The sequence below is a fragment of the Hemitrygon akajei genome, unplaced genomic scaffold (genome assembly GCF_048418815.1).
Source record: "Hemitrygon akajei unplaced genomic scaffold, sHemAka1.3 Scf000035, whole genome shotgun sequence".
In the NCBI taxonomy this organism is placed as follows: Eukaryota; Metazoa; Chordata; class Chondrichthyes; order Myliobatiformes; family Dasyatidae; genus Hemitrygon; species Hemitrygon akajei.
The window spans coordinates 3,573,277-3,717,455 of record NW_027331921.1 but is presented as its reverse complement, the minus strand read 5'-3'; the positions used below and the strand labels follow the sequence as shown (position 1 = coordinate 3,717,455).

Sequence of the window (144,179 nt, the reverse complement as noted above, 5' to 3'; positions counted from 1 at the left end):
ACCTTCAGAATGTTCGTTGGAAAGGTGAATTAGCTAAAATGCCGGATCTACGTTGTTAGTGACAGTTTTGGTCCTCTGGAAGATAAGAAAGCTAATGCATTTAGAGAGTCAAAATAAATGGTGGAAGACCCTAAATATTTTTTTCTTCTGTATTTACTCAACAGACAGGTCAGTTTTCGGAGGATCTGTTGTATTTCATGTGACAGTCCGTGAGGGTCTAAACGGGGATGTGTGGCATTGGTAATCAGGGAGATTTTAATGGCAGTGCTCCATCAGGACAGACTGAAAAGCTCTTCTGGTGTGGTGAAATGGGTGCAAGTGAGAAATAAGAAAGGTGTGACCATTTTAATGGGGCTAAGTTACTGACGACACAAAATTCCAAGAGACTTGGAGGAATAGATTTGTCAAGAGGTCAAATATTTTACAAACATAACGTTTTTATAGTAGGGGGTTTCAACTTTCAATATATTCACTCGGAGTCCCCTACCGAAACAGGACTAGATGAGATTGTGTTTGCAAATGTGTTGAAAATGGTTTACCTCATCACAATTTGTAAATCCCGATTAGAGTGCCGATCTGCTATTAGAGAAAGAGACTGCAAAATGACAGAATTTTGTGTAGGGGAACACTTTGCACCCACTGGCCACAGTGCCATTCCTTTGAATGTTCTCATGCAGAAAGATCGATGAGGAACCGGCCGATGAGAGAAATCCATGGTGAAGGCCAAAGGAGGCAATTACTGCAACTCCAGAAATCAAAGATCAAATACAAACATGACAACAGCGATCCCTCGAACTTCCGGTAATTGTTCCCACTTTACAGTTACCACTTCCCCCTCTCCTCAATTCTGTGACCCTGAACATCACATACCCCTGGGGTCCACCCACATCCCCACGTTCCATGCTCTTCAGCCCTCTCCTATCAGATAGCCCCTTCTGCAGCACTTCAACACTTACTTCTAGCAACTTCCATCTCTTGAATACACCTTTCCCCATCTCCTTGTGTTCCCTATCACCCACCGCTTTGCACATCTTGTACCCCTCTCTCATTGTCTTGCAGTAACCTTTGATATTATTTGTTCCAGTCTTGATGACGGATCTTAGCCCGAACCCTCAGCTGCTTACTGCTTGGCAAAGATCCTGCCTGGGCATGATGAGCTGCGCCATCATTTTATGCAGAAAAACATTTCTGATCCGTGGGTTGAGATTCTAAGTTGGAGAAGTTCCAATTTTAATGTTATCGATACATAGAAAGCCTTCAGCACAATACAGGCCCTTCGGCCCACAAAGCTGTGCCAAGCCTTAGAACTACATAGGCTTTTCCCATAGCCCTCTAACTTTCTTAGATCCAAGTAGTTTCTTAAAATCACCTATCTTTTCCGGCTCCAACATTATCACCTGCAGGTCATTCCACGCACTCAACAGTATCTGATGAAAATACTTTCTACTGACATGTCCTCTGTATACGCTAATGCTGCGATCATATTTGTCCTACCAAAATGAACCAACTCAGACTTATCTGGCTTGAATTCAATCTGCCATGTCTCAGCCCAGTTCTGCATACTATCAACGGCCCGTTGTAACCCCTGACAGTCCTCCGTATTCTCCACAACAGACCCCACCATTGTGTTATCAGCAAATTTCCTAACCCATCCCTCCACTTCCTCATCCACGTCATTAACAGAATCCATTAAAAAAAAGCAGCGGTCGCAGAACCGTACCTGAGGCGCACCACACGGCACAGACCTCCTCCATTCAGAATATGACCCTTCTAGAGCCACTCTTTGCCTTCTCTGATCAAGCCAGTAATCCAGTTCTGGATAGACAAATCACTATCCCCTTGGTTCAGATACCTCCTTACTTTCTCAATAAGCCTTGCATGGACATACCAAATGGCTTGCTGAAAACCATATGCACTACCTCTACCGCTCTACCTTCATCAATATGTTTAGTCGCATCTCAAATTTGCAATCAGGCTCGAAAGGCACAACCTGCCTTTGACAAAGCCATCCAGACTATTCCTAATAATTTTATGCCTCTGCAAATGTTCATAAATCCTGCATCTCGGGATGTTCTCCATCAACTTACTAATCACTGAAGGAAGACAGACTGGCCTATAACTTCCTGTGCTCTCCCTACTACCTTTCCTGAATAAGGGAACATCAGAAAAAATTACACTGGTGAATCTAACATCGGTTGTGGGAATGTTATTGTAAGATATTCTAAGTGAGAGGACATAAAGCATTTGCATAGTCATGTCATGATTATAGATGGTCAAATGTAAGGAATTTGTCAATGAACTTACCAGGAAAGTGAATGAAGGCAAGGTTGCGCTCGTTGTGTACATTGACCAGCAAATTCTTTCACAATATCCCCTGGGAGGCTGCTCCGGATGATTCAGTCACTCAGTATTCAGGATGAGGTAGCTAATTAGATTTGAAATAATTCTAATTAGATTAGAATTTCATAAGCAAAACTTTAGGCGATAATTCCCCACAGCCTAGCAAGGTGTATTCACGGAGACTGCACGATGCAAGTTCAGAAATTGTCAGGGCCCTAGCAAAGATAATTAGATCATCCCTAGGGACAGGAAAGCTACCAGAGTTTCGGAGAGTACCTAATGTTGCCGCACTATTTAAAAATGCCTCTAAACATGAACCAGGGAATTGTACAGCAGTAGACTGACAACAGTTGTGGGAAAGTTATTGGAAGAAATCCTAAGTGACCGGACGTAATGTATTTGCATAGACATGTAATTATGAAGGACTGGTCACTGATTATGGAAGGAATTTTTCTCTGAACTTACCAGGAAAGTGAATGAAGGCGAAGTTGTGGCTGTTGTCTGCATGGATCTCAGTAAGGCTTTTCACAAAGTCCCCTGGGAGGCTGCACGTGTAGATTCAGTCACTCAGTATTCAGAATGGAGTAGTTAATTAGATTAGTCATCGGTTTCTGAGAGAATTAAGAATGCGTTAGTAATTGATTGCCCTCGGACTGGAAGCCCGTGTCTACTGGAGTGCCACAGGAATAAGTGCTAGGTCTATTGACCATTTATCAATGGAGCTCGGTTAGGAAATTCACTACACAACTTGTAATTAATTGAAGCTCGCTTATTGCCTCTGCAGAAACAACAACGTAACTCTGTTGAAACCGGGCCAACAGCTTAGAACTTGAATACTACTATCCCCACGTACCAATACGCTGTGAGACAACTTGTCTAGTTTACAACACCGAAATAGGGATGTACATCTGTCAGAAAAAAACATAGAAAACCTACAGAACAATACAGACCTTGGGACCACAAACGCTCTGCCGAACATGTACTTCCTTTAAAGATTACCAAGTGTTACGTACCCGTGACACGTAACAGTGGTACCCTTGTCACGTGACTGGGGTTGAAGTTATACTGGACTTGAGGTAATGGTCTTGTGATGGTGGAGTGACGTCATTTTCCCGCCAGTAGAGGTCATGTGACAGGTTTTTTTTACAGGGTATAAAAGGAAGACCCACCCTGTGGGGAGGGGCAGTTCGTGGCTGAATTTGCCAAGTTGAATTCATGCCACTGCGTGATTTAATGTGATGACGCAGTTTAGTTGAAAGATGAAGTTTTATCTAATGCCAAAAGTTTAAAAGGTCATTGCCAGCAGTTTCTTTACAATACTGCTAGTGGAAAGTGAAGATAGGAGTTCGGGAGTTAAAGATCGAGGAGAATCGATTTCGACGGTGAATCAGGTTCGACCTTATTTGATCCTTATTCGAAAGGAATTCGTTGACTGTTCTCGTGTTAATCTCTGCGGGATTGCAGAAGATTGAGGACAGTGTGATAAAGGAGAGGTCAGTGCCTTTAAGCCGTTACGTTTCATAAAATTCTTCGTGGGAAGAGTTCGACTTTGGAAATTGAAGAAAAACGACGTGGAAGAGAATTTAAAACGCCTTAAAAAGTCTCTCCTTTTAAATGGCCTGTGAGCATTTTGAAATTTTGGCAATTCCACTTTCAAGAACTGTTTTTGCAACATCGCTTTAAGAACTGTTTGAGCTGCATCACTTTAAGAACTGTTTAAGCTGCCGCACAGCAGCTGATTTCCGGTTACGTTAGTATTTGTTTACTTTTGAGGGGTTTGTTTTCAGTATTTAATAAAGTGCTATTTGTTATAAAAACCCTTGCCTGACTCACATATATTTATTGTTGCCTGAATACGTAACACAAGTGATACCCTTAGCCCTCTATTTCTCTAAGCTCCATGTACCTATCTAGGAGTCCCTTAATGACTCTAACGATGTGGATCAGATGATGGATGAGCTTCTGTAAACAGACCTCCTTGAGTCAGATGCTGAAGAGCAGGACCTCCCCGGATTGTGATCTCGGGAATTATCTTTGTGCCCCGAAGTAATGAGTGAAGAATTAGGAAGATTATTCAGTTTCTACTTGGCTGAGCAGTTAGTATGGATTGAGGGAATAAGGCTCTTTGAATCATTGGGTAGGTGGTAATTTTACAGAGAGACAGTTTGAACCTTCCCAGAAAGGGGTTTCACCTTTCCATATATTCACTCGGAGTCCCCTACCGAAACCGGACTAGATGAGATTGTGTTTGCAAATGTGTTGAAAAAGGTTTACCTCATCACAATTTGTAAATCCCGATTAGAGTGCCGATCTGCTATTAGGGAAAGAGACTGCAAAATGACAGAATATTGTGTAGGGGAACACTTTGCACCCACTGGCCACAGTGCCATTCCTTTGATTGTTCTCATGCAGAAAGATCGATGAGAAACCGGCCGATGAGGGAAATCCATGGTGAAGGCCAAAGGAGGCAATTACTGCAACACCAGAAATCAAAGATCAAATACAAACATGACAACAGCGATCCCTCGAACTTCCGGTAATTGTTCCCACTTTACAGTACCACTTCCCCCTCTCATCAATTCTGTGACCCTGCCCATCACATACCCCAGGGGTCCACCCACTTCCCCATGTTCCATGCTCTTCAGCCCTGTGCTATCAGATAGCCCCTTCTGCAGCACTTCAACACTTACTTCTAGCAACTTCCATCTCTTGAATTCTCATTTCTCCATCTCCTGATTTTACCTATCACCCACCGCTTTGTACATCTTGTACCCCTCTCCCATTGTCTTGCTGTAACTTTTGATATTATTTTGTTCCAGTCTTGATGACGGATCTTGGCCCGAACCCTCAGCTGCTGGCTACTTGGCAAAGATCCTGCCTGGGCATGCTGAGCTGAGCCAGCATTTTATACAGAAAAACATTTCTGATCCGTGGGTTGAGATTCAAAGTTGGAGAAGTTCCAATTTTAATGTTATCGAAACATAGAAAACCTTCAGCACAATACTGGCCCTTCGGTCCACAAAATTGTGCCAAGCGTGTACCCACCTTAGAACTACATAGGCGTTTTCCATAGCCCTCTAAATTTCTTAGATCCATGCAGGATCTTCGGCGCTTCCATGAGGAATAAATAGTTTTTCTCTGATTGTCTTGCTCGAACTTTTGATCTTATTTTTCCAGTCATGCTGATTGTTCTTGCACGAAACTGCAGCTGCTTACTACTTTACATAGATCCTGACCCGTCCTGCTGTGCGGCTCCAGCATTTCATGCAAAAAATATAACCGGTCTTGTTAGTGGGTTGAGATTCTAATTTGGAGAGAGGCCAATTTTAATATGACAGAAACATAGAAAACATTCAGCACAATACAGATCCTTCGGCCCACAAATCTGTGTCAAACATGTCCCTAATTTAGAACTGGCAAAAAAAAAGCCCAAATAACTAAAAGTCGAGAGAGAAGCAGTAAGTTAAACCCAAGATGGAGCCACAGAAAACAAGTCACTACTGAGCGCAGGTGCAGTGATACTGTAATGCCCACTAAACACTGTCAATTTAACCAATGCAATCCCAAACATACGGACACCAGGTAATGATGTTTAAAAATATAATTACCCTCAGAATTACATGCCTCTCATTATCCTGGTTCACGGGAAAAAACACAAGCCTGGTCCGTTCAGCCCTGTCTGGGCCACCTTGGGAAGATCTCTAATGAAAAAGACACGAAACAGTCAATGATCCGGGGAGGCATTACTGATGATGTGTCACACTGCACACCCGGTTCATTGAACCAACTGGTGTCGGACCACGTTAATGAAAGGCAAGTGCCAGATTAACCTGGCTTCACCATACGAGCGTATCCGCCATAGCACCTCATACCTCACAACCTAAAACTCCGCAGCCTTACCTCCCCCAGCCACGCATACGCATCCAGCAGCCCAACTGCCCTGTGAAGTTTGGCCAGGTGGATTCAGAATTGGCTTGTCTGCAGAAGGCAGAGGGTCGTGATGGAGGGAACATATTCAGATTGGTGGGTTGTGACTAGTGGTGTCCCACAAGGATCTGTTCTAGGACCTCTACGTTTTGTGCTTTTTATTAACGACCTGGATGTGAGGGTAGAAGATAGATAGATAGATAGATAGATAGATAGATAGATAGATAGATAGATAGATAGATAGATAGATAGATAGATAGATAGATAGATAGATAGATAGATAGATAGATAGATAGATAGATAGTTAGATAGATAGATAGATACTTTATTCATCCCCATGGTGAAATTCAACTTTTTTCCAATGTCCCATACACTTGTTGTAGCAAAACTAATTACATACAATACTTAACTCAGTAAAAAAAATATAATATGCATCTAAATCACTATCTCAAAAAGCATTAATAATAGCTTTATAAATAAAAAAGTGTGGGTTGGCAAGTTTGCAGAGGACATAAACGTTGATGTTGTTGTAGATAGTGTAGAGGATGGTCGATGATTGCAGAGAGACATTAATAGGACGACGAAGTGGGCTGAGAAATGGCAGATGGAGTTCAACCCGGAGAAGTGTGAGGTGGTACACTTTGGAAGGACAAACTCCAAGGCAGATAACAAAGTAAATGGCAACATACTTGGTAGTGTGGAGGAGTCGAGAGACCTGGGGGTACATGTCCATAAATCCCTGAAAGTTGCCTCACAGGTAGATAGAGTAGTTAAGAAAGTTTATGGGGTATTAGCTTTCAGAAGTCAAGGGATAGAGTTCAAGAGACAAGATGTAATGATGCAGATCTTTAACCTCTTGTTAGGCCACCACTTGGAGTACTGTGTCCAGTTCTGGTCGTCTCACTATAGGAAGGATGTGGAAGCATTCGAAAGGATACAGAGGAGAATTCCCAAGATGCAGCCTGGTTTAGAGAATATAGAATATGATCAGAGATTAAGGGAGCTAGTGCTTTACTCTTTGGAGAGAAGGAGGATGAGAGGAGACATGATAGAGGAGTACAAGATATCTCGAGGAATAGACAAAGTTGACAGCCAGCGCCTCTTCCCCAGGGCACCACTGCTCAGTTCAAGAGGACATGGCTTTAAGGTAAGGGGAGGGAAGTTCAAGGGGGATATTAGAGGAACCTTTTCACTCAGAGAGTGGTTGGGTGCGTGGAATGCACTGCCTGAGTCAGTGGTGGAGGTAGATACACTAGTGAAATTTAAGAGACTACTAGACAGGTATACGGAGGAGATTTAGGTGTGGGGTTATATGGGAGGCAGGGTTTCAGCGTCGGAACAACATTGAGGGTCGAAGGGCCTGTAAAGTGCTGTACTATTCTATGTTACATGTTTTATGTACGCATGTCAGGATAAGGTAATTTGCGAAGATAAACAACAATGATAATAATTTGTGTACGCTCCTGAATTCCATAATGGGGTTAAAACATAATAAAAAAAAAGAAAAACGGGGAAAAAAAAACACCCCAATCTGAAAAGCCCGGAAAAATAAGCCGATATCGATCGACGTAAGCCCCGCAAAAAATGCATAAAAAGACAATTGTACACTCCACCTGCCTGAACAGAAGGTAAAAATGAAAAGAGTCTCCCTCTTCGGGATATACATCTCATTACAGTCGACATACAGGCTCATTACAACTGAGTTGAAAAGAAGAGTTATTAGAAAACGATCTTCAGTATTAAAAATAACCTACATAATATTAGATAAGGAAAATAAGCACGTGCAAAATATTCCTGAAACATTTGCACAGAAGAAAAACAATCGCCATCATTAAATTATCAAATCTATCTTTAAAACGTAAATAAAACCGCATAATTACTTGAAAGTTCTTAAAGAAAAGTATAAGAAGCAAAAAGCCATATAGTTGTACCAACAGATGAACCGGCTCGGGAGGATGCAGTATTAGATCTCCTATTAGGAAATGAATTAGGGCAGGTGACGGAAATGTGTGTCGGGAAACTCATTGGTTCCAGTGATCATAAAGTCATTAGTTTCAACTTGATCATGGATAAAGATGGATCTGCTCCTCGGGTTGAAGTTCTAAATTGGAAAAAAAAGGCCAAATTTGAAGAAATGAGAAAGGATCTAAAACGCGTAGATTGGGACAGGTTGTTCTCTGGCAAGGATGTGATTGGTAAGGGCGAGGCCGCAAGTGAAGTTATTTAGGAAGATTCAGTCGCTAGGTATAAATGGTGAGGTAGTAAAATTGGATTGGACATTGGCTCAATGGGAGAAGCCAGAGAGTGGTATTGAGGGATTGGTTCTCTGAGTGCAGGCCTGTGACCAGTGGTGTCCCACAGGGATCAGTGCTGTGTCCATTGTTATTTGTCATCTATATCAATGATCTGGATGATAATGTGCAAATTGGATCAGCAAATTTGCTGGTTTTACAAAGATTGGAGGTGTAGTGGACAGTGAGGAAGGTTTTCAAAGCTTGCAGATAGATCTGGACCAGTTGGATGAATGGGCTAAAAAAAGGCAGATTGAGTTTAATGCGGACAAGTGTGAGGTATTGCAATTCGGAAAGTCAAAACCAAGTTAGAACATACACGGTAAATGGTAGGACACTGAGGATTGCAGTAGAACAGAGAAATCTGGGAGTACAGATACATAATTCCCTAATAGTGGCTTCACAAGTAGATAGGGTTGTAAAATGAGATTTTGGTACATTGGCCTTTATAAATCCAAGTATTGAGTATAAGAGTTGCAATGTAATGGTGAGGTTGTATAATAAGTTGGTGAGACCGAATTTGGAGAGTTGTGTGCAGTTTTGGTCACCTAATTACAGGAAGGATATTAATGTTTGAAAGAGTGCAGAGAAGGTTACAAGGATGTTGCCGGACTTGAGAAACTGAGTTACGGAGAAAGCTTGAATAGGTTAGGACTTTATTCCCTGCAGCATAGGAGAATGAGGGGTGATTTGATAGAGGTGTATACAATTATGTTGGCTATAGATAGGGTGAATGCAAGCGGGCTTTTATTTCCACTGAGGCCAGGGGAGAATAGAAAAAAACAGATGTCATGGTTTAAGGGCGAAGGGGAAAAGTTTAAAAGGGAACATGGGGGGAGGGAGCTCCTTCACGCAGAGAGTAGTGGGAGTATGGAATGAGCTGCCAGATGAAAGTGGTGAATGCGGGCTCACTTTGACATTTTAAGAAACACTTGGGCAGGTACATGGATGAGAGGGGTTTGGAGGGATATGGCCCAGGTGCAGGTCAGTGGGACTAGGCAGAAAAATGGTTCAGCACAGCCCAGAAGGGCCAAAAAGGGCCTGTTTCTGTGCTGTAATGTGCAATGGTTCTGTGGTTCAGTTCATCATATTATCAATCAGAAAGCCAGCGTCCATTATTAAGGACTTACGTCAGGGAGGGCATGCCGTCCTCTCAGTATTAACCGTCTATAGGAAGGTACAGAATTCTGAAGGCACACATTCAGCGATTCAGGACCAGTTTCTTCCCCTCTGTCAGACGATTTCCAAATGGATGTTGATTCCCTGAGGCGGTACTTGCTGTCTTCAGACAAAATTAGGGTGGTTAAATCCCCAGGTCCTGACAAAGTGTCCAGCTGACCGGGAAGGAGGCGAGTGATGAAATTGTAGGAGTCCTGGCAGAGGCATTTAATACATATTTACCCATGGCTGAGATGCCGGAGGATAGCCGAAGCTGCTCATGGATGACGATAAGAAGAAGCCGGGAAGTGATAGGCCGGTGAGCCTGACGACACTAGCAGGGCAATTATTGAAGGTATACGTAGGGATATGAACGACAATGTCTGATATCGGATTGCCAACAGGACTCTGAGCGTGGTAGTTTGTGTCTGATTAATCTTATGGAGTTTTCCGCGGTGGTTACCCGGAGGTTTGATAAAGGATGGACAGTGGCGGGGTCCGTTCCGTTGGTGTTTATCAACGATCTAGATGATAATGAGATAAAACTGGAACAGCAAATTTGAGGATGACACCAAGGCTGGAAGCGTAATGGAGAACAAGGAAGCCTGCCAAAGGTTGCAGCGGGATCTTGAACATCTGGAAAAGTAGGGAACAATTACAGACGGAAACATGCAGAATGAAGGTGCTTTTTAGAGCAGATTCTCTGGGTCAGTCCACAATGAAAATGACACTTCGGGACTGGGCGTTGGGTAGTGAACCAGATTTGATTTTAGTAAAGGAACCCCTAAGAGACAATGGTCATAATCTGATAGTACAAATTTCGCCCTGCGGTGACAGAGGATCAGCAAAATTAAATGCGTCGGTATCCACTGTAGAGTGACCAGACTTTCAGAGGCATCCGAAAGGATCTGCGACAAGGAAAGGGACAGTAGCAGGGATGGTGGCCCAGCAGTTCAGATGGCGCACGGTAGATTTCCTCCAGGAGAGGAAGTATTCAAAACGGAGAAACGAGACTGCCATGTATGACCAGGGAATGCAAGGACAACATAATAGCAATGGACGTGGCGGGAAACTCAAGGAGTGGGAAGCTTTAAAATGCTAAGACAAGACAAATAAAAATACAATGAGGGAAATGAAATATTAAAGTAAACAAGCCATAAGATAAAACAAATAAATCCCAGAACAATTTTCAGAGAGTTAAAGATTCAAAGAGACAAGAGTGGAAGTCGGACCTTCGAAATGACGCTGAAGAGTTGTAATAGAGGATAAATTCAAAAGGTATTTGATTCACTCTTCGCTCTGATAGATGTCTATTAGAAATTGGAGAGAGTCGCGGGGGAGGGGGCGGCCACAAGTTAGTGCAGCCATTATTCTTGAGGAGAAGACGTTTTGGAAAGCTGACAGCTCTGGATGTGAAACAATTCCCGTGGGCCAAGTGGAGTAAAAACCGATGATTCAGAAAGATGGAGCTGAGGAGACTGTGGAGGCGATAGTAATGATCTTCCAATAATCACTGGAGTCTGGAATGGCACTGAGTGACTGAAAAACTGCACCCCACTCTTGCCGTTTCCTCAAGGAATTTATAGGCCAGTCAGTCCGATTTCAAATCTGAGAAGATCTTGGGGTGCATCTTTAAAGGATGAGGTTTCTGGGTCCTTAGAGCTGCAGGATAAAATGGGCCAATGTATATTTTCCGTAAGGGGAATTTTTCTCTGACAATTCTATTGGAATTCCTTGAGGAAACGGCAGTCAGCACTGACAAAGGATTTTTTTTTTTTAATTTTGATTTTCAGGAGGTTTTCGACAACATGCCGTAGAGGAGGGTTCTAAGCAAGATAGAAGCCAGGGGTATTAACAGGGAAATACTGGCATGGAGAGCAGACGGGCTGTCAGAAAATTGGACAAAGAGTCGAAATAAAGGCGGCCTATTTTGTTGACTGCCAGTTACACGTGGTGTTCAGCAGGGGAATACATGGGACCGCTTCTCTTCCTGCTGTGGTGCAAACTATTTTGACCCGGATCTTTTTTTTAATTTGTGCCCAAGTTTGCAGACGATACAAAGATAGTTTGAGGGGCAATAGTTTGGAGGAGCGGTGAGCTTACACCTATTAAGGTATTGGGCAAAGAAGTGGCTGATGAAATATAGTGGGAGGAAGTGAGTGGACATGCACTTTGGTAAAATGAATAAAGGAGTAGACTATTTCTAAATGGTGTATAAATTCAAAACTCGGAGGTACAAAGGGGGCTTCCGAGTCTTTGCGCCGGTTTTCTTAGAGATTCACTCGAAGGTTGAGTTTATGATAAATGGGCAAATGCAATGTCCGCAGTAATTTCCAAACTACTAAAAATAAAAGCAAGGATCCACAAAACATTTTACATTCAGATATGAACGAAGTTGCTTTAATATTGTAATTAATTATTTCTGTTGCGGGAGTGAGCATTTGTCTAATTTATAACAAACTCCAATCATCAGCAGTTGCTTTGAAATATTTTTGCACTTTTCCTTTTAAATAAGTAAGACCATTGCATCTGAACAACAACATTCCTTATTATTAAAAAAAAAACATTATCTCGCGTATGGAACTCCCAGCTTTCCCAGTTATAAATTGGCATTTACCTATTAAATGCTCCTGCTGAAAATGTGGGAGCGGGTGTGAGGGTAAGCGGGAGATTGAGTGTTTGGTTAGGCTGAGGTTTCTGGTGAGGGAAGGGGAGTGAATATGGGGGATGGGAAATGGGTATGAGAGTGACTGTGAGGGAGACGGTGAGTATTTGTGAGCGTGAATTTGAGGGTGAGGATTAGAGTTAATATAGAGTGAGGGAGAGAGAAATGACGAGTGTAAGAGAAAGGTGAGGGGGAGGGTGTGGAAGAGTGATGGTGAGGACGGCGCGTGAGAGGCAAGGGTGGGTGAGGGGGAAGGTGAGTGTGTGAGAAGTTAATGGGGCGGTTGTCAGCGAATTTTTTACAGTGAGAGGAAAGAGGGAAGTGAGAGCGACTGTGTGGGGGTAACGTGTGGCTGAGGGGTAAGGCGAGTCTGAGGCTAGGTGACGAGTTGTGGAAGTGAAGGTGAGCGGCAGCTTGAGAGTTTGGCGTCGTGATGCAGAAGGGGTAATTATTTGGAGCGTCAATAATGAGGGAGAAGGATGCAGAGGGCATGTAGTATAGGAGGAAGTGTGAGAGTGAGTGAGAGGGAGAGGTAGAGAGCGGGTTGGACGAGGAGTGGGGTAAGGATGAAGGGAAGTGTTTGAGATGGAGTGTGAAGTAGAGAGAGCTGGGCGGTGAGTATAGAGAGAGGGCGATGGAGAGCAGATAGCGTGAGGGATAGGGGAGCGTGTGAGAGAGACAAACACAGACGTAGGGGAGAGAGAACAGAACAGAGAGGTTGAAGGGCAGTGGGAGCAAGCGGAAGAGGTGAGAGGGCGTGAGAAGGAGTGTGAGAATGCAGGTAGAGGGTGAGGGAGAGGGAGAGAGGGGAAATAGGACGAGGCAGGGGAGGGGAAGAATTGGGGAGCGGGGGGAGAGGTCAGGAGAGTTGAGGTAAGAAGGGAGCGAGAGGTGGGGAGGGATTGAGGAGAGCGATCGGGAAGGAATGGTGGAAGGAAATGGGGAGAGAGCGAAGGGGTGAGTGAGAGGGAGTGAGGGAGAAAGAGAGGAGAAAGACGGGGAAAGCAAGGAGGGAATAGGAATGTTGGTGGTGTGAAGGATACGAGTTGAGAGAGGGGGAGAAGGGATGCAGAATATTGAGGAGGGTTCTGTGAGAGAGGGATGAGGAAGGAGGGTGTGTGCTCGAGGCAGGCGTGTTTGAATGGGTGTGAGCGAGGGTCAGCTATGAAAGGTGAGAGTTTTGCGAATCGATAGAGAGAGATGAAAGAGATGGATAAAGAGCAGTGATGGGTGACACGATTGTTCGGAGAAGGCGGGGGGGGGGTCGCTGACAGATTTGGGCGACAAGGCTGTAGAGGAGAGGGCGGGGCGTGAGGCAGAAGAGAAGGAGTGGGAGAAGGACGAAGTACTAAGCACAAAGGAGCGATAAGTGAGAAAGGGGTGACGGAGGGAGGAAACTGGGCGTTATAAAGGGGTTAAGTGAGAAGAGGAGCTGTGAAGGAGAGTGGCGTTCAGGAGAGACGGGTGGCAGAGAGAGGTAACAAAGAGGGAGGGATGGATGAATGTGATGAGGAGGGGTGAGGTGATAGAATAGGGCGGACACATGGAGGTCTGGTTTGAATTGATAGATCAACACTACTTTTTCAATTCACAAGGATGTTAATCCTGGCTGTTCACGCCACCGAACAAATCCACGCTGAGATTATGTTTCCCTGTCTCGGTATCGCACACCGGGCGCTTTATCACGCAGAGTTCCGGTTCTCTATATCCTACATCCATAGTCTATCTTACACGATGACCCATATGCCACGGCACACATGTTCTCGTCTCCGTATCCTGCACCGGGGTGTTTTACTCTGCACCGTTGCCGGTCTCCGTGCCGAACTGTTAGTCTGCCGAGTCCCGTTGACTTGGTCTCCCCCACTGCTTTTCATCAAAGCCAGATGAGCCCAGGGCAAGGGCCAATGCACGGAATGGTGATGTTGTTTCCACCAGCGATGCAGGTGGGCCAGAACTGGCAGCCCCAGTACTCCGGGCTTCTCTTGTTTTAGACGCGATTAAAGGGGGATGGATGACCTTACTGTGAGGGAAAATGGTCAAAGCAGTGTTCGGTCAGGTCCCGTGTAGTGAGGATTGCAGAGTGGAACTGAGAAAAATACAATGGTATGAAAACACTAATGGGCGATATTTCAGAGGCCCAACCGTCCTAGAAGTTTAGAGGAAAAAAATTGTGCAGATATCGCAGAACTTTACAAGAAAGATGAGGATTTTATGGAACAAACAAGTGGGAAATCGCAGATGCTGGAAATTCAAACAGCACACACAAAATGCTGGTGGAACACAGCAGGCCAGGCAGCATCTATAGTGAGAAGCGCTGTCGACGTTTCGGGCCGAGACCCTTCGTAAGGACTAACCGAAAGGAAAGATAGTAAAAGATTTGAAAGTAAGTGCGGGGAGGGGGAAATGCTAAATGATCGGAGAATACCGGAGGGGGTTGGATGAAGCTAAGAGCTGGAAAGGTGATTGGCGAAAGTGATACAGAGCTGGAGAAGAGAAAGGATCATGGGACGGGGGGCCTCAGGAGTAAGAAAGGAGAGGGGGCGAGCACCCAGAGGGAGATGGAGATTAAGGCAAACAACTAATATGTCAGGATGGGTAAAAAGGGAGGAGGGGCATTAACGGAAGTTAGAGAAGTCAATGTTCATGCCATCAGGTTGGAGGCTACCCCAGCCGGTATATAAGGTATTGTTCCTCCAACCTTGAGTTTGGATTCATTTTGACAGTAGAGGAGGCCATGGATAGACATATCAGAGTGGGAATGGGACGTGGAATTAGATGTGTGGCCACTGGGAGATCCTGATTTCTCTGGCGGACCGAGCGTAGGTGTTCAGCGAAACGGTCTCCAGTCTGCGTCGGGTCACACCAATATGTAAAAGGCCACACCGGGAGCACCGGACAGCAGTATACCACACCAGTCGACTCACAGGTGAAGTGTCGCCTCACCTGGAAGGACTGTCTGGGGCCCTGAATGTTGGTGATGGAGGAAGTGAGTATTAGGGAACACCTGGTCAGCCCCGGCGGATTAAATCCACCCTAATGTGCTTTAGGCTGAAAATAAACTCTTCCTCTCCAATCGGAATAGTGTCCATGAAAGCTTATGGGGTGTTAACTTTCATAAGTCGAAGGATAGAGTTTAAGAGTCGCGGGGTAATAATGCAGCTCCTTAAAACCTGGTTAGGCCACACTTGGAGTACTGTGTCCAGTTCTCATCGCCTCAGTATAGCGAGGATGTGGAAGCATTAGAAAGGGTACAGAGGAGATTTACCGGGATGCAGCCTGGTTTAGAGAGTATGGATTTATGATCAGAGATTCAGGGAGATAGGGCTTTACTCTTTGGAGAGAAGGAGGATGAGAGGAGAGATGATAGAGGTATACAAGATATTAACAGGAAAAGATAGAGTGGATAGCCAGCGCCTCTTCCCCAGGGCACCACTGCTCAGTACAAGAGGACCTGGCTTTAAGGTAAGAGGAGGGAAGTTCATGGGGGATATTAGAGGAAGGTGTTTCACTCAGAGAGTGGTTGGTGCGTAGAATGCACTGCCTGAGTCAGTGGTTGAGGTAGATAAACTAGTGAAGTTTAAGAGACTACTAGACAGGCATATGGAGGAAATTAAAGTGGGGGTTATATGGGAGGCAGGGTTTGAGGGTCGGCACAGCATTGTGGGCCGTAGGGCCTGTAATGTGCTGTACTATTCTAAGTTCTATGTTCTATTGTAAGTTGATGTCACTTTGCCTCACTTTTTATAGACTGTGTCATTGTACTGAATAAGTAAAGATGCAAATTGTTTTTTTTTATTGTCTCCCGCATGACATTTAAGACGAAATCTCGGCAATACAGAGGAGGCACATCTGGACGACAGGATACAAGAGATGAGCACAAGCCGGTTCGCAGGTGACGTGTTGCCTCACTTGGAAGGACTGGTAGGTGCAGAGTTCTGGCCGTTCACAGAGCTGAGTGACAGGAGGGAGAGTAGTCCGTTAGGCCCGGAACCATGAGGAGTGGGGGCAGGTGGGGGAGCAGAGGGGTGAGGGAAGTTTTGGAGAAATGACATAGAAGGGGAAGAAAAGGGAGTAGAGCGGCGAGAGAAAAGGAAGGGGTGAAAAGTCGTTCAAATGAGAGAGGAGTGGTGAGCAAGGATTATTTCGAAGGCTTAGAACAAGGCGCTGAGAGAGAGTTAGAGGGGCAGGGAGGGGGTACGGCGAGGGAGAGGGACAGCACAAAGGGTAAAGATGGGTTACAGTTACCCTTTCTCCTCCTCCCCTCCCTTAACTCATCAAAACATTTCTGCCCTATCTCTGAGCTCACCCCCCTCCTTTCTTTCACACCTTGTTCCCCTACAAAAGATAACGAGGCCTCTATGCTGACCAGCCGTAGGCCTCGTCTGCATTACTCCAGCAATTCCGACACCACTCCGCATTTGCTGGGCCCATTGACAACACCGTTCCCGTACGACATCCTGAACTTGACCGACCCTGCGGTCTGAGAGGGCGGAAAAACTCGGGACGGGGTTTGGAGACGGGATAAGTTTGCCAGCTTCTCCTCAGAGCAAACTTCCTCCACGCGCATGAAAACCGTTTTGCATACAACATGCCGTGAGATGCCCACAACCTCGCTATCCCGTCACTCAGAAGCCCTCTCTCCCATTCCCTATTCGGATCCATCTATCCTCAGCGGGCGGCAATTTCGCAATTTCCCACAACTTCACCACACCATTCCTGTTCCACCACGATTGAGTGAATCACCCGAGATGGATCAAAATCCACAGCCTGGGATTCGCTGAATTAAACCAAAGAACCCCTTTGGTTGTGATGGAACGGCAAGGAGGGAAATTGTTTGACCTACGCGGAAGTTCAGACAGAAACTACCCGCGTCCGCGAGAGACGGTTAACGCAGCCTTTGATATTCCTGTCTGTGTTTTCCTCCATTTGCCCCCGGTCCCCTCTTCTCCCGCTGTCGGACATACCCCGGTCCGCAGAGGGTGCGCGCACCAGAAATGCGGCCATGTACGCTTATTCCAGCTCAATCGGACCAGTGTATCTGTAATGGACACTGTAATAAATAAATAGCCTCGGAGGTAGCAGCTCAGTCTGAAATCTCTGTACATTGTGAGCACACCGCTCACCCGGGACCGCACTGAACTCCGTCCGGTTTCAACATCGCAGAAAGTGTTGTCTCCGATTCGTCAGAACCAGGGAGCGTTCACAGCGGGGTTCGGACCGGGAGGGAATTCAATGGCAGGACGGAGCTCTGAAAATGTTCAAGTTAACGAATTAATGACTGACCAAACGGATTAGGAGAAGCGACGTCATTACCTTCAATCAAAACATTGTCCTGTTGGTTTCTACTGAGCCAGTACTGTGGAACGTTTCACACCGACAGTGAAATCCGAAATGTCCCACGGGGCAGGGTTCCGTCTCTGAACTCTCTCTCCCTCTCTCTCTCTCTCTTTCTCTCTCTCTCTCTCCTCATCTCCTCTCTCTCTCTCTCTCTCTCATCTCTCTCCTCTCTCCTCTCTCTCTCTCTCTCTCTCTCTCTCTCTCTCTCTCTCTCTCTCCTCTGTCACACACACAACACACAAACACACACACACACACACAAAAACTAACTACTCAAAACAACAATGAAACCCGTGAGATTTTACTGTTTGGATTATCTCAGTTAAGAATGTGGCAGATCGGCTAATTCCATTATTTTTATATTCTTAGAAAGAAAGATATTTCTTTCTTTGTGACAAGCCGGCATTCAGATTGCTGACACTGGGGAACTTTCTCTCCTCTGTCGCCGCGTTTTATTGATATCCCCCTGGAACAGTAAGATTCTGACTACAATATTCCAGCCTGCTTTGCTGACAGTTGAAGGGAGGGGAGGAATGTTGAAACGGTTGGATTTGTTTTCAGCTGAAACGCCGCTCCCTGATCCGAGGAATGTCTGCGTGTCGGAATCCGTCCTGCGGACGGGCAGCAGCTTGCACACAGAAAGTCGCGCTGTGAGTCTCACAGAACAGCAGCACCGGCTCCTCGGCCGATTGTCTGCTATGAAGCTGGAAGAAAACGACTTGAAAATATATCCACCACGGAGACTGAATATTCTTAGTGAACTCAGTTGAGAATCATCCAGCCTCTGATATATGTTTCCGATCTTTATTTCAAATCGATGCATGATTTGTGTTTTGCATCGGTGATCAATAACTCATTCGCTCCATTTTTAACCCCCATCCGGCGGCGATTTTTATTTGTGATGCTACACTTTCTTGTCAGCATTACTGAGATTTTCCACAGCTTATGCCACGAGTAAAAACAGATCTGAAACCAAGGGTTCCGATTTCAAAAGCAAGCGTGTGAAAAATCTGTTTGGACAACACGTTTCCCGTTTCCAAAACTTGCATTTCAGATGAATGCATATTATCTTTTCCTTTGAGACTGTGTTTATTGTGGGGGCTTCCAACTGATCCGCTCGACATCCTGTAGGAGCAAAGATTATGATTCTGTTCAAGGTCACGGCACACAGTAAACAGCGGGGGTGGGGGGCAGTGGTGGGAAAAGAGGTTGGTTGGGTGGGGGAACAGGTTACAGAAAGAGGACAGGCGGCAGGAGGCATTACGGAGCGAAAGCCATGATTTTATCGTACACGGGGCAGAAGGCTGGATGTGCTGAGTGGCCGATTTCTGCGTGGTATATTGACAGTAAAGATCTGACTCCCGAGTTACTGAAAACTATTTTAAAATTACGAACCATCACACATATAAAGTACCTGTCGCTGAAATAAAACAAACATTGAAGGCAGAGGGCGGACGCCCTGCAACCGGACAGGTGAGGGATGTTCGAGTTGAAACTCGTTCTGCCTGGGAAGCCCCGTTCTCACACAGGGTGGCGCTCAGAACCTTCCGGAACCCGAGATGGATCAAACCCTCGGTCTGGGATTCGCTGAATTAAACAAAGAACCTCCGCCCTATTGGTTGTGATGGAACTGCAAGGAGGGAAATTGGTGACCGACGCGGAAGTCCTCACAGAACCTACCCGCGTCCTCGAGAGACGGTTAGCGCTGCCTTTATATTCCTGTCCGTGTTTCCTCCATTTTCCCCCAGTCCCCTCTCCCCCCCGCTGTCGGACATACCCCGGGGCCGCCGAGGGTGCGCGCACCAGAAATGCGGTCATGTACGCTTATTGCAGCTCAATTGGACCAGTGTATCTATAATGCCCGAAGGACACTGTATAAACAAATAGCCTCAGAGGTAGCAGCCTTAGACTGAAATCTCTGTACATGGCGACCCGGGACCGCACTGAACTCCGTCCGGTTTCAACATCGCAGTAAGTGTTGTCTCCGATTCTTCAGAACCAGGGAGCGTTCACAGCGGGGTTCGGACCGGGAGCGAATTCAATGGCAGGACGGAGCTCTGAAATGTTAAAGTTAACGAATTAATTACTGGCCAAACGGATTAGGAGAAGCGACGTCATTACCTTCAATCAAAACATTGTCCTGTTGGTTTCTACTGAGCCAGCACTGTAGAACGTTTCACACCGACAGTGATATTCGAAATGTCCCCACGGGGCAGGGTTCCGTCTCTGATCTCTCTCTCTCTCTCTCTCCCTCTCTCTCTCTCTCTCTCTCTCTCTCTCTCTCTCTCTCACACACACACACACACATACACACACACGCAATAAAACTAACTACTCAAATAAAGAGAAACCGAGAGATTTTACTATTTGTATTGTCTCAGTTAAGATGCGGCAGATTGGCTCTTTCAAATATATTTTTTTTCACATAAAAAAGGATATTAAAACCACAGATGATTAGGTGTTGAGATGAATTAGAATACTGGAAACTCACAAAGTCTGATAGCGATTGTGACAAGTCGGCATTCAGATTGCTGACACTGGGGAACTTTCTCTCCTCTGTCACCGCGTTTTTATTGATATCCCCCTGGAACAGTAAGATTTGACTACAATATTCAGCCTGCTTTGCTGACAGTTGAAGGGAGGGGAGGAATGTTGAACCGGTTGGATTTGTTTTCAGCTGAAAACGCGCTCCCCTGATCCGAGGAATGTCTGCGTGTCGAATCCAATCCGTCCTGCGGACGGGCAGCAGCTTGCACACAGAAAGTCGCGCTGTGAGTCTCACAGAACAGCAGCACCGGCTCCTCGCCCGATTCTCTGCTATGAAGCTGGAAGAAAACGACTTGACAGTATATCCACACGGAGACTGAATATTCTTAGTGAATTAAGGTGAGAATAATTCAGCTTCTGATATTTATTTCCGATCTTTATTTCAAATCGATCCATTATCTGTGTTTTGCATCGGTGATCAATAACTCATTCGCTTCATTTTAACCACTTCCGGCGGCGATATTATTTGTGATGCTACACTTTCTTGTCAGCATTACTGAAATTTTCCAAAGCTAATGCCACGATTAAAAACAGATCTGAAACCAAGGGTTCCGATTTCAAAGCAAGCGTGTCGAAACTCTGTTCGGACAACACGTTTCCCGTTTCCATAGCTTGTCATTTCAGATGAATGCATGTTATCTTTTCCTTTGAGACTGTGTTTATTGTGGGTGCTTCCAACTGATCCGCTCGACATCCTGTAGAAGCAAAGATTTTGATTCTGTTCAAGGCCACGGCACACATTAAACAGCGGGGGTGGGGGCGGTGGTGGGAAAAGAGGTTGGTGGGGGTGCGGGATGACCGGTTACAGAAAGAGACAGGCGGCAGGCAGCATTACGGAGCGAAAGCCATGATTTTATCGTACGGGGCAGAAGGCTGGATGGGCCGAGTGGCCGATTTCTGCGTGGTATATTGACAGTAAAGATCTGACTCCAGATAGTAAATGTCGAACTCCAGAGTTACTGTAACATTATTTACTGTAGTTCAGGGTGGAAGAGAGCGCGTTGGGCCGTAGAAGGGGTCGGGCCACCGGAAGCGATCCTCAGCGGTGCAGGAAGTGCTGTCCGGGTTGAGGTCCGAGAAACCCAAGGGGTCCCAGGGGAGTAGGGACCCCCCCTGCTTGAGGGGATGGACAGGGAGCGTAAACCTTCGGGGACGACCAGCGCAGTGGGCTGTTAGTGGCCGGCGTCCCGGGAGAGGAGGGGCGGCTGGTAGCGTGTGCTATAACTGTGGGAAAGAGGGGCATTTCCGGCGGAATGTGGAGAGTTTAACATCGGTAGCTGAGCGAAGGGCGCTGAGTAGGCTACGGTCAATTATGGAAAACCCTGAACATCCTCTACATAGCACCATCCAGAGACAGAGAAGCAGTTTCAGCGACAGGTTACTATCGATGCAATGCTCCTCAGACAGGATGAAGAGGTCAATACTCCCCAATGCCATTAGGCTTTACAATTCAACTGCCAGGACTTAAGAACTTTTTTTTAAAGCTATTATTAATGCTTTTTGAGTTAGTGATTTAGATGCATATCATATTATTACTGAGTTAAGTATGTATGTAATTAGTTTTTTTTTTGCTACAACAAGTGTATGGGACATTGGAAAAAATGTTGAATTTCCCCATGGGGATGAATAAAGTATCTATCTATCTATCTATCTATCTATCTATCTATCTATCTATCTATCTATCTATCTATATCTATCAGTCAGGGGTGTGCTACAGCTGTGGGGAAGTGGAACACTTTCGGAGGGATTGTGAGAGTCAAGGCGCCCCGAGGTGGGCAAGCCCCCGGGCGACTAAGATAGATAGATAGATAGATACTTTATTCATCCCCATGGGGAAATTCAACATTTTTTCCAATGTCCCATACACTTGTTGTAGCAAAAAAAAACTAATTACATACATACTTAACTCAGTAATAATATGATATGCATCTAAATCACTAACTCAAAAAGCATTAATAATAGCTTTAAAAAAAAGTTCTTAAGTCCTGGCAGTTGAATTGTAAAGCCTAATGGCATTGGGGAGTATTGACCTCTTCATCCTGTCTGAGGAGCATTGCATCGATAGTAACCTGTCGCTGAAACTGCTTCTCTGTCTCTGGATGGTGCTATGTAGAGGATGTTCAGGGTTTTCCATAATTGACCGTAGCCTACTCAGCGCCCTTCGCTCAGCTACCGATGTTAAACTCTCCAGTACTTTGCCCACGACAGAGCCCGCCTTCTTAACCAGCATATTAAGACGTGAGGCGTCCTTCTTCTTAATGTTTCCTCCCCAACACGCCACCACAAAGAAGAGGGCGCTCTGAACAACTGACCTATAGAACATCTTCAGCATCTCACTGCAGACATTGAATGACGCCAACCTTCTAAGGAAGTACAGTCGACTCTGTGCCTTCCTATCGGAAGAACGGAGAGGAGTCGGGAAACTTTGGAGAGACTCAGTGAGGGAACGGACTGGAGTCTCTGGAGGAACACGTTCCCAGAAATCTGCCAGGGGACCACCGAAAGCCCAAGCCTTTATTCCGGCTGGGCTGGTGGGACCCCGTTCCAGCGTATGCCTACGGATAGAGGGGGTTTACGCAAAAGCCATCCTCGACACAGGATCTCAGGTTACCTTATTGCACCGGCCGTTCTACAACAAATATCTAAAGCACTTGTGAGTAACCCCATTTGAGGCACTGGAGATTTGGGGTGTGAGTGAGGGTGATATCCGTATTCCTGTCAGTGAGATTGGAATTTTCGAAGGGCGATGTGGGAGTGTCTGAAGCAATTGAGACGCCGGTGTTGGTTTGTCCGGACCCGGTGGAAACAGGTGTCACTGCCCTTCTGGTGGGGACTAATTCCCCCCTTGTGAACGGCTCCTGGGAGCCTGTAAGGGGAAGGCGCTGGAGAACTTTCTGGAGACCCTTTCGGCACACCCAGTGTTTTCGAGCGGTGTTCTAAGAAGTGGGTGACGCCCTAGGGCTTCATCCTGAGGTCAAACGAGAGACGGTGTGGTGTACGAAGATGAGGCCTAAAGTTATACGGCCAGGGGAGGTGGCACTAGTGATGGGGACCCTCAGATTCCCCTGAGTGCCGGTAGGCAAAGCCCTGTTAGCCACGATCTCGAGGGGGAGACACGATTTCCGGCGGGGGTGCTGGTGAGGCCCGAAATGTAGAGGCCAGCGCTGGTACCTGCGAGGCGGATGGCCGTGAGTGTCAGGAACACTACGGCAGGAGAAATCACCTTTAAGAGCTGGCGCATTTTGTTCCCGGTGACGGTAATGTCTAGCGCCCCTGCGAGGCCCACTAGGGGGGAAGGATTGGAAAACAGAGGAAAGCTGACCGCTGAGGCCTTTAATTTTGGGGATTCTCCTGTGTCGCCGGAGCAGAAACGCAGGCTGCTGGAGAAGACTTTGAAGCTGGAATATATTTTTTCTCTTGGCGAATTTGATGTGGGTTGCTCCAAGAGCACTCGGCATATCATCCGAGTGACTGAGGACACCCCGTTCAGAGAGAGGTCACGGCGACTGGCCCCAGCAGATGTGGAAGGCGTGCAGCAACACTTGTGCAAGTTGAAGGAAACTGGAATCATCACTGAGTCCCGAAGCCCCGATGCGTCCCCAATAGTAGTGGCTCGGAAGAAGATGAGAAGGGTACGCAGGTGTGCGGACTATCGGACTTAGAACAGGCGAACTGTTGCTGACCAGTATATCAAATATGGGATATTAATTGCCCAGCAATAAAATCTAAAATTTGGCAATGCCAATCCACCTTCCTTTTTTAACTTCTGTAAATGTTTTTTACCTAAACTAGAATTTTTATTCTGCCAGATATATATGAAGAAATTTTTCAATGAATATTGTCAAAAAAAGATTTCGGAATAAAAATTGGTACCGCTTGAAATATATTTAAGAACATAGGTGAAATAATCACCTTAATAGCATTAATCCGACTTATCAATGATAAAGACAATGGTGAACATTTAGTAAACAAATATTTAATGTGATCAATTAAGGGTAAAAAATTAACCTTAAATAAATCCTTGTTTTGTAATTTTAATCCCTAAGCATATAAAATAAACAGTAACAAATTTAAAATGAAAATTTCTGTAAATTGGAACCTGCCTATTTAGGGGGAACAATTCACTCTTATTAAAATTCAGTTTATACCCGGAAGAATTACTAAACTGAGCCAACAATGATATAACTGCAGTAATGGATTTCTCAGGATCAGAAATGTATAATAACAAGTTGTCTGCATATTATGATAACTTACGGATATCCATCCCGCGATTAATGCCAAAAATTTTAGGTGATTCTCTAATAGCAATTGCCAAAGGTTCCAGCGCAATATCAAATAATAATGGACTAAGAGGACAACCTTGCCTGGTACCCCCGAAATAAGCGAAAAAAGTGAGGTGCCGGAGACAATTTTCCACAATATGGACCAGTCACACACAGAATATCTACAGAGTTCAACAAAGACTGATCATGAGTCACCATGGCATTGTGCATGGAAAGTTGTGTTCAACAATACTTTTTTAACATTTTTGAAGATGATTGTCAATGAGGGTGGGGGAGTGGGTATTGTACATTGGCAAGCTGCCTCATGACAGCTTGGTCTGGAAGATAACGTCCCATGCGGTACAGAGACAGAGCTAGTTGGGTTCAAAAGTTGCCTTGAAGCTAGCAAGCAAAGAGTGGTGGATGAAGGTTTCTCCTTGGAGTGGAGGCGGGTAACTAGTGGTGTACCGCGAGGCTACAGGTTGGGACATTTGATATTTGTTATTTGATAACAATGATTACAATGCAAGTGCACAAGGCTTGACCAGAAAATTCGCCGATGACAGACAATTAGTAGATGGTACTCACGGTGAATATTATCGTAGCTTATAGGGGATCTAAATGGGCAGAGGATGGTAAATAGATTCCAAAACCAACCCGAGCAACAACGGTTTCATGCAGAGGCTGGTGATTATGTGGCGGGAACTGCCAGAGGAAGTGGATGAGTCAGACACAACTGTATAATTCCAGAAGCAGTTGGGATGTGAAGATGGAAGGAAGAGGCCAGGAGGAAAACGGGCCCAACTTAGAAAATTAGGACCATCTCAGTGTACACTGTGGTCAGCATTGTCTCGATGGGCTGAAGGGTCAGTATCTGTGCTCTGTTTCTCTGTGCCTCTATCGGAAGGATGCTCTAGATATCACTGGACAGACATACAGACATGGTTTGGGAGTTGATGCGAACTGCGGCTCTGATACCGTGAATGGCTGTACTGTCACATTTGCAAAGTAATCCAACTCTCTCTGACTCACTGTCTGCTTGTTGTGTTTAATTCAGGGCATCAGCAGCAAGTGGAGCTGTCCTGCACCGGGATCAGAGTGTAAACAAGACGACGACAATCAACAACCATCAGTCAGAATCAGAATGGCTACAGGTATGTTCACCTGGACCTTTATAACTAAACTTCTGCCCTGTTGGTGCACAATAGTTCAGATGAAGAAGCTTACTCAGGCGCTAACAGGGCAGAGAAAAAGTTTCATCAAGCAGTGTCATTGATCTCACTGGCAAAGTGCCTTTGTGTAATGGATCGGTCCAACAGTTCCAGCGCAGGGACCTGACACCAGTAATGGTCGAATGACTCCACTCACCAGGCAAAGCTTCACCTGAGTGAAAGGAGCCGGAGACCCTGAATCAGCAGGTTGAGAGTGAAACACAAACAGGAATGTGACAGCGGTGTTGTTTGTTATGTAAAAGTCTACGGACAGACGGACATACTTTATTGATCCCGAGGGAAATTGGATTTCGTTACAGCCGCACCAACCACGGATAGTGTAGAAATATAGCAATATAAAACCATAAATAATAATAAGTTAATCATGCCAAGTGGAAATAAGTCCAGGACCCGCCTATTGGCTCAGGGTGTCTGACACTCCGAGGGAGGAGTTGTAAAGTTTGATGGCCACAGGCAGGAATGACTTCCTATGACGCTCAGTGTTGCATCTCGGTGGAATGAGTCTCTGGCTGAATGTACTCCTGTGCCTAACCAGTACATTATGGGGTGGATGGGAGACATTGTCCAAGATGGCATGCAACTTGGACCGCATCCTCTTTTCAGACACCACCGTCAGAGAGTCCAGTTCCACCCCCTACAACATTATCTAGGTTCAGGGTTTGTTGCACATCAGGGCCTGTTTAGAGGTGAAAGACATCTTCAACTTTCATTTACAAAATTCAGAGACAGGTGACAAGAGCATTTCCTGGATTTCAGAGATTGTGCGATAATACAACATTTCAGGTTATGTCAGGGCAGCTCTCAACTCCCCCCTCGCTGCGCAAAGTAGATGAGGGGAGTTTTCCGAACTCAGTTTTCTGTAGCCGAGCAGAGAACATTGCCAGCTTTGGAAATGGCTGAGGATCAGGAGACACTTCATTTGTGGTCTGCATCGGTCTGTCACTGTCTGGTCTGGAGGGGCTACTGCACAGGACCGAGAGAAGCTGCCGGAAGTTGTAAATATTCAGGGAGCGGTGTCTCAGAAAGGCAGCATCCATTATTAAGGACGTCCAGTACCTAGGGTGTGCCCTTTTCTCACTGTTACCATCAGGGAGGAGGTACAGAAGCCTGAAGGCACACACTCAGCGATTCAGGAACAGATTCGTCCTCTCTGCCATCCCATTCCTAAATGGACATTGAATCTTTGGACACTACCTAACTTTGTTCAAAATACAGTCTTTCTGTTCTTGCACATTTTAAAAACAATCTATTCAATATACATAATTGGTTTACTTGTGTACTTATTTTTTTTAAATTTTAATCATTACTATTTTTTCCCTGCTAGATTACCTATTGCATTGAACTGCTGCTGCTAAGTTAACAAATTTCACGTCACATGCCGGTGATAATAAACCTGATTCTGATTCTGTTTTACGTGTGCAAGTTTACCCTTCAAGCTCCCATGTTCCGGGGCAAACTGTCCCAGCCGAACCAGATAACAAACAACCCCATCCGGTAACGTACTTGTGAATCTCCCCGACACTCTTTCCAGCTGAATCCCATCCATCCTGTAGATTGTTAGCAACTGCATCCTTAGCAAATGCAAAGCTCTCTCAGCGAGACTTTGTTTAGCTACTGGAACTGCACGCAAGACTCTCCCTTTGCCAATGACTTGTATAGTAGCTACGTGACAATTATTATCCAGGAGACGGGATGAGACCCAGGGGACCAGGCATCATGGGCTTCAAGGTTATGTTCAATCTGTAACCCAGGGGGCTGGACGTTGTCCATCTCAAGGCAGAGGTCAGTCTTTGACCCGGGGGACAAGACAGTGTGTGACAAAGCAACCGGAGAACGTTTGATCTGGAGGATCGGACCACGAGTAATCCAGTGGCTTGTCTGTGAGTGATACAGGTGACTGGACAGTTTGTGATCCACGGAGATTTAAGTTTGTGGGAGATAATCCCAGTGATAATTCCCGGTATCACCGAATGCCTTTCCCTTTATAACCGCTGGTTATTGGTGTGTTCAGTCAATGCGTAGTCGGTGATCAGTATTACTGTGTCTATCCAGTTATTTTACTGGAAGTGGATGTGTCCACTCACTGGCTTACCGCGATGGTCACCTGGCAGGAAGTGTGGTTCACATTCACCAGCGCAGTCCCACTCCAAATCCGGTCAACCAGAGTCCCGGCCCCATTGCAGACACCCATTGTGAATCCTTGTTCGAGCATAAATCACTTTAAACCTGCTATTCATCATTTACTGCAGGTGGGAAATTAAATCCGGTACAGAAAGTACTCAAGAGGCTTTTACCAGGCATCTCATCGAGGGAAGATGATCGGGACACGGGAAGCAAGGTTCCAAAGCAGGGTCAGATTGAGAGCAATGTCCCAATGGAATGCGGTCCGGCCGCAGAGGAGGAGGAGCAAATTCAGCCCAGAGACAGTGACGTCAGAGACACTGAGCAGGACCCTGGAACCGGCACAAGTGAGGCGACTGCCTGTCAGCCCAGAGACAGTGACGTCAGAGACACTGAGCAGGACCCTGGAACCGGCACAAGTGAGGCGACTGCCTGTCAGCCCAGAGACAGTGACGTCAGAGACACTGAGCAGGACCCTGGAACCAGCACACGTGAGGCAACTGCCTGTCAGCCCAGAGACAGTGACGTCAGAGACACTGAGCAGGACCCTGGAACCGGCACAAGTGAGGCGACTTCCTGTCAGCCCAGAGACAGTGACGTCAGAGACACCGATCAGGACCCTGGACCCAGCACACGTGAGGCAACTGCCTGTCATCCCAGAGACAGTGATGTCAGAGACACTGAGCAGGACCCTGGACCCAGCACAAGTGAGGCGACTGCCTGTCAGCCCAGAGACAGTGACGTCAGAGACACTGAGCAGGACCCTGGAACCGGCACAAGTGAGGCGACTTCCTGTCAGCCCAGAGACAGTGACGTCAGAGACACCGATCAGGACCCTGGAACCAGCACACGTGAGGCAACTGCCTGTCATCCCAGAGACAGTGATGTCAGAGACACTGAGCAGGACCCTGGACCCAGCACAAGTGAGGCGACTGCCTGTCAGCCCAGAGACAGTGACGTCAGAGACACTGAGCAGGACCCTGGAACCGGCACAAGTGAGGCGACTTCCTGTCAGCCCAGAGACAGTGACGTCAGAGACACCGATCAGGACCCTGGAACCAGCACACGTGAGGCAACTGCCTGTCATCCCAGAGACAGTGATGTCAGAGACACTGAGCAGGACCCTGGACCCAGCACAAGTGAGGCGACTGCCTGTCAGCCCAGAGACAGTGACGTCAGAGACACTGAGCAGGACCCTGGACCCAGCACAAGTGAGGCGACTGCCTGTCAATCCCAGAGACAGTGACGTCAGAGACACCGATCAGGACCCTGGAACCAGCACACGTGAGGCAACTGCCTGTCATCCCAGAGACAGTGATGTCAGAGACACTGAGCAGGACCCTGGACCCAGCACAAGTGAGGCGACTGCCTGTCAGCCCAGAGACAGTGACGTCAGAGACACTGAGCAGGACCCTGGACCCAGCACAAGTGAGGCGACTGCCTGTCATCCCAGAGACAGTGACGTCAGAGACACCGATCAGGACCCTGGAACCAGCACACGTGAGGCAACTGCCTGTCATCCCAGAGACAGTGATGTCAGAGACACTGAGCAGGACCCTGGACCCAGCACAAGTGAGGCGACTGCCTGTCAGCCCAGAGACAGTGACGTCAGAGACACTGAGCAGGACCCTGGAACCGGCACAACTGAGGCGACTGCCTGTCATCCCAGAGACAGTGACGTCAGAGACCCTGAGCAGGACCCTGGAACCGGCACAAGTGAGGCGACTGCCTGTCAGCCCTGAGACAGTGACGTCAGAGTCACTGAGCAGGACCCTGGAACCAGCACAAGTGAGGCGACTGCCTGTCAGCCCAGAGACAGTGACGTCAGAGACACTGAGCAGGACCCTGGAACCGGCACAAGTGAGGAGACTGTCTGTCAGCCCAGAGACAGTGACGTCAGAGACACTGAGCAGGACCCTGGAACCAGCACAAGTGAGGCGACTGTTTGTCAGCCCAGAGACAGTGACGTCAGAGACACTGAGCAGGACCCTGGAACCAGCACAAGTGAGGAGACTGTCTGTCAGCCCAGAGACAGCGACGTCAGAGACACTGAGCAGGACCCTGGAACCAGCACAAGTGAGGCGACTGCCTGTCAGCCCAGAGACAGTGACGTCAGAGACACTGAGCAGGACCCTGGAACCGGCACAAGTGAGGCGACTGCCTGTCAGCCCAGAGACAGTGACGTCAGAGACACTGAGCAGGACCCTGGAAACGGCACAAACGAGGCGACTGCCTGTCAGCTCGGAAACTCATTAAACACGGAATTGTCAAGTGCCCAACAGGGAGTGGGTGACTGAATCATGAGGGTGATGTGTTCGCAGAATGAGGTGGGAAGTGGGTAAATGTGATTCCTTGTTGGAGGGTTGGTCAGAGAGGGGAAAGTGTGGGCGTGGTGCATGCGGTGTAGTGTGGCACCGGTTACCGCACTACAGGAAATGTCCTACCTGCTCTGAGGATTTCCAGGATGTGTATCGGAGGAAATGCAGCTATCCGGATCAGAGAGTATTTCCAGGATATGAGTTACGGGAAATGTATTCGCCAGCATAGAGAGAGTATTTCTGGGAAGCGACAGCCCCAACATTTATTGCCCATTTTAAACTGGAATCGGTGAGTGGGTGGGACGTTGGGAGGACAGGTTTCTGGCAAATGGGTTCCTTCTGGGAACTTCTAGCACAGCGCATTGATGGGTCGGTTTTTTAAGACCAGTGTTGGAGATTAGGGCAAAATGCTTGTTTCCAGCTGAAAGCAGGTAAACAATAAGGTTCAAGACATGACTGGTTTGTTAGGGCTGGGTGAGAGCGGTGGAGACAAGCGATATTTGAGTTTGTGACTACATTCACATTTTATATTCGCAGAGCCAGAGTTTACAATCTCCGACCTCCTGGCAGAGGGGGGCGAGTATCGACTGTACCAACTGACCAAATTCTACAGGGACAGACTCAAACATGCAATTGAAGAAAAGGTTGAAAGACTCGGTTGGATGTTGACAAAGCAGGGACATTTCAGTAGAGAAGAAAATGAGGTGAGTGTATTTAGTGCATTGTCACTGAACTGCTGTAATTAGAGGGAAGACTGATCGATATTAATCTCCTGCACTTTCTAGGAGTTCTACATGGCATTAAAGACTTTGATCTCTGACTTGTCTTCAGTAGATCATTTTCGGCTGTTCAGGTGGGGAGCACTGAGAACTGCAGGTTCAGAGTCACCTTCTCCTCTCACACCTGCTGTATTTATCAGTGTATCGGACCTCAGTCAGACCTTTGTCTTCAGTAGATCTGATTCGGCTGTTCAGGTGGGGAGCACTGGGAACTACAGGTTCAGAGTCACCTTCTCCTCTCACACCTGCTGTATTTATCAGTGTACCGGACCTCAGTCAGACCTTTGTCTTCAGTAGATCTGTTTCAGCTGTTCAGGTGGGGAGCACTGGGAACTGCAGGTTCAGAGTCACCTTCTCCTCTCACACCTGCTGTATTTATCCGTGTACCGGACCTCAGTCAGACCTTTGTCTTCAGTAGATCTGGTTTCAGCTGTTCAGGTGGGGAGCACTGGGAACTGCAGGTTCAGAGTCACCTTCTCCTCTCACACCTGCTGTATTTATCAGTGTACCGGACCTCAGTCAGACCTTTGTCTTCAGTAGATTCCGTTTCAGCTGTTCAGATGGGGAGCACTGGGAACTGCAGGTTCAGAGTCACCTTCTCCTCTCACACCTGCTGTATTTATCCGTGTACCGGACCTCAGTCAGACCTTTGTCTTCAGTAGATCTGTTTCAGCTGTTCAGGTGGGGAGCACTGGGAACTGCAGGTTCAGAGTCACCTTCTCCTCTCACACCTGCTGTATTTATCAGTGTACCGGACCTCAGTCAGACCTTTGTCTTCAGTAGATCTGTTTCAGCTGTTCAGGTGGGGAGCACTGGGAACTGCAGGTTCAGAGTCACCTTCTCCTCTCACACCTGCTGTATTTATCAGTGTACCGGACCTCAGTCAGACCTTTGTCTTCAGTAGATCTGTTTCGGCTGTTCAGGTGGGGAGCACTGGGAACTGCAGGTTCAGTCACCTTCTCCTCTCACACCTGCTGTATTTATCCGTGTCCCGGACCTCAGCAAGACCTTTAACAAGGTTCCACATGGAAGGTTAGTTAGGAAGGGTCAATCGTTAGGTATTAATATTGAAGTAATAAATGGATTCAACAGTGGCTGGATGGCAGATGCCAGAGAGTAGTGGGTGGATAACTGTTTGTCAGGTTGGAGGCCGTTGACTAGTGGTGTGCCTCAGGGATCTGTACTGGGTCCAATGTTGTTTGTCATATACATTAATGATCTGGATGATGGGGTGGTACATTGGATTACTAAGTATACAGATGATACTAAGATAGGTGGCGTTGTGGAAAATGAAGTAGTTTTCAAATCTTACAGAGAGATTTAGGACAGTTAGAAGAGTGGGCTGAAAGTTTGCAGATTGAGTTTAATGCTGATAAGTGTGAGGTGCTTTATTTTTGTAGGACTAATCAAAATAGGACATACATGGTAAATGGTAGGGCGTTGAAGAGTGCAGTATAACACAGTGAACTAGTAATAATGGTGCATAGTTCCCTGAAGGTGGAATCTCATGTGGATAGGGTGGTGAAGAAAGCTTTTGGTATGCTGGCCTTTATAAATCAGAGCATTGAGTGCAGGAGTTGGGAAGTAAAGATAAATTGTACAAGGCATTTGTAAGGCCAAATTTGGAGTATTGTGTACAGTTCTGGCCACCGAATTATTCATAAAGATGTCAACAAAATATAGAGTGTACAGAGGAGATTTACTAGAATGTTACCTGGGTCTCAGCACCTAAGTACAGAGAAAGGTTGAACAAGTTAAGTCTTTATTCTTTACAGCGTTGAAGTTTCGGGGGGGGGGGGGCATTTGATAGAGGCATTTAAAATTATGAGGGGATAGATAGTGTTGATATGGATAGGCTTTTTTCCATTGAGAGTAGGCGAGATTCAAACAAATGGACATGAGTTGAGAGTTGGGGCCAAAAGTTAAGGGGTAACACGAGGGGGAACTTCTTTACTCAGAGAGTGGTAACTGTGTGGAATGAGCATCCAGTAGAAGTGGCAAAGGCAGGTTCAATATTGTCATTTTAAAAACTGGATATGTATATGGACAGGAAGGGAATGGAGGGTTATGGACTGAGTGCAGGTAGGTGGGACTAGGTGAGAGTAAGCGCTCGGCACGGACTGTGTTACTGTGCTGTAATAGTCATATCGTTGTATGACATAAGTGCAAGGGCTGCATATCTGGACTGTTGAACAGGCATTCAGTCTAAAATTAATTTTGCATCTTATCAGGACCGTCGGTCAAACTCACCTCAGCTCATTAATCCAGGATGACTATTAATCTGTGAGATTCGCCATGTCTGTCCATCTACTCCACAATAAAGTACCGTAGATTCCGGACTACAGAGCGCACCTGATTTTTAGCCGCTGGCACTAATTTTAGAAATAAAATCATTTTTTTAAATGTAAAGGCCGCACCGGATTTTAGGCCGCACCGGAATTTTCGGCCGCAGGTGTCCCACGTTGTAATATGAGATATTTACACAGAAAGATATTACACGTGAGGATTTTTTTAACTTTTAATTAAATCCATATGGTAACAAAAACAAATACATATTGCAAATGCTTTTTTTCGAACCGTGCCCGTACGCGGCTACTTTTAAATATACGTTGCGTATACTTCTTTACTGAACAACATTCCAATATCTCCTAACGACTGGTAAAAAATATATATACTGCAGCCTACCAGGAAAAGTTATTGATACCTTTAACTTAAAAGCAGATTTCGCTCGGATCCAAAGCCGCTCGCGGAATCCGCTCCCCCCCTCCTTTCCGTTTCATCGCAAACGGCATTTAAAAGCAGATTTCGCTCAGATCCAAAGCCGCTCCGCCGCTCCCCCCCCTCCTTTCCGTTTCATCGCAAACGGCATTTTCCCACAAGACGCCGCGAAACCGGGTGTGTCGTCATAGCATCCCGCGATGTAGTACAGAAAACAAATATAGTTTAAACTAAGAGGGTAGGTAGCACAATGCTTCGAGTGTTTTCCATGTTGATGAGGGTGAGTACAAATGACTGATTTACAATAATTTAATTGTGAAAGTGCGCTTGATTTATCGTACAATTTCATTGGACCTCTGTGAACTACTCATCAATTTTATTGGTCTACTGTTACGAGGCAAAATGTTTACGAGGCGGCATGAAAAAAACCTAGCATTAGCCGCTCTGGATTATTGGCCGCAAAGTTCAAAGCTGTTCAAAAATGTGGGAAAAAAGTAGCGGCTTAAAATCCGGAATCTACGGTAATTGTTTCCTTTATAGAAAGTCACTGAACTGACAGAGAAGGGAAACCGGACAGAGAGTTCCAGACTCTTCCTCAGTTTGGTGAATGGCAAAGGCTCCCGGGCCCGGAGGGCGATGTGGGAATCCTTTGTGATGTGGAGGACTGAGTTACCGAAGTTGGACAGGATACTGAGGAAATACAGGAGCTCGGTATGTTAAAAACACGCACTGAACCCAAAGGCACATTGAACTGAATAGTTGTAATTATTTTAGTTCTGTTTTCATGAACTCTTTTTTTGATTTAAACAGGTCCTGACCCAGAGGAATACATAAACATCGCACAAGGGTTGTCTGAGTTACCCACTGAACTGACAGGTGAGTGATGAAATGCTCAGTTCAAACCACATCTCAAATGTTAGACTGTGACTTGGCAGAATCTGGGAACGAAAATCCACCATCAATCATTCGCCGATCTCTGGTTTCAGGTTACAATTCAGATCATCTCTCGTTGCAGCCTGAACATTGCAAAGCGTATTTTTCCAGCTGTTCCAGCTGTTGATGTATTAATCCAGTCCTTGTGTCTCTGAACCCTCCACTCCGGGTCCTAACGCTCTGGGAATCCCCACACACCCCAGACAGGCTCCTGACACACTGTATGACCCTGTCCAGGTGACCTTTCTCTCTTCAGACCTTTCAGATTCCCAAGCAGCTTCTCCTTCGTAATAGCAGCTGCACTCAATTCTGTCCGCTGATGCTCTTTACAATTTGGAATTCTGCTAGTGACTTCCACAGAGTATGTCTGACATTTCCTTTTTCTCCCGTTACTAAATCTACAACTTCATTTTCCAGCGGTCCGATATCAACCCTCTACTTTTTTTACTCTTTATATATCTGGAAAAGGAGAAAAATCACTTTGTTATCCTCTCTTATGTTATTGACCATACCCTCGCATTTCCTGCACATTCACGTATCTCTTGGAGCATCTATGACATAGCTGCCTCCAACACGACCCAGGCTGTAAATTTCAGGCACACACCACCCTGTGAAAAATCTGCCCACATGTACTCTAAATTTACCCCATTTCACCTTTACCAAATGCCCTCTGGTATGACTCATCAATCCTAAGTTGAAAGCAAAATACAGGCTCTCTACCCAAAATCTTATCTCTCAATCTTATAAACATCAGGCAGATCTCTATTCTAACTCCAGAATAAACAATCCAAGTTTCTCAAAGCTCTACTTGCCTCACATGCCACCGAATCCAAGCAACATCCTGGTGAACCTGTTCTGCACCCTCTCCAATCATCCCCAGTGCTGGACAATCAGAAATGAACACAATACTCTAGATGCTCCCTAAAACCATAAGACTTAGGAAGATAATTAAGCCATTCAGCTCAGTGAATTTGCTCCGCAATTCCTCTCAACCCCATTATCCTGCCTTCTCTAAATGCTGACGCTCTTCCGAATCAGGAACATCTCTGAGTAAAGAAACCTCCATTTCCCGCATGTTCTGTTCCTGTTTTGACAGCATTGGTGTTTGCAGTGGACACCTGTGACTCCCCAGTGTGTAGCTTTGCCAAAATGCACAGTGTCCTGCTCTCCATATTTCCACACCAGGTCAGCAATAACATCGTCTGCTAATGATGCAAACAATGCTTTAAATATAGTGAAATGTTGTAACGGGAGTGCAGTCAGGATTGCAATAGGATATCCGGGGAACGTTCACCTTCATCAGTAATTAGTGTCAGAATATGAGGATTGGACATTTTTCTGAGACAATCATCGCTGTTAGTTCCTGTGACTGTGAACAGAATTTTACTTTCTGTCCTAATATCCATGGAAACATTGAATTAATTCATGTAATCTCAAACACTGAATATTGGAATGCAGTTATAAAGACCTTTGTCAGTTGAGCTAGTTAACATTTTGACTCTGTTCTCTGTTCCCATGAAGATGTTCAACAGAAACACAAGGAGACTCTGCGGGCACAAACTGAAACACTGAGAGTGAACACCATCCTGATGAGGGAGAAGGTGAAGGTTTTCCAGCTGGATGATCGATACACAAAGCTCACCGTCATTTCTACTCTTCGAGATCGGAGACTGGTGGAACACGAGCTGCTGGCAAGAGGCAGAGATCACGAGGATTATAGAGAGAAACATCTCCGTGGAGCATTAGAAAAAATACAGACTGCTCAGTTATTCCACAGCAGTTTTTCCCGGAGTAAATCCAAATCTGGGAGTTCTGCAGCAGTAGCCGGAGTGCCAGGAATCGGGAAAACAACAATGGTACAAAAGATTATTTATGACTGGGCCGAGGGGAAAATATTCCAACAGTTCCAGTTTGTCTTCAGTTTCAAATTCCGGGATTTAAACTCTATCAACTGCAGAATAAACCTGAGGGAACTGATACTGGATCAGTATCCTTACTTTGGGAATATCCTGAGAGAGGTCTGGAAGAACCCAGAGGGATTGCTGTTTATATTCGATGGTTTGGATGAATTCAAGCACAGAATCGATTTTGCGGACAGTCGGAGAGATACAGAACCCAAGCACCAGTGCCCAGATCCCGAGTGGTGGTGTGAAGTGTCTGACATAGTGTACAGTTTAATTCAGGGCAAGCTGCTCCCAGGGTGTTCAGTGCTGGTGACCACCCGCCCCTCTGTGTTACATTTATTGGAAAAGGCAAAGATCGGTGTCTGGGCTGAAATCCTGGGATTTGTTGGTGAGGAACGGAAGGAATATTTCATCAGGCATTTTGAAGATCAGACGGTGGCAGCAGCTGTTTTCAAACACGTGCAGGAGAACGAGATCCTGTACACCATGAGCTACAACCCCTCCTACTGCTGGATCCTCGCTCTGGCACTGGGCCCCTTCTTCACACAAAGAGTCAGGGACCCGCAGCGAGTTCCCAAGACCATCACTCAACTGTACTCCTACTATATTTACAACATCCTGAAAAATCACGGCCGTGAGATTGAGAGACCCCGTGATGTGTTACTCAGGGTGGGTCAGATGGCCTACAGAGGAGTGTCCGAGAAGAAGATTGTGTTTGCAGACGGAGATTTGATCAAGTTCAATCTGCAGCCTTCGCAGTTCCTGTCCGGGTTCCTGATGGAGCTTTTGGAGAGAGAGGATTCTGCCCACAGCGTGGTGTACACATTCCCACACCTCACCATCCAGGAGTTTGTAGCTGCAGTCGCACAATTCCTGACTGTACATCCCGAGGATATCCTGAAACTCCTCACTGAAGCCCACAAGACGGAAGATGGGCGATTTGAGGTATTTCTCCGTTTTGTTGCTGGTCTCTCCAACCCAATGACAGCTCGGGGCCTGGAGGAGTTTCTGGGTCCATTTCCTCATCAAACAACCTGCCGGGTGATTGACTGGGTGAAGGAGGAGGTTAAACGCCAGAGTGGAAACAAGAGGAGTGAAGCTGGTAGAAGGAGCCTCCTGAACACATTGCACTACCTGTTTGAGTCTCAGAATCGTGGACTGGCTCAGGCCGCACTGGGATCTCTGAAAACACTTTCATTCAGTGGAATGACACTGACCCCTATTGACTGCGCGGTCCTGTCTCATGCCATTGGACTCTGTGATACAATAAAACACCTCGACCTGGAGAAATGCAACATTCAGTGTGAAGGAATCCAGCGGCTGGGACCCGGGCTTCACAAGTGCCAGGAGTTGAGGTAACTTGATTTATCTCTCACTCAGAACTGTGAAACGGTTCCATTGTGCTGTTTCAAAGAAAACGGATTTGGGTAAAACTGCAGTAAATCAAATTGAGATGAATTGTGACAAATGCCACCCCCCTTCATCCCGTGCGATCACCCTTCCCCATCCCCCTTCATCCTGTGGGATCTCTCTTCCCCATCCCCCTTCCTCCTATGGAATCTCTCTTCCCCATCCCCCTTCCTCCTATGGAATCTCACTTCCCGATCCCTTTCCTCCTGTGGTATCTGTCTTCTCCATCCCCTTCCTCCTGTCGGATCACTTTCCCCATCCCCCTTCCTCCTGTGGGATCTCTCTTCCCAACTCCTTCCTCCTGTGGGATCTCTCTTCCCAACTCCTTCCACCTGTGTGATCTCTCTTCCAGATCCCCCGTCCTCCTGTGGGATCTCTCTTCCCCATCCCCTTCCTCCTATGGGATCTCACATCCCGATCACTTTCCTCCTGTGGTATCTCTCTTCTCCATCCCCTTCCTCCTGTGGGATCACTTTCCCCATCCCCCTTCCTCCTGTGGGATCTCTCTTCCCAACTCCTTCCACCTGTGGGATCTCTCTTCCCAACTCCTTCATCCTGTGTGATCTCTCTTCCAGATCCCACTTCCTCCTGTGGGATCTCTCTTCCCAACTCCTTCCTCCTGTGTGATCTCTCTTCCAGATCCCCCTTCCTCCTGTGGGATCTCTCTTCCCCATCCCCTTCCTCCTATGGGATCTCACATCCCGATCCCTTTCCTCCTGTGGTATCTCTCTTCTCCATCCCCTTCCTCCTGTCGGATCACTTTCCCCATCCCCCTTCCTCCTGTGGGATCTCTCTTCCCAACTCCTTCCTCCTATAGGATCTCTCTTCCCCATCCCCCTGCCTTCTGTGTGATCTCTCTTCCTGATCCCTTTCCTCCTGTCGGATCACTTTCCCCATCCCCCTAACAGAGGGATCTCTCTTCCCCATCCCCTTCCTCCTCTGGGATCTCAATAACCCATCCCCTTCCTCCTGTGGAATCTCCCTTCCCCATCCCCCATCCTCCTGTGGGATCTCTCTTCCCCATCCCCCTTTCTCCTGTGGGGTCTCTCTTCCCAACCCCCTTCCTACTGTGGGATCTCTCTTCCCCATCCCCCTTTCTCCTGTGGGGTCTCTCTTCCCAACCCCTTCCTACTGTGGGATCTCTCTTCCCAACCCCTTCCTCCTGTGGGATCTCTCTTCCCAACCACTTCATCCTGTGGGATCTCTCTTCCCTATCCACTTCCTCCTGTGGGATCTCTCTTCCCAACCACTTCCTCCTGTGGGATCTCTCTTCCCAATTCCTTCCTCCTGTGTGATCTCTCTTCCAGATTCCCCTTTCTCCTGTGGGATCTCTCTTCCCCATCCCCCTTCCTCCTAGGGGATCTCACTTCCCGAACCCTTTCCTCCTGTGGTATCTCTCTTCTGCATCCCCTTCCTCCTGTCGGATCACTTTCCCCATCCCCCTTCCTCCTGTGGGATCTCTCTTCCCCATCCCCCTGCCTTCTGTGTGATCTCTCTTCCCGATCCCTTTCCTCCTGTCGGATCACTTTCCCCATCCCCCTTACTGTGGGATCTCTCTTGCCCATTCCCATCCTCTTGTGGGATCTCTCATCACCATCACTCTTCTTCCTGAGGGATCTCTCTTCCCCATCCCCTTCCTCCTCTGGGATCTCAATAACCCATCCCCATCCTCCTGTGGAATCTCCCTTCCCCATCCCCCTTCCTCGTGTGGGATCTCCTTTACCCATCCCCCTTCCTCCTGTGGAATCTCCCTTCCCCATCCCCTTCCTCATGTGGGATATCTCTACCCCATCCCCTTCCTCATGTGGGATCTCTCTACCCCATTCCCTTCCTCGTGTGGAATCTCCTTTACCCATCCCCCTTCCTCCCAAGCGATCAATTTTCCCCATCCACCTTCCTCCTATAGGATCTCTCTTCCCCATCCCCCTGCCTTCTGTGTGATCTCTCTTCCTGATCCCTTTCCTCCTGTCGGATCACTTTCCCCATCCCCCTTACTGAGGGATCTCTCTTCCCCATCCCCTTCCTCCTCTGGGATCTCAATAACCCATCCCCTTCCTCCTGTGGAATCTCCCTTCCCCATCCCCCATCCTCCTGTGGGATCTCTCTTCCCCATCCCCCTTTCTCCTGTGGGGTCTCTCTTCCCAACCCCTTCCTACTGTGGGATCTCTCTTCCCAACCCCTTCCTCCTGTGGGATCTCTCTTCCCAACCACTTCATCCTGTGGGATCTCTCTTCCCTATCCACTTCCTCCTGTGGGATCTCTCTTCCCAACCACTTCCTCCTGTGGGATCTCTCTTCCCAATTCCTTCCTCCTGTGTGATCACTCTTCCAGATTCCCCTTTCTCCTGTGGGATCTCTCTTCCCCATCCCCCTTCCTCCTAGGGGATCTCACTTCCCGAACCCTTTCCTCCTGTGGTATCTCTCTTCTGCATCCCCTTCCTCCTGTCGGATCACTTTCCCCATCCCCCTTCCTCCTGTGGGATCTCTCTTCCCCATTCCCATCCTCTTGTGGGATCTCTCATCCCCATCACTCTTCTTCCTGAGGGATCTCTCTTCCCCATCCCCTACCTCCTCTGGGATCTCAATAACCCATCCCGTTCCTCCTGTGGAATCTCCCTTCCCCATCCCCCATCCTCCTGTGGGATCTCTCTTCCCCATCCCCCTTTCTCCTGTGGGGTCTCTCTTCCCAACCCCTTCCTACTGTGGGATCTCTCTTCCCAACCCCTTCCTCCTGTGGGATCTCTCTTCCCAACCACTTCATCCTGTGGGATCTCTCTTTCATATCCACTTCCTCCTGTGGGATCTCTCTTCCCAACCACTTCCTCCTGTGGGATCTCTCTTCCCCAACTCCTTCCTCCTGTGTGATCTCTCTTCTAGATTCCCCTTCCTCCTGTGGGATCTCACTTCCCGAACCCTTTCCTCCTGTCGGATCACTTTCCCCATCCCACTTACTGTAGGATCTCTCTTCCCCATTCCCATCCTCTTGTGGGATCTCTCATCCCCATCACTCTTCTTCCTGAGGGATCTCTCTTCCCCATCCCCTTCCTCCTCTGGGATCTCAATAACCCATCCCGTTCCTCCTGTGGAATCTCCCTTCCCCATCCCCCATCCTCCTGTGGGATCTCTCTTCCCCATCCCCCTTTCTCCTGTGGGGTCTCTCTTCCCAACCCCTTCCTACTGTGGGATCTCTCTTCCCAACCCCTTCCTCCTGTGGGATCTCTCTTCCCAACCACTTCATCCTGTGGGATCTCTCTTTCATATCCACTTCCTCCTGTGGGATCTCTCTTCCCAACCACTTCCTCCTGTGGGATCTCTCTTCCCCAACTCCTTCCTCCTGTGTGATCTCTCTTCTAGATTCCCCTTCCTCCTGTGGGATCTCACTTCCCGAACCCTTTCCTCCTGTGGTATCTCCCTTCTGCATCCCCTTCCACCTGTCGGATCACTTTCCCCATCCCCCTTCCTCCTGTGGGATCTCTCTTCCCCATCCCCCTGCCTTCTGTGTGATATCTCTTCCCGATCCCTTTCCTCCTGTCGGATCACTTTCCCCATCCCCTTCCTCCTCTGGGATCTCAATAACCCATCCCCTTCCTCCTGTGGAATCTCCCTTCCTCATCCCCCTTCCTCGTGTGGGATCTCCTTTACCCATCCCCCTTCCTCCTGTGGAATCTCTCTTCCCCATCCCCCTTCCTCGTGTGGGATCTCCTTTACCCATCCCACTTCCTCCTGTGGGATCTGTCTTCCCTATCCCACTTCCTTCTGTGGGATTTCTCTTCCCCATCCCACTTCTTCCTGTGGCATCTCTCTTCCCCATCCGCTTCCCCATGTAGAATTCTTTTCCTGATCTTCTTCCTCCCCTTCGATCTCCCTTCCTGATTCAGCTTCCTACTGCGCCATTTCTCTACTATATACACTTCCTCCTCTGGGATCTCTCCTCCCTATCCACTTCCTCCTGTGGGATCTCTCTTCCCAACCACTTCCTCCTGTGGGATCTCTCTTCCCAACTCCTTCCTCCTGTGTGAACTCTCTTCCAGATTCCCCTTTCTCCTGTGGGATCTCACTTCCCGAACCCTTTCCTCCTGTGGTATCTCTCTTCTGCATCCCCTTCCTCCTGTCGGATCACTTTCCCCATCCCCCTTCCTCCTGTGGGATCTCTCTTCCCCATCCCCCTGCCTTCTGTGTGATATCTCTTCCCGATCCCTTTCCTCCTGTCGGATCACTTTCCCCATCCCCTTCCTCCTCTGGGATCTCAATAACCCATCCCCATCCTCCTGTGGAATCTCCCTTCCCCATCCCCCTTCCTCGTGTGGGATCTCCTTTACCCATCCCCCTTCCTCCTGTGGAATCTCCCTTCCCCATCCCCTTCCTCATGTGGGATATCTCTACCCCATCCCCTTCCTCATGTGGGATCTCTCTACCCCATTCCCTTCCTCGTGTGGAATCTCCTTTACCCATCCCCCTTCCTCCCAAGCGATCATTTTTCCCCATCCACCTTCCTCCTATAGGATCTCTCTTCCCCATCCCCCTGCCTTCTGTGTGATCTCTCTTCCTGATCCCTTTCCTCCTGTCGGATCACTTTCCCCATCCCCCTTACTGAGGGATCTCTCTTCCCCATCCCCTTCCTCCTCTGGGATCTCAATAACCCATCCCCTTCCTCCTGTGGAATCTCCCTTCCCCATCCCCCATCCTCCTGTGGGATCTCTCTTCCCCATCCCCCTTTCTCCTGTGGGGTCTCTCTTCCCAACCCCTTCCTACTGTGGGATCTCTCTTCCCAACCCCTTCCTCCTGTGGGATCTCTCTTCCCAACCACTTCATCCTGTGGTATCTCTCTTCCCTATCCACTTCCTCCTGTGGGATCTCTCTTCCCAACCACTTCCTCCTGTGGGATCTCTCCTCCCAACTCCTTCCTCCTGTGTGATCTCTCTTCCAGATTCCCCTTTTTCCTGTGGGATCTCTCTTCCCCATCCCCTTCCTCCTGTGGAATCTCCCTTCCCCATCCCGTTTCTCCTGTGGGATCTCTCTTCCCCATCCCCCTTCCTCCTATGGAATCTCACTTCCCGAACACTTTCCTCCTGTGGTATCTCTCTTCTGCATCCCCTTCCTCCTGTCGGATCACTTTCCCCATCCCCCTTCCTCCTGTGGGATCTCTCTTCCCCATCCCCCTGCCTTCTGTGTGATCTCTCTTCCCGATCCCTTTCCTCCTGTCGGATCACTTTCCCCATCCCCCTTACTGTGGGATCTCTCTTCCCCATTCCCATCCTCTTGTGGGATCACTCATCCCCATCACTCTTCTTCCTGAGGGATCTCTCTTCCCCATCCGCTTCCTCCTCTGGGATCTCAATAACCCATCCCCATCCTCCTGTGGAATCTCCCTTCCCCATCCCCCTTCCTCGTGTGGGATCTCCTTTACCCATCCCCCTTCCTCCTGTGGAATCTCCCTTCCCCATCCCCTTCCTCATGTGGGATATCTCTACCCCATCCCCTTCCTCATGTGGGATCTCTCTACCCCATTCCCTTCCTCGTGTGGAATCTCCTTTACCCATCCCCCTTCCGCCCAAGCGATCATTTTTCCCCATCCACCTTCCTCCTATAGGATCTCTCTTCCCCATCCCCCTGCCTTCTGTGTGATCTCTCTTCCTGATCCCTTTCCTCCTGTCGGATCACTTTCCCCATCCCCCTTACTGAGGGATCTCTCTTCCCCATCCCCTTCCTCCTCTGGGATCTCAATAACCCATCCCCTTCCTCCTGTGGAATCTCCCTTCCCCATCCCCCATCCTCCTGTGGGATCTCTCTTCCCCATCCCCCTTTCTCCTGTGGGGTCTCTCTTCCCAACCCCTTCCTACTGTGGGATCTCTCTTCCCAACCCCTTCCTCCTGTGGGATCTCTCTTCCCAACCACTTCATCCTGTGGTATCTCTCTTCCCTATCCACTTCCTCCTGTGGGATCTCTCTTCCCAACCACTTCCTCCTGTGGGATCTCTCCTCCCAACTCCTTCCTCCTGTGTGATCTCTCTTCCAGATTCCCCTTTCTCCTGTGGGATCTCTCTTCCCCATCCCCCTAAATCCTAGGGGATCTCACTTCCCGAACACTTTCCTCCTGTGGTATCTCTCTTCTGCATCCCCTTCCTCCTGTCGGATCACTTTCCCCATCCCCCTTCCTCCTGTGGTATCTCTCTTCCCGATCCCTTTCCTCCTGTCGGATCTCTTTCCCCATCCCCCTTACTGTGGGATCTCTCTTCCCCATTCCCATCCTCTTGTGGGATCTCTCATCCCCATCACTCTTCTTCCTGAGGGATCTCTCTTCCCAATCCCCTTTCTCCCGTGGGATCTCTCTTTTCCATCCCCCTTCGACCTGTGGGAACTCTGTTCCCCATCCCACTTCCTCCTGTGGGATCTCTCTTCCCCATCCCCCTTCCTCCTGTGGGATCTCTCTTCCCCATCCCCCTTCCTCCTAGGGGATCTCACTTCCCGAACACTTTCCTCCTGTGGTATCTCTCTTCTGCATCCCCTTCCTCCTGTCGGATCACTTTCCCCATCCCCCTTCCTCCTGTGGGATCTCTCTTCCCCATCCCCCTGCCTTCTGTGTGATCTCTCTTCCCGATCCCTTTCCTCCTGTCGGATCACTTTCCCCATCCCCCTTACTGTGGGATCTCTCTTCCCCATTCCCATCCTCTTGTGGGATCACTCATCCCCATCACTCTTCTTCCTGAGGGATCTCTCTTCCCCATCCCCTTCCTCCTCTGGGATCTCAATAACCCATCCCGTTCCTCCTGTGGAATCTCCCTTCCCCATCCCCCATCCTCCTGTGGGATCACTCTTCCCCATCCCCCTTTCTCCTGTGGGGTCTCTCTTCCCAACCCCTTCCTACTGTGGGATCTCTCTTCCCAATCCCCTTTCTCCCGTGGGATCTCTCTTTTCCATCCCCCTTCGACCTGTGGGAACTCTGTTCCCCATCCCACTTCCTCCTGTGGGATCTCTCTTCCCCATCCCCCTTCCTCCTGTGGGATCTCTCTTCCCCATCCCCCTTCCTCCTAGGGGATCTCACTTCCCGAACACTTTCCTCCTGTGGTATCTCTCTTCTGCATCCCCTTCCTCCTGTCGGATCACTTTCCCCATCCCCCTTCCTCCTGTGGGATCTCTCTTCCCCATCCCCCTGCCTTCTGTGTGATCTCTCTTCCCGATCCCTTTCCTCCTGTCGGATCACTTTCCCCATCCCCCTTACTGTGGGATCTCTCTTCCCCATTCCCATCCTCTTGTGGGATCACTCATCCCCATCACTCTTCTTCCTGAGGGATCTCTCTTCCCCATCCGCTTCCTCCTCTGGGATCTCAATAACCCATCCCCATCCTCCTGTGGAATCTCCCTTCCCCATCCCCCTTCCTCGTGTGGGATCTCCTTTACCCATCCCCCTTCCTCCTGTGGAATCTCCCTTCCCCATCCCCTTCCTCATGTGGGATCTCTCTTCCCCATCCCCCTTTCTCCTGTGGGGTCTCTCTTCCCAACCCCTTCCTACTGTGGGATCTCTCCTCCCAACTCCTTCCTCCTGTGTGATTTCTCTTCCAGATTCCCCTTTCTCCTGTGGGATCTCTCTTCCCCATCCCCCTTCCTCCTAGGGGATCTCACTTCCCGAACACTTTCCTCCTGTGGTATCTCTCTTCTGCATCCCCTTCCTCCTGTCGGATCACTTTCCCCATCCCCCTTCCTCCTGTGGTATCTCTCTTCCCGATCCCTTTCCTCCTGTCGGATCTCTTTCCCCATCCCCCTTACTGTGGGATCTCTCTTCCCCATTCCCATCCTCTTGTGGGATCTCTCATCCCCATCACTCTTCTTCCTGAGGGATCTCTCTTCCCAACCCCTTCCTACTGTGGGATCTCCTTTACCCATCCCCCTTCCTCCTGTGGAATCTCCCTTCCCCATCCCCTTCCTCACGTGGGATCTCTCTTCCCCATCCCCCTTTCTCCTGTGGGGTCTCTCTTCCCAACCCCTTCCTACTGTGGGATCTCTCTTCCCAACCCCTTCCTCCTGTGGGATCTCTCTTCCCAACCACTTCATCCTGTGGTATCTCTCTTCCCTATCCACTTCCTCCTGTGGGATCTCTCTTCCCAACCACTTCCTCCTGTGGGATCTCTCCTCCCAACTCCTTCCTCCTGTGTGATCTCTCTTCCAGATTCCCCTTTCTCCTGTGGGATCTCTCTTCCCCATCCCCCTTCCCCCTAGGGGATCTCACTTCCCGAACACTTTCCTCCTGTGGTATCTCTCTTCTGCATCCCCTTCCTCCTGTCGGATCACTTTCCCCATCCCCCTTCCTCCTGTGGTATCTCTCTTCCCGATCCCTTTCCTCCTGTCGGATCTCTTTCCCCATCCCCCTTACTGTGGGATCTCTCTTCCCCATTCCCATCCTCTTGTGGGATCACTCATCCCCATCACTCTTCTTCCTGAGGGATCTCTCTTCCCCATCCGCTTCCTCCTCTGGGATCTCAATAACCCATCCCCATCCTCCTGTGGAATCTCCCTTCCCCATCCCCCTTCCTCGTGTGGGATCTCCTTTACCCATCCCCCTTCCTCCTGTGGAATCTCCCTTCCCCATCCCCCATCCTCCTGTGGGATCTCTCTTCCCCATCCCCCTTTCTCCTGTGGGGTCTCTCTTCCCAACCCCTTCCTACTGTGGGATCTCTCTTCCCAACCCCTTCCTCCTGTGGGATCTCTCTTCCCAACCACTTCATCCTGTGGTATCTCTCTTCCCTATCCACTTCCTCCTGTGGGATCTCTCTTCCCAACCACTTCCTCCTGTGGGATCTCTCCTCCCAACTCCTTCCTCCTGTGTGATCTCTCTTCCAGATTCCCCTTTCTCCTGTGGGATCTCTCTTCCCCATCCCCCTTCCTCCTAGGGGATCTCACTTCCCGAACACTTTCCTCCTGTGGTATCTCTCTTCTGCATCCCCTTCCTCCTGTCGGATCACTTTCCCCATCCCCCTTCCTCCTGTGGTATCTCTCTTCCCGATCCCTTTCCTCCTGTCGGATCTCTTTCCCCATCCCCCTTACTGTGGGATCTCTCTTCCCCATTCCCATCCTCTTGTGGGATCTCTCATCCCCATCACTCTTCTTCCTGAGGGATCTCTCTTCCCCATCCCCTTCCTCCTCTGGGATCTCAATAACCCATCCCGTTCCTCCTGTGGAATCTCCCTTCCCCATCCCCCATCCTCCTGTGGGATCACTCTTCCCCATCCCCCTTTCTCCTGTGGGGTCTCTCTTCCCAACCCCTTCCTACTGTGGGATCTCTCTTCCCAATCCCCTTTCTCCCGTGGGATCTCTCTTTTCCATCCCCCTTCGACCTGTGGGAACTCTGTTCCCCATCCCACTTCCTCCTGTGGGATCTCTCTTCCCCATCCCCCTTCCTCCTGTGGGATCTCTCTTCCCCATCCCCCTTCCTCCTTTGGGATCTCTCTTCCCAATCCCCTTCCTCGTGTAGGATCTCCTTTACCCATCCCCCTTCCTCCTATAGGATCTCTCTTCCCCATCCCCCTTCCTCCTGTAGGATCTCCCTTCACCATCCGCCTAACTCCTGTGGGATCTCTCCTTCCCATTCCCTTTCTCCCGTAGGATCCCTCTTTTCTATCCCCCTTCGACCTGTGGGAACTCTGTTCCCCATCCCACTTCCTCCTGTGGGATCTGTCTTCCCTATCCCACTTTTTTCTGTGGGATTTCTCTTCCCCATCCCACTTCTTCCTGTGGCATCTCTCTTCCCCATCCGCTTCCCCATGTAGAATTATTTTCCTGATCTTCTTCCTCCCCTTTGATCTCCCTTCCTGATTCAGCTTCCTACTGCGCCATTTCTCTACTATATACACTTCCTCCTCTGGGATCTCTCTTCCCAACCACTTCATCCTGTGGGATCTCTCTTCCCTATCCACTTCCTCCTGTGGGATCTCTCTTCCCAACCACTTCCTCCTGTGGGATCTCTCCTCCCAACTCCTTCCTCCTGTGTGATCTCTCTTCCAGATTCCCCTTTCTCCTGTGGGATCTCTCTTCCCCATCCCCCTTCCCCCTAGGGGATCTCACTTCCCGAACACTTTCCTCCTGTGGTATCTCTCTTCTGCATCCCCTTCCTCCTGTCGGATCACTTTCCCCATCCCCCTTCCTCCTGTGGTATCTCTCTTCCCGATCCCTTTCCTCCTGTCGGATCTCTTTCCCCATCCCCCTTACTGTGGGATCTCTCTTCCCCATTCCCATCCTCTTGTGGGATCACTCATCCCCATCACTCTTCTTCCTGAGGGATCTCTCTTCCCCATCCGCTTCCTCCTCTGGGATCTCAATAACCCATCCCCATCCTCCTGTGGAATCTCCCTTCCCCATCCCCCTTCCTCGTGTGGGATCTCCTTTACCCATCCCCCTTCCTCCTGTGGAATCTCCCTTCCCCATCCCCCATCCTCCTGTGGGATCTCTCTTCCCCATCCCCCTTTCTCCTGTGGGGTCTCTCTTCCCAACCCCTTCCTACTGTGGGATCTCTCTTCCCAACCCCTTCCTCCTGTGGGATCTCTCTTCCCAACCACTTCATCCTGTGGTATCTCTCTTCCCTATCCACTTCCTCCTGTGGGATCTCTCTTCCCAACCACTTCCTCCTGTGGGATCTCTCCTCCCAACTCCTTCCTCCTGTGTGATCTCTCTTCCAGATTCCCCTTTCTCCTGTGGGATCTCTCTTCCCCATCCCCCTTCCTCCTAGGGGATCTCACTTCCCGAACACTTTCCTCCTGTGGTATCTCTCTTCTGCATCCCCTTCCTCCTGTCGGATCACTTTCCCCATCCCCCTTCCTCCTGTGGTATCTCTCTTCCCGATCCCTTTCCTCCTGTCGGATCTCTTTCCCCATCCCCCTTACTGTGGGATCTCTCTTCCCCATTCCCATCCTCTTGTGGGATCTCTCATCCCCATCACTCTTCTTCCTGAGGGATCTCTCTTCCCCATCCCCTTCCTCCTCTGGGATCTCAATAACCCATCCCGTTCCTCCTGTGGAATCTCCCTTCCCCATCCCCCATCCTCCTGTGGGATCACTCTTCCCCATCCCCCTTTCTCCTGTGGGGTCTCTCTTCCCAACCCCTTCCTACTGTGGGATCTCTCTTCCCAATCCCCTTTCTCCCGTGGGATCTCTCTTTTCCATCCCCCTTCGACCTGTGGGAACTCTGTTCCCCATCCCACTTCCTCCTGTGGGATCTCTCTTCCCCATCCCCCTTCCTCCTGTGGGATCTCTCTTCCCCATCCCCCTTCCTCCTTTGGGATCTCTCTTCCCAATCCCCTTCCTCGTGTAGGATCTCCTTTACCCATCCCCCTTCCTCCTATAGGATCTCTCTTCCCCATCCCCCTTCCTCCTGTAGGATCTCCCTTCACCATCCGCCTAACTCCTGTGGGATCTCTCCTTCCCATTCCCTTTCTCCCGTAGGATCCCTCTTTTCTATCCCCCTTCGACCTGTGGGAACTCTGTTCCCCATCCCACTTCCTCCTGTGGGATCTGTCTTCCCTATCCCACTTTTTTCTGTGGGATTTCTCTTCCCCATCCCACTTCTTCCTGTGGCATCTCTCTTCCCCATCCGCTTCCCCATGTAGAATTATTTTCCTGATCTTCTTCCTCCCCTTTGATCTCCCTTCCTGATTCAGCTTCCTACTGCGCCATTTCTCTACTATATACACTTCCTCCTCTGGGATCTCTCTTCCCAACCACTTCATCCTGTGGGATCTCTCTTCCCTATCCACTTCCTCCTGTGGGATCTCTCTTCCCAACCACTTCCTCCTGTGGGATCTCTCTTCCCAACTCCTTCATCCTGTGTGATCTCTATTCCAGATTCCCCTTTCTCCTGTTGGATCTCTCTTCCCGATCCCTTTCCTCCTGTCGGATCACTTTCCCCATCCCCTTCCTCCCAAGCGATCATTTTTCCCCATCGCCCTTCCTCCCAAGCGATCATTTTTCCCCATCCCCCTTCCTCCTATAGGATCTCTCTTCCCCATCTCCCTTCCTCCTGTGGGATCTCTCTTCCCGATCCCCTTCTTCCTGTGGGATCTCTCTTCCCAACTCCTTCCTCCTGTGTGATCTCTCTTCCAGATTCCACTTTCTCCTGTGGGATCTCTCTTCCCCATCCCCCTTCCTCCTAGGGGATCTCACTTCCCGAACACTTTCCTCCTGTGGTATCTCCCTTCTGCATCCCCTTCCTCCTGTCGGATCACTTTCCCCATCCCCCTTCCTCCTGTGGGATCTCTCTTCCCCATCCCCCTGCCTTCTGTGTGATCTCTCTTCCCGATCCCTTTCCTCCTGTCGGATCACTTTCCACATCCCCATCCTCCCAAGCGATCATTTTTCCCCATCCACATTCCTCCCAAGCGATCATTTTTCCCCATCCCCCTTCCTCCTATAGGATCTCTCTTCCCCATCCCCCTTCCTCCTGTGGGATCTCTCTTCCCGATCCCCTTCTACCTGTGGGATCTCTCTTCCCCATCCCACTTCCTCCTGTATGATCTCTCTTACCCATCCCCCTTCCTCCTGTAGGATCTCTCTTCCCCATCCGCCTTCCTCCTGTGGGATCTCTGCTTCCCATTCCCCTTTCTCCCGTGGGATCTCTCTTTTCCATCCCCCTTCGACCTGTGGGAACTCTGTTCCCCATCCCCCTTCCTCCTGTGGGATCTCTCTTCCCCATCCCCCTTCCTCCTTTGGGATCTCTCTTCCCAATCCCCTTCCTCGTGTAGGATCTCCTTTACCCATCCCCCTTCCTCCTATAGGATCTCTCTTCCCCATCCCTCTTCCTCCTGTTGGATCTCCCTTCACCATCTGCCTAACTCCTGTGGGATCTCTCCTTCCCATTCCCTTTCTCCCGTAGGATCCCTTTTCTATCCCCCTTCGACCTGTGGGAACTCTGTTCCCCATCCCACTTCCTCCTGTGGGATCTGTCTTCCCTATCCCACTTCCTTCTGTGGCATCTCTCTTCCCCATCTGCTTCCCCATGTAGAATTCTTTTCCTGATCTTCTTCCTCCCCTTCGATCTCCCTTCCTGATTCAGCTTCCTACTGCGCCATTTCTCTACTATATCCACTTCCTCCTCTGGGATCTCTCTTCCCAACCACTTCATCCTGTGGGATCTCTCTTCCCTATCCACTTCCTCCTGTGGGATCTCTCTTCCCAACCACTTCCTCCTGTGGGATCTCTCCTCCCAACTCCTTCCCCTGTGTGATCTCTCTTCCAGATTCCCCTTTCTCCTGAGGGATCTCTCTTCCCCATCCCCTTCCTCCTCTGGGATCTTGATAACCCATCCCCTTCCTCCTGTGGAATCTCCCTTCCCCATCCCCCTTCCTCCTGTGGAATCTCTCTTCCCCATCCCCCTTCCTCGTGTGGGATGTCCTTTACCCATCCCCCTTCCTACTGTGGGGTATCTCTACTCTATCCCCTTCCTTGTGTGGAATCTCCTTTACCCATCCCCCTTCCTCCCAAGCGATCATTTTTCCCCATCCCACTTCCTCCAATAGGATCTCTCTTCCCCATCCCCCTTCCTCCTGTGGGATCTCTCTTCCCAACCCCTTCCTCCTGTGGGATCTCTCTTCCCAACCACTTCATCCTGTGGGATCTCTCTTCCCAACCCCTTCCTCCTGTGGGATCTCTCTTCCCTATCCACTTCATCCTGTGGGATCTCTCTTCCCAACCCCTTCCTCCTGTGGGATCTCTCTTCCCTATCCACTTCCTCCTGTGGGATCTCTCTTCCCAACCACTTCCTCCTGTGTGATCTCTCTTCCAGATCCCCCTTCCTCCTGTGGGATCTCTCTTCCCCATCCCCCTTCCTCCTAGGGGATCTCACTTCCCGAACCCTTTCCTCCTGTGGTATCTCTCTTCTCCATCCCCTTCCTCCTGTCGGATCACTTTCCCCATCCCCCTTCCTCCTGTGGGATCTCTCTTCCCCATCCCCCTGCCTTCTGTGTGATCTCTCTTCCCGATCCCTTTCCTCCTGTCGGATCACTTTCCCCATCCCCCTTACTGTGGGATCTCTCTTCCCCATTCCCATTCTCTTGTGGGATCTCTCATCCCCCATCACTCTTCTTCCTGAGGGATCTCTCTTCCCCATCCCCTTCCTCCTCTGGGATCTCAATAACCCATCCCCTTCCTCCTGTGGAATCTCCCTTCCCCATCCCCCTTCCTCGTGTGGGATCTCCTTTACCCATCCCCCTTCGACCTGTGGGATCTCCCTTCCCCATTCCCCTTCCTCGTGTGGGATGTCCTTTACCCATCCCCCTTCCTCCTGTGGGAGATCTCTTCCCCATCCCTCTTCCTCCTATGGGATCTCTCTTCCCCATTCCCTTCCTCGTGTAGGATCTCCTTTACCCATCCCCCTTCCTCCTATAGGATCTCTCTTCCCCATCCCCTTCCTCCTGTGGGATCTCCCTTCACCATCTGCCTAACTCCTGTGGGATCTCTCCTTCCCATTCCCTTTCTCCCGTAGGATCCCTCTTTTCTATCCCCCTTCGACCTGTGGGAACTCTGTTCCCCATCCCACTTCCTCCTGTGGGATCTGTCTTCCCTATCCCACTTCCTTCTGTGGCATCTCTCTTCCCCATCCGCTTCCCCATGTAGAATTCTTTTCCTGATCTTCTTCCTCCCCTTCGATCTCCCTTCCTGATTCAGCTTCCTACTGCGCCATTTCTCTACTATATCCACTTCCTCCTCTGGGATCTCTCTTCCCAACCACTTCATCCTGTGGGATCTCTCTTCCCTATCCACTTCCTCCTGTGGGATCTCTCTTCCCAACCACTTCCTCCTGTGGGATCTCTCCTCCCAACTCCTTCCCCTGTGTGATCTCTCTTCCAGATTCCCCTTTCTCCTGAGGGATCTCTCTTCCCCATCCCCTTCCTCCTCTGGGATCTTGATAACCCATCCCCTTCCTCCTGTGGAATCTCCCTTCCCCATCCCCCTTCCTCCTGTGGAATCTCTCTTCCCCATCCCCCTTCCTCGTGTGGGATGTCCTTTACCCATCCCCCTTCTACTGTGGGGTATCTCTACTCTATCCCCTTCCTCGTGTGGAATCTCCTTTACCCATCCCCCTTCCTCCCAAGCGATCATTTTTCCCCATCCCACTTCCTCCAATAGGATCTCTCTTCCCCATCCCCCTTCCTCCTGTACCCATCCCCCTTCTTCCCTCACTCTTCTTCCTGAGGGATCTCTCTTCCCCATCCCCTTCCTCCTCTGGGATCTCAATAACCCATCCCCTTCCTCCTGTGGAATCTCCCTTCCCCATCCCCCTTCCTCGTGTGGGATCTCCTTTACCCATCCCCCGTCGACCTGTGGGATCTCCCTTCCCATTCCCCTTCCTCGTGTGGGATGTCCTTTACCCATCCCCCTTCCTCCTGTGGGATATCTCTTCCCCATCCCCCTTCCTCCTATGGGATCTCTCTTCCCCATTCCCTTCCTCGTGTAGGATCTCCTTTACCCATCCCCCTTCCTCCTATAGGATCTCTCTTCCCCATCCCTCTTCCTCCTGTTGGATCTCCCTTCACCATCTGCCTAACTCCTGTGGGATCTCTCCTTCCCATTCCCTTTCTCCCGTAGGATCCCTTTTCTATCCCCCTTCGACCTGTGGGAACTCTGTTCCCCATCCCACTTCCTCCTGTGGGATCTGTCTTCCCTATCCCACTTCCTTCTGTGGCATCTCTCTTCCCCATCTGCTTCCCCATGTAGAATTCTTTTCCTGATCTTCTTCCTCCCCTTCGATCTCCCTTCCTGATTCAGCTTCCTACTGCGCCATTTCTCTACTATATCCACTTCCTCCTCTGGGATCTCTCTTCCCAACCACTTCATCCTGTGGGATCTCTCTTCCCTATCCACTTCCTCCTGTGGGATCTCTCTTCCCAACCACTTCCTCCTGTGGGATCTCTCCTCCCAACTCCTTCCCCTGTGTGATCTCTCTTCCAGATTCCCCTTTCTCCTGAGGGATCTCTCTTCCCCATCCCCTTCCTCCTCTGGGATCTTGATAACCCATCCCCTTCCTCCTGTGGAATCTCCCTTCCCCATCCCCCTTCCTCCTGTGGAATCTCTCTTCCCCATCCCCCTTCCTCGTGTGGGATGTCCTTTACCCATCCCCCTTCCTACTGTGGGGTATCTCTACTCTATCCCCTTCCTTGTGTGGAATCTCCTTTACCCATCCCCCTTCCTCCCAAGCGATCATTTTTCCCCATCCCACTTCCTCCAATAGGATCTCTCTTCCCCATCCCCCTTCCTCCTGTGGGATCTCTCTTCCCAACCCCTTCCTCCTGTGGGATCTCTCTTCCCAACCACTTCATCCTGTGGGATCTCTCTTCCCAACCCCTTCCTCCTGTGGGATCTCTCTTCCCTATCCACTTCATCCTGTGGGATCTCTCTTCCCAACCCCTTCCTCCTGTGGGATCTCTCTTCTCCATCCCCTTCCTCCTGTCGGATCACTTTCCCCATCCCCCTTCCTCCTGTGGGATCTCTCTTCCCCATCCCCCTGCCTTCTGTGTGATCTCTCTTCCCGATCCCTTTCCTCCTGTCGGATCACTTTCCCCATCCCCCTTACTGTGGGATCTCTCTTCCCCATTCCCATTCTCTTGTGGGATCTCTCATCCCCCATCACTCTTCTTCCTGAGGGATCTCTCTTCCCCATCCCCTTCCTCCTCTGGGATCTCAATAACCCATCCCCTTCCTCCTGTGGAATCTCCCTTCCCCATCCCCCTTCCTCGTGTGGGATCTCCTTTACCCATCCCCCTTCGACCTGTGGGATCTCCCTTCCCCATTCCCCTTCCTCGTGTGGGATGTCCTTTACCCATCCCCCTTCCTCCTGTGGGATATCTCTTCCCCATCCCTCTTCCTCCTATGGGATCTCTCTTCCCCATTCCCTTCCTCGTGTAGGATCTCCTTTACCCATCCCCCTTCCTCCTATAGGATCTCTCTTCCCCATCCCCCTTCCTCCTGTGGGATCTCTCTTCCCGATCCCCTTCTACCTGTGGGATCTCTCTTCCCCATCCCACTTCCTCCTGTATGATCTCTCTTCCCCATCCCCCTTCCTCCTGTAGGATCTCTCTTCCCCATCCGCCTTCCTCCTGTGGGATCTCTGCTTCCCATTCCCCTTTCTCCCGTGGGATCTCTCTTTTCCATCCCCCTTCGACCTGTGGGAACTCTGTTCCCCATCCCCCTTCCTCCTGTGGGATCTCTCTTCCCCATCCCCCTTCCTCCTTTGGGATCTCTCTTCCCAATCCCCTTCCTCGTGTAGGATCTCCTTTACCCATCCCCCTTCCTCCTATAGGATCTCTCTTCCCCATCCCTCTTCCTCCTGTTGGATCTCCCTTCACCATCTGCCTAACTCCTGTGGGATCTCTCCTTCCCATTCCCTTTCTCCCGTAGGATCCCTCTTTTCTATCCCCCTTCGACCTGTGGGAACTCTGTTCCCCATCCCACTTCCTCCTGTGGGATCTGTCTTCCCTATCCCACTTCCTTCTGTGGCATCTCTCTTCCCCATCCGCTTCCCCATGTAGAATTCTTTTCCTGATCTTCTTCCTCCCCTTCGATCTCCCTTCCTGATTCAGCTTCCTACTGCGCCATTTCTCTACTATATCCACTTCCTCCTCTGGGATCTCTCTTCCCAACCACTTCATCCTGTGGGATCTCTCTTCCCTATCCACTTCCTCCTGTGGGATCTCTCTTCCCAACCACTTCCTCCTGTGGGATCTCTCCTCCCAACTCCTTCCCCTGTGTGATCTCTCTTCCAGATTCCCCTTTCTCCTGAGGGATCTCTCTTCCCCATCCCCTTCCTCCTCTGGGATCTTGATAACCCATCCCCTTCCTCCTGTGGAATCTCCCTTCCCCATCCCCCTTCCTCCTGTGGAATCTCTCTTCCCCATCCCCCTTCCTCGTGTGGGATGTCCTTTACCCATCCCCCTTCTACTGTGGGGTATCTCTACTCTATCCCCTTCCTCGTGTGGAATCTCCTTTACCCATCCCCCTTCCTCCCAAGCGATCATTTTTCCCCATCCCACTTCCTCCAATAGGATCTCTCTTCCCCATCCCCCTTCCTCCTGTACCCATCCCCCTTCTTCCCTCACTCTTCTTCCTGAGGGATCTCTCTTCCCCATCCCCTTCCTCCTCTGGGATCTCAATAACCCATCCCCTTCCTCCTGTGGAATCTCCCTTCCCCATCCCCCTTCCTCGTGTGGGATCTCCTTTACCCATCCCCCGTCGACCTGTGGGATCTCCCTTCCCATTCCCCTTCCTCGTGTGGGATGTCCTTTACCCATCCCCCTTCCTCCTGTGGGATATCTCTTCCCCATCCCCCTTCCTCCTTTGGGATCTCTCTTCCCAATCCCCTTCCTCGTGTAGGATCTCCTTTACCCATCCCCCTTCCTCCTATAGGATCTCTCTTCCCCATCCCTCTTCCTCCTGTTGGATCTCCCTTCACCATCTGCCTAACTCCTGTGGGATCTCTCCTTCCCATTCCCTTTCTCCCGTAGGATCCCTCTTTTCTATCCCCCTTCGACCTGTGGGAACTCTGTTCCCCATCCCACTTCCTCCTGTGGGATCTGTCTTCCCTATCCCACTTCCTTCTGTGGCATCTCTCTTCCCCATCCGCTTCCCCATGTAGAATTCTTTTCCTGATCTTCTTCCTCCCCTTCGATCTCCCTTCCTGATTCAGCTTCCTACTGCGCCATTTCTCTACTATATCCACTTCCTCCTCTGGGATCTCTCTTCCCAACCACTTCATCCTGTGGGATCTCTCTTCCCTATCCACTTCCTCCTGTGGGATCTCTCTTCCCAACCACTTCCTCCTGTGGGATCTCTCCTCCCAACTCCTTCCCCTGTGTGATCTCTCTTCCAGATTCCCCTTTCTCCTGAGGGATCTCTCTTCCCCATCCCCTTCCTCCTCTGGGATCTTGATAACCCATCCCCTTCCTCCTGTGGAATCTCCCTTCCCCATCCCCCTTCCTCCTGTGGAATCTCTCTTCCCCATCCCCCTTCCTCGTGTGGGATGTCCTTTACCCATCCCCCTTCTACTGTGGGGTATCTCTACTCTATCCCCTTCCTCGTGTGGAATCTCCTTTACCCATCCCCCTTCCTCCCAAGCGATCATTTTTCCCCATCCCACTTCCTCCAATAGGATCTCTCTTCCCCATCCCCCTTCCTCCTGTACCCATCCCCCTTCTTCCCTCACTCTTCTTCCTGAGGGATCTCTCTTCCCCATCCCCTTCCTCCTCTGGGATCTCAATAACCCATCCCCTTCCTCCTGTGGAATCTCCCTTCCCCATCCCCCTTCCTCGTGTGGGATCTCCTTTACCCATCCCCCGTCGACCTGTGGGATCTCCCTTCCCATTCCCCTTCCTCGTGTGGGATGTCCTTTACCCATCCCCCTTCCTCCTGTGGGATATCTCTTCCCCATCCCCCTTCCTCCTATGGGATCTCTCTTCCCCATTCCCTTCCTCGTGTAGGATCTCCTTTACCCATCCCCCTTCCTCCTATAGGATCTCTCTTCCCTATCCACTTCCTCCTGTGGGATCTCTCTTCCCAACCACTTCCTCCTGTGGGATCTCTCTTCCCAACTCCTTCCTCCTGTGTGATCTCTATTCCCAACCCCTTCCTACTGTGGGATCTCTCTTCCCAACCCCTTCCTCCTGTGGGATCTCTCTTCCCAACCACTTCATCCTGTGGTATCTCTCTTCCCTATCCACTTCCTCCTGTGGGATCTCTCTTCCCAACCACTTCCTCCTGTGGGATCTCTCTTCCCAATTCCTTCCTCCTGTGTGATCTCTCTTCCAGATTCCCCTTTCTCCTGTGGGATCTCTCTTCCCCATCCCCCTTCCTCCTAGGGGATCTCACTTCCCGAACACTTTCCTCCTGTGGTATCTCTCTTCTGCATCCCCTTCCTCCTGTCGGATCACTTTCCCCATCCCCCTTCCTCCTGTGGGATCTCTCTTCCCCATCCCCCTGCCTTCTGTGTGATCTCTCTTCCCGATCCCTTTCCTCCTGTCGGATCTCTTTCCCCATCCCCCTTACTGTGGGATCTCTCTTCCCCATTCCCATCCTCTTGTGGGATCTCTCATCCCCATCACTCTTCTTCCTGAGGGATCTCTCTTCCCCATCCCCTTCCTCCTCTGGGATCTCAATAACCCATCCCGTTCCTCCTGTGGAATCTCCCTTCCCCATCCCCCATCCTCCTGTGGGATCTCTCTTCCCCATCCCCCTTTCTCCTGTGTGGTCTCTCTTCCCAACCCCTTCCTACTGTGGGATCTCTCTTCCCAATCCCCTTTCTCCCGTGGGATCTCTCTTTTCCATCCCCCTTCGACCTGTGGGAACTCTGTTCCCCATCCCACTTCCTCCTGTGGGATCTCTCTTCCCCATCCCCCTTCCTCCTGTGGGATCTCTCTTCCCCATCCCCCTTCCTCCTTTGGGATCTCTCTTCCCAATCCCCTTCCTCGTGTAGGATCTCCTTTACCAATCCCCCTTCCTCCTATAGGATCTCTCTTCCCCATCCCTCTTCCTCCTGTAGGATCTCCCTTCACCATCCGCCTAACTCCTGTGGGATCTCTCCTTCCCATTCCCTTTCTCCCGTAGGATCCCTCTTTTCTATCCCCCTTCGACCTGTGGGAACTCTGTTCCCCATCCCACTTCCTCCTGTGGGATCTGTCTTCCCTATCCCACTTCCTTCTGTGGGATTTCTCTTCCCCATCCCACTTCTTCCTGTGGCATCTCTCTTCCCCATCGGCTTCCCCATGTAGAATTATTTTCCTGATCTTCTTCCTCCGCTTCGATCTCCCTTCCTGATTCAGCTTCCTACTGCGCCATTTCTCTACTATATACACTTCCTCCTCTGGGATCTCTCTTCCCAACCACTTCATCCTGTGGGATCTCTCTTCCCTATCCACTTCCTCCTGTGGGATCTCTCTTCCCAACCACTTCCTCCTGTGGGATCTCTCTTCCCAACTCCTTCATCCTGTGTGATCTCTCTTCCAGATTCCCCTTTCTCCTGAGGGATCTCTCTTCCCCATCCCCCTTCTTCCTAGGGGATCTCTCTTCCCGATCCCTTTCCTCCTGTCGGATCACTTTCCCCATCCCCTTCCTCCCAAGCGATCATTTTTCCCCATCCCCCTTCCTCCCAAGCGATCATTTTTCCCCATCCCCCTTCCTCCTATAGGATCTCTCTTCCCCATCCCCCTTCCTCCTGTGGGATCTCTCTTCCCGATCCCCTTCTTCCTGTGGGATCTCTCTTCCCAACTCCTTCCTCCTGTGTGATCTCTCTTCCAGATTCCACTTTCTCCTGTGGGATCTCTCTTCCCCATCCCCCTTCCTCCTAGGGGATCTCACTTCCCGAACCCTTTCCTCCTGTGGTATCTCTCTTCTGCATCCCCTTCCTCCTGTCGGATCACTTTCCCCATCCCCCTTCCTCCTGTGGGATCTCTCTTCCCCATCCCCCTGCCTTCTGTGTGATCTCTCTTCCCGATCCCTTTCCTCCTGTCGGATCACTTTCCACATCCCCTTCCTCCCAAGCGATCATTTTTCCCCATCCCCCTTCCTCCCAAGCGATCATTTTTCCCCATTCCCCTTCCTCCTATAGGATCTCTCTTCCCCATCCCCCTTCCTCCTGTGGGATCTCTCTTCCCCATCCCACTTCCTCCTGTAGGATCTCTCTTCCCCATCCCCCTTCCTCCTGTAGGATCTCTCTTCCCCATCCGCCTTCCTCCTGTGGGATCTCTCTTCCCCATTCCCATCCTCTTGTGGGATCACTCATCCCCATCACTATTCTTCCTGAGGGATCTCTCTTCCCCATCCGCTTCCTCCTCTGGGATCTCAATAACCCATCCCCATCCTCCTGTGGAATCTCCCTTCCCCATCCCCCTTCCTAGTGTGGGATCTCCTTTACCCATCCCCCTTCCTCCTGTGGAATCTCCCTTCCCCATCCCCTTCCTCATGTGGGATATCTCTACCCCATCCCCTTCCTCATGTGGGATCTCTCTACCCCATTCCCTTCCTCGTGTGGAATCTCCTTTACCCATCCCCCTTCCTCCCAAGCGATCATTTTTCCCCATCCACCTTCCTCCTATAGGATCTCTCTTCCCCATCCCCCTGCCTTCTGTGTGATCTCTCTTCCTGATCCCTTTCCTCCTGTCGGATCACTTTCCCCATCCCCCTTAATGAGGGATCTCTCTTCCCCATCCCCTTCCTCCTCTGGGATCTCAATAACCCATCCCCTTCCTCCTGTGGAATCTCCCTTCCCCATCCCCCATCCTCCTGTGGGATCTCTCTTCCCCATCCCCCTTTCTCCTGTGGGGTCTCTCTTCCCAACCCCTTCCTACTGTGGGATCTCTCTTCCCAACCACTTCATCCTGTGGTATCTCTCTTCCCTATCCACTTCCTCCTGTGGGATCTCTCTTCCCAACCACTTCCTCCTGTGGGATCTCTCTTCCCAATTCCTTCCTCCTGTGTGATCTCTCTTCCAGATTCCCCTTTCTCCTGTGGGATCTCTCTTCCCCATCCCCCTTCCTCCTAGGGGATCTCACTTCCCGAACACTTTCCTCCTGTGGTATCTCTCTTCTGCATCCCCTTCCTCCTGTCGGATCACTTTCCCCATCCCCCTTCCTCCTGTGGGATCTCTCTTCCCCATCCCCCTGCCTTCTGTGTGATCTCTCTTCCCGATCCCTTTCCTCCTGTCGGATCTCTTTCCCCATCCCCCTTACTGTGGGATCTCTCTTCCCCATTCCCATCCTCTTGTGGGATCTCTCATCCCCATCACTCTTCTTCCTGAGGGATCTCTCTTCCCCATCCCCTTCCTCCTCTGGGATCTCAATAACCCATCCCGTTCCTCCTGTGGAATCTCCCTTCCCCATCCCCCATCCTCCTGTGGGATCTCTCTTCCCCATCCCCCTTTCTCCTGTGTGGTCTCTCTTCCCAACCCCTTCCTACTGTGGGATCTCTCTTCCCAATCCCCTTTCTCCCGTGGGATCTCTCTTTTCCATCCCCCTTCGACCTGTGGGAACTCTGTTCCCCATCCCACTTCCTCCTGTGGGATCTCTCTTCCCCATCCCCCTTCCTCCTGTGGGATCTCTCTTCCCCATCCCCCTTCCTCCTTTGGGATCTCTCTTCCCAATCCCCTTCCTCGTGTAGGATCTCCTTTACCCATCCCCCTTCCTCCTATAGGATCTCTCTTCCCCATCCCCCTTCCTCCTGTAGGATCTCCCTTCACCATCCGCCTAACTCCTGTGGGATCTCTCCTTCCCATTCCCTTTCTCCCGTAGGATCCCTCTTTTCTATCCCCCTTCGACCTGTGGGAACTCTGTTCCCCATCCCACTTCCTCCTGTGGGATCTGTCTTCCCTATCCCACTTCCTTCTGTGGGATTTCTCTTCCCCATCCCACTTCTTCCTGTGGCATCTCTCTTCCCCATCGGCTTCCCCATGTAGAATTATTTTCCTGATCTTCTTCCTCCGCTTCGATCTCCCTTCCTGATTCAGCTTCCTACTGCGCCATTTCTCTACTATATACACTTCCTCCTCTGGGATCTCTCTTCCCAACCACTTCATCCTGTGGGATCTCTCTTCCCTATCCACTTCCTCCTGTGGGATCTCTCTTCCCAACCACTTCCTCCTGTGGGATCTCTCTTCCCAACTCCTTCATCCTGTGTGATCTCTCTTCCAGATTCCCCTTTCTCCTGAGGGATCTCTCTTCCCCATCCCCCTTCTTCCTAGGGGATCTCTCTTCCCGATCCCTTTCCTCCTGTCGGATCACTTTCCCCATCCCCTTCCTCCCAAGCGATCATTTTTCCCCATCCCCCTTCCTCCCAAGCGATCATTTTTCCCCATCCCCCTTCCTCCTATAGGATCTCTCTTCCCCATCCCCCTTCCTCCTGTGGGATCTCTCTTCCCGATCCCCTTCTTCCTGTGGGATCTCTCTTCCCAACTCCTTCCTCCTGTGTGATCTCTCTTCCAGATTCCACTTTCTCCTGTGGGATCTCTCTTCCCCATCCCCCTTCCTCCTAGGGGATCTCACTTCCCGAACCCTTTCCTCCTGTGGTATCTCTCTTCTGCATCCCCTTGCTCCTGTCGGATCACTTTCCCCATCCCCCTTCCTCCTGTGGGATCTCTCTTCCCCATCCACCTGCCTTCTGTGTGATCTCTCTTCCCGATCCCTTTCCTCCTGTCGGATCACTTTCCACATCCCCTTCCTCCCAAGCGATCATTTTTCCCCATCCCCATTCCTCCCAAGCGATCATTTTTCCCCATCCCCCTTCCTCCTATAGGATCTCTCTTCCCCATCCCCCTTCCTCCTGTGGGATCTCTCTTCCCGATCCCCTTCTACCTGTGGGATCTCTCTTCCCCATCCCACTTCCTCCTGTATGATCTCTCTTCCCCATCCCCCTTCCTCCTGTAGGATCTCTCTTCCCCATCCGCCTTCCTCCTGTGGGATCTCTGCTTCCCATTCCCCTTTCTCCCGTGGGATCTCTCTTTTCCATCCCCCTTCGACCTGTGGGAACTCTGTTCCCCATCCCCCTTCCTCCTGTGGGATCTCTCTTCCCCATCCCCCTTCCTCCTTTGGGATCTCTCTTCCCAATCCCCTTCCTCGTGTAGGATCTCCTTTACCCATCCCCCTTCCTCCTATAGGATCTCTCTTCCCCATCCCTCTTCCTCCTGTTGGATCTCCCTTCACCATCTGCCTAACTCCTGTGGGATCTCTCCTTCCCATTCCCTTTCTCCCGTAGGATCCCTCTTTTCTATCCCCCTTCGACCTGTGGGAACTCTGTTCCCCATCCCACTTCCTCCTGTGGGATCTGTCTTCCCTATCCCACTTCCTTCTGTGGCATCTCTCTTCCCCATCCGCTTCCCCATGTAGAATTCTTTTCCTGATCTTCTTCCTCCCCTTCGATCTCCCTTCCTGATTCAGCTTCCTACTGCGCCATTTCTCTACTATATCCACTTCCTCCTCTGGGATCTCTCTTCCCAACCACTTCATCCTGTGGGATCTCTCTTCCCTATCCACTTCCTCCTGTGGGATCTCTCTTCCCAACCACTTCCTCCTGTGGGATCTCTCCTCCCAACTCCTTCCCCTGTGTGATCTCTCTTCCAGATTCCCCTTTCTCCTGAGGGATCTCTCTTCCCCATCCCCTTCCTCCTCTGGGATCTTGATAACCCATCCCCTTCCTCCTGTGGAATCTCCCTTCCCCATCCCCCTTCCTCCTGTGGAATCTCTCTTCCCCATCCCCCTTCCTCGTGTGGGATGTCCTTTACCCATCCCCCTTCTACTGTGGGGTATCTCTACTCTATCCCCTTCCTCGTGTGGAATCTCCTTTACCCATCCCCCTTCCTCCCAAGCGATCATTTTTCCCCATCCCACTTCCTCCAATAGGATCTCTCTTCCCCATCCCCCTTCCTCCTGTACCCATCCCCCTTCTTCCCTCACTCTTCTTCCTGAGGGATCTCTCTTCCCCATCCCCTTCCTCCTCTGGGATCTCAATAACCCATCCCCTTCCTCCTGTGGAATCTCCCTTCCCCATCCCCCTTCCTCGTGTGGGATCTCCTTTACCCATCCCCCTTCGACCTGTGGGATCTCCCTTCCCATTCCCCTTCCTCGTGTGGGATGTCCTTTACCCATCCCCCTTCCTCCTGTGGGATATCTCTTCCCCATCCCCCTTCCTCCTATGGGATCTCTCTTCCCCATTCCCTTCCTCGTGTAGGATCTCCTTTACCCATCCCCCTTCCTCCTATAGGATCTCTCTTCCCTATCCACTTCCTCCTGTGGGATCTCTCTTCCCAACCACTTCCTCCTGTGGGATCTCTCTTCCCAACTCCTTCCTCCTGTGTGATCTCTATTCCCAACCCCTTCCTACTGTGGGATCTCTCTTCCCAACCCCTTCCTCCTGTGGGATCTCTCTTCCCAACCACTTCATCCTGTGGTATCTCTCTTCCCTATCCACTTCCTCCTGTGGGATCTCTCTTCCCAACCACTTCCTCCTGTGGGATCTCTCTTCCCAATTCCTTCCTCCTGTGTGATCTCTCTTCCAGATTCCCCTTTCTCCTGTGGGATCTCTCTTCCCCATCCCCCTTCCTCCTAGGGGATCTCACTTCCCGAACACTTTCCTCCTGTGGTATCTCTCTTCTGCATCCCCTTCCTCCTGTCGGATCACTTTCCCCATCCCCCTTCCTCCTGTGGGATCTCTCTTCCCCATCCCCCTGCCTTCTGTGTGATCTCTCTTCCCGATCCCTTTCCTCCTGTCGGATCTCTTTCCCCATCCCCCTTACTGTGGGATCTCTCTTCCCCATTCCCATCCTCTTGTGGGATCTCTCATCCCCATCACTCTTCTTCCTGAGGGATCTCTCTTCCCCATCCCCTTCCTCCTCTGGGATCTCAATAACCCATCCCGTTCCTCCTGTGGAATCTCCCTTCCCCATCCCCCATCCTCCTGTGGGATCTCTCTTCCCCATCCCCCTTTCTCCTGTGTGGTCTCTCTTCCCAACCCCTTCCTACTGTGGGATCTCTCTTCCCAATCCCCTTTCTCCCGTGGGATCTCTCTTTTCCATCCCCCTTCGACCTGTGGGAACTCTGTTCCCCATCCCACTTCCTCCTGTGGGATCTCTCTTCCCCATCCCCCTTCCTCCTGTGGGATCTCTCTTCCCCATCCCCCTTCCTCCTTTGGGATCTCTCTTCCCAATCCCCTTCCTCGTGTAGGATCTCCTTTACCAATCCCCCTTCCTCCTATAGGATCTCTCTTCCCCATCCCCCTTCCTCCTGTAGGATCTCCCTTCACCATCCGCCTAACTCCTGTGGGATCTCTCCTTCCCATTCCCTTTCTCCCGTAGGATCCCTCTTTTCTATCCCCCTTCGACCTGTGGGAACTCTGTTCCCCATCCCACTTCCTCCTGTGGGATCTGTCTTCCCTATCCCACTTCCTTCTGTGGGATTTCTCTTCCCCATCCCACTTCTTCCTGTGGCATCTCTCTTCCCCATCGGCTTCCCCATGTAGAATTATTTTCCTGATCTTCTTCCTCCGCTTCGATCTCCCTTCCTGATTCAGCTTCCTACTGCGCCATTTCTCTACTATATACACTTCCTCCTCTGGGATCTCTCTTCCCAACCACTTCATCCTGTGGGATCTCTCTTCCCTATCCACTTCCTCCTGTGGGATCTCTCTTCCCAACCACTTCCTCCTGTGGGATCTCTCTTCCCAACTCCTTCATCCTGTGTGATCTCTCTTCCAGATTCCCCTTTCTCCTGAGGGATCTCTCTTCCCCATCCCCCTTCTTCCTAGGGGATCTCTCTTCCCGATCCCTTTCCTCCTGTCGGATCACTTTCCCCATCCCCTTCCTCCCAAGCGATCATTTTTCCCCATCCCCCTTCCTCCCAAGCGATCATTTTTCCCCATCCCCCTTCCTCCTATAGGATCTCTCTTCCCCATCCCCCTTCCTCCTGTGGGATCTCTCTTCCCGATCCCCTTCTTCCTGTGGGATCTCTCTTCCCAACTCCTTCCTCCTGTGTGATCTCTCTTCCAGATTCCACTTTCTCCTGTGGGATCTCTCTTCCCCATCTCCCTTCCTCCTAGGGGATCTCACTTCCCGAACCCTTTCCTCCTGTGGTATCTCTCTTCTGCATCCCCTTCCTCCTGTCGGATCACTTTCCCCATCCCCCTTCCTCCTGTGGGATCTCTCTTCCCCATCCCCCTGCCTTCTGTGTGATCTCTCTTCCCGATCCCTTTCCTCCTGTCGGATCACTTTCCACATCCCCTTCCTCCCAAGCGATCATTTTTCCCCATCCCCCTTCCTCCCAAGCGATCATTTTTCCCCATTCCCCTTCCTCCTATAGGATCTCTCTTCCCCATCCCCCTTCCTCCTGTGGGATCTCTCTTCCCCATCCCACTTCCTCCTGTAGGATCTCTCTTCCCCATCCCCCTTCCTCCTGTAGGATCTCTCTTCCCCATCCGCCTTCCTCCTGTGGGATCTCTCTTCCCCATTCCCATCCTCTTGTGGGATCACTCATCCCCATCACTATTCTTCCTGAGGGATCTCTCTTCCCCATCCGCTTCCTCCTCTGGGATCTCAATAACCCATCCCCATCCTCCTGTGGAATCTCCCTTCCCCATCCCCCTTCCTAGTGTGGGATCTCCTTTACCCATCCCCCTTCCTCCTGTGGAATCTCCCTTCCCCATCCCCTTCCTCATGTGGGATATCTCTACCCCATCCCCTTCCTCATGTGGGATCTCTCTACCCCATTCCCTTCCTCGTGTGGAATCTCCTTTACCCATCCCCCTTCCTCCCAAGCGATCATTTTTCCCCATCCACCTTCCTCCTATAGGATCTCTCTTCCCCATCCCCCTGCCTTCTGTGTGATCTCTCTTCCTGATCCCTTTCCTCCTGTCGGATCACTTTCCCCATCCCCCTTAATGAGGGATCTCTCTTCCCCATCCCCTTCCTCCTCTGGGATCTCAATAACCCATCCCCTTCCTCCTGTGGAATCTCCCTTCCCCATCCCCCATCCTCCTGTGGGATCTCTCTTCCCCATCCCCCTTTCTCCTGTGGGGTCTCTCTTCCCAACCCCTTCCTACTGTGGGATCTCTCTTCCCAACCCCTTCCTCCTGTGGGATCTCTCTTCCCAACCACTTCATCCTGTGGTATCTCTCTTCCCTATCCACTTCCTCCTGTGGGATCTCTCTTCCCAACCACTTCCTCCTGTGGGATCTCTCTTCCCAATTCCTTCCTCCTGTGTGATCTCTCTTCCAGATTCCCCTTTCTCCTGTGGGATCTCTCTTCCCCATCCCCCTTCCTCCTAGGGGATCTCACTTCCCGAACACTTTCCTCCTGTGGTATCTCTCTTCTGCATCCCCTTCCTCCTGTCGGATCACTTTCCCCATCCCCCTTCCTCCTGTGGGATCTCTCTTCCCCATCCCCCTGCCTTCTGTGTGATCTCTCTTCCCGATCCCTTTCCTCCTGTCGGATCTCTTTCCCCATCCCCCTTACTGTGGGATCTCTCTTCCCCATTCCCATCCTCTTGTGGGATCTCTCATCCCCATCACTCTTCTTCCTGAGGGATCTCTCTTCCCCATCCCCTTCCTCCTCTGGGATCTCAATAACCCATCCCGTTCCTCCTGTGGAATCTCCCTTCCCCATCCCCCATCCTCCTGTGGGATCTCTCTTCCCCATCCCCCTTTCTCCTGTGTGGTCTCTCTTCCCAACCCCTTCCTACTGTGGGATCTCTCTTCCCAATCCCCTTTCTCCCGTGGGATCTCTCTTTTCCATCCCCCTTCGACCTGTGGGAACTCTGTTCCCCATCCCACTTCCTCCTGTGGGATCTCTCTTCCCCATCCCCCTTCCTCCTGTGGGATCTCTCTTCCCCATCCCCCTTCCTCCTTTGGGATCTCTCTTCCCAATCCCCTTCCTCGTGTAGGATCTCCTTTACCCATCCCCCTTCCTCCTATAGGATCTCTCTTCCCCATCCCCCTTCCTCCTGTAGGATCTCCCTTCACCATCCGCCTAACTCCTGTGGGATCTCTCCTTCCCATTCCCTTTCTCCCGTAGGATCCCTCTTTTCTATCCCCCTTCGACCTGTGGGAACTCTGTTCCCCATCCCACTTCCTCCTGTGGGATCTGTCTTCCCTATCCCACTTCCTTCTGTGGGATTTCTCTTCCCCATCCCACTTCTTCCTGTGGCATCTCTCTTCCCCATCGGCTTCCCCATGTAGAATTATTTTCCTGATCTTCTTCCTCCGCTTCGATCTCCCTTCCTGATTCAGCTTCCTACTGCGCCATTTCTCTACTATATACACTTCCTCCTCTGGGATCTCTCTTCCCAACCACTTCATCCTGTGGGATCTCTCTTCCCTATCCACTTCCTCCTGTGGGATCTCTCTTCCCAACCACTTCCTCCTGTGGGATCTCTCTTCCCAACTCCTTCATCCTGTGTGATCTCTCTTCCAGATTCCCCTTTCTCCTGAGGGATCTCTCTTCCCCATCCCCCTTCTTCCTAGGGGATCTCTCTTCCCGATCCCTTTCCTCCTGTCGGATCACTTTCCCCATCCCCTTCCTCCCAAGCGATCATTTTTCCCCATCCCCCTTCCTCCCAAGCGATCATTTTTCCCCATCCCCCTTCCTCCTATAGGATCTCTCTTCCCCATCCCCCTTCCTCCTGTGGGATCTCTCTTCCCGATCCCCTTCTTCCTGTGGGATCTCTCTTCCCAACTCCTTCCTCCTGTGTGATCTCTCTTCCAGATTCCACTTTCTCCTGTGGGATCTCTCTTCCCCATCCCCCTTCCTCCTAGGGGATCTCACTTCCCGAACCCTTTCCTCCTGTGGTATCTCTCTTCTGCATCCCCTTGCTCCTGTCGGATCACTTTCCCCATCCCCCTTCCTCCTGTGGGATCTCTCTTCCCCATCCACCTGCCTTCTGTGTGATCTCTCTTCCCGATCCCTTTCCTCCTGTCGGATCACTTTCCACATCCCCTTCCTCCCAAGCGATCATTTTTCCCCATCCCCATTCCTCCCAAGCGATCATTTTTCCCCATCCCCCTTCCTCCTATAGGATCTCTCTTCCCCATCCCCCTTCCTCCTGTGGGATCTCTCTTCCCGATCCCCTTCTACCTGTGGGATCTCTCTTCCCCATCCCACTTCCTCCTGTATGATCTCTCTTCCCCATCCCCCTTCCTCCTGTAGGATCTCTCTTCCCCATCCGCCTTCCTCCTGTGGGATCTCTGCTTCCCATTCCCCTTTCTCCCGTGGGATCTCTCTTTTCCATCCCCCTTCGACCTGTGGGAACTCTGTTCCCCATCCCCCTTCCTCCTGTGGGATCTCTCTTCCCCATCCCCCTTCCTCCTTTGGGATCTCTCTTCCCAATCCCCTTCCTCGTGTAGGATCTCCTTTACCCATCCCCCTTCCTCCTATAGGATCTCTCTTCCCCATCCCTCTTCCTCCTGTTGGATCTCCCTTCACCATCTGCCTAACTCCTGTGGGATCTCTCCTTCCCATTCCCTTTCTCCCGTAGGATCCCTCTTTTCTATCCCCCTTCGACCTGTGGGAACTCTGTTCCCCATCCCACTTCCTCCTGTGGGATCTGTCTTCCCTATCCCACTTCCTTCTGTGGCATCTCTCTTCCCCATCCGCTTCCCCATGTAGAATTCTTTTCCTGATCTTCTTCCTCCCCTTCGATCTCCCTTCCTGATTCAGCTTCCTACTGCGCCATTTCTCTACTATATCCACTTCCTCCTCTGGGATCTCTCTTCCCAACCACTTCATCCTGTGGGATCTCTCTTCCCTATCCACTTCCTCCTGTGGGATCTCTCTTCCCAACCACTTCCTCCTGTGGGATCTCTCCTCCCAACTCCTTCCCCTGTGTGATCTCTCTTCCAGATTCCCCTTTCTCCTGAGGGATCTCTCTTCCCCATCCCCTTCCTCCTCTGGGATCTTGATAACCCATCCCCTTCCTCCTGTGGAATCTCCCTTCCCCATCCCCCTTCCTCCTGTGGAATCTCTCTTCCCCATCCCCCTTCCTCCTGTGGGATCTCTCTTCCCCATCCACCTGCCTTCTGTGTGATCTCTCTTCCCGATCCCTTTCCTCCTGTCGGATCACTTTCCACATCCCCTTCCTCCCAAGCGATCATTTTTCCCCATCCCCATTCCTCCCAAGCGATCATTTTTCCCCATCCCCCTTCCTCCTATAGGATCTCTCTTCCCCATCCCCCTTCCTCCTGTGGGATCTCTCTTCCCGATCCCCTTCTACCTGTGGGATCTCTCTTCCCCATCCCACTTCCTCCTGTATGATCTCTCTTCCCCATCCCCCTTCCTCCTGTAGGATCTCTCTTCCCCATCCGCCTTCCTCCTGTGGGATCTCTGCTTCCCATTCCCCTTTCTCCCGTGGGATCTCTCTTTTCCATCCCCCTTCGACCTGTGGGAACTCTGTTCCCCATCCCCCTTCCTCCTGTGGGATCTCTCTTCCCCATCCCCCTTCCTCCTTTGGGATCTCTCTTCCCAATCCCCTTCCTCGTGTAGGATCTCCTTTACCCATCCCCCTTCCTCCTATAGGATCTCTCTTCCCCATCCCTCTTCCTCCTGTTGGATCTCCCTTCACCATCTGCCTAACTCCTGTGGGATCTCTCCTTCCCATTCCCTTTCTCCCGTAGGATCCCTCTTTTCTATCCCCCTTCGACCTGTGGGAACTCTGTTCCCCATCCCACTTCCTCCTGTGGGATCTGTCTTCCCTATCCCACTTCCTTCTGTGGCATCTCTCTTCCCCATCCGCTTCCCCATGTAGAATTCTTTTCCTGATCTTCTTCCTCCCCTTCGATCTCCCTTCCTGATTCAGCTTCCTACTGCGCCATTTCTCTACTATATCCACTTCCTCCTCTGGGATCTCTCTTCCCAACCACTTCATCCTGTGGGATCTCTCTTCCCTATCCACTTCCTCCTGTGGGATCTCTCTTCCCAACCACTTCCTCCTGTGGGATCTCTCCTCCCAACTCCTTCCCCTGTGTGATCTCTCTTCCAGATTCCCCTTTCTCCTGAGGGATCTCTCTTCCCCATCCCCTTCCTCCTCTGGGATCTTGATAACCCATCCCCTTCCTCCTGTGGAATCTCCCTTCCCCATCCCCCTTCCTCCTGTGGAATCTCTCTTCCCCATCCCCCTTCCTCGTGTGGGATGTCCTTTACCCATCCCCCTTCTACTGTGGGGTATCTCTACTCTATCCCCTTCCTCGTGTGGAATCTCCTTTACCCATCCCCCTTCCTCCCAAGCGATCATTTTTCCCCATCCCACTTCCTCCAATAGGATCTCTCTTCCCCATCCCCCTTCCTCCTGTACCCATCCCCCTTCTTCCCTCACTCTTCTTCCTGAGGGATCTCTCTTCCCCATCCCCTTCCTCCTCTGGGATCTCAATAACCCATCCCCTTCCTCCTGTGGAATCTCCCTTCCCCATCCCCCTTCCTCGTGTGGGATCTCCTTTACCCATCCCCCTTCGACCTGTGGGATCTCCCTTCCCATTCCCCTTCCTCGTGTGGGATGTCCTTTACCCATCCCCCTTCCTCCTGTGGGATATCTCTTCCCCATCCCCCTTCCTCCTATGGGATCTCTCTTCCCCATTCCCTTCCTCGTGTAGGATCTCCTTTACCCATCCCCCTTCCTCCTATAGGATCTCTCTTCCCTATCCACTTCCTCCTGTGGGATCTCTCTTCCCAACCACTTCCTCCTGTGGGATCTCTCTTCCCAACTCATTCCTCCTGTGTGATCTCTATTCCAGATTCCCCTTTCTCCTGTGGGATCTCTCTTCCCCATCCCCCTTCCTCCTAGGGGATCTCTCTTCCCGATCCCTTTCCTCCTGTTGGATCACTTTCCCCATCCCCTTCCTCCCAATCGATCATTTTTCCCCATCCCCCTTCCTCCCAAGCGATCATTTTTCCCCATCCCCCTTCCTCCTATAGGATCTCTCTTCCCCATCCCCCTTCCTCCTGTGGGATCTCTCTTCCCGATCCCCTTCTTCCTGTGGGATCTCTCTTCCCAACTCCTTCCTCCTGTGTGATCTCTCTTCCAGATTCCACTTTCTCCTGTGGGATCTCTCTTCCCCATCCCCCTTCCTCCTAGGGGATCTCACTTCCCGAACCCTTTCCTCCTGTGGTATCTCTCTTCTGCATCCCCTTCCTCCTGTCGGATCACTTTCCCCATACCCCTTCCTCCTGTGGGATCTCTCTTCCCCATCCCCCTGCCTTCTGTGTGATCTCTCTTCCCGATCCCTTTCCTCCTGTCGGATCACTTTCCACATCCCCTTCCTCCCAAGCGATCATTTTTCCCCATCCCCCTTCCTCCCAAGCGATCATTTTTCCCCATCCCCCTTCCTCCTATAGGATCTCTCTTCCCCATCCCCCTTCCTCCTGTGGGATCTCTCTTCCCGATCCCCTTCTACCTGTGGGATCTCTCTTCCCCATCCCACTTCCTCCTGTAGGATCTCTCTTCCCCATCCCCCTTCCTCCTGTAGGATCTCTCTTCCCCATCCGCCTTCCTCCTGTGGGATCTCTACTTCCCATTCCCCTTTCTCCCGTGGGATCTCTCTTTTCCATCCCCCTTCGACCTGTGGGAACTCTGTTCCCCATCCCCCTTCCTCCTGTGGGATCTCTCTTCCCCATCCCCCTTCCTCCTTTAGGATCTCTCTTCCCAATCCCCTTCCTCGTGTAGGATCTCCTTTACCCATCCCCCTTCTTCCTATAGGATCTCTCTTCCCCATCCCTCTTCCTCCTGTTGGATCTCCCTTCACCATCTGCCTAACTCCTGTGGGATCTCTCCTTCCCATTCCCTTTCTCCCGTAGGATCCCTCTTTTCTATCCCCCTTCGACCTGTGGGAACTCTGTTCCCCATCCCACTTCCTCCTGTGGGATCTGTCTTCCCTATCCCACTTCCTTCTGTGGCATCTCTCTTCCCCATCCGCTTCCCCATGTAGAATTCTTTTCCTGATCTTCTTCCTCCCCTTCGATCTCCCTTCCCGATTCAGCTTCCTACTGCGCCATTTCTCTACTATATCCACTTCCTCCTCTGGGATCTCTCTTCCCAACCACTTCATCCTGTGGGATCTCTCTTCCCTATCCACTTCCTCCTGTGGGATCTCTCTTCCCAACCACTTCCTCCTGTGGGATCTCTCCTCCCAACTCCTTCCCCTGTGTGATCTCTCTTCCAGATTCCCCTTTCTCCTGAGGGATCTCTCTTCACCATCCCCTTCCTCCTCTGGGATCTTGATAACCCATCCCCTTCCTCCTGTGGAATCTCCCTTCCCCATCCCCCTTCCTCCTGTGGAATCTCTCTTCCCCATCCCTCTTCCTCGTGTGGGATGTCCTTTACCCATCCCCCTTCCTACTGTGGGGTATCTCTACTCTATCCCCTTCCTCGTGTGGAATCTCCTTTACCCATCCCCCTTCCTCCCAAGCGATCATTTTTCCCCATCCCTCTTCCTCCAATAGGATCTCTCTTCCCCATCCCCCTTCCTCCTGTGGGATCTCTCTTCCCAACCCCTTCCTCCTGTGGGATCTCTCTTCCCAACCACTTCATCCTGTGGGATCTCTCTTCCCAACCCCTTCCTCCTGTGGGATCTCTCTTCCCTATCCACTTCATCCTGTGGGATCTCTCTTCCCAACCCCTTCCTCCTGTGGGATCTCTCTTCCCTATCCACTTCCTCCTGTGGGATCTCTCTTCCCAACCACTTCCTCCTGTGTGATCTCTCTTCCAGATCCCCCTTCCTCCTGTGGGATCTATCTTCCCCATCCCCCTTCCTCCTAGGGGATCTCACTTCCCGAACCCTTTCCTCCTGTGGTATCTCTCTTCTCCATCCCCTTCCTCCTGTCGGATCACTTTCCCCATCCCCCTTCCTCCTGTGGGATCTCTCTTCCCCATCCCCCTGCCTTCTGTGTGATCTCTCTTCCCGATCCCTTTCCTCCTGTCGGATCACTTTCCCCATCCCCCTTACTGTGGGATCTCTCTTCCCCATTCCCATCCTCTTGTGGGATCTCTCATCCCCCATCACTCTTCTTCCTGAGGGATCTCTCTTCCCCATCCCCTTCCTCCTCTGGGATCTCAGTAACCCATCCCCTTCCTCCTGTGGAATCTCCCTTCACCATCCCCCTTCCTCGTGTGGGATCTCCTTTACCCATCCCCCTTCGACCTGTGGGATCTCCCTTCCCCATTCCCCTTCCTCGTGTGGGATGTCCTTTACCCATCCCCCTTCCTCCTGTGGGATATCTCTTCCCCATCCCCCTTCCTCCTATGGGATCTCTCTTCCCCATTCCCTTCCTCGTGTAGGATCTCCTTTACCCATCCCCCTTCCTCCTATAGGATCTCTCTTCCCCATCCCTCTTCCTCCTCTGGGATCTCTCTTCCCCATCCCCTTCCTCCTGTGGGATCTCTCTTCCCCATCCCTTCCTCCTGTGGGATCTCTCCTTCCCATTCCCTTTCTCCCGTAGGATCTCTCTTTTCTATCCCCCTTCGACCTGTGGGAACTCTGTTCCCCATCCCACTTGCTCCTGTGGGATTCGTCTTCCCCATCCGCTTCCCCATGTAGAATTCTTTTCCCGATCTTCTTCCTCCCCTTCTATCTCCCTTCCTGATTCAGCTTCCTACTGCAGGATTTCTCTACTATATCCACTTCCTCCTCTGGGATCTCTCTTCCCCATCCCTCTTCCTCCTGTGGGATCTCTCTTCCCCATCCCCTTCCTCCTGTGGGATCTCTCTTCCCCATCTCCCATCCTCCTGTGGGATCTCTCTTCCCCAGCCCCCTTCCTCCTGTGGGATTTCTCTTTCCCATCCCCCTACCTCCAGTGGGATCTCTCTTTCCCATTCTCCTTCCTCTTGTGGGATCTCTCTTCCCCATCTCCCTTCCTTCTGTGGGAATTCTCTTCCGGATCCCCTTCCTCCTGTGGTATCTCTCTTTCCCATCCCCCTACTACCTGTTGGATCACTCTTCCTGATGCTGCTTCCTACTGTGGGATCATTCTTCCCCATCCACTTCCTCCTGTGGGATCTCTCTTCCACATCCCCCTTCCTCCTGTGGGATCTCTCTTCCCGATCCCCTTCTACCTGTGGGATCTCTCTTCCCCATCCCACTTCCTCCTGTATGATCTCTCTTCCCCATCCCCCTTCCTCCTGTAGGATCTCTCTTCCCCATCCGCCTTCCTCCTGTGGGATCTCTGCTTCCCATTCCCCTTTCTCCCGTGGGATCTCTCTTTTCCATCCCCCTTCGACCTGTGGGAACTCTGTTCCCCATCCCCCTTCCTCCTGTGGGATCTCTCTTCCCCATCCCCCTTCCTCCTTTGGGATCTCTCTTCCCAATCCCCTTCCTCGTGTAGGATCTCCTTTACCCATCCCCCTTCCTCCTATAGGATCTCTCTTCCCCATCCCTCTTCCTCCTGTTGGATCTCCCTTCACCATCTGCCTAACTCCTGTGGGATCTCTCCTTCCCATTCCCTTTCTCCCGTAGGATCCCTCTTTTCTATCCCCCTTCGACCTGTGGGAACTCTGTTCCCCATCCCACTTCCTCCTGTGGGATCTGTCTTCCCTATCCCACTTCCTTCTGTGGCATCTCTCTTCCCCATCCGCTTCCCCATGTAGAATTCTTTTCCTGATCTTCTTCCTCCCCTTCGATCTCCCTTCCTGATTCAGCTTCCTACTGCGCCATTTCTCTACTATATCCACTTCCTCCTCTGGGATCTCTCTTCCCAACCACTTCATCCTGTGGGATCTCTCTTCCCTATCCACTTCCTCCTGTGGGATCTCTCTTCCCAACCACTTCCTCCTGTGGGATCTCTCCTCCCAACTCCTTCCCCTGTGTGATCTCTCTTCCAGATTCCCCTTTCTCCTGAGGGATCTCTCTTCCCCATCCCCTTCCTCCTCTGGGATCTTGATAACCCATCCCCTTCCTCCTGTGGAATCTCCCTTCCCCATCCCCCTTCCTCCTGTGGAATCTCTCTTCCCCATCCCCCTTCCTCGTGTGGGATGTCCTTTACCCATCCCCCTTCTACTGTGGGGTATCTCTACTCTATCCCCTTCCTCGTGTGGAATCTCCTTTACCCATCCCCCTTCCTCCCAAGCGATCATTTTTCCCCATCCCACTTCCTCCAATAGGATCTCTCTTCCCCATCCCCCTTCCTCCTGTACCCATCCCCCTTCTTCCCTCACTCTTCTTCCTGAGGGATCTCTCTTCCCCATCCCCTTCCTCCTCTGGGATCTCAATAACCCATCCCCTTCCTCCTGTGGAATCTCCCTTCCCCATCCCCCTTCCTCGTGTGGGATCTCCTTTACCCATCCCCCTTCGACCTGTGGGATCTCCCTTCCCATTCCCCTTCCTCGTGTGGGATGTCCTTTACCCATCCCCCTTCCTCCTGTGGGATATCTCTTCCCCATCCCCCTTCCTCCTATGGGATCTCTCTTCCCCATTCCCTTCCTCGTGTAGGATCTCCTTTACCCATCCCCCTTCCTCCTATAGGATCTCTCTTCCCTATCCACTTCCTCCTGTGGGATCTCTCTTCCCAACCACTTCCTCCTGTGGGATCTCTCTTCCCAACTCATTCCTCCTGTGTGATCTCTATTCCAGATTCCCCTTTCTCCTGTGGGATCTCTCTTCCCCATCCCCCTTCCTCCTAGGGGATCTCTCTTCCCGATCCCTTTCCTCCTGTTGGATCACTTTCCCCATCCCCTTCCTCCCAATCGATCATTTTTCCCCATCCCCCTTCCTCCCAAGCGATCATTTTTCCCCATCCCCCTTCCTCCTATAGGATCTCTCTTCCCCATCCCCCTTCCTCCTGTGGGATCTCTCTTCCCGATCCCCTTCTTCCTGTGGGATCTCTCTTCCCAACTCCTTCCTCCTGTGTGATCTCTCTTCCAGATTCCACTTTCTCCTGTGGGATCTCTCTTCCCCATCCCCCTTCCTCCTAGGGGATCTCACTTCCCGAACCCTTTCCTCCTGTGGTATCTCTCTTCTGCATCCCCTTCCTCCTGTCGGATCACTTTCCCCATCCCCCTTCCTCCTGTGGGATCTCTCTTCCCCATCCCCCTGCCTTCTGTGTGATCTCTCTTCCCGATCCCTTTCCTCCTGTCGGATCACTTTCCACATCCCCTTCCTCCCAAGCGATCATTTTTCCCCATCCCCCTTCCTCCCAAGCGATCATTTTTCCCCATCCCCCTTCCTCCTATAGGATCTCTCTTCCCCATCCCCCTTCCTCCTGTGGGATCTCTCTTCCCGATCCCCTTCTACCTGTGGGATCTCTCTTCCCCATCCCACTTCCTCCTGTAGGATCTCTCTTCCCCATCCCCCTTCCTCCTGTAGGATCTCTCTTCCCCATCCGCCTTCCTCCTGTGGGATCTCTGCTTCCCATTCCCCTTTCTCCCGTGGGATCTCTCTTTTCCATCCCCCTTCGACCTGTGGGAACTCTGTTCCCCATCCCCCTTCCTCCTGTGGGATCTCTCTTCCCCATCCCCCTTCCTCCTTTAGGATCTCTCTTCCCAATCCCCTTCCTCGTGTAGGATCTCCTTTACCCATCCCCCTTCTTCCTATAGGATCTCTCTTCCCCATCCCTCTTCCTCCTGTTGGATCTCCCTTCACCATCTGCCTAACTCCTGTGGGATCTCTCCTTCCCATTCCCTTTCTCCCGTAGGATCCCTCTTTTCTATCCCCCTTCGACCTGTGGGAACTCTGTTCCCCATCCCACTTCCTCCTGTGGGATCTGTCTTCCCTATCCCACTTCCTTCTGTGGCATCTCTCTTCCCCATCCGCTTCCCCATGTAGAATTCTTTTCCTGATCTTCTTCCTCCCCTTCGATCTCCCTTCCCGATTCAGCTTCCTACTGCGCCATTTCTCTACTATATCCACTTCCTCCTCTGGGATCTCTCTTCCCAACCACTTCATCCTGTGGGATCTCTCTTCCCTATCCACTTCCTCCTGTGGGATCTCTCTTCCCAACCACTTCCTCCTGTGGGATCTCTCCTCCCAACTCCTTCCCCTGTGTGATCTCTCTTCCAGATTCCCCTTTCTCCTGAGGGATCTCTCTTCACCATCCCCTTCCTCCTCTGGGATCTTGATAACCCATCCCCTTCCTCCTGTGGAATCTCCCTTCCCCATCCCCCTTCCTCCTGTGGAATCTCTCTTCCCCATCCCTCTTCCTCGTGTGGGATGTCCTTTACCCATCCCCCTTCCTACTGTGGGGTATCTCTACTCTATCCCCTTCCTCGTGTGGAATTTCCTTTACCCATCCCCCTTCCTCCCAAGCGATCATTTTTCCCCATCCCTCTTCCTCCAATAGGATCTCTCTTCCCCATCCCCCTTCCTCCTGTGGGATCTCTCTTCCCAACCCCTTCCTCCTGTGGGATCTCTCTTCCCAACCACTTCATCCTGTGGGATCTCTCTTCCCAACCCCTTCCTCCTGTGGGATCTCTCTTCCCTATCCACTTCATCCTGTGGGATCTCTCTTCCCAACCCCTTCCTCCTGTGGGATCTCTCTTCCCTATCCACTTCCTCCTGTGGGATCTCTCTTCCCAACCACTTCCTCCTGTGTGATCTCTCTTCCAGATCCCCCTTCCTCCTGTGGGATCTATCTTCCCCATCCCCCTTCCTCCTAGGGGATCTCACTTCCCGAACCCTTTCCTCCTGTGGTATCTCTCTTCTCCATCCCCTTCCTCCTGTCGGATCACTTTCCCCATCCCCCTTCCTCCTGTGGGATCTCTCTTCCCCATCCCCCTGCCTTCTGTGTGATCTCTCTTCCCGATCCCTTTCCTCCTGTCGGATCACTTTCCCCATCCCCCTTACTGTGGGATCTCTCTTCCCCATTCCCATCCTCTTGTGGGATCTCTCATCCCCCATCACTCTTCTTCCTGAGGGATCTCTCTTCCCCATCCCCTTCCTCCTCTGGGATCTCAGTAACCCATCCCCTTCCTCCTGTGGAATCTCCCTTCACCATCCCCCTTCCTCGTGTGGGATCTCCTTTACCCATCCCCCTTCGACCTGTGGGATCTCCCTTCCCCATTCCCCTTCCTCGTGTGGGATGTCCTTTACCCATCCCCCTTCCTCCTGTGGGATATCTCTTCCCCATCCCCCTTCCTCCTATGGGATCTCTCTTCCCCATTCCCTTCCTCGTGTAGGATCTCCTTTACCCATCCCCCTTCCTCCTATAGGATCTCTCTTCCCCATCCCTCTTCCTCCTCTGGGATCTCTCTTCCCCATCCCCTTCCTCCTGTGGGATCTCTCTTCCCCATCCCTTCCTCCTGTGGGATCTCTCCTTCCCATTCCCTTTCTCCCGTAGGATCTCTCTTTTCTATCCCCCTTCGACCTGTGGGAACTCTGTTCCCCATCCCACTTGCTCCTGTGGGATTCGTCTTCCCCATCCGCTTCCCCATGTAGAATTCTTTTCCCGATCTTCTTCCTCCCCTTCTATCTCCCTTCCTGATTCAGCTTCCTACTGCAGGATTTCTCTACTATATCCACTTCCTCCTCTGGGATCTCTCTTCCCCATCCCTCTTCCTCCTGTGGGATCTCTCTTCCCCATCCCCTTCCTCCTGTGGGATCTCTCTTCCCCATCTCCCATCCTCCTGTGGGATCTCTCTTCCCCAGCCCCCTTCCTCCTGTGGGATTTCTCTTTCCCATCCCCCTACCTCCAGTGGGATCTCTCTTTCCCATTCTCCTTCCTCTTGTGGGATCTCTCTTCCCCATCTCCCTTCCTTCTGTGGGAATTCTCTTCCGGATCCCCTTCCTCCTGTGGTATCTCTCTTTCCCATCCCCCTACTACCTGTTGGATCACTCTTCCTGATGCTGCTTCCTACTGTGGGATCATTCTTCCCCATCCACTTCCTCCTGTGGGATCTCTCTTCCACATCCCCCATCCTCCTGTGGGATCTCTCTTCCACATCCCCCATCCTCCTGTGGGATCTCTCTTCCCCATCCCCCTTCCTCCTGTGGGACAATAGACAATAGGTGCAGAAGTAGACCATTCGGCCCTTCGAGCCTGCACCGCCATTTTGAGATCATGGCTGATCATCTTCTATCAATACCCGGTTCCTGCCTTGTCCCCATATCCCTTGATTCCCCTATCCATATGATAGCTATCTAGCTCCTTCTTGAAAGCATCCAGAGAATTGGCCTCCACTTCCTTCCGAGGCAGTACATTCCAGACACCCACAACTCTCTGGGAGAAATTTTTCCTTAACACTGTCCTAAATGACCTACCCCTTATTCTCAAACCATGCCCTCTGGTACTGGACTCTCCCAGCATCTGGAACATATTTCCTGCCTCTATCTTGTCCAATCCCTTAATAATCATCTATGTTTCAATCAGATCCCTTCGCAATCTGCTTAATTCCAGCATGTACAAGCCCAGTCTCTCTAACCTCTCTGCGTAAGACAGTCCAGACATCCCAGGAATCAACCTCGTGAACCTACGCTGCACATCCTCTACAGCCAGGATGTCATTCCTTAACCCTGGAGACCAAAACTGTACACAATACTCCAGGTGTGGTCTCACCAGGGATCTGTACAAATGCAAGAAGATTTCCTTGCTCTTGTACTCAATTCCCTTTGTAATAAAGGCCAACATTCCATTAGCCTTCTTCACTGCCTGCTGTACATGCTCATTCAATTTCAGTGACTGATGAACAAGGACTCCTAGATCTCTTTGTATTTCTCCCTTACCTAACTCTACACCGTTCAGATAATAATCTGCCTTCCTGTTCTTACTCCCAAAGTGGATAACCTCACACTTATTCACATTAAACATCATCTGCCAAGTATCTGCCCACTCACCCAGCCTATCCAAGTCACCCTGAATTCTCCTAACATCCTCATCACATGTCACACTGCCACCCAGCTTAGTATCATCAGCAAATTTGCTGATGTTATTCTCAATGCCTTCATCTAAATCGTTGATGTAAATTGTAAAAAGCTGTGGTCCCAATACCGAGCCCTGTGGCACCCCACTAGTCACTACCTGCCATTCCGAGAAACACCCATTCACCGCTACCCTTTGCTTTCTATCTGCCAAAAAGTTTTCTATCCATGTCAATGTCTTCCCCCCGATGCCCTGAGCTTTGATTTCACCCACCAATCTCCTATGTGGGACCTTATCAAATGCCTTCTGAAAATCGAGGTACACTACATCCACTGGATCTCACCCGTCTAACTTCCTGGTTACATCCTCGAAAAACTCCAACAGATTAGTCAAGCATGATTTACCCTTGGTAAATCCATGCTGGCTCGTCCCAATCCTATCACTGCTATCTAGATATGCCACTATTTCATCCTTAATAGATAGATACTTTATTCATCCCCAAGGGGAAATTCAACTTTTTTTTTCCAATGTCCCATACTCTTGTTGTAGCAAAACTAATTACATACAATACTTAACTCAGTAAAAAAAAATATGATATGCATCTAAATCACTATATCAAAAAGCATTAATAATAGCTTTTAAAAAGTTCTTAAGTCCTGGCGGTTGAATTGTAAAGCCTAATGGCATTGGGGAGTATTAACCTCTTCATCCTGTCTGAGGAGCATTGCATCGATAATAATGGACTCTAGCATCTTCCCCACCACCGATGTCAGGCTGACAGGTCGATAGTTCTGTTTTCTCCCTCCCATCTTTCTTAAAAAATGGGATAACATTAGCCATTCTCAAATCCTCACGAACTGATCCTGAATCTAAGGAACATTGGAAAATGATTACCAATGCATCCACAATTTCCAGGGCCACTTCCTTTTGTACCCTAGGATGCAGACCATCTGGACCTGGGGATTTGTCAGCCTTCAGCCCCATCAGTCTACTCATCACCGTTTCCTTCCTAATGTCAATCTGTTTCATTTCCTCTGTTACCCTATGTCCTTGGCCCATCCATACATCTGGGAGATTGCTTGTGTCTTCCCTAGTGAAGACAGATCTAAAGTACTCATTAAATTCTTCTGCCATTTCTCTGTTTCCCATAACAATTTCACCCAATTCATTCTTCAAGGGCCCAACATTGTTCTTAACTATCTTCTTTCTCTTCACATACGTAAAAAGCTTTTGCTATCTTCCTTTATATTCCTGGCTAGCTTGCGTTCATACCTAATTTTATTCTCCCCGTATTGCCTTTTAAGTTAAGTTCTGTTGTTCTTTAAAAACTTCCCAATCATCTGTCCTCCCACTCACCTTAGCTCTGTCATACTTCCTTTTTTTTTTAATGCTATGCAATCTCTGACTTCCTTTGTCAACCACTGTGGCCCCTTTCCCCCCTTTGAATCCTTCCTTCTCTGGGGATGAACTGATTTTGCACCTTGTGCATTATTCCCAAGAATACCTGCAGTTGCTGTTCCACTGTCTTTTCTGCTAGGCTATCCTTCCAGTCAACTTTGGCCAGCTCCTCCCTCATGGCTCCATAGTTTCCCCTGTTCAACTGCAACACCTACACCTCCGAGCTGCGCTTATCCTTCACAAACTGCAGATAAAAACATATCATGTTATGGTCACTATCTCCTAATGGCTCCTTTACTTCAAGATAGCTTATCAAATCCTGTTCATTACACAAGACTAAATCCAGAACAGCCTTGTCCCGGGTCGGCTCTCATACAAGCTGTTCCAAGAATGCATCCCGTAGGCACTCTACAAACCCCCTATCCTGAGGTCCAGCACCAAACTGTTTCTCCCAGTTCGCCTGCATGTTGAAATTCCCCATCCTCCTACCTCCTGTGGGATCTCTTTTCCACATCCATTTCCTCCTGTGGGATCTCTCTTCCCCATCCCCCCTCCTTCTATGGGATCTCTCTTCCCCATCCCCCTACCTCCTGTTGGATCTCTCTTCCTGATTCTGCTTCCTATTGTGGGATCTCTCTTCCGCATCCAATAACTCCTGCCGGAAATTTCTTCCCAATCCTCCTTCCCTCTGTGGGATCTCTCTTCCACATCCCCCTTCCTCCTGTGGGATCTCTCTTCCCCATCTCCCATCCTCCTGTGGGATCTCTCTTCCCCAGCCCCCTTCCTCCAGTGGGATCTCTCTTTCCCATTCTCCTTCCTCTTGTGGGATCTCTCTTCCCCATCTCCCTTCCTTCTGTGGGAATTCTCTTCCGGATCCCCTTCCTCCTGTGGTATCTCTCTTTCCCATCCCCCTACCACCTGTTGGATCTCTCTTCCTGATGCTGCTTCCGACTGTGGGATCACTCTTCCCCATCCAACTCCTATAACCATATAACAATCACAGCACGGAAACAGGCCATTCCGGCCCTCCTAGTCCGTGCTGAACTCTTAATCTCACCTAGTCCCACCTACCCGCACTCAGCCCATAACCCTCCAATCCTTTCCTGTCCATATACCTATCCAACTTTACCTTAAATGACACAACTGAACTGGCCTCTACTACTTCTACAGGAAGCTCATTCCACACAGCTATCACTCTCTGAGTACAGAAAGACCCCCTCGTGTTTCCCTTAAACTTTTGCCCCCTAACTCTCAAATCATGTCCTCTCGTTTGAATCTCCCCTACTCTCAATGGAAACAGCCTATTCACGTCAACTCTATCTATCCCTCTCAACATTTTAAATACCTCGATCAAATCCCACCTCAACCTTCTACGCTCCAATGAATAGAGACCTAACTTGTTCAACCTTTCTCTGTAACTTAAGTGCTGAAACCCAGGTAACATCCTAGTAAATCGTCTCTGCACTCTCTCTAATTTATTGATATCTTTCCTATAATTCGGTGACCAGAACTGTACACAATATTCCAAATTTGGCCTTACCAATGCCTTGTACAATTTTAACATTACATCCCAACTTCTGTACTCAATGCTCTGATTTATAAAGGCCAGCGTTCCAAAAGCCTTCTTCACCACCCTATCTACATGAGACTCCACCTTCAGGGAACTATGCACTGTTATTCCTAGATCTCTCTGTTCCACTGCATTCCTCAATGCCCTACAATTTACCCTGTGTGTTCTATTTGGATTATTCCTGCCTAAACGCCTCCTGCTGGAAATTTCCTCCCCATCCCCCGTCCTACTGTGGGATCTCTATTCCAAATCCCCCATCCTCATGTGGGATCTCTCTTCCCCATCTCCCTTCCTCCTGTGGGATCTCTCTTCCCAATCCCCTTCCTCCTGTGGTATCTCTCTTTCCCATCCCCCTACCTCCTGTTGGATCTCTCTTCCTGATTCTGCTTCCTATTGTGGGATCTCTCTTCCGCATCCAACAACTCCTGCCGGAAATTTCTTCCAAATCCCCCATCCTCCTGTGGGATCTCTCTTCCCCATCTCCCTTCCTCCTGTGGGATCTCTCTTCCCAATCCCCTTCCTCCTGTGGTATCTCTCTTTCCCATCCCCCTACCTCCTGTTGGATCTCTCTTCCTGATTCTGCTTCCTATTGTGGGATCTCTCTTCCCCATCCACCTCCTCCTGCCGGAAATTTCTTCCCAATCCTCCTTCCCTCTGTGGGATCTCTCTTCCACATCTCCCATCCTCCTGTGGGATCTCTCTTCCCCAGCCCCCTTCCTCCTGTGGGATCTCTCTTCCCCATCTCCCATCCTCCTGTGGGATCTCTCTTCCCCAGCCCCATTCCTACTGTGGGATCACTCTTCCCCATCCACCTCTCCTGCTGGAAATTTCCTCCCCATCCCCCGTCCTACTGTGGGATCTCTATTCCAAATCCCCCATCCTCATGTGGGATCTCTCTTCCCCATCTCCCTTCCTCCTGTGGGATCTCTCTTCCCAATCCCCTTCCTCCTGTGGTATCTCTCTTTCCCATCCCCCTACCTCCTGTTGGATCTCTCTTCCTGATTCTGCTTCCTATTGTGGGATCTCTCTTCCGCATCCAACAACTCCTGCCGGAAATTTCTTCCAAATCCCCCATCCTCCTGTGGGATCTCTCTTCCCCATCTCCCTTCCTCCTGTGGGATCTCTCTTCCCAATCCCCTTCCTCCTGTGGTATCTCTCTTTCCCATCCCCCTACCTCCTGTTGGATCTCTCTTCCTGATTCTGCTTCCTATTGTGGGATCTCTCTTCCGCATCCAACAACTCCTGCCGGAAATTTCTTCCCAATCCTCCTTCCCTCTGTGGGATCTCTCTTCCACATCTCCCATCCTCCTGTGGGATCTCTCTTCCCCAGCCCCCTTCCTCCTGTGGGATCTCTCTTCCCCATCTCCCATCCTCCTGTGGGATCTCTCTTCCCCAGCCCCATTCCTACTGTGGGATCACTCTTCCCCATCCACCTCTCCTGCTGGAAATTTCCTCCCCATCCCCCGTCCTCCTGTGGGATCTCTATTCCGCATCCAACAACTCCTGCCGGAAATTTCTTCCCAATCCTCCTTCCCTCTGTGGGATCTCTCTTCCACATCTCCCATCCTCCTGTGGGATCTCTCTTCCCCAGCCCCCTTCCTCCTGTGGGATCTCTCTTCCCCATCTCCCATCCTCCTGTGGGATCTCTCTTCCCCAGCCCCATTCCTACTGTGGGATCACTCTTCCCCATCCACCTCTCCTGCTGGAAATTTCCTCCCCATCCCCCGTCCTACTGTGGGATCTCTATTCCAAATCCCCCATCCTCATGTGGGATCTCTCTTCCCCATCTCCCTTCCTCCTGTGGGATCTCTCTTCCCCAGCCCCATTCCTACTGTGGGATCACTCTTCCCCATCCACCTCTCCTGCTGGAAATTTCCTCCCCATCCCCCGTCCTCCTGTGGGATCTCTCTTCCGCATCCAACAACTCCTGCCGGAAATTTCTTCCCAATCCTCCTTCCCTCTGTGGGATCTCTCTTCCACATCTCCCATCCTCCTGTGGGATCTCTCTTCCCCAGCCCCCTTCCTCCTGTGGGATCTCTCTTCCCCATCTCCCATCCTCCTGTGGGATCTCTCTTCCCCAGCCCCATTCCTACTGTGGGATCACTCTTCCCCATCCACCTCTCCTGCTGGAAATTTCCTCCCCATCCCCCGTCCTACTGTGGGATCTCTATTCCAAATCCCCCATCCTCATGTGGGATCTCTCTTCCCCATCTCCCTTCCTCCTGTGGGATCTCTCTTCCCAATCCCCTTCCTCCTGTGGTATCTCTCTTTCCCATCCCCCTACCTCCTGTTGGATCTCTCTTCCTGATTCTGCTTCCTATTGTGGGATCTCTCTTCCGCATCCAACAACTCCTGCCGGAAATTTCTTCCAAATCCCCCATCCTCCTGTGGGATCTCTCTTCCCCATCTCCCTTCCTCCTGTGGGATCTCTCTTCCCAATCCCCTTCCTCCTGTGGTATCTCTCTTTCCCATCCCCCTACCTCCTGTTGGATCTCTCTTCCTGATTCTGCTTCCTATTGTGGGATCTCTCTTCCGCATCCAACAACTCCTGCCGGAAATTTCTTCCCAATCCTCCTTCCCTCTGTGGGATCTCTCTTCCACATCTCCCATCCTCCTGTGGGATCTCTCTTCCCCAGCCCCCTTCCTCCTGTGGGATCTCTCTTCCCCATCTCCCATCCTCCTGTGGGATCTCTCTTCCCCAGCCCCATTCCTACTGTGGGATCACTCTTCCCCATCCACCTCTCCTGCTGGAAATTTCCTCCCCATCCCCCGTCCTACTGTGGGATCTCTATTCCAAATCCCCCATCCTCATGTGGGATCTCTCTTCCCCATCTCCCTTCCTCCTGTGGGATCTCTCTTCCCAATCCCCTTCCTCCTGTGGTATCTCTCTTTCCCATCCCCCTACCTCCTGTTGGATCTCTCTTCCTGATTCTGCTTCCTATTGTGGGATCTCTCTTCCGCATCCAACAACTCCTGCCGGAAATTTCTTCCAAATCCCCCATCCTCCTGTGGGATCTCTCTTCCCCATCTCCCTTCCTCCTGTGGGATCTCTCTTCCCAATCCCCTTCCTCCTGTGGTATCTCTCTTTCCCATCCCCCTACCTCCTGTTGGATCTCTCTTCCTGATTCTGCTTCCTATTGTGGGATCTCTCTTCCCCATCCACCTCCTCCTGCCGGAAATTTCTTCCCAATCCTCCTTCCCTCTGTGGGATCTCTCTTCCACATCTCCCATCCTCCTGTGGGATCTCTCTTCCCCAGCCCCCTTCCTCCTGTGGGATCTCTCTTCCCCATCTCCCATCCTCCTGTGGGATCTCTCTTCCCCAGCCCCATTCCTACTGTGGGATCACTCTTCCCCATCCACCTCTCCTGCTGGAAATTTCCTCCCCATCCCCCGTCCTCCTGTGGGATCTCTATTCCGCATCCAACAACTCCTGCCGGAAATTTCTTCCCAATCCTCCTTCCCTCTGTGGGATCTCTCTTCCACATCTCCCATCCTCCTGTGGGATCTCTCTTCCCCAGCCCCCTTCCTCCTGTGGGATCTCTCTTCCCCATCTCCCATCCTCCTGTGGGATCTCTCTTCCCCAGCCCCATTCCTACTGTGGGATCACTCTTCCCCATCCACCTCTCCTGCTGGAAATTTCCTCCCCATCCCCCGTCCTCCTGTGGGATCTCTCTTCCGCATCCAACAACTCCTGCCGGAAATTTCTTCCCAATCCTCCTTCCCTCTGTGGGATCTCTCTTCCACATCTCCCATCCTCCTGTGGGATCTCTCTTCCCCAGCCCCCTTCCTCCTGTGGGATCTCTCTTCCCCATCTCCCATCCTCCTGTGGGATCTCTCTTCCCCAGCCCCATTCCTACTGTGGGATCACTCTTCCCCATCCACCTCTCCTGCTGGAAATTTCCTCCCCATCCCCCGTCCTCCTGTGGGATCTCTATTCCGCATCCAACAACTCCTGCCGGAAATTTCTTCCCAATCCTCCTTCCCTCTGTGGGATCTCTCTTCCACATCTCCCATCCTCCTGTGGGATCTCTCTTCCCCAGCCCCCTTCCTCCTGTGGGATCTCTCTTCCCCATCTCCCATCCTCCTGTGGGATCTCTCTTCCCCAGCCCCATTCCTACTGTGGGATCACTCTTCCCCATCCACCTCTCCTGCTGGAAATTTCCTCCCCATCCCCCGTCCTCCTGTGGGATCTCTCTTCCGCATCCAACAACTCCTGCCGGAAATTTCTTCCCAATCCTCCTTCCCTCTGTGGGATCTCTCTTCCACATCTCCCATCCTCCTGTGGGATCTCTCTTCCCCAGCCCCCTTCCTCCTGTGGGATCTCTCTTCCCCATCTCCCATCCTCCTGTGGGATCTCTCTTCCCCAGCCCCATTCCTCCTGTGGGATCTCTCTTCCCCAGCCCCCTACCTCCAGTGGGATCTCTCTTTCCCATTCTCCTTCCTCTTGTGGGATCTCTCTTCCCCATCTCCCTTCCTTCTGTGGGAATTCTCTTCCGGATCCCCTACCACCTGTTGGATCTCTCTTCCTGATGCCGCTTCCTACTGTGGGATCACTCTTCCCCATCCACCTCTCCTGCTGGAAATTTCCTCCCCATCCCCCGTCCTCCTGTGGGATCTCTATTCCACATCCCCCTTCCTCCTGTGGTATCTCTCTTTCCCATCCCCCTACCTCCTGTTGGATCTCTCTTCCTGATTCTGCTTCCTATTGTGGGATCTCTCTTCTGCATCCAATAACTCCTGCCGGAAATTTCTTCCCAATCCTCCTTCCCTCTGTGGGATCTCTCTTCCCGATCTCCCATCCTCCTGTGGGATCTCTCTTCCCCATCTCCCATCCTACTGTGGGATCTCTCTTCCCCAGCCCCCTTCCCCCTGTGGGATCTCTCTTCCCCATCTCCCATCCTCCTGTGGAATCTCTCTTCCCCAGCCCCCTTCCTCCTGTGTGATCTCTCTTTCCCATTCTCCTTCCTCCTGTGGGATCTCTCTTCCCCATCCCCTTCCTCCTGTGGGATCTCTCTTCCCCATCTCCCATCCTCCTGTGGGATCTCTCTTCCCCAGCCCCATTCCTCCTGTGGGATCTCTCTTCCCCATCTCCCATCCTCCTGTGGGATCTCGCTTCCCCAGCCCCCTACCTCCAGTGGGATCTCTCTTCCCCATTCTCCTTCCTCTTGTGGGATCTCTCTTCCCCATCTCCCTTCCTTCTGTGGGAATTCTCTTCCGGATCCCCTCCCTCCTGTGGTATCTCTCTTTCCCATCCCCCTACCACCTGTTGGATCTCTCTTCCAGATGCCGCTTCCTACTGTGGGAACACTCTTCCCCATCCACCTCCTCCTGCTGGAAATTTCCTCCCCATCCCCCGTCCTCCTGTGGGATCTCTATTCCACATCCCCCATCCTCCTGTGGGATCTCTCTTCCCCATCTCCCTTCCTCCTGTGGGATCTCTCTTCCCAATCCCCTTCCTCCTGTGGTATCTCTCTTTCCCATCCCCCTACCTCCTGTTGGATCTCTCTTCCTGATTCTGCTTCCTATTGTGGGATCTCTCTTCTGCATCCAATAACTCCTGCCGGAAATTTCTTCCCAATCCTCCTTCCCTCTGTGGGATCTCTCTTCCCGATCTCCCATCCTCCTGTGGGATCTCTCTTCCCCATCTCCCATCCTACTGTGGGATCTCTCATCCCCAGCCCCCTTCCCACTGTGGGATCTCTCTTCCCCATCTCCCATCCTCCTGTGGGATCTCTCTTCCCCAGCCCCCTTCCTCCTGTGTGATCTCTCTTTCCCATTCTCCTTCCTCCTGTGGGATCTCTCTTCCCCAGCCCCCTAGCTCCAGTAGGATCTCTCTTTCCCAATCCCCTTCCTCCTGTGGTATCTCTCTTTCCCATCCCCCTACCTCCTGTTGGATCTCTCTTCCTGATTCTGCTTCCTATTGTGGGATCTCTCTTCCGCATCCAATATCTCCTGCCGGAAATTTCTTCCCAATCCTCCTTCCCTCTGTGGGATCTCTCTTCCCGATCTCCCATCCTCCTGTGGGATCTCTCTTCCCCATCTCCCATCCTACTGTGGGATCTCTCATCCCCAGCCCCCTTCCCACTGTGGGATCTCTCTTCCCCATCTCCCATCCTCCTGTGGAATCTCTCTTCCCCAGCCCCCTTCCTCCTGTGTGATCTCTCTTTCCCATTCTCCTTCCTCCTGTGGGATCTCTCTTCCCCAGCCCCCTAGCTCCAGTAGGATCTCTCTTTCCCAATCCCCTTCCTCCTGAGGTATCACTCTTTCCCATCCCCCTACCTCCTGTTGGATCTCTCTTCCTGATTCTGCTTCCTATTGTGGGATCTCTCTTCCGCATCCAATATCTCCTGCCGGAAATTTCTTCCCAATCCTCCTTCCCTCTGTGGGATCTCTCTTCCACATCCCCCTTCCTCCTGTGGGATCGCTCTTCCCCATCTCCCATCCTCCTGTGGGATCTCTCTTCCCCATCTCCCATCCTCCTGTGGGATCTCTCTTCCCCAGCCCCCTTCCTCCTGTGGGAACTTTCTTCCCCATCTCCCTTCCTCCTGTGGGATCTCTCTTCCCCATCTCCCATCCTCCTGTGGGATCTCTCATCCCCAGCCCCCTTCCCACTGTGGGATCTCTCTTCCCCATCTCCCATCCTCCTGTGGGATCTCTCTTCCCCAGCCCCCTTCCTCCTGTGTGATCTCTCTTTCCCATTCTCCTTCCTCCTGTGGGATCTCTCTTCCCCAGCCCCCTAGCTCCAGTAGGATCTCTCTTTCCCAATCCCCTTCCTCCTGTGGTATCTCTCTTTCCCATCCCCCTACCTCCTGTTGGATCTCTCTACCTGATTCTGCTTCCTATTGTGGGATCTCTCTTCCGCATCCAATATCTCCTGCCGGAAATTTCTTCCCAATCCTCCTTCCCTCTGTGGGATCTCTCTTCCCGATCTCCCATCCTCCTGTGGGATCTCTCTTCCCCATCTCCCATCCTACTGTGGGATCTCTCATCCCCAGCCCCCTTCCCACTGTGGGATCTCTCTTCCCCATCTCCCATCCTCCTGTGGGATCTCTCTTCCCCAGCCCCCTTCCTCCTGTGTGATCTCTCTTTCCCATTCTCCTTCCTCCTGTGGGATCTCTCTTCCCCAGCCCCCTAGCTCCAGTAGGATCTCTCTTTCCCAATCCCCTTCCTCCTGAGGTATCTCTCTTTCCCATCCCCCTACCTCCTGTTGGATCTCTCTTCCTGATTCTGCTTCCTATTGTGGGATCTCTCTTCCGCATCCAATATCTCCTGCCGGAAATTTCTTCCCAATCCTCCTTCCCTCTGTGGGATCTCTCTTCCACATCCCCCTTCCTCCTGTGGGATCGCTCTTCCCCATCTCCCATCCTCCTGTGGGATCTCTCTACCCCATCTCCCATCCTCCTGTGGGATCTCTCTTCCCCAGCCCCCTTCCTCCTGTGGGATCTTTCTTCCCCATCTCCCTTCCTCCTGTGGGATCTCTCTTCCCCATCTCCCATCCTCCTGTGGGATCTCTCTTCCCCAGCCCCCTACCTCCAGTGGGATCTCTCTTTCCCATTCTCCTTCCTCTTGTGGGATCTCTCTTCCCCATCTCCCATCCTGCTGTAGGATCTCTCTTCCCCATCCCCCATTCCTCCTGTGGGATCTCTCTTCCCCATCTCCCATCCTCCTGTGGGATCTCTCTTCCCCAGCCCCCTACCTTCCGTGGGATCTCTCTTTCCCATTCTCCTTCCTCTTGTGGGATCTCTCTTCCCATCCCCCTACCACCTGTTGGATCTCTCTTCCCCATCTCCCATCCTCCTGTGGGATCTCTCTTCCCCAGCCCCATTCCTCCTGTGGGATCTCTCTTCCCCATCTCCCATCCTCCTGTGGGATCTCGCTTCCCCAGCCCCCTACCTCCAGTGGGATCTCTCTTCCCCATTCTCCTTCCTCTTGTGGGATCTCTCTTCCCCATCTCCCTTCCTTCTGTGGGAATTCTCTTCCGGATCCCCTCCCTCCTGTGGTATCTCTCTTTCCCATCCCCCTACCACCTGTTGGATCTCTCTTCCTGATGCCGCTTCCTACTGTGGGAACACTCTTCCCCATCCACCTCCTCCTGCTGGAAATTTCCTCCCCATCCCCCGTCCTCCTGTGGGATCTCTATTCCACATCCCCCATCCTCCTGTGGGATCTCTCTTCCCCATCTCCCTTCCTCCTGTGGGATCTCTCTTCCCAATCCCCTTCCTCCTGTGGTATCTCTCTTTCCCATCCCCCTACCTCCTGTTGGATCTCTCTTCCTGATTCTGCTTCCTATTGTGGGATCTCTCTTCTGCATCCAATAACTCCTGCCGGAAATTTCTTCCCAATCCTCCTTCCCTCTGTGGGATCTCTCTTCCCGATCTCCCATCCTCCTGTGGGATCTCTCTTCCCCATCTCCCATCCTACTGTGGGATCTCTCATCCCCAGCCCCCTTCCCACTGTGGGATCTCTCTTCCCCATCTCCCATCCTCCTGTGGGATCTCTCTTCCCCAGCCCCCTTCCTCCTGTGTGATCTCTCTTTCCCATTCTCCTTCCTCCTGTGGGATCTCTCTTCCCCGGCCCCCTAGCTCCAGTAGGATCTCTCTTTCCCAATCCCCTTCCTCCTGTGGTATCTCTCTTTCCCATCCCCCTACCTCCTGTTGGATCTCTCTTCCTGATTCTGCTTCCTATTGTGGGATCTCTCTTCCGCATCCAATATCTCCTGCCGGAAATTTCTTCCCAATCCTCCTTCCCTCTGTGGGATCTCTCTTCCACATCCCCCTTCCTCCTGTGGGATCGCTCTTCCCCATCTCCCATCCTCCTGTGGGATCTCTCTTCCCCATCTCCCATCCTCCTGTGGGATCTCTCTTCCCCAGCCCCCTTCCTCCTGTGGGATCTTTCTTCCCCATCTCCCTTCCTCCTGTGGGATCTCTCTTCCCCATCTCCCATCCTCCTGTGGGATCTCTCTTCCCCAGCCCCCTACCTCCAGTGGGATCTCTCTTTCCCATTCTCCTTCCTCTTGTGGGATCTCTCTTCCCCATCTCCCATCCTGCTGTAGGATCTCTCTTCCCCATCTCCCATCCTCCTGTGGGATCTCTCTTCCCCATCTCCCATCCTCCTGTGGGATCTCTCTTCCCCAGCCCCATTCCTCCTGTGGGATCTCTCTTCCCCATCTCCCATCCTCCTGTGGGATCTCTCTTCCCCAGCCCCCTACCTTCCGTGGGATCTCTCTTTCCCATTCTCCTTCCTCTTGTGGGATCTCTCTTCCCATCCCCCTACCACCTGTTGGATCTCTCTTCCCCATCTCCCATCCTCCTGTGGGATCTCTCTTCCCCAGCCCCATTCCTCCTGTGGGATCTCTCTTCCCCATCTCCCATCCTCCTGTGGGATCTCGCTTTCCCAGCCCCCTACCTCCAGTGGGATCTCTCTTCCCCATTCTCCTTCCTCTTGTGGGATCTCTCTTCCCCATCTCCCTTCCTTCTGTGGGAATTCTCTTCCGGATCCCCTCCCTCCTGTGGTATCTCTCTTTCCCATCCCCCTACCACCTGTTGGATCTCTCTTCCTGATGCCGCTTCCTACTGTGGGAACACTCTTCCCCATCCACCTCCTCCTGCTGGAAATTTCCTCCCCATCCCCCGTCCTCCTGTGGGATCTCTATTCCACATCCCCCATCCTCCTGTGGGATCTCTCTTCCCCATCCCCCTTCCTCCTGTGGGCAATAGACAATAGGTGCAGAAGTAGACTATTCGGCCCTTCGAGCCTGCACCGCCATTTTGAGATCATGGCTGATCATCTACTATCAATACCCGGTTCCTGCCTTGTCCCGATATCCCTTGATTCCCCTATCCATAAGATAGCTATCTAGCTTCTTCTGGAAAGCATCCAGAGAATTGGCCTCCACTTCCTTCCAAGGCAGTACATTCCAGACACCCACAACTCTCTGGGAGAAATTTTTCCTTAACTCTGTCCTAAATGACCTACCCCTTATTCTCAAACCATGCCCTCTGCTACTGGACTCTCCCAGCATCTGGAACATATTTCCTGCCTCTATCTTGTCCAGTCCCTTAAACCTCTATGTTTCAATCAGATCCCTTCTCAATCTCCTTAATTCCAGTGTGTACAAGCCCAGTCTCTCTAACCTCTCTGCGTAAGACAGTCCAGAGATCCCAGGAATTAACCTCGTAAATCTACGCTGCACTTCCTCTACAGCCAGGATGTCCTTCCTTAACCCTGGAGACCAAAACTGTACACAATACTCCAGCTGTGGTCTCACCAGGGCTCTGTACAAATGCAAGAGGATTTCCTTGCTCTTGTACTCAATTCCCTTTGTAATAAAGGCCAACATTCCATTAGCCTTCTGCACTGCCTGCTGCACTTGCTCATTCACCTTCAGTGACTGATGAACAAGGACTCCTAGATCTCTCTGTATTTCTCCCTTACCTAACTCTACACCGTTCAGATAATAATCTGCCTTCCTGTGCTTACTCCCAATGTGGATAACCTCACACTTATTCACATTAAACGTCATCTGCCAAGTATCTGCCCACTCACCCAGCTTATCCAAGTCACCCTGAATTCTCCTAACATCCTCATCACATGTCACACTGCCACCCAGCTTAGTATCATCAGCAAATTTGCTGATGTTATTCTCAATGGCTTTATCTAAAACATTGATGTAAATTGTAAACAGCTGTGGTCCCAATACCGAGCCCTGTGGCACCCCACTAGTCACCACCTGCCATTCTGAGAAACACCCATTCACCGCAACCCTTTGCTTTCTATCTGCCAACCAGTTTTCTATCCATGTCAATGTCTTCCCCCCGATGCCCTGACCTTTGATTTTACCCACCAATCTCCTATGTGGGACCTTATCAAATGCCTTCTGAAAATCGAGGTACACTACATCCACTGGATCTCACCCGTCTAACTTCCTGGTTACATCCTCGAAAAACTCCAACAGATTAGTCAAGCATGATTTACCCTTGGTAAATCCATGCTGGCTCGGCCCAATCCTATCACTGCTATCTAGATATGCCACTATTTCATCCTTAATAATGGACACTAGCATCTTCCCCAACACTGATGTCAGGCTGACAGGTCGTTAGTTCGCTGTTTTCTCCCTCCCTCCTTTCTTAAAAAATGGGATAACATTAGCCATTCTCCAATCCTCAGGAACTGATCCTGAATCTAAGGAACATTGGAAAATGATTACCAATGCATCTGCAATTTCCAGGGCCACCTCCTTTAGTACCCTAGGATGCAGACCATCTGGACCTGGGGATTCGTCAGCCTTCAGTCCCATCAGTCTACTCATCACCGTTTCCTTCCTAATGTCAATCGGTTTCATTTCCTCTGTTACCCTATGTCCTTGGCCCATCCATACATCTGGGAGATTGCTTGTGTCTTCCCTAGTGAAGACAGATCTAAAGTACTCATTAAATTCTTCTGCCATTTCTCTGTTTCCCATAACAATTTCACCCAATTCATTCTTCAAGGGCCCAACATTGTTCTTAACTTTCTTCTTTCTCTTCACATACCTAAAAAAGCTTTTGCTATCTTCCTTTATATTCCTGGCTAGCTTGCGTTCGTACCTCATTTTATTCTCCCCGTATTGCCTTTTAAGTTAAGTTCTGTTGTTCTTTAAAAACTTCCCAATCATCTGTCCTCCCACTCACCTTAGCTCTGTCATACTTCCTTTTTTTTTAATGTTCTGCAATCTCTGACTTCCTTTGTCAACCACTGTGGCCCCTTTCCCCCCTTTGAATCCTTCCTTCTATGGGGACAAACTGATTTTGCACCTTGTTCGTTATTCCCAAGAATACCTGCAGTTGCTGTTCCACTGTCTTTTCTGCTAGGATATCTGTCCAGTCAACTTTGGCCAGCTCCTCCCTCATGGCTCCATAGTTTCCCCTGTTCAACTGCAACACTGACACCTCCGAGCTGCCCTTATCCTTCTCAAACTGTAGATAAAAACATATCAAGTTATGGTCACTACCTCCTAATGGCTCCTTTACTTCAGGATAGCTTATCAAATCCTGTTCATTACACAAGACTAAATCCAGAACAGCCTTGTCCCGGGTCGGCTCTCGTACAAGCTGTTCCAAGAATGCATCCCGTAGGCACTCTACAAACCCCCTATCCTAAGGTCCAGCACCAAACTGTTTCTCCCAGTTCACCTGCATGTTAAAATTCCCCATCCTCCTACCTCCTGTGGGATCTCTTTTCCACGTCCATTTCCTCCTGTGGGATCTATCTTCCCCCATCCCCCCTCCTTCTATGGGATCTCTCTTCCTCATCCCCTTCCTCCTGTTAGATCGCTCTTCCTCATCCCCTTCATCCTGTGGGATCTTGCTTCCCCATCCCCCTCCTTTTGTGGGATCTCTCTGTTCCCCATCTCCCTTCCTCCTGTGGGATCTCTCTTCCCAATCCCCTTCCTCCTGTGGTATCTCTCTTTCCCATCCCCCTACCTCCTGTTGGATCTCTCTTCCTGATTCTGCTTCCTATTGTGGGATCTCTCTTCCGCATCCAATAGCTCCTGCCGGTAATTTCTTCCCAATCCTCCTTCCCTCTGTGGGATCTCTCTTCCACATCCCCCTTCCTCCTGTGGGATCTCTCTTCCCCATCTCCCATCCTCCTGTGGGATCTCTCTTCCCCAGCCCCCTTCCTCCTGTGGGATTTCTCTTTCCCATCCCCCTACCTCCAGTGGGATCTCTCTTTCCCATTCTCCTTCCTCTTGTGGGATCTCTCTTCCCCATCTCCCTTCCTTCTGTGGGAATTCTCTTCCGGATCCCCTTCCTCCTGTGGGATCTCTCTTCCCAATCCCCTTCCTCCTGTGGTATCTCTCTTTCCCATCCCCCTACCTCCTGTTGGATCTCTCTTCCTGATTCTGCTTCCTATTGTGGGATCTCTCTTCCGCATCCAATAACTCCTGCCGGTAATTTCTTCCCAATCCTCCTTCCCTCTGTGGGATCTCTCTTCCACATCCCCCTTCCTCCTGTGGGATCTCTCTTCCCCATCTCCCATCCTCCTGTGGGATCTCTCTTCCCCAGCCCCCTTCCTCCTGTGGGATTTCTCTTTCCCATCCCCCTACCTCCAGTGGGATCTCTCTTTCCCATTCTCCTTCCTCTTGTGGGATCTCTCTTCCCCATCTCCCTTCCTTCTGTGGGAATTCTCTTCCGGATCCCCTTCCTCCTGTGGTATCTCTCTTTCCCATCCCCCTACCACCTGTTGGATCACTCTTCCTGATGCTGCTTCCTACTGTGGGATCATTCTTCCCCATCCACTTCCTCCTGTGGGATCTCTCTTCCACATCCCCCGTCCTCCTGTGGGATCTCTCTTCCACATCCCCCATCCTCCTGTGGGATCTCTCTTCCCCATCCCCCTTCCTCCTGTGGGACAATAGACAATAGGTGCAGAAGTAGACCATTCGGCCCTTCGAGTCTGCACCGCCATTTTGAGATCATGGCTGATCATCTACTATCAATACCCGGTTCCTGCCTTGTCCCCATATCCCTTGATTCCCCTATCCATATGATAGCTATCTAGCTCCTTCTTGAAAGCATCCAGAGAATTGGCCTCCACTTCCTTCCGAGGCAGTACATTCCAGACACCCACAACTCTCTGGGAGAAATTTTTCCTTAACACTGTCCTAAATGACCTACCCCTTATTCTCAAACCATGCCCTCTGGTACTGGACTCTCCCAGCATCTGGAACATATTTCCTGCCTCTATCTTGTCCAATCCCTTAATAATCTTCTATGTTTCAATCAGATCCCTTCTTAATCTGCTTAATTCCAGCATGTACAAGCCCAGTCTCTCTAACCTCTCTGCGTAAGACAGTCCAGACATCCCAGGAATCAACCTCGTGAATCTACGCTGCACATCCTCTACAGCCAGGATGTCATTCCTTAACCCTGGAGACCAAAACTGTACACAATACACCAGCTGTGGTCTCACCAGGGATCTGTACAAATGCAAGAAGATTTCCTTGCTCTTGTACTCAATTCCCTTTGTAATAAAGGCCAACATTCCATTAGCCTTCTTCACTGCCTGCTGTACTTGCTCATTCAATTTCAGTGACTGATGAACAAGGACTCCTAGATCTCTTTGTATTTCTCCCTTACCTAACTCTACACCGTTCAGATAATAATCTGCCTTCCTGTTCTTACTCCCAAAGTGGATAACCTCACACTTATTCACATTAAACATCATCTGCCAAGTATCTGCCCACTCACCCAGCCTATCCAAGTCACCCTGAATTCTCCTAACATCCTCATCACATGTCACACTGCCACCCAGCTTAGTATCATCAGCAAATTTGCTGATGTTATTCTCAATGCCTTTATCTAAATCGTTGATGTAAATTGTAAACAGCTGTGCTCCCAATACCGAGCCCTGTGGCACCCCACTAGTCACCACCTGCCATTCCGAGAAACACCCATTCACCGCTACCCTTTGCTTTCTATCTGCCAACAAGTTTTCTATCCATGTCAATGTCTTCCCCCCCGATACCCTGAGCTTTGATTTTACCCACCAATCTCCTATGTGGGACCTTATCAAATGCCTTCTGAAAATCGAGGTACACTACATCCACTGGAACTCACCCGTCTAACTTCCTGGTTACATCCTCGAAAAACTCCAACAGATTAGTCAAGCATGATATACCCTTGGTAAATCCATGCTGGCTCGGCCCAATCCTATCACTGCTATCTGGACATGCCACTATTTCATCGTTAATAATGGACACTAGCATCTTCCCCACCACTGATGTCAGGATGACAGGTCGTTAGTTCTCTGTTTTCTCCCTCCCTCCTTTCTTAAAAAATGGGATAACATTAGCCATTCTCCAATCCTCAGGAACTGATCCTGAATTAAGGAACATTGGAAAATGATTACCAATGCATCCGCAATTTTCAGGGCCACCTCCTTTAGTACCCTAGGATGCAGACCATCTGGACCTGGGGATTTGTCAGCCTTCAGACCCATCAGTCTGCTCATCACCGTTTCCTTCCTAATGTCAATCGGTTTCATTTCCTCTGTTACCCTATGTCTTTGGCCCATCCATACATTGGGAGATTGCTTGTGTCTTCCTTAGTGAAAACAGATCTAAAGTACTCATTAAATTTTTCTGCCATTTCTCTGTTTCCCATAACAATTTCACCCAATTCATTCTTCAAGGGCCCAACATTGTTCTTAACTATCTTCTTTCTCTTCACATACCTAAAAAAGCTCATGTTATCTTCCTTTATATTCCTGGCTTGCTTGCGTTCGTACCTCATTTTTTCTCCCCGTATTGCCTTTTTAGTTAAGTTCTGTTGTTTCTTAAAAACTTCCCAATCATCCGTCCTTCCACTCACCTTAGCTCTGTCATACTTCCTTTTTTTTTTAATGCTATGCAATCTCTGACTTCCTTTGTCAACCACTGTGGCCCCTTTCCCCCCTTTGAATCCTTCCTTCTCTGGGGATGAACTGATTTTGCACCTTGTGCGTTATTCCCAAGAATACCTGCCATTGCTGTTCCACTGTCTTTTCTGCTAGGCTATCCGTCCAGTCAACTTTGGCCAGCTCCTCCCTCATGGCTCCATAGTTTCCCCTGTTCATCTGCAACACTGACACCTCCGAGCTGCCCTTATCCTTCACAAACTGTAGATAAAAACATATCATGTTATGGACACTACCTCCTAATGGCTCCTTTGCTTCAAGATCACTTATCAAACCCTGTTCATTACACAAGACTAAATCCAGAATAGCCTTGTCCCTGGTCGGCTCTCGTACAAGCTGTTCCAAGAATGCATCCCGTAGGCACTCTACAAACTCCCTATCCTGGGGTCCAGCACCAAACTGTTTCTCCCAGTTCACCTGTATGTTGAAATTACCCATCCCCCTTCCTCCTGTGGGATCTCTTTTTCACCATCCATTTCCTCCTGTGGGATCTCACTTTCCCATTCCCTTCCTCCTGTCGGATCTCTCTTCCCCATCCCCTTCCTCCTGAGGGATCTCTCTTCCCCATCTCCCCTCCTTCTATGGGATCTCTCTTCCTCATCCCCTTCCTCCTGTGGGATATCTCTTCCCCATCCCCCTCCTTTTGTGGGATCTCTCTTCCGGATCCTCTTCCTCCTGTGGTATCTCTTTCCCATCCCCCTACCTCCTGTGGGATCTCTCTTCCCCATCCCCCTTCCTCCTGTGGTATCTCTTTTTCCCATCACCCTACCTCCTGTTGGATCTCTCTTCCTGATTCTGCTTCCTATTGTGGGATCTCTCTTCCCCATCCACTTCCTCCTGCCGGAAATTTCTTCCCCATCCCCTTCCTCCTGTGGGATATCTCTTCCCCATCCCCCTCCTTTTGTGGGATCTCTCTTCCGGATCCTCTTCCTCCTGTGGTATCTCTTTCCCATCCCCCTACCTCCTGTGGGATCTCTCTTCCCCATCCCCCTTCCTCCTGTTGGATCTCTCTTCCTGATGCTGCTTCCTACTGTGGGATCACTCTTCCCCATCCAATTCCTCCTGCCGGAAATTTCTTCCCCATCCCCTTCCTCCTGTGGGATCTCTCTTCCCCATCCCCCTTCCTCCAGAGGGATCTCTCTTCCACATCCCCTTCCTCCTGTGGGATCTCCCTGCCCCATCCGACTTCCCCTTGTGGGGTCTCTCCGTTCCATTGCCCTTAATCCCGTAGGATCTCTTTCCTAACCCCCTCCTTCCTGTAGGATGTTTCTTCCCCATTCTCCTTCCTCCTGTCGGATCTCTCTTCCCCATCCCCTTCCTCCTGTGGGATCGCTCTTCCCCATCCACCTCTTCTTGTGGGATCTCTCTACCCCATCGCCCTTCCTCATGTGGGATCTCTCTTCCCCAGCCCCTTTCCTACTGAGGGATCTCTTTTTCCCCATCCCCCTTCTGCCTGTCAGATCCCTCTTCCCCATCTCCCATCCTCCTGTGGGATCTCTCTTTCCCAGCCCCCTTCCTCCTGTGGGATCTCTCTTCCCCATCTCCCATCCTCCTGTGGGATCTCTCTTCCCCATCTCCCATCCTCCTGTGGGATCTCTCTTCCCCAGCCCCCTACCTCCAGTGGGATCTCTGTTTCCCATTCTCGTTCCTCTTGTGGGATCTCTCTTCCCCATCTCCCATCCTCCTGTGGGATCTCTCTTCCCCATCTCCCATCCTCCTGTGGGATCTCTCTTCCCCAGCCCCATTCCTCCTGTGGGATCTCTCTTCCCCATCTCCCATCCTCCTGTGGGATCTCTCTTCCCCAGCCCCATTCCTCCTGTGGGATCTCTCTTCCCCATCTCCCATCCTCCTGTGGGATCTCTCTTCCCCAGCCCCCTACCTTCCGTGGGATCTCTCTTTCCCATTCTCCTTCCTCTTGTGGGATCTCTCTTCCCCATCTCCCTTCCTTCTGTGAGAATTCTCTTCCGGATCCCCTTCCTCCTGTGGTATCTCTCTTCCCATCCCCCTACCACCTGTTGGATCTCTCTTCCTGATGCTGCTTCCTACTGTGGGATCACTCTTCCCCATCCACCTCCTCCTGCTGGAAATTTCCTCCCCATCCCCCGTCCTCCTGTGGGATTTCTATTCCACATCCCCCATCCTCCTGTGGGATCTCTCTTCCCCATCCCCCTTCCTCCTGTGGGACAATAGACAATAGGTGCAGAAGTAGACCATTCGGCCCTTCGAGCCTGCACCGCCATTTTGAGATCATGGCTGATCATCTACTATCAATACCCGGTTCCTGCCTTGTCCCGATATCCCTTGATTCCCCTATCCATAAGATAGCTATCTAGCTTCTTCTTGAAAGCATCCAGAGAATTGGCCTCCACTTCCTTCCAAGGCAGTGCATTCCAGACCCCCACAACTCTCTGGGAGAAGAAGTTTTTCCTTAACTCTGTCCTAAATGACCTACCCCTTATTCTCAAACCATGCCCTCTGCTACTGGACTCTCCCAGCATCTGGAACATATTTCCTGCCTCTACCTTGTCCAGTCCCTTAAACCTCTATGTTTCAATCAGATCCCTTCTCAATCTCCTTAATTCCAGTGTGTACAAGCCCAGTCTCTCTAACCTCTCTGCGTAAGACAGTCCAGACATCCCAGGAATTAACCTCGTAAATCTACGCTGCACTTCCTCTACAGCCAGGATGTCCTTCCTTAACCCTGGAGACCAAAACTGTACACAATACTCCAGCTGTGGTCTCACCAGGGCTCTGTACAAATGCAAGAAGATTTCCTTGCTCTTGTACTCAATTCCCTTTGTAATAGAGGCCAACATTCCATTAGCCTTCTGCACTGCCTGCTGCACTTGCTCATTCACCTTCAGTGACTGATGAACAAGGACTCCTAGATCTCTCTGTATTTCTCCCTTACCTAACTCTACACCGTTCAGATAATAATCTGCCTTCCTGTGCTTACTCCCAATGTGGATAACCTCACACTTATTCACATTAAACGTCATCTGCCAAGTATCTGCCCACTCACCCAGCTTATCCAAGTCACCCTGAATTCTCCTAACATCCTCATCACATGTCACACTGCCACCCAGCTGAGTATCGTCAGCAAAATTCCTGATGTTATTCTCAATGCCTTTATCTAAAACATTGATGTAAATTGTAAACAGCTGTGCTCCCAATACCGAGCCCTGTGGCACCCCACTGGTCACCACCTGCCATTCCGAGAAACACCCATTCACCGCAACCCTTTGCTTTCTATCTGCCAACCAGTTTTCTATCCATGTCAATGTCTTCCCCCCGATGCCGTGAGCTTTGATTTTACCCACCAATCTCCTATGTGGGACCTTATCAAATGCCTTCTGAAAATCGAGGTACACTACATCCACTGGATCTCACCCGTCTAACTTCCTGGTTACATCCTCGAAAAACTCCAACAGATTAGTCAAGCATGATTTACCCTTGGTAAATCCATGCTGGCTCGGTCCAATCCTATCACTGCTATCTAGATATGCCACTATTTCATCCTTAATAGATAGATAGATAGATAGATAGATAGATAGATACTTTATTCATCCCCATGGGGAAATTCAACTTTTTTTTTCCAATGTCCCATACACTTGTTGTAGCAAAACTAATTACATACAATACTTAACTCAGTAAAAAAAATATGATATGCATCTAAATCACTATCTCAAAAAGCATTAATAATAGCTTTTAAAAAGTTCTTAAGTCCTGGCGGTTGAATTGTAAAGCCTAATGGCATTGGGGAGTATTGACCTCTTCATCCTGTCTGAGGAGCATTGCATCGATAATAATGGACTCTAGCATCTTCCCCACCACTGATGTCAGGCTGACAGGTCGATACTTCTCTGTTTTCTCCCTCCCTCCTTTCTTAAAAAATGGGATAACATTAGCCATTCTCAAATCCTCAGGAACTGATCCTGAATCTAAGGAACATTGGAAAATGATTACCAATGCATCCGCAATTTCCAGGGCCACCTCCTTTAGTACCCTAGGGTGCAGACCATCTGGACCTGGGGATTTGTCAGCCTTCAGTCCCATCAGTCTACTCATCACCGTTTCCTTCCTAATGTCAATCTGTTTCATTTCCTCTGTTACCCTATGTCCTTGGCCCATCCATACATCTGGGAGATTGCTTGTGTCTTCCCTAGTGAAGACAGATCTAAAGTACTCATTAAATTCTTCTGCCATTTCTCTGTTTCCCATAACAATTTCACCCAATTCATTCTTCAAGGGCCCAACATTGTTCTTAACTATCTTCTTTCTCTTCACATACGTAAAAAGCTTTTGCTATCTTCCTTTATATTCCTGGCTAGCTTGCGTTCATACCTAATTTTATTCTCCCCATATTGCCTTTTAAGTTAAGTTCTGTTGTTCTTTAAAAACTTCCCAATCATCTGTCCTCCCACTCACCTTAGCTCTGTCATACTTCCTTTTTTTTAATGTTCTGCAATCTCTGACTTCCTTTGTCAACCACTGTGGCCCCTTTCCCCCCTTTGAATAATTCCTTCTCTGGGGACAAACTGATTTTGCACCTTGTGCATTATTCCCAAGAATACCTGCCATTGCTTTTCCACTGTCTTTTCTGCTAGGATATCCGTCCAGTCAACTTTGGCCAGCTCCTCCCTCATGGCTCCATAGTTTCCCCTGTTCAACTGCAACACTGACACCTCCGAGCTGCCCTTATCCTTCTCAAACTGTAGATAAAAACATATCATGTTATGGTCACTACCTCCTAATAGCTCCTTTACTTCAAGATCGCTTATCAAATCCTGTTCATTACACAAGACTAAATCCAGAACAGCCTTGTCCCGGGTCAGCTCTCGTACAAGCTGTTCCAAGAATGCATCCCGTAGGCACTCTACAAACCCCCTATCCTGAGGTCCAGCACCAAACTGTTTCTCCCAGTTCACCTGCATGTTGAAATTCCCCATCCTCCTACCTCCTGTGGGATCTCTTTTCCACATCCATTTCCTCCTGTGGGATCTCTCTTCCCCATTCCCCCTCCTTCTATGGGATCTCTCTTCCCCATCCCCCTTCCTCCTGTCAGATCTCTCTTCCTCATCCCCTTCATCCTGTGGGATCTCGCTTCCCCATCCCCCTCCTTTTGTGGGATCTCTCTTCCCCATCTCCCATCCTCCTGTGAGATCTCTCTTCCCCAGCCCCCTACCTCCAGTGGGATCTCTCTTTCCCATTCTCCTTCCTCCTGTGGGATCTCTCTTCCCCAGCCCCATTCCTCCTGTGGGATCTCTCTTCCCCATCTCCCATCCTCCTGTGGGATCTCTCTTCCCCAGCCCCCTACCTCCAGTGGGATCTCTCTTTCCCAATCCCCTTCCTCCTGTGGTATCTCTCTTTCCCATCCCCCTACCTCCTGTCGGATCTCTCTTCCTGATTCTGCTTCCTATTGTGGGATCTCTCTTCCGCATCCAATAACTCCTGCCGGAAATTTCTTCCCAATCCTCCTTCCCTCTGTGGGATCTCTCTTCCACATCCCCCTTCCTCCTGTGGGATCTCTCTTCCCCATCTCCCATTCTCCTGTGGGATCTCTCTTCCCCAGCCCCCTTCCTCCTGTGGGATCTCTCTTCCCCATCTCCCATCCTCCTGTGGGATCTCTCTTCCCCAGCCCCCTTCCTCCTGTGGGATCTTTCTTCCCCATCTCCCTTCCTCCTGCGGGATCTCTCTTCCCCAGCCCCCTTCCTCCTGTGGGATCTCTCTTCCCCATCTCCCATCCTCCTGTGGGATCACTCTTCCCCATCCACCTCCTCCTGCTGGAAATTTCCTCCCCATCCCCCGTCCTCCTGTGGGATTTCTATTCCACATCCCCCATCCTCCTGTGGGATCTCTCTTCCCCATCCCCCTTCCTCCTGTGGGACAATAGACAATAGGTGCAGAAGTAGACCATTCGGCCCTTCGAGCCTGCACCGCCATTTTGAGATCATGGCTGATCATCTACTATCAATACCCGGTTCCTGCCTTGTCCCGATATCCCTTGATTCCCCTATCCATAAGATAGCTATCTAGCTCCTACTTGAAAGCATCCAGAGAATTGGCCTCCACTTCCTTCCAAGGCAGTACATTCCAGACACCCACAACTCTCTGGGATATTTTTTTCCTTAACTCTGTCCTAAATGACCTACCCCTTATTCTCAAACCATGCCCTCTGCTACTGGACTCTCCCAGCATCTGGAACATATTTCCTGCCTCTATCTTGTCCAGTCCCTTAAACCTCTATGTTTCAATCAGATCCCTTCTCAATCTCCTTAATTCCAGTGTGTACAAGCCCAGTCTCTCTAACCTCTCTGCGTAAGACAGTCCAGACATCCCAGGAATTAACCTCGTAAATCTACGCTGCACTTCCTCTACAGCCAGGATGTCCTTCCTTAACCCTGGAGACCAAAACTGTACACAATACTCCAGCTGTGGTCTCACCAGGGCTCTGTACAAATGCAAGAGGATTTCCTTGCTCTTGTACTCAATTCCCTTTGTAATAAAGGCCAACATTCCATTAGCCTTCTGCACTGCCTGCTGCACTTGCTCATTCAATTTCAGTGACTGATGAACAAGGACTCCTAGATCTCTCTGTATTTCTCCCTTACCTAACTCTACACCGTTCAGATAATAATCTGCCTTCCTGTGCTTACTCCCAATGTGGATAACCTCACACTTATTCACATTAAACGTCATCTGCCAAGTATCTGCCCACTCACCCAGCTTATCCAAGTCACCCTGAATTCTCCTAACATCCTCATCACATGTCACACTGCCACCCAGCTTAGTATCGTCAGCAAAATTGCTGATGTTATTCTCAATGCCTTCATCCAAATCGTTGATGTAAATTGTAAACAGCTGTGGTCCCAATACCGAGCCCTGTGGCACCCCACTGGTCACCACCTGCCATTCCGAGAAACACCCATTCACCGCAACCCTTTGCTTTCTATCTGCCAACCAGTTTTCTATCCATGTCAATGTCTTCCCCCCGATGCCGTGAGCTTTGATTTTACCCACCAATCTCCTATGTGGGACCTTATCAAATGCCTTCTGAAATTCGAGGTACACTACATCCACTGGATCTCACCCGTCTAACTTCCTGGTTACATACTCGAAAAACTCCAACAGATTAGTCAAGCATGATTTATCCTTGGTAAATCCATGCTGGCTCGGCCCAATCCTATCACTGCTATCTAGATATGCCACCTTTTCATTCTTAATAATGGACTCCAGCATCTTCCCCACCACTGATGTCAGGATGACAGGTCGTTAGTTCTCTGTTTTCTCCCTCCCTCCTTTCTTAAAAAATGGGATAACATTAGCCATTCTCCAATCCTCAGGAACTGATCCTGAATCTAAGGAACATTGGAAAATGATTACCAATGCATCCGCAATTTCCAGGGCCACCTCCTTTAGTACCCTAGGATGCAGACCATCTGGACCTGGGGATTCGTCAGCCTTCAGTCCCATCAGTCTACTCATCACCGTTTCCTTCCTAATGTCAATCGGTTTCATTTCCTCTGTTACCCTATGTCCTTGGCCCATCCATACATCTGGGAGATTGCTTGTGTCTTCCCTAGTGAAGACAGATCTAAATTTCTTCCCCATCCCCTTCCTCCTGTGGGATCTCTCTTCCCCATCCCCCTTCCTCCAGAGAGATCACTGTTCCCCAACGTCCTTCCTCCTGTGGGATCTCTCTTCCACATCCCCTTCCTCCTGTGGGATCTCCCTGCCCCATCCGACTTCCCCCTGTGGGGTCTCTCCGTCCCATTGCCCTTCCTCCCGTAGGATCTCTTTCCTAACCCCTGCCCTCCTGTAGGATGTTTCTTCCCCATCTCCTTCCTCCTGTTGGGTCTCTCTTCCCCATCCCCTTCCTCCTGTGGGATCTCTCTTCCCCATCCACCTCTTCTTGTGGGATCTCTCTACCCCATCGCCCTTCCTCATGTGGGATCTCTCTTCCCTATCCCCCTTTCCTCCGGAGGGATCTCTTTTTCCCCATCCATTTCTACCTGTGGGATCTCTCTTTTCCATCTCCTTCTTCCTGTGGGATCTCTCTTCCCCATCCCCCTTCCTCCTGTGGCATCTCTCTTCCCCATCATCCTTCATCCTGTGGGATCTCTCTTCCCCATCATCCTTCATCCTGTGGGATCTCTCTTCCCTATCCCCCTTTCCTCCTGTGGGATCTCTCTTCCCTATCCCCCTTTCCTCCTGTGGGATCTCTCTTCCCTATCCCCCTTTACTCCGGAGGGATCTCTTTTTCCCCATCCATTTCCACCTGTGGGATCTCTCTTCCACATCCCCCTTCCTACTGTGGGATCTCTCTACCCCATCCCTCTTCCTCCTGTGGGATCTCACTTACCCATCCCCCTTCCTCCTGTGGGATCTCTCGTCCCCATCCCCCATCCTCCTGTGGGATCTCTCTTCCCCATCCCCCTACCTCCTGTTGGATCTCTCTTCCTGATTCTGCTTCCTACTGTGGGATCACTCTTCCCCATCCACTTCCTCCTGCTGGAAATTTCTTCCCCATCCCCCTTTCTCCGGAGGGATCTCTCATTGCCCTCCCCTTCTCCCGTGGGATCTCTCCTGCTGATTCCGTTTCCGACTGTGGGATCTTTCTTCCCAATCTCTTTCACCCTGTGGGATCTCTTCCCCATCCTCCTTCCTCCTGTGGGATCTCTCTTCCCCATCCCCATCCTCCTGTTGGATCTCTCTTCCCCATCTCCTTCCTCCTATGGGACCTCTTCCCCATTCCCCTTCCTCCTGTGGGATCTCTCTTCCCCATCCACCTTCCTCCTGTGGGATCTCTCCTTCCCATTCCCTTTCCTCCCATAGGATCTCTCTTTCCTAACCCCTTCCACCTGTGGGAACTCTCTTCCCCATCCCCCTTCCTCCTGTGGGAACTCTTTTCCCCATCCATTTCCTCCTGTGGGATCTCTTTTTCCCCATCCATTTACTCCTGTGGGATCTCTTCCCCATCCTCCTTCCTCCTGTGGGATCTCTTCCCCATCCTCCTTGCTCCTGTGGGATCTCTCTTCCCCATCCATTTCCTCCTGTTGGATCTCTCTTCCCCATCTCCTTCCTCCTATGGGACCTCTTCCCCATCCCCTTCTTCCTGTGGGATCTCCCTTCCCCATCCCACTTCTTCCTGCCGGATCTCATTTCCTCATCCCCTCCCTCCTGTGTGATATCTCTTCCCCATCCCTTTCTTCCTGTGGGATATCTCCTCCCCATCCCCTTCCTCCTGTAGATCTCTTTTCCCAATCTCCTTTCTCCTGTGGGATCTCTTTTCCTGATTCAGCTTCCTACTGCGGGATCTCTCTTCCCCATCCACTTCCTCCTCTAGGATCTCTCTTCCCCTTTCCTCTTCCTCCTGTGGGATATCTCTTTCCCATCCTCTTCCTCCTGTGGGATTTCTCATCCCCATCCCCCTTCCTCCTGTGGGATCTCTCATCCTCATCCCCCTTTCTCCTGTGGGATCTCTCTTCCCCGTACCCCGGTGGGATCTCTCCTTCCCCATCCCCCCATAACTGTGGTATCTCTTTTCCCCATCCCACTTCCTCCTGTGGGATCTCGTTTCCCCATCCCTTTCCTCTTGTGTCTTTCCATCCGTTCCCTCAGGTGGGGTCTCTTCCTCCATTTCCCATCGACATTTCCCGATTCACAAAGCTTCCTCACTGTGGGGCTATATCACCCCCATCCCTGCCCCTTGTGACACTCTGTGGTCAGTAACACTTTTCTAGGCAACGGAGAACGAGACAGAAAATGTGGAGTTCACAGGGTCACAGCAACAGACTAAATGACTGACATTGGGTGAATACCCTGGAGCTGGGCAGTGAAGGACATTGACAGTGATGGGAACTCCGATCAGTGATTTACGGAAGGGTTTAATGTTTCCTGAAATATCCGCTTGAGAGAATTACCCTCAGACCCACGGTTTGTATCACTTTGTTCATCAATTTGTCTGTTTGTGTTTAGACTCGGGAAGAATAACCTGGGAGATTCAGGAGTGAAACTGGTGTTGTCGGCTCTGAGGAACCCGGAGTGTAAAATACAGAAACTGTGGTAAGTACCGGACTGTGGCAGATTGTGTTTACAGTCACTGGGTGTCTGACACTGAACATTAATGTAATCAGTAATAGTGTTACTGATAAACACTGGGGATTTGTACCGTCCCCTGTCTCTCTGTGTCCTTCACCCTCACTCTCTCTCTCATCTCCAGGCTGTGGGATGTCGGTCTCACAGATTCTGGGGCCGAGGATCTCGTCTCTTTTCTCAGTACAAAACCAGCCCTGACGGAGCTGGACCTGAAATATTATGAACTGGGATATTCAGGAGCGAAACTGGTGTTTCTGGCTCTAGAGAACACGAAGTGTAAAATACAGAAACTGCGGTAAGTACCAGACTGTGGGAGATTATGCTTGCAGTCACTGGGTGTCTGACACTGAACATTAATGAAATCAGTAATAGTGTTACTGATAAACACTGGGGATCTGTACCGTCTCCTGTCTCTCTGTGTCCTTCACCCTCACTCTCTCTCATCTCCAGGATGAGGAATGTCGGTCTCACAGATTCTGGTGCCGAGGATTTCGCCTCCGCTCTCAGTACAAATCGATCACTGACGGAGCTGTACCTGAGTGTTGATAAACTGCGAGATTCAGGAGTGAAACTGGTCTCTGCAGCTCTGTGGAACCCGGAGTGTAAAATACAGAAACTGAAGTAAGTACCAGACTGTGGGAGATTGTGTTTACAGTCACTGGGTGTCTGACACTGAACATTAATGTGATCAGTAATAGTGTTACTGATAAACACTGGGGATTTGTACCGTCTCCTGTCTCTCTGTGTCCTTCACCCTCACTCTCTCTCATCTCCAGGCTGAGGGATGTCGGTCTCACAGATTCTAGGGCCGAGGATCTCGCCTCCGCTCTCAGTACAAAACCATCCCTGACGGAGCTGTACCTGAGTGGTAATGAACTGGGAGATTCAGGAGTGAAACTGGTCTCTGCGGCTCTGAGGAACCCGGAGTGTAAAATACAGAAACTGGGGTAAGTACCAGACTGTGGGAGATTGTGTTTACAGTCACTGGGTGTCTGACACTGAACATTAATGTGATCAGTAATTGTGTTACTGATAAACACTGGGGATTTGTACCGTCTCCTGTCTCTCTGTGTCCTTCACCCTCACTCTCTCTCATCTCCAGGCTGGTCAATGTCGGTCTCACAGATTCTGGGGCCGAGGATCTCGTCTCCGCTCTCAGTACAAACCCATCACTGACGGATCTGAACCTGGGATCAAACTCTCTGACAGACCGATCTGTCCCCGCTCTCCGCCGCCTCATACTGACCCTCCCGAGTCTGGAGCGGATCCGGTGAGTGTTTGTGTTAATGTTCAATGTGATAAAATGTCAGCGGATCCGCGGGTTTTCTGGTGATATTTGTCTGTGAGTGTTGTTGAAACATTAACCCCGGTCCCCTGTTACTGACACTGTTGTGTAATCTGTTTATTCCATCTTCATTCCCCCATCTGTTTCAGGCTGCGGGAGAATCAGTTCAGTGAGACCGGGATGAAGGAACTGAGATCTCTGCGAGAAGTCAGACCCGGACTGTTTGTGTGGATCATGTGAACATCTGAATGTGTGAACATCCCCGCCCGCGGAATGGAGCCGATTCCCCGCCCTCCCCTTTAACTCACACCTCCCCTTTAACTCCCCCTCCCCTTTAACTCCCCCCTCCCCTTTAACTCCCCCTCCCCTCTAACTACCCCTCCCCTTTAACTCCCCATTCCCCTATGTAAGAAATAATCCTTCACTCTGAGTCTCAGCAAACTGCAAAGCGGCAAAGCTTTATTTTTCACGAGTCTGCAGAGTCGGACCCAAAACTGCTCCAGCAGTATTGAGCCCAGAGCATTACATTTCATTTCCTTTTATACAGTTTCAAGTAGGTTATCACGTGTCCCTCAGTTGCTGTATCATTCCTACAATTATTCATAGTCAGCTCCACTCTCCCCCTCCCCACAGGCTTGTACATTTCGGGGGTCACATACACATTTTCTCATATCCTCTGTCCTTGGAGTTAGCCATCCGCAGAGCCATGTCTGCCAAGTTTTCAAAACACTCATCGGCCTTGGAGTTAGCCACAAGAGTACAGCTTATCTCCATCTGTTTCATCCACCTCCGCTCTCAGCTCCTAGCTTAATGACTCCCTTTTAGTTCTTCATGATTACCACAAGGTACAGATTGTACCTATACAGTTTTGCAAGAATCTTATATCCTTATTTAGCAATGTGTCAGCATATGTTTTGTAAGCTTAGATCTTAGCACAGTCTAACCTTAACCCTTTCACTTCTTACAATTCCACCCTTTTTCTTTTTAGAGTGTGCTAAGGATTTGTCCAGGGATTCCACTCTTCCAGTTCTCTGCCTCGTTGCAACAGCATTTTAGCCGGGTCAGCTGGGTTCCCTGGCTGCATTACCTGTACTACTACTCGCGTTATTAATGCTCTCAAGCAGGGTATTAAGCATGGTAATATGATTATCATTATGAGTATTCCGCCAAATATTAACAGGGCTATTCGCCACCAGCTTCCTCCCAGCAGACTATCCAGCCAACTCAGGTTCCCTAAGGATCTCCAAGTTTGTACTGGCACATGGGCCAACTTCCGAATTTTGTCGGATATTTTCAACACTGCCTTTCCATTATCATTTATCTTTAGGCAACAGTTTGTCAGATTGAACTTTCCACAGACCCCTCCCTCGGAGGCCAATAGGTAATCCAATGCTAATCGATTTTGGTATATGGCTGTTCTCATCTGGCTTTGCTGCTCAGCCAGCAATTCCAGAGCCAATGCGGTTTGGTTGGTGATCACCCCTACTACAGCTTGTAGGCGTATTATTCGATTTAACATATATACCGGGGTTCGGTAACCCCATGACCCATCCTGGGCCCAAGTTGCTGGTCCGTAATATTCAATGATGCGTGCTGGAGGCCACTCGTCGCCCCATTCTCCCACCTTTATCTCCCGCTTCTCCCTTCTCAGTGAGTCAAATAACTTGATTCCCAATTCCCTATCTTCATCCTGGGGTAGGAGGAAGAACTCTGGCCTTATAAGGCCTAAGAAACAAACTCCTCCCCATCCTTTCGGCAATTTGGTGTATGCCTGATTCCCACAAATCCAGAACAGACCTTCTGGGACAAATCCTCCTTTCCTTGCTTTCCGCCAGGCTTTCCAAACACTGGGAATTCCTTCGTACGGGTTATGCCCACTGCAATTCCAGATTCCCGAATTGTTTCCCATAGCCGTACAATTGTCCTTTGCCCCTTTAGTTATGTACCAAGTCGGCTCCTCGGGCCACCAAGTGGCATTATTTTTTGTTTTAGCCAACTTTATACTCTGACATGGGCTTTCTCCTACTTTCACCTTCCCTTTTCTTTCTACACATACTTGTCCTTCCGGATAGTTTGTTAACTTCCATTCTTGCGTCCTCCCAGTCCTTTTCTTATCCCAATCATGAGCCAATAGCTCCCACACACTCAAACTCTCACCTATCCATGGCCATTGCTCGCTCATGTGGGGTCCCCCACAAACCCAACAGTCACTTACATTTAAACTTGTAGCTATTCGAGTTGCTAAGTCTATAAACAGGTTTTCCTTCATTTCCGGTCTTGTTTTTCCATAGGTTCCCATTCTTCTCTGACTCCACCAAACTCTGCCCTTCCTTTTTCTTTCCTTTCACATATCCATTCTGTCTCAGGGCATGTACTTTCTCGTACACTCCAACTTCTCCCTTCTCCTTTTTCTTCTCTTACTGATCCACCGGGGTATCCCCTGTTCTTTCTCAGGGTATATTTTATTCCTCCCTCTTCACATTCCTCTTTTTCTTTTCCATAACATTGGTCATTTACATGTGAATGTGACACAAGGGCCCCGGGTCGTTCTTTTCCTTTCTCCAAAACTCGGTTCCTACACTTGTCACATTTCCCTTCTATTTTTCCCACATACAGAATTAAATATATTACAGTCAATAATGTAACAGTCCACATTGAGTTCATTTTTGTTGCCTTTTCAGTTTCACCACCAACGGTTCTTCACTGGGAACACAGGTCCACTCCGTGTGTCCCTCAGGCTTAACTGGTCCCTTTATTCTGGATGCGTGGGTCCACCCTTTCTCTTTTGTTCGTACGGCCGCCTCGGTGGTTAACAGGACCTGGAAAGGGCCTTCCCACTGTGGTTGTAACTTCTCCGGCTTCCAGGTCCGTACCAGAACCCAATCTCCAGGCACGATCTGATGTAAAGCAAAGTCGAGCGGCGGAGTCTGGGCCAAGAGACCCTTCTTCCGCAGTTCTGCAAAGGAACGAGATAGTGCCAGTAAATAGTTCCTTATAAGAATATCACCCCCTTGTAGCGTGGGGTACCCTTCTACCTTATTCCAATACGGGAGTCCAAACAGCATTTCATAGGGGGAGATTCCTATATCCTTCCTGGGTGCTGTTCGGATTCTTAACAGGGCGATGGGGAGACACTTAGTCCAGGGTAACTTGGTTTCTAGCATTAATTTGGTCAATTGCGCCTTTAAGGTACTGTTCATCCTTTCCACCCGTCCCGAACTCTGGGGATGCCACGGGGTATGGTATTTCCATTGGATACTCAATGCATCACAAATCAACTGGTGCGTCTTGGAGGCAAAGTGTGTCCCTCTGTCCGAGTCTATGGACCCCATGATCCCATATCTGGGGATTATGTTTTCTAGTAGTATTCGGGCTACTGTAGGCGCATCGGCCTTTGTGGTCGGGTATGCTTCCACCCAGTGGGTAAAATGATCCACTATTACTAACAGGTACTTCCATCTCTGCACTGAGGGTAGTTCGGTAAAGTCGATCTGGACTCTATGGAATGGTCTCATGGCCAGTGGCTGGCCACCTCTTGGAGTGGATCGCATCACTTTCTTGTTTATCCGCTGGCACGTCGGACATCCAGTTATCTCTTGCTGGGCCAGTGTGTATATTCCTTTGCATACATAGTCCCTCAGAATTGTGTCGCACATGGCCTGTACTCCCCAGTGGGTTTGATGGTGCAACTGTTGGAGGATGTTGCGGGTTACTTCCTTATTTAGTACCTGTCTCCCATCCGGGACCGTCCATTTACCATCAGTGTCTTTTCGGGCTCCTAGTTGATTCATGCTATCAATCTCTATTTGGGTAAACATAGGTTGTTTAGTAAGTCCTTCCCTCACTGGTATCAAGGTCAGGAGTTGGATCGGGTCTTCAACGGCTGCTCGTTTGGCCTCCCCATCGGCTAGACGGTTCCCTACTGCTTCAGGTGTTGATCCTTTTTGGTGTCCGGGTACATGTACTACCGCAATCTCAGTTGGTAGGGCCAGGGCTCCCAATGTCATACTTATCATTTGCTCGTGTGCCAGTCCCTTTCCTCTGGCCGTTATCAGTCCTCTTTCTTTCCATATCTTCCCAAAGGTATGTACTATCCCATAGGCGTACTTAGAGTCAGTGTATATTGTTCCGATCCTCTTCTCCAATATCCTCAGAGCCCTCTGGAGTGCGTATAATTCGCATGACTGGGCCGACCAGTTTCCCGGTAATCTCCCGGACTCCACTATTCTTTCAGTCTCTCCGTCAATGATGGCATATCCGCTGTGCCGTACTCCATCAATACATCGTGAGGATCCATCTATATACAATTCCTGTCCTTCTCCCAGGGGAACTTCCCGTAAGTCCTCCCGGCTCTTTGTTTGCAAGTCCAGCAATTCAATACAGTCGTGTTCTGACTCCTTTTCTTCTAGTCCTCCATAGAGGAACTGGGCTGGGTTGCAACTGGAATCCTTTGCGAAGTTTAGGTCTTCTCCGGTCATCAGTATAGTTTCGTACTTTAGAATGCGGGAGTCAGTGAGCCACCGATGTGCCTTCTGGGCTAGTAGGGTGCTGACCGAGTGGGGAGAATGCACTGTGATCTTCCCTCCAAAGGTTAGTTTCCGGGCTTCCTCTACCAATACCGCTGTCGCTGCCACTGCTTGGATACAGGTGGGCCATCCACGCGATACCGGGTCTAACATTTTTGACAGGAAAGCCACGGGTTGCCGCTTTCCTCCTCTTAGTTGGGTGAGTACCCCTTGGGCCATTCCTTCGGCATTGTTGACGTACAGCTGGAATGGTTTTTCCAGGGCTGGCAAGACTAACACCGGAGCACGGATTAATTGCCCCTTGATATAGTTGAATTTTTGCTCCTCTTCCTTTGTCCATTTTACTGTTTGCTCATCTTGCCCGAGTTTATCATACAGAAATCTCACCAGGGGAGTATAATTCTCAATCCAGATTCGACAATACCCCACTAACCCCAGGAACTGTCGTATCTCCTTCTTGGTACGAGGTAGCGACATCCCTGTTATTCCAGCTATCCTTTCTGGGGTAATGCTTCGCTGTCCCTTACTGACCCGGTGTCCCAGATACCTTACTTCCTTTTCCACGAATTGTAACTTTTTCTTGGAGACCCGTAGCCCCTTTTTCCCTAGGAAGTTCAGTAATCTGATGGTATCTTCCTGCACCCCTTTCTGTGTTGGCCCGGATAGTAATAAATCATCCACATACTGTAGCAGTTGGTTCTCTGGAGCACATTGGAATTCCGCTAGTACTTGCTCCAAGACCTGCCCGAATAGGTTAGGTGACTCAGTGAATCCTTGCGGCAGGACCGTCCATCTGAGTTGTCTTTTCCGCCCTGTTGTAGGATTTTCCCATTCAAACGCAAACATGTCCCGACTGCTTTCTTCTAGCGGGCAACTCCAGAAAGCATCTTTTAGATCTATTACACTGAACCATTCATGGTCAGGGGAGATTTTACTCATCAGGGTGTACGGGTTGGGTACTACCGGGTATCGGGTCTGGACTACTGCATTTAGACCCCGCAGGTCTTGTACCATCCGATAAGTCCCGTCCGGCTTTCGCACCGGGAGGATGGGGGTATTATATGGCGACATACATTCTTCCAGCAGTCCATCTGCGATCAGCCCTTCAATTACCGGCTGCAGCCCTTTTCTTCCTTCCATCGCAATGGGATACTGCTTCCTCCTTACTGGGCGACCGTCCGGTAGCAAGGTGATCTGTAGAGGGCTGATGTTCAATCCTCCCCTATTTCCCTCTCTATACCACACCTCAGGCTCTATTTTCTGGTCGTCCTCTTCTTTTAATGCGAATAATTTTACTATTATTTCTCCATTGTTCGGCACTGTTCCAATGCCCAGTTGCACTTGCAGGTCCCTTCCTAATAGGTTAAATCCTGCCGAGGGCAGCAGGAGAAGGTCTTGCCTTGTTGCCCTATCTTCATATCCGACTTCCACATTGTCCACAATGGACACTTGTATCGTTTTTCCTCCGATACCGGATACCTTCATTACTCTTGTTCCTGTTCGGGCGCCGGGAGGTATCTGGATTACACTGGATCTTTCAGCACCCGAATCTACCATAAAGGTTGTATCTGACCCTTGGGGACCTAATTTCAGATTTACCAGGGGTTCCTGTCGATAGTTTCTTCTCCCCAAGGGTAGGAACCCCCGACCCCCCTAGTCTTCGTCCTCCATCATGGCATATGACCTGACCTCTCGCCGATACTTAGGACATTCCCGTTTAAAATGTCCTTCCTCGTTACAGTGGAAGCATCTTAGAGTCCTTCGCGTTTTCCTTCCTGGTTCTTGGCCATTGCCTCGGTCTGACCACGTTCCCCTCTTTTCCCTGTTTTCTGTGGTTACTTGCCGTACTGTCTGAACCATTATCCTAGCGGTATTTTTCTGTTTCTCCTCGTCTCTTCTTACAAACACCTTCTGCGCTTCTCGCAGTAATTCACTCAAGGGTTTTGAATTCCAGTCCTCTATCTTTTCTAGCTTTTTCCGAATATCTGGCCAAGCTTTTGATACAAATTCTACCCTAATTAGCTGTTGTCCCACCTCTGTCTCCGGGTCTACCCCCGCATATTGTTGCATATTTTTCCGAATTCTATCCAGGAAGTCAGTTGGGGTCTCATCGGGGTTTTGATGACTTCCAAATGCCTTATTGAAATTATGACCCTTGGGGACCGCTTGTCTTATCCCCTTGATCAGGAATTCCCTCATATCCCTCATGTTTCCTCGTCCTTCAGGAGTCTGTTTGTTCCAGTTTGGCTCCGTGAGGGGAAACTTAGGTGCCCCTTCGGTAGTCTTTTCTTTCTCCCACATAACTATAGCCGCTTGTCTTATCATTTGTCTCTCTTGGGTTGAGAATAACGTCCCCATGATGGAATACATTTCATCCCAGGTGTATATATTAGGCCCGAGGAACTGATCCAACTGTTCAGCCAGTCCCATCGGATCTTCCAGGAGGTTCTTCATTTCTTTTTTAAAGGTTCTTACCTCAGTGCTGGTCAGGGGAACATTCACATACCCCGTTCCCCCATCAGGTCCACTCATCGGGACCTCCCTTAAGGGGCATAACTTGGGCTCCTCTTCCTTTTTCACCCGTTGTCGTGTCCGGGAGCGCGTCATAATAAAGGGGGGTCCTGATTGTGGTGGATTCCCTTCCTCCCACTTCTTCCTTTCTTTTTCTAACCACTCATCGTATTCCTCTTTTCGTTTTTCTTCTTCTTCCGCCCATTCTTCCCGTTCTTTTTCCTTTTCAGCCCCCGCCTCCCGTGCCGGATCGTCCGGTTGGGGGGGGGCAGAGGGAGCCGCCTCCGGTTGTTCAGGCCGGGGCACGTAAGGCGGAGGTAAATGATTCAATACTTCCCAAGGAGGTTTCTCCTTGTTCTTTGTTTCCAATTTGTAACTTCTGGCTGAGTCTCCTGGCCCCGAAACCCAGCAAGAGGCGTATTCACTTTCTTCTTCTTTTACATTTGGCTTAGAGTTTACATATATGTTTAAGGCCTGTCTAACCCAATCCTCATCTGACCCAAATGGTGGCCACCATACCGAGGACCCTTTTATTGGCTGTTTGGACCATAATTTGCAATATTCTACCATTCTCTTTTTCTGCTTTCCCTTTGTTCGTCCATATCCCCATCCTGCAAACATTCTACCGAGGGGGCTATCAGGAGGTACCTTCGGGAACAAACCCGAACTCTCCGGCTCCTCTTCCTTTGAGCTTCCCCCTCCCATTATTCCCTTCCCGGCCCGGTTCTTTTTACTCTAGGTGTCGTCACACCTAGTTTACCCGGTCACACCCACCTAGATCTCAGTTAGCTAGTCTCACTTACCCGGTGTGCCGTAGAACCGTCTCCTTTCCTCCCTGCTTTGCCGCCTTGCGCTGTCCGGATCTCACTCGCTCAAGCCGTTTCAGACGACGAGCAAGGAATCAGGGACTGCCGAACTCGGCAGGGTGCACCTTCTCCGATGTCCTTCCTCTCGCCCTCCACGACCGGAGTGGGGATCCCGGACGAGCCCCCAGCTGTAAGAAATAATCCTTCACTCTGAGTCTCAGCAAACTGCAAAGCGGCAAAGCTTTATTTTTCACGAGTCTGCAGAGTCGGACCCAAAACTGCTCCAGCAGTATTGAGCCCAGAGCATTACATTTCATTTCCTTTTATACAGTTTCAAGTAGGTTATCACGTGTCCCTCAGTTGCTGTATCATTCCTACAATTATTCATAGTCAGCTCCACTCTCCCCCTCCCCACAGGCTTGTACATTTCGGGGGTCACATACACATTTTCTCATATCCTCTGTCCTTGGAGTTAGCCATCCGCAGAGCCATGTCTGCCAAGTTTTCAAAACACTCATCGGCCTTGGAGTTAGCCACAAGAGTACAGCTTATCTCCATCTGTTTCATCCACCTCCGCTCTCAGCTCCTAGCTTAATGACTCCCTTTTAGTTCTTCATGATTACCACAAGGTACAGATTGTACCTATACAGTTTTGCAAGAATCTTATATCCTTATTTAGCAATGTGTCAGCATATGTTTTGTAAGCTTAGATCTTAGCACAGTCTAACCTTAACCCTTTCACTTCTTACACCCTATAACTACCCCTCCTCTTTAACTGCCCCTCCCCTTTAACTCCCGCCCTTACCTTTAACGGCCGCGCGCCGGGGCTGATTCCCAACGGTTTTAACGGAACTGGCTGCGGTCTCGAGCTCGGTGATATCGGAAGCGCTCCCGCGGTGACGCACTTCCGCCGGATGTGCGGGATCGAGACTCTCCCGCGTGACCCCCCCGGGGAATTACCCGGACAGGAGGAGCCCGGGGGGGGGGGGGGGGCCGGGGCTCAGTCTGGGACACCGGTGGCCCGGGGGGGGGGGGGGGGGCTCAGTCTGGGACACCGGTGTCCCGGGGGGGGGGCCGGGGCTCAGTCTGGGACACCGGTGGCCCGGGGGGGGGGGGGGGGGCTCAGTCTGGGACACCGGTGTCCCGGGGGGGGGCGGGGCTCAGTCTGGGACTCCGGTGTCCCGGGGGGGGGGGCGGGGGCTCAGTCTGGGACACCGGTGTCCCGGGGGGGGGCGGGGCTCAGTCTGGGACACCGGTGTCCCGGGGGGGTGGGGGGGTCCGGGGCTCAGTCTGGGACACCGGTGTCCCGGGGGGTCCGGGGCTCAGTCTGGGACACCGGTGTCCCGGGGGGTCCGGGGCTCAGTCTGGGACACCGGTGTCCCGGGGGGCCGGGGGTCAGTCTGGGACACCGGTGTCCCGGGGGGGAGGGGCTCAGTCTGGGACACCGGTGTCCCGGGGGGTCCGGGGCTCAGTCTGGGACACCGGTGTCCCGGGGGGGGGTCCGGGGCTCAGTCTGGGACACCGGTGTCCCGGGGGGGGGGGGGCTCAGTCTGGGACACCGGTGTCCCGGGGGGGCGGAGCTCAGTCTGGGACACCGGTGTCCCGGGGAGGGGGGCGGAGCTCAGTCTGGGACACCGGTGTCCCGGGAGAGAATCCTTTTGCTCCCGTTGCCGAGGACGGTGCATTCGGCTGTCTGGCCGATACAATGGTGTTAAATTGACAAATCCCTCGGCAATGGCCTCGGATCCGCAGCGATCCCGGACACGGCCCTGAAGTGTGATTGGATGCAGAGAGACGGTGAGGAACGGGACTGATTAATCTACCGGTCACCCGTTGTTACCGGTCAGTTAATTGTGAGTGAGTCGGGAACAGTGTGGCGACCCACTTTCTGCGCAGGCGCATGGACTCACAAATAGCCAGCGCGGTGAGCGCCTCTGACGTCATTTCCGCTCGGAGAGGGCGGGCGCTCGGGATTAAATGCGCAGGCGCATCGGCTCACAAATACCCAGGGATTAAATGCCAGCGCCGCGAAGTTTGAATAAACTAGTCTGGAACAGACTCACCGACTGCGTGTCGTTGTCTCTAACTCTGTACATAGTACATCGCTACAACAGTGTATTTATTCCCGCAAGTCAGCAGCTCACATACTGTTTAATTATCATTTATCATGATGAAATCAATAAACCGCTGTAACTTCCTGCCTTGGTGTCGGACTTGAGTTTATTTGAGGTTTCCGCTGCCCCCCGCACCCTGTGCACTGTAACAGTGGGTCGGAGCTCCTCACACCGACACAGTAGCGTCTCAGCTCCAGGCTGAGGGAGGTCGGACTGGCAGAGTCTGGGTGCCCAGGATCTCGTCTCAAATTAACCCCCTTCCTGGCTAACCGTCCCCCTCCTGTACCCCGCAGACAGTTAATATCGGCTCGAATATCAGACGTGAGTCACTGAGGTCCCGAGTACGAGACGGATGGAGGATGGAATACCGGCGTGAAACACAGAGTGAAGCTCCCCCAACCTGGCCCATCACATACTCCCGGGCTCAGACACAGAGTGAATCTCCCTACACACCGACCCATCACACACTCCCGGGGTCAGACACAGAGTGAATCTCCCTCCACACCGTCCCATCACACACTCCCGGGGTCAGACACAGAGTGAATCTCCCTCCACACCGTCCCATCACACACTCCCGGGGTCAGACACAGAGTGAATCTCCCTCCACACCGTCCCATCACACACTCCCGGGGTCAGACACAGAGTGAATCTCCCTCCACACCGTCCCATCACACACTCCCGGGGTCAGACACAGAGTGAATCTCCCTCCCCACCGTCCCATCACACACTCCCGGGGCCAGACACAGAGTGAATCTCCCTCCACACCGTCCCATCACACACTCCCGGGGTCAGACACAGAGTGAAGCCCCCTCCACACCGTCCCATCACAAACTCCCGGGGCCAGACACAGAGTGAATCTCCCTCCACACCGTCCCATCACACACCCCCGGGGTCAGACACAGTGAAGCCCCCTCCACACCATCCCATCACACACTCCCGGGATCAGACACAGAGTGAATCTCCCTCCACACCGTCCCATCACACACTTCCGGGGTCAGACACAGAGTGAATCTCCCTCCACACCGTCCCATCACACACTCCCGGGGTCAGACACAGAGTGAATCTCCCTCCACACCGTCCCATCACACACTCCCGGGGTCAGACACAGAGTGAATCTCCCTCCACACCGTCACATCACACAGTCCCGGGGTGAGACACAGAGTGAATCTCCCTCCGCACCGTTCCATCACACACTCCAGGGGTCAGACACAGAGTGAATCTCCCTCCGTCCCATCACACACTCCCGGGGTCAGACACAGAGTGAATCTCCCTCCGCACCGTCCCATCACACACTCCAGGGGTCAGACACAGAGTGAATCTCCACTCCGTCCCATCACACAGTCCCGGGGTCAGACACAGAGTGAATCTCCCTCCGCACCGTCCCGTCACACACTCCCGGGGTCAGACACTGAGTGAATCTCCATCCACACCGTCCCATCACACACTCCCGGGGTCAGACACAGAGTGAATCTCCCTCCGCTCCGTCCCGTCACACACTCCTGGGGTCTACACAGAGTGAATCTCCCTCCACACCGTCCCATCACACACTCCCGGGGTCAGACAGAGTGAATCTCCCTCCACACCATCCCATCACACACTTCCGGGGTCAGACACAGAGTGAATCTCCCTCCACACCGTCACATCACACAGTCCCGGGGTCAGACACAGAGTGAATCTCCCTCCGCACCTTCCCATCACACACTCCAGGGGTCAGACACAGAGTGAATCTCCCTCCGTCCCATCACACACTCCCGGGGTCAGACACAGAGTGAATCTCCCTCCGCACCGTCCCATCACACACTCCAGGGGTCAGACACAGAGTGAATCTCCACTCCGTCCCATCACACAGTCCCGGGGTTAGACACAGAGTGAATCTCCCTCCGCACCGTCCCATCACACACTCCCAGGGTCAGACACAGAGTGAATCTCCCTCTACACCGCCCCATCACACACTCCCGGGGTCAGACACAGAGTGAATCTCCCTCCGCACCGTCCCATCACACACTCCCGGGGTCAGACACAGAGTGAATCTCCCTCCACACCGTCCCATCACACACTCCCGGGGCCAGACACAGAGTGAATCTCCCTCCACACCGTCCCATCACACACCCCCGGGGTCAGACACAGTGAAGCCCCCTACACACCATCCCATCACACACTCCCGGGATCAGACACAGAGTGAATCTCCCTCCGCACCGTCCCATCACACACTGCCGGGGTCAGACACAGAGTGAATCTCCCTCCACACCGTCCCATTACACACTCCCGGGGTCAGACACAGAGTGAATCTCCCTCCACACCGTCCCATCACACACTCCCGGGGTCAGACACAGAGTGAATCTCCCTCCACACCGTCACATCACACAGTCCCGGGGTCAGACACAGAGTGAATCTCCCTCCGCACCGTCCCATCACACACTCCAGGGGTCAGACACAGAGTGAATCTCCCTCCGTCCCATCACACACTCCCGGGGTCAGACACAGAGTGAATCTCCCTCCGCACCGTCCCATCACACACTCCAGGGGTCAGACACAGAGTGAATCTCCACTCCGTCCCATCACACAGTCCCGGGGTCAGACACAGAGTGAATCTCCCTCCGCACCGTCCCGTCACACACTCCCGGGGTCAGACACTGAGTGAATCTCCATCCACACCGTCCCATCACACACTCCCGGGGTCAGACACAGAGTGAATCTCCCTCCGCTCCGTCTCGTCATACACTCCTGGGGTCTACACAGAGTGAATCTCCCTCCACACCGTCCCATCACACACTCCCGGGGTCAGACAGAGTGAATCTCCCTCCACACCATCCCATCACACACTTCCGGGGTCAGACACAGAGTGAATCTCCCTCCACACCGTCACATCACACAGTCCCGGGGTCAGACACAGAGTGAATCTCCCTCCGCACCGTCCCATCACACACTCCAGGGGTCAGACACAGGGTGAATCTCCCTCCGTCCCATCACACACTCCCGGGGTCAGACACAGAGTGAATCTCCCTCCGCACCGTCCCATCACACACTCCAGGGGTCAGACACAGAGTGAATCTCCACTCCGTCCCATCACACAGTCCCGGGGTCAGACACAGAGTGAATCTCCCTCCGCACCGTCCCATCACACACTCCCGGGGTCAGACACAGAGTGAATCTCCCTCTACACCGCCCCATCACACACTCCCGGGGTCAGACACAGAGTGAATCTCACTCCACACCGTCCCATCACACACTCCCGGGTTCAGACTCAAAGTGAATCTCCCTCCGCACCGTCCCATCACACACTCCCGGGGTCAGACACAGAGTGAATCTCCCTCCACACCGTCCCATCACACACTCCCGGGGCCAGACACAGAGTGAATCTCCCTCCACACCGTCCCATCACACACCCCCGGGGTCAGACACAGTGAAGCCCCCTCCGCACCATCCCATCACACACTCCCGGGATCAGACACAGAGTGAATCTCCCTCCGCACCGTCCCATCACACACTGCCGGGGTCAGACACAGAGTGAATCTCCCTCCACACCGTCCCATCACACACTCCCGGGGTCAGACACAGAGTGAATCTCCCTCCACACCGTCCCATCACACACTCCCGGGGTCAGACACAGAGTGAATCTCCCTCCACACCGTCACATCACACAGTCCCGGGGTCAGACACAGAGTGAATCTCCCTCCGCACCGTCCCATCACACACTCCAGGGGTCAGACACAGAGTGAATCTCCCTCCGTCCCATCACACACTCCCGGGGTCAGACACAGAGTGAATCTCCCTCCGCACCGTCCCATCACACACTCCAGGGGTCAGACACAGAGTGAATCTCCACTCCGTCCCATCACACAGTCCCGGGGTCAGACACAGAGTGAATCTCCCTCCGCACCGTCCCGTCACACACTCCCGGGGTCAGACACTGAGTGAATCTCCCTCCGCTCCGTCCCGTCACACACTCCTGGGGTCTACACAGAGTGAATCTCCACTCCGTCCCATCACACAGTCCCGGGGTCAGACACAGAGTGAATCTCCACTCCGTCCCATCACACAGTCCCGGGGTCAGACACAGAGTGAATCTCCCTCCGCACCGTCCCGTCACACACTCCCGGGGTCAGACACTGAGTGAATCTCCATCCACACCGTCCCATCACACACTCCCGGGGTCAGACACAGAGTGAATCTCCCTCCGCTCCGTCTCGTCATACACTCCTGGGGTCTACACAGAGTGAATCTCCCTCCACACCGTCCCATCACACACTCCCGGGGTCAGACAGAGTGAATCTCCCTCCACACCATCCCATCACACACTTCCGGGGTCAGACACAGAGTGAATCTCCCTCCACACCGTCACATCACACAGTCCCGGGGTCAGACACAGAGTGAATCTCCCTCCGCACCGTCCCATCACACACTCCAGGGGTCAGACACAGGGTGAATCTCCCTCCGTCCCATCACACACTCCCGGCGTCAGACACAGAGTGAATCTCCCTCCGCACCGTCCCATCACACACTCCAGGGGTCAGACACAGAGTGAATCTCCACTCCGTCCCATCACACAGTCCCGGGGTCAGACACAGAGTGAATCTCCCTCCGCACCGTCCCATCACACACTCCCGGGGTCAGACACAGAGTGAATCTCCCTCTACACCGCCCCATCACACACTCCCGGGGTCAGACACAGAGTGAATCTCCCTCCACACCATCCCATCACACACTTCCGGGGTCAGACACAGAGTGAATCTCCCTCCACACCGTCACATCACACAGTCCCGGGGTCAGACACAGAGTGAAACTCCCTCCGCACCATCCCATCACACACTCCAGGGGTCAGACACAGAGTGAATCTCCCTCCGTCCCATCACACACTCCCGGGGTCAGACACAGAGTGAATCTCCCTCCGCACCGTCCCATCACACACTCCAGGGGTCAGACACAGAGTGAATCTCCACTCCGTCCCATCACACAGTCCCGGGGTTAGACACAGAGTGAATCTCCCTCCGCACCGTCCCATCACACACTCCCAGGGTCAGACACAGAGTGAATCTCCCTCTACACCGCCCCATCACACACTCCCGGGGTCAGACACAGAGTGAATCTCCCTCCACACCGTCCCATCACACACTCCCGGGGTCAGACTCAAAGTGAATCTCCCTCCGCACCGTCCCATCACACACTCCCGGGGTCAGACACAGAGTGAATCTCCCTCCACACCGTCCCATCACACACTCCCGGGGCCAGACACAGTGTGAATCTCCCTCCACACCGTCCCATCACACACCCCCGGGGTCAGACACAGTGAAGCCCCCTCCACACCATCCCATCACACACTCCCGGGATCAGACACAGAGTGAATCTCCCTCCGCACCGTCCCATCACACACTGCCGGGGTCAGACACAGAGTGAATCTCCCTCCACACCGTCCCATCACACACTCCCGGGGTCAGACACAGAGTGAATCTCCCTCCACACCGTCCCATCACACACTCCCGGGGTCAGACACAGTGTGAATCTCCCTCCACACCGTCACATCACACAGTCCCGGGGTCAGACACAGAGTGAATCTCCCTCCGCACCGTCCCATCACACACTCCAGGGGTCAGACACAGAGTGAATCTCCACTCCGTCCCATCACACAGTCCCGGGGTTAGACACAGAGTGAATCTCCCTCCGCACCGTCCCATCACACACTCCCAGGGTCAGACACAGAGTGAATCTCCCTCTACACCGCCCCATCACACACTCCCGGGGTCAGACACAGAGTGAATCTCCCTCCACACCGTCCCATCACACACTCCCGGGGTCAGACACAGAGTGAATCTCCCTCCACACCGTCCCATCACACACTCCCGGGGCCAGACACAGAGTGAATCTCCCTCCACACCGTCCCATCACACACCCCCGGGGTCAGACACAGTGAAGCCCCCTCCACACCATCCCATCACACACTCCCGGGATCAGACACAGAGTGAATCTCCCTCCGCACCGTCCCATCACACACTGCCGGGGTCAGACACAGAGTGAATCTCCCTCCACACCGTCCCATTACACACTCCCGGGGTCAGACACAGAGTGAATCTCCCTCCACACCGTCCCATCACACACTCCCGGGGTCAGACACAGAGTGAATCTCCCTCCACACCGTCACATCACACAGTCCCGGGGTCAGACACAGAGTGAATCTCCCTCCGCACCGTCCCATCACACACTCCAGGGGTCAGACACAGAGTGAATCTCCCTCCGTCCCATCACACACTCCCGGGGTCAGACACAGAGTGAATCTCCCTCCGCACCGTCCCATCACACACTCCAGGGGTCAGACACAGAGTGAATCTCCACTCCGTCCCATCACACAGTCCCGGGGTCAGACACAGAGTGAATCTCCCTCCGCACCGTCCCGTCACACACTCCCGGGGTCAGACACCGAGTGAATCTCCATCCACACCGTCCCATCACACACTCCCGGGGTCAGACACAGAGTGAATCTCCCTCCGCTCCGTCTCGTCATACACTCCTGGGGTCTACACAGAGTGAATCTCCCTCCACACCGTCCCATCACACACTCCCGGGGTCAGACAGAGTGAATCTCCCTCCACACCATCCCATCACACACTTCCGGGGTCAGACACAGAGTGAATCTCCCTCCACACCGTCACATCACACAGTCCCGGGGTCAGACACAGAGTGAATCTCCCTCCGCACCGTCCCATCACACACTCCAGGGGTCAGACACAGGGTGAATCTCCCTCCGTCCCATCACACACTCCCGGGGTCAGACACAGAGTGAATCTCCCTCCGCACCGTCCCATCACACACTCCAGGGGTCAGACACAGAGTGAATCTCCACTCTGTCCCATCACACAGTCCCGGGGTCAGACACAGAGTGAATCTCCCTCCGCACCGTCCCATCACACACTCCCGGGTCAGACACAGAGTGAATCTCCCTCTACACCGCCCCAACACACACTCCCGGGGTCAGACACAGAGTGAATCTCCCTCCACACCGTCCCATCACACACTCCCGGGTTCAGACTCAAAGTGAATCTCCCTCCGCACCGTCCCATCACACACTCCCGGGGTCAGACACAGAGTGAATCTCCCTCCACACCGTCCCATCACACACTCCCGGGGCCAGACACAGAGTGAATCTCCCTCCACACCGTCCCATCACACACCCCCGGGGTCAGACACAGGGTGAATCTCGCTCCACACCATCCCATCACACACTCCCGGGATAAGACACAGAGTGAATCTCCCTCCGCACCGTCCCATCACACACTGCCGGGGTCAGACACAGAGTGAATCTCCCTCCACACCGTCCCATCACACACTCCCGGGGTCAGACACAGAGTGAATCTCCCTCCACACCGTCCCATCACACACTTCCGGGGTCAGACACAGAGTGAATCTCCCTCCACACCGTCACATCACACAGTCCCGGGGTCAGACACAGAGTGAATCTCCCTCCGCACCGTCCCATCACACACTCCAGGGGTCAGACACAGGGTGAATCTCCCTCCGTCCCATCACACACTCCCGGGGTCAGACACAGAGTGAATCTCCCTCCGCACCGTCCCATCACACACTCCAGGGGTCAGACACAGAGTGAATCTCCACTCCGTCCCATCACACAGTCCCGGGGTCAGACACAGAGTGAATCTCCCTCTACACCGCCCCATCACACACTCCCGGGGTCAGACACAGAGTGAATCTCCCTCCACACCATCCCATCACACACTTCCGGGGTCAGACACAGAGTGAATCTCCCTCCACACCGTCACATCACACAGTCCCGGGGTCAGACACAGAGTGAATCTCCCTCCGCACCGTCCCATCACACACTCCAGGGGTCAGACACAGAGTGAATCTCCCTCCGTCCCATCACACACTCCCGGGGTCAGACACAGAGTGAATCTCCCTCCGCACCGTCCCATCACACACTCCAGGGGTCAGACACAGAGTGAATCTCCACTCCGTCCCATCACACAGTCCCGGGGTTAGACACAGAGTGAATATCCCTCCGCACCGTCCCATCACACACTCCCAGTGTCAGACACAGAGTGAATCTCCCTCTACACCGCCCCATCACACACTCCCGGGGTCAGACACAGAGTGAATCTCTCTGCACACCGTCCCATCACACACTCCCGGGGTCAGACTCAAAGTGAATCTCCCTCCGCACCGTCCCATCACACACTCCCGGGGTCAGACACAGAGTGAATCTCCCTCCACACCGTCCCATCACACACTCCCGGGGCCAGACACAGAGTGAATCTCCCTCCACACCGTCCCATCACACACCCCCGGGGTCAGACACAGTGAAGCCCACTCCACACCATCCCATCACACACTCCCGGGATCAGACACAGAGTGAATCTCCCTCCGCACCGTCCCATCACACACTGCCGGGGTCAGACACAGAGTGAATCTCCCTCTACACCGTCCCATCACACACTCCCGGGGTCAGACACAGAGTGAATCTCCCTCCACACCGTCCCATCACACACTCCCGGGGTCAGACACAGTGTGAATCTCCCTCCACACCGTCACATCACACAGTCCCGGGGTCAGACACAGAGTGAATCTCCCTCCGCACCGTCCCATCACACACTCCAGGGGTCAGACACAGAGTGAATCTCCACTCCGTCCCATCACACAGTCCCGGGGTTAGACACAGAGTGAATCTCCCTCCGCACCGTCCCATCACACACTCCCAGGGTCAGACACAGAGTGAATCTCCCTCTACACCGCCCCATCACACACTCCCGGGGTCAGACACAGAGTGAATCTCCCTCCACACCGTCCCATCACACACTCCCGGGGTCAGACTCAAAGTGAATCTCCCTCCGCACCGTCCCATCACACACTCCCGGGGTCAGACACAGAGTGAATCTCCCTCCACACCGTCCCATCACACACTCCCGGGGCCAGACACAGAGTGAATCTCCCTCCACACCGTCCCATCACACACCCCCGGGGTCAGACACAGTGAAGCCCCCTCCACACCATCCCATCACACACTCCCGGGATCAGACACAGAGTGAATCTCCCTCCGCACCGTCCCATCACACACTGCCGGGGTCAGACACAGAGTGAATCTCCCTCCACACCGTCCCATTACACACTCCCGGGGTCAGACACAGAGTGAATCTCCCTCCACACCGTCCCATCACACACTCCCGGGGTCAGACACAGAGTGAATCTCCCTCCACACCGTCACATCACACAGTCCCGGGGTCAGACACAGAGTGAATCTCCCTCCGCACCGTCCCATCACACACTCCAGGGGTCAGACACAGAGTGAATCTCCCTCCGTCCCATCACACACTCCCGGGGTCAGACACAGAGTGAATCTCCCTCCGCACCGTCCCATCACACACTCCAGGGGTCAGACACAGAGTGAATCTCCACTCCGTCCCATCACACAGTCCCGGGGTCAGACACAGAGTGAATCTCCCTCCGCACCGTCCCGTCACACACTCCCGGGGTCAGACACTGAGTGAATCTCCATCCACACCGTCCCATCACACACTCCCGGGGTCAGACACAGAGTGAATCTCCCTCCGCTCCGTCTCGTCATACACTCCTGGGGTCTACACAGAGTGAATCTCCCTCCACACCGTCCCATCACACACTCCCGGGGTCAGACAGAGTGAATCTCCCTCCACACCATCCCATCACACACTTCCGGGGTCAGACACAGAGTGAATCTCCCTCCACACCGTCACATCACACAGTCCCGGGGTCAGACACAGAGTGAATCTCCCTCCGCACCGTCCCATCACACACTCCAGGGGTCAGACACAGGGTGAATCTCCCTCCGTCCCATCACACACTCCCGGGGTCAGACACAGAGTGAATCTCCCTCCGCACCGTCCCATCACACACTCCAGGGGTCAGACACAGAGTGAATCTCCACTCCGTCCCATCACACAGTCCCGGGGTCAGACACAGAGTGAATCTCCCTCCGCACCGTCCCATCACACACTCCCGGGGTCAGACACAGAGTGAATCTCCCTCTACACCGCCCCATCACACACTCCCGGGGTCAGACACAGAGTGAATCTCCCTCCACACCGTCCCATCACACACTCCCGGGTTCAGACTCAAAGTGAATCTCCCTCCGCACCGTCCCATCACACACTCCCGGGGTCAGACACAGAGTGAATCTCCCTCCACACCGTCCCATCACACACTCCCGGGGCCAGACACAGAGTGAATCTCCCTCCACACCGTCCCATCACACACCCCCGGGGTCAGACACAGGGTGAATCTCCCTCCACACCATCCCATCACACACTCCCGGGATAAGACACAGAGTGAATCTCCCTCCGCACCGTCCCATCACACACTGCCGGGGTCAGACACAGAGTGAATCTCCCTCCACACCGTCCCATCACACACTCCCGGGGTCAGACACAGAGTGAATCTCCCTCCACACCGTCCCATCACACACTCCCGGGGTCAGACACAGAGTGAATCTCCCTCCACACCGTCACATCACACAGTCCCGGGGTCAGACACAGAGTGAATCTCCCTCCGCACCGTCCCATCACACACTCCAGGGGTCAGACACAGAGTGAATCTCCCTCCGTCCCATCACACACTCCCGGGGTCAGACACAGAGTGAATCTCCCTCCGCACCGTCCCATCACACACTCCAGGGGTCAGACACAGAGTGAATCTCCACTCCGTCCCATCACACAGTCCCGGTGTCAGACACAGAGTGAATCTCCCTCCGCACCGTCCCGTCACACACTCCCGGGGTCAGACACTGAGTGAATCTCCCTCCGCTCCGTCCCGTCACACACTCCTGGGGTCTACACAGAGTGAATCTCCACTCCGTCCCATCACACAGTCCCGGGGTCAGACACAGAGTGAATCTCCACTCCGTCCCATCACACAGTCCCGGGGTCAGACACAGAGTGAATCTCCCTCCGCACCGTCCCGTCACACACTCCCGGGGTCAGACACTGAGTGAATCTCCATCCACACCGTCCCATCACACACTCCCGGGGTCAGACACAGAGTGAATCTCCCTCCGCTCCGTCTCGTCATACACTCCTGGGGTCTACACAGAGTGAATCTCCCTCCACACCGTCCCATCACACACTCCCAGGGTCAGACAGAGTGAATCTCCCTCCACACCATCCCATCACACACTTCCGGGGTCAGACACAGAGTGAATCTCCCTCCACACCGTCACATCACACAGTCCCGGGGTCAGACACAGAGTGAATCTCCCTCCGCACCGTCCCATCACACACTCCAGGGGTCAGACACAGGGTGAATCTCCCTCCGTCCCATCACACACTCCCGGGGTCAGACACAGAGTGAATCTCCCTCCGCACCGTCCCATCACACACTCCAGGGGTCAGACACAGAGTGAATCTCCACTCCGTCCCATCACACAGTCCCGGGGTCAGACACAGAGTGAATCTCCCTCCGCACCGTCCCATCACACACTCCCGGGGTCAGACACAGAGTGAATCTCCCTCTACACCGCCCCATCACACACTCCCGGGGTCAGACACAGAGTGAATCTCCCTCCACACCATCCCATCACACACTTCCGGGGTCAGACACAGAGTGAATCTCCCTCCACACCGTCACATCACACAGTCCCGGGGTCAGACACAGAGTGAATCTCCCTCCGCACCGTCCCATCACACACTCCAGGGGTCAGACACAGAGTGAATCTCCCTCCGTCCCATCACACACTCCCGGGGTCAGACACACAGTGAATCTCCCTCCGCACCGTCCCATCACACACTCCAGTGGTCAGACACAGAGTGAATCTCCACTCCGTCCCATCACACAGTCCCGGGGTTAGACACAGAGTGAATCTCCCTCCGCACCGTCCCATCACACACTCCCAGGGTCAGACACAGTGTGAATCTCCCTCTACACCGCCCCATCACACACTCCCGGGGTCAGACACAGAGTGAATCTCCCTCCACACCGTCCCATCACACACTCCCGGGGTCAGACTCAAAGTGAATCTCCCTCCGCACCGTCCCATCACACACTCCCGGGGTCAGACACAGAGTGAATCTCCCTCCACACCGTCCCATCACACACTCCCGGGGCCAGACACAGAGTGAATCTCCCTCCACACCGTCCCATCACACACCCCCCGGGGTCAGACACAGTGAAGCCCCCTCCACACCATCCCATCACACACTCCCGGGATCAGACACAGAGTGAATCTCCCTCCGCACCGTCCCATCACACACTGCCGGGGTCAGACACAGAGTGAATCTCCCTCCACACCGTCCCATCACACACTCCCGGGGTCAGACACAGAGTGAATCTCCCTCCGTCCCATCACACACTCCCGGGGTCAGACACAGAGTGAATCTCCCTCCGCACCGTCCCATCACACACTCCAGGGGTCAGACACAGAGTGAATCTCCACTCCGTCCCATCACACAGTCCCGGGGTCAGACACAGAGTGAATCTCCCTCCGCACCGTCCCGTCACACAGTCCCGGGGTCAGACACAGAGTGAATCTCCCTCCACACCGTCACATCACACAGTCCCGGGGTCAGACACAGAGTGAATCTCACTCCGCACCGTCCCATCACACACTCCAGGGGTCAGACACAGAGTGAATCTCCCTCCGTCCCATCACACACTCCCGGGGTCAGACACAGAGTGAATCTCCCTCCGCACCATCCCATCACACACTCCAGGGGTCAGACACAGAGTGAATCTCCACTCCGTCCCATCACACAGTCCCGGGGTCAGACACAGAGTGAATCTCCCTCCGCACCGTCCCGTCACACACTCCCGGGGTCAGACACTGAGTGAATCTCCATCCACACCGTCCCATCACACACTCCCGGGGTCAGACACAGAGTGAATCTCCCTCCGCTCCGTCTCGTCATACACTCCTGGGGTCTACACAGAGTGAATCTCCCTCCACACCGTCCCATCACACACTCCCGGGGTCAGACAGAGTGAATCTCCCTCCACACCATCCCATCACACACTTCCGGGGTCAGACACAGAGTGAATCTCCCTCCACACCGTCACATCACACAGTCCCGGGGTCAGACACAGAGTGAATCTCCCTCCGCACCGTCCCATCACACACTCCAGGGGTCAGACACAGGGTGAATCTCCCTCCGTCCCATCACACACTCCCGGGGTCAGACACAGAGTGAATCTCCCTCCGCACCGTCCCATCACACACTCCAGGGGTCAGACACAGAGTGAATCTCCACTCCGTCCCATCACACAGTCCCGGGGTCAGACACAGAGTGAATCTCCCTCCGCACCGTCCCATCACACACTCCCGGGGTCAGACACAGAGTGAATCTCCCTCTACACCGCCCCATCACACACTCCCGGGGTCAGACACAGAGTGAATCTCCCTCCACACCGTCCCATCACACACTCCCGGGGTCAGACTCAAAGTGAATCTCCCTCCGCACCGTCCCATCACACACTCCCTGGGTCAGACACAGAGTGAATCTCCCTCCACACCGTCCCATCACACACTCCCGGGGCCAGACACAGAGTGAATCTCCCTCCACACCGTCCCATCACACACCCCCGGGGTCAGACACAGTGAAGCCCCCTCCACACCATCCCATCACACACTCCCGGGATCAGACACAGAGTGAATCTCCCTCCGCACCGTCCCATCACACACTGCCGGGGTCAGACACAGAGTGAATCTCCCTCCGCACCGTCCCATCACACACTCCCGGGGTCAGACACAGAGTGAATCTCCCTCCACACCGTCCCATCACACACTCCCGGGGTCAGACACAGAGTGAATCTCCCTCCACACCGTCACATCACACAGTCCCGGGGTCAGACACAGAGTGAATCTCCCTCCGCACCGTCCCATCACACACTCCAGGGGTCAGACACAGAGTGAATCTCCCTCCGTCCCATCACACACTCCCGGGGTCAGACACAGAGTGAATCTCCCTCTGCACCGTCCCATCACACACTCCAGGGGTCAGACACAGAGTGAATCTCCACACCGTCCCATCACACAGTCCCGGGGTCAGACACAGAGTGAATCTCCCTCCGCACCGTCCCGTCACACACTCCCGGGGTCAGACACTGAGTGAATCTCCCTCCGCTCCGTCCCGTCACACACTCCTGGGGTCTACACAGAGTGAATCTCCACTCCGTCCCATCACACAGTCCCGGGGTCAGACACAGAGTGAATCTCCACTCCGTCCCATCACACAGTCCCGGGGTCAGACACAGAGTGAATCTCCCTCCGCACCGTCCCGTCACAAACTCCCGGGGTCAGACACTGAGTGAATCTCCATCCACACCGTCCCATCACACACTCCCGGGGTCAGACACAGAGTGAATCTCCCTCCGCTCCGTCTCGTCATACACTCCTGGGGTCTACACAGAGTGAATCTCCCTCCACACCGTCCCATCACACACTCCCGGGGTCAGACAGAGTGAATCTCCCTCCACACCATCCCATCACACACTTCCGGGGTCAGACACAGACTGAATCTCCCTCCACACCGTCACATCACACAGTCCCGGTGTCAGACACAGAGTGAATCTCCCTCCGCACCGTCCCATCACACACTCCAGGGGTCAGACACAGGGTGAATCTCCCTCCGTCCCATCACACACTCCCGGGGTCAGAAACAGAGTGAATCTCCCTCCGCACCGTCCCATCACACACTCCCGGGGTCAGACACAGAGTGAATCTCCCTCCGCACCGCCCCATCACACACTCCCGGGGTCAGACACAGAGTGAATCTCCCTCCACACCATCCCATCACACACTTCCGGGGTCAGACACAGAGTGAATCTCCCTCCACACCGTCCCATCACACACTCCCGGGGCCAGACACAGAGTGAATCTCCCTCCACACCGTCCCATCACACACCCCCGGGGTCAGACACAGTGAAGCCCCCTCCACACCATCCCATCACACACTCCCGGGATCAGACACAGAGTGAATCTCCCTCCACACCGTCCCATCACACACTCCCGGGGTCAGACACAGAGTGAATCTCCCTACACACCGTCCCATCACACACTCCCGGGGTCAGACACAGAGTGAATCTCCCTCCACACCGTCCCATCACACACTCCCGGGGTCAGACACAGAGTGAATCTCCCTCTACACCGCCCCATCACACACTCCCGGGGTCAGACACAGAGTGAATCTCCCTCCACACCGTCCCATCACACACTCCCGGGGTCAGACTCAAAGTGAATCTCCCTCCGCACCGTCCCATCACACACTCCCGGGGTCAGACACAGAGTGAATCTCCCTCCACACCGTCCCATCACACACTCCCGGGGCCAGACACAGAGTGAATCTCCCTCCACACCGTCCCATCACACACCCCCGGGGTCAGACACAGTGAAGCCCCCTCCACACCATCCCATCACACACTCCCGGGATCAGACACAGAGTGAATCTCCCTCCGCACCGTCCCATCACACACTGCCGGGGTCAGACACAGAGTGAATCTCCCTCCACACCGTCCCATCACACACTCCCGGGGTCAGACACAGAGTGAATCTCCCTCCACACCGTCCCATCACACACTCCCGGGGTCAGACACAGAGTGAATCTCCCTCCACACCGTCACATCACACAGTCCCGGGGTCAGACACAGAGTGAATCTCCCTCCGCACCGTCCCATCACACACTCCAGGGGTCAGACACAGAGTGAATCTCCCTCCGTCCCATCACACACTCCCGGGGTCAGACACAGAGTGAATCTCCCTCCGCACCGTCCCATCACACACTCCAGGGGTCAGACACAGAGTGAATCTCCACTCCGTCCCATCACACAGTCCCGGGGTCAGACACAGAGTGAATCTCCCTCCGCACCGTCCCGTCACACACTCCCGGGGTCAGACACTGAGTGAATCTCCATCCACACCGTCCCATCACACACTCCCGGGGTCAGACACAGAGTGAATCTCCCTCCGCTCCGTCTCGTCATACACTCCTGGGGTCTACACAGAGTGAATCTCCCTCCACACCGTCCCATCACACACTCCCGGGGTCAGACACAGAGTGAATCTCCCTCCACACCGTCCCATCACACATTCCCGGGGTCAGACTCAAAGTGAATCTCCCTCCGCACCGTCCCATCACACACTCCCGGGGTCAGACACAGAGTGAATCTCCCTCCACACCGTCCCATCACACACTCCCGGGGCCAGACACAGAGTGAATCTCCCTACACACCGTCCCATCACACACCCCCGGGGTCAGACACAGTGAAGCCCCCTCCACACCATCCCATCACACACTCCCGGGATCAGACACAGAGTGAATCTCCCTCCGCACCGTCCCATCACACACTGCCGGGGTCAGACACAGAGTGAATCTCCCTCCACACAGTCCCATCACACACTCCCGGGGTCAGACACAGAGTGAATCTCCCTCCACACTGTCCCATCACACACTCCCGGGGTCAGACACAGAGTGAATCTCCCTCCACACCGTCCCATCACACATTCCCGGGGTCAGACTCAAAGTGAATCTCCCTCCGCACCGTCCCATCACACACTCCCGGGGTCAGACACAGAGTGAATCTCCCTCCACACCGTCCCATCACACACTCCCGGGGCCAGACACAGAGTGAATCTCCCTCCACACCGTCCCATCACACACCCCCGGGGTCAGACACAGTGAAGCCCCCTCCACACCATCCCATCACACACTCCCGGGATCAGACACAGAGTGAATCTCCCTCCGCACCGTCCCATCACACACTGCCGGGGTCAGACACAGAGTGAATCTCCCTCCACACCGTCCCATCACACACTCCGGGGGTCAGACACAGAGTGAATCTCCCTCCACACTGTCCCATCACACACTCCCGGGGTCAGACACAGAGTGAATCTCCCTCCACACCGTCACATCACACAGTCCCGGGGTCAGACACAGAGTGAATCTCCCTCCGCACCGTCCCATCACACACTCCAGGGGTCAGACACAGAGTGAATCTCCCTCCGTCCCATCACACACTCCCGGGGTCAGACACAGAGTGAATCTCCCTCCGCACCGTCCCATCACACACTCCAGGGGTCAGACACAGAGTGAATCTCCACTCCGTCCCATCACACAGTCCCGGGGTCAGACACAGAGTGAATCTCCCTCCGCACCGTCCCGTCACACACTCCCGGGGTCAGACACTGAGTGAATCTCCCTCCGCTCCGTCCCGTCACACACTCCTGGGGTCTACACAGAGTGAATCTCCACTCCGTCCCATCACACACTCCAGGGGTCAGACACAGGGTGAATCTCCCTCCGTCCCATCACACACTCCCGGGGTCAGACACAGAGTGAATCTCCCTCCGCACCGTCCCATCACACACTCCAGGGGTCAGACACAGAGTGAATCTCCACTCCGTCCCATCACACAGTCCCGGGGTCAGACACAGAGTGAATCTCCCTCCGCACCGTCCCATCACACACTCCCGGGGTCAGACACAGAGTGAATCTCCCTCTACACCGCCCCATCACACACTCCCGGGGTCAGACACAGAGTGAATCTCCCTCCACACCGTCCCATTACACACTCCCGGGGTCAGACTCAAAGTGAATCTCCCTCCGCACCGTCCCATCACACACTCCCTGGGTCAGACACAGAGTGAATCTCCCTCCACACCGTCCCATCACACACTCCCGGGGCCAGACACAGAGTGAATCTCCCTCCACACCGTCCCATCACACACCCCCGGGGTCAGACACAGTGAAGCCCCCTCCACACCATCCCATCACACACTCCCGGGATCAGACACAGAGTGAATCTCCCTCCGCACCGTCCCATCACACACTGCCGGGGTCAGACACAGAGTGAATCTCCCTCCGCACCGTCCCATCACACACTCCCGGGGTCAGACACAGAGTGAATCTCCCTCCACACCGTCCCATCACACACTCCCGGGGTCAGACACAGAGTTAATCTCCCTCCACACCGTCACATCACACAGTCCCGGGGTCAGACACAGAGTGAATCTCCCTCCGCACCGTCCCATCACACACTCCAGGGGTCAGACACAGAGTGAATCTCCCTCCGTCCCATCACACACTCCCGGGGTCAGACACAGAGTGAATCTCCCTCTGCACCGTCCCATCACACACTCCAGGGGTCAGACACAGAGTGAATCTCCACACCGTCCCATCACACAGTCCCGGGGTCAGACACAGAGTGAATCTCCCTCCGCACCGTCCCGTCACACACTCCCGGGGTCAGACACTGAGTGAATCTCCCTCCGCTCCGTCCCGTCACACACTCCTGGGGTCTACACAGAGTGAATCTCCACTCCGTCCCATCACACAGTCCCGGGGTCAGACACAGAGTGAATCTCCACTCCGTCCCATCACACAGTCCCGGGGTCAGACACAGAGTGAATCTCCCTCCGCACCGTCCCGTCACAAACTCCCGGGGTCAGACACTGAGTGAATCTCCATCCACACCGTCCCATCACACACTCCCGGGGTCAGACACAGAGTGAATCTCCCTCCGCTCCGTCTCGTCATACACTCCTGGGGTCTACACAGAGTGAATCTCCCTCCACACCGTCCCATCACACACTCCCGGGGTCAGACAGAGTGAATCTCCCTCCACACCATCCCATCACACACTTCCGGGGTCAGACACAGACTGAATCTCCCTCCACACCGTCACATCACACAGTCCCGGTGTCAGACACAGAGTGAATCTCCCTCCGCACCGTCCCATCACACACTCCAGGGGTCAGACACAGGGTGAATCTCCCTCCGTCCCATCACACACTCCCGGGGTCAGAAACAGAGTGAATCTCCCTCCGCACCGTCCCATCACACACTCCCGGGGTCAGACACAGAGTGAATCTCCCTCCGCACCGCCCCATCACACACTCCCGGGGTCAGACACAGAGTGAATCTCCCTCCACACCATCCCATCACACACTTCCGGGGTCAGACACAGAGTGAATCTCCCTCCACACCGTCCCATCACACACTCCCGGGGCCAGACACAGAGTGAATCTCCCTCCACACCGTCCCATCACACACCCCCGGGGTCAGACACAGTGAAGCCCCCTCCACACCATCCCATCACACACTCCCGGGATCAGACACAGAGTGAATCTCCCTCCACACCGTCCCATCACACACTCCCGGGGTCAGACACAGAGTGAATCTCCCTACACACCGTCCCATCACACACTCCCGGGGTCAGACACAGAGTGAATCTCCCTCCACACCGTCCCATCACACACTCCCGGGGTCAGACACAGAGTGAATCTCCCTCTACACCGCCCCATCACACACTCCCGGGGTCAGACACAGAGTGAATCTCCCTCCACACCGTCCCATCACACACTCCCGGGGTCAGACTCAAAGTGAATCTCCCTCCGCACCGTCCCATCACACACTCCCGGGGTCAGACACAGAGTGAATCTCCCTCCACACCGTCCCATCACACACTCCCGGGGCCAGACACAGAGTGAATCTCCCTCCACACCGTCCCATCACACACCCCCGGGGTCAGACACAGTGAAGCCCCCTCCACACCATCCCATCACACACTCCCGGGATCAGACACAGAGTGAATCTCCCTCCGCACCGTCCCATCACACACTGCCGGGGTCAGACACAGAGTGAATCTCCCTCCACACCGTCCCATCACACACTCCCGGGGTCAGACACAGAGTGAATCTCCCTCCACACCGTCCCATCACACACTCCCGGGGTCAGACACAGAGTGAATCTCCCTCCACACCGTCACATCACACAGTCCCGGGGTCAGACACAGAGTGAATCTCCCTCCGCACCGTCCCATCACACTCTCCAGGGGTCAGACACAGAGTGAATCTCCCTCCGTCCCATCACACACTCCCGGGGTCAGACACAGAGTGAATCTCCCTCCGCACCGTCCCATCACACACTCCAGGGGTCAGACACAGAGTGAATCTCCACTCCGTCCCATCACACAGTCCCGGGGTCAGACACAGAGTGAATCTCCCTCCGCACCGTCCCGTCACACACTCCCGGGGTCAGACACTGAGTGAATCTCCATCCACACCGTCCCATCACACACTCCCGGGGTCAGACACAGAGTGAATCTCCCTCCGCTCCGTCTCGTCATACACTCCTGGGGTCTACACAGAGTGAATCTCCCTCCACACCGTCCCATCACACACTCCCGGGGTCAGACACAGAGTGAATCTCCCTCCACACCGTCCCATCACACATTCCCGGGGTCAGACTCAAAGTGAATCTCCCTCCGCACCGTCCCATCACACACTCCCGGGGTCAGACACAGAGTGAATCTCCCTCCACACCGTCCCATCACACACTCCCGGGGCCAGACACAGAGTGAATCTCCCTACACACCGTCCCATCACACACCCCCGGGGTCAGACACAGTGAAGCCCCCTCCACACCATCCCATCACACACTCCCGGGATCAGACACAGAGTGAATCTCCCTCCGCACCGTCCCATCACACACTGCCGGGGTCAGACACAGAGTGAATCTCCCTCCACACAGTCCCATCACACACTCCCGGGGTCAGACACAGAGTGAATCTCCCTCCACACTGTCCCATCACACACTCCCGGGGTCAGACACAGAGTGAATCTCCCTCCACACCGTCCCATCACACATTCCCGGGGTCAGACTCAAAGTGAATCTCCCTCCGCACCGTCCCATCACACACTCCCGGGGTCAGACACAGAGTGAATCTCCCTCCACACCGTCCCATCACACACTCCCGGGGCCAGACACAGAGTGAATCTCCCTCCACACCGTCCCATCACACACCCCCGGGGTCAGACACAGTGAAGCCCCCTCCACACCATCCCATCACACACTCCCGGGATCAGACACAGAGTGAATCTCCCTCCGCACCGTCCCATCACACACTGCCGGGGTCAGACACAGAGTGAATCTCCCTCCACACCGTCCCATCACACACTCCGGGGGTCAGACACAGAGTGAATCTCCCTCCACACTGTCCCATCACACACTCCCGGGGTCAGACACAGAGTGAATCTCCCTCCACACCGTCACATCACACAGTCCCGGGGTCAGACACAGAGTGAATCTCCCTCCGCACCGTCCCATCACACACTCCAGGGGTCAGACACAGAGTGAATCTCCCTCCGTCCCATCACACACTCCCGGGGTCAGACACAGAGTGAATCTCCCTCCGCACCGTCCCATCACACACTCCAGGGGTCAGACACAGAGTGAATCTCCACTCCGTCCCATCACACAGTCCCGGGGTCAGACACAGAGTGAATCTCCCTCCGCACCGTCCCGTCACACACTCCCGGGGTCAGACACTGAGTGAATCTCCCTCCGCTCCGTCCCGTCACACACTCCTGGGGTCTACACAGAGTGAATCTCCACTCCGTCCCATCACACAGTCCCGGGGTCAGAAACAGAGTGAATCTCCACTCCGTCCCATCACACAGTCCCGGGGTCAGAGACAGAGTGAATCTCCCTCCGCACCGTCCCGTCACACACTCCCGGGGTCAGACACTGAGTGAATCTCCATCCACACCGTCCCATCACACACTCCCGGGGTCAGACACAGAGTGAATCTCCCTCCGCACGGTCCCATCACACACTCCAGGGGTCAGACACAGAGTGAATCTCCACTCCGTCCCATCACACAGTCCCGGGGTCAGACACAGAGTGAATCTCCCTCCGCACCGTCCCATCACACACTCCCGGGGTCAGACACAGAGTGAATCTCCCTCTACACCGCCCCATCACACACTCCCGGGGTCAGACACAGAGTGAATCTCCCTCCACACCGTCCCATCACACACTCCCGGGGTCAGACTCAAAGTGAATCTCCCTCCGCACCGTCCCATCACACACTCCCGGGGTCAGACACAGAGTGAATCTCCCTCCACACCGTCCCATCACACACTCCCGGGGCCAGACACAGAGTGAATCTCCCTCCACACCGTCCCAACACACACCCCCGGGGTCAGACACAGTGAAGCCCCCTCCACACCATCACATCACACACTCCCGGGATCAGACACAGAGTGAATCTCCCTCCGCACCGTCCCATCACACACTGCCGGGGTCAGACACAGAGTGAATCTCCCTCCACACCGTCCCATCACACACTCCCGGGGTCAGACACAGAGTGAATCTCCCTCCACACCGTCCCATCACACACTCCCGGGGTCAGACACAGAGTGAATCTCCCTCCACACCGTCCCATCACACACTCCAGGGGTCAGACACAGAGTGAATCTCCCTCCGTCCCATCACACACTCCCGGGGTCAGACACAGAGTGAATCTCCCTCCGCACCGTCCCATCACACACTCCAGGGGTCAGACACAGAGTGAATCTCCACTCCGTCCCATCACACAGTCCCGGGGTCAGACACAGAGTGAATCTCCCTCCGCACCGTCCCGTCACACACTCCCGGGGTCAGACACTGAGTGAATCTCCCTCCGCTCCGTCCCGTCACACACTCCTGGGGTCTACACAGAGTGGATCTCCACTCCGTCCCATCACACAGTCCCGGGGTCAGACACAGAGTGAATCTCCACTCCGTCCCATCACACAGTCCCGGGGTCAGACACAGAGTGAATCTCCCTCCGCACCGTCCCGTCACAAACTCCCGGGGTCAGACACTGAGTGAATCTCCATCCACACCGTCCCATCACACACTCCCGGGGTCAGACACAGAGTGAATCTCCCTCCGCTCCGTCTCGTCATACACACCTGGGGTCTACACAGAGTGAATCTCCCTCCACACCGTCCCATCACACACTCCCGGGGTCAGACAGAGTGAATCTCCCTCCACACCATCCCATCACACACTTCCGGGGTCAGACACAGAGTGAATCTCCCTCCACACCGTCACATCACACAGTCCCGGGGTCAGACACAGAGTGAATCTCCCTCCTCACCGTCCCATCACACACTCCAGGGGTCAGACACAGGGTGAATCTCCCTCCGTCCCATCACACACTCCCGGGGTCAGACACTGAGTGAATCTCCCTCCGCACCGTCCCGTCACACACTCCAGGGGTCAGACACAGAGTGAATCTCCACTCCGTCCCATCACACAGTCCCGGGGTCAGACACAGAGTGAATCTCCCTCCGCACCGTCCCATCACACACTCCCGGGGTCAGACACAGAGTGAATCTCCCTCTACACCGCCCCATCACACACTCCCGGGGTCAGACACAGAGTGAATCTCCCTCCACACCATCCCATCACACACTTCCGGGGTCAGACACAGAGTGAATCTCCCTCCACACCGTCCCATCACACACTCCCGGGGCCAGACACAGAGTGAATCTCCCTCCACACCGTCCCATCACACACCCCCGGGGTCAGACACAGTGAAGCCCCCTCCACACCATCGCATCACACACTCCCGGGATCAGACACAGAGTGAATCTCCCTCCACACCGTCCCATCACACACTCCCGGGGTCAGACACAGAGTGAATCTCCCTCCACACCGTCCCATCACACACTCCCGGGGTCAGACACAGAGTGAATCTCCCTCCACACCGTCACATCACACAGTCCCGGGGTCAGACACAGAGTGAATCTCCCTCCGCACCGTTCCATCACACACTCCAGGGGTCAGACACAGAGTGAATCTCCCTCCGTCCCATCACACACTCCCGGGGTCAGACACAGAGTGAATCTCCCTACGCACCGTCCCATCACACACTCCAGGGGTCAGACACAGAGTGAATCTCCACTCCGTCCCATCACACAGTCCCGGGGTCAGACACAGAGTGAATCTCCCTCCGCACCGTCCCGTCACACACTCCCGGGGTCAGACACTGAGTGAATCTCCATCCACACCGTCCCATCACACACTCCCGGGGTCAGACACAGAGTGAATCTCCCTCCGCTCCGTCCCGTCACACACTCCTGGGGTCTACACAGAGTGAATCTCCCTCCACACCGTCCCATCACACACTCCCGGGGTCAGACAGAGTGAATCTCCCTCCACACCATCCCATCACACACTTCCGGGGTCAGACACAGAGTGAATCTCCCTCCACACCGTCACATCACACAGTCCCGGGGTCAGACACAGAGTGAATCTCCCTCCGCACCGTCCCATCACACACTCCAGGGGTCAGACACAGAGTGAATCTCCACTCCGTCCCATCACACAGTCCCGGGGTTAGACACAGAGTGAATCTCCCTCCGCACCGTCCCATCACACACTCCCAGGGTCAGACACAGAGTGAATCTCCCTCTACACCGCCCCATCACACACTC

General features: G+C 52.1%; 3 protein-coding genes and 1 long non-coding RNA gene across 4 annotated transcripts; 3 read left to right on the top strand and 1 right to left on the bottom strand.

Annotated features, from left to right (window-relative positions):
• The first annotated feature begins 27,855 nt into the window (after nt 1-27,855).
• LOC140720034 (NACHT, LRR and PYD domains-containing protein 3-like) lies at nt 27,856-109,333 on the top strand. The gene is made up of 7 exons (XM_073034934.1): nt 27,856-28,008; nt 34,382-34,406; nt 34,506-34,571; nt 36,150-37,887; nt 108,589-108,675; nt 108,833-109,003; nt 109,159-109,333. The coding sequence occupies exons 1-7, from the start codon at nt 27,856-27,858 to the stop codon at nt 109,331-109,333; spliced, it is 2,415 nt and encodes an 804-aa protein (XP_072891035.1).
• LOC140720075 (ribonuclease inhibitor-like) lies at nt 108,410-110,335 on the top strand. Its single transcript, XM_073034976.1, has 5 exons — nt 108,410-108,423; nt 108,890-109,003; nt 109,485-109,655; nt 109,811-109,978; nt 110,143-110,335. Exons 1-5 carry the CDS (start codon nt 108,410-108,412, stop codon nt 110,231-110,233), a joined length of 558 nt encoding a protein of 185 aa, XP_072891077.1. The 3' UTR covers nt 110,234-110,335.
• A 96-nt stretch (nt 110,336-110,431) lies between these two features.
• Nucleotides 110,432-118,046, bottom strand: LOC140720057 (endogenous retrovirus group 3 member 1 Env polyprotein-like). Its single transcript, XM_073034956.1, has 2 exons — nt 117,834-118,046; nt 110,432-112,949 (listed from the first exon to the last, which is right to left on the bottom strand). Exon 2 carries the CDS (start codon nt 112,290-112,292, stop codon nt 110,988-110,990), a length of 1,305 nt encoding a protein of 434 aa, XP_072891057.1. The 5' UTR covers nt 112,293-112,949; nt 117,834-118,046; the 3' UTR covers nt 110,432-110,987.
• A 1,080-nt stretch (nt 118,047-119,126) lies between these two features.
• Nucleotides 119,127-120,034, top strand: LOC140720074 (uncharacterized). Its single transcript, XR_012097092.1, has 2 exons — nt 119,127-119,230; nt 119,457-120,034. It is a non-coding gene; the product is annotated as an uncharacterized lncRNA (long non-coding RNA).
• The last annotated feature ends 24,145 nt before the right edge of the window (nt 120,035-144,179 follow it).

What these genes read in the sequence shown, in the direction of transcription:
- LOC140720034 (XM_073034934.1), top strand. Translation starts at nt 27,856, where the DNA reads ATGGTCACCTGGCAGGAAGTGTGGTTCACATTCACCAGCGCAGTCCCA. An exon ending in TGAGGAAATACAGGAGCTCG is followed by an intron (nt 34,407 to 34,505) that starts GTATGTTAAAAA and finishes TGATTTAAACAG; the next exon opens with GTCCTGACCCAGAGGAATAC. An exon ending in GTTACCCACTGAACTGACAG is followed by an intron (nt 34,572 to 36,149) that starts GTGAGTGATGAA and finishes GTTCCCATGAAG; the next exon opens with ATGTTCAACAGAAACACAAG.
- LOC140720075 (XM_073034976.1), top strand. An exon ending in TGTAAAATACAGAAACTGGG is followed by an intron (nt 109,656 to 109,810) that starts GTAAGTACCAGA and finishes TCTCATCTCCAG; the next exon opens with GCTGGTCAATGTCGGTCTCA. An exon ending in CCGAGTCTGGAGCGGATCCG is followed by an intron (nt 109,979 to 110,142) that starts GTGAGTGTTTGT and finishes CATCTGTTTCAG; the next exon opens with GCTGCGGGAGAATCAGTTCA.
- LOC140720057 (XM_073034956.1), bottom strand. Translation starts at nt 112,292, where the DNA reads ATGGGAACCTATGGAAAAACAAGACCGGAAATGAAGGAAAACCTGTTT.